The sequence below is a fragment of the Bos mutus genome, chromosome 11 (genome assembly GCF_027580195.1).
Source record: "Bos mutus isolate GX-2022 chromosome 11, NWIPB_WYAK_1.1, whole genome shotgun sequence".
NCBI lineage: Eukaryota > Metazoa > Chordata > Mammalia > Artiodactyla > Bovidae > Bos > Bos mutus.
In genome coordinates, this window is record NC_091627.1 from 40,247,878 (window position 1) to 40,392,056 (window position 144,179).

The following is a 144,179-nucleotide window of genomic DNA, read 5'->3' on the forward strand; positions in this document are numbered from 1 at the left end:
TACAATATTGCTTCTATCTTATGTTTTGTGTTTTTTTTTTTTTTTTTTGTCATTAAGTCATGTGGAATCAGCTCCCAACCAGGGATCGAACCCGCAGCCTGCATCGCAAGGTGAAGTCTCAACCACTGGCCTGCCAGAGAAATCCCTGAACTTTCACTTTATGGTACTACAGAATATGTGAATTATAATTATTCCTTCATTGGTGTTGCCCTGCTAGATCATGTATGCTTTCTGGGGAGACCAAAGTTAAGCTGAATTGCCTTGTCCTGTATTAAACTAAACGAAAAGTCTGAAATAAGCAAGTATCTGGTGAAGTGAAAGTCGCTCAGTCATGTCCAGATCTTTGCAAACCCATGAACTATACACTCCATGGAATTCTCCAGGCCAGAATACTGGAGGGGGTAACCTTTCCCTTCTCCAGGGGATCTTCCCAACCCAGGGATTGAACCCAGGTCTCATGCATTGCAGGAGATTCTCAGATTCTTTACCAGCTGAGTCACAAGAGAAGCCCCAAGTATCTGGTAGGGGTTCATAAAAGGGGGAAGGGAATGGAAGTGGAGAAACTCTGTTTCTCTTATCACTGTTGGATGCTGGAATGCACTCACACAATGTGTATATATTCACATACACACATATAGATGTATTGAGCTATTTGCTGCTGCTGCTGCTAAGTCGCTTCAGTCATGTCTGACTCTGTGTGACCCCATAGACGGCAGCCCACCAGGCTCCCCCGTCCCTGGGATTCTCCAGGCAAGAACACTGGAGTGGGTTGCCATTTCCTTCTCCAATGCATGAAAGTGAAAAGTGAAAGTGGAGTCGCTCAGTCGTGTCCGACTCTTAGCGACCCCATGGACTGCAGCCCAGCAGGCTCCTCCGTCCATGGGATTCTCCAGGCAAGAGTACTGGAGTGGGGTGCCAGTGCCTTCTCCATTGAGCTACTTACTATGTACCATATACTGTACTAGGCGATTTTACATGGACATTTTAATTCAATCCTCACAAGGACTTGTTTCGGGAGCAAGGAAAGAGACATGATTAAGGGTTTAAGTCATATGCCCAAGGTCCCATAGCTAGTAATAGAGCATAAATTCAAATTCAGTTTTAGTCTGACTCCAAAGCCCCCATTTATTATTAACGACCTCCTTTCGTCACAGCTCTAATGGACAGCTGTCATTCCCTTGGCTGCCTGCCTCCACTTTAGCAGCTGAAAAGCCCAGACATTGTCCCAGCCTCCCTTGCAGCTAAAACACAAGCAGATGGCCTGGCGTGGACTAAATGGATGCCTCTGCTACAGACTTTGAATTGAGAGCTGGTGACATAAAGAGGCAGGGACAGCAGAGAGTCCAGAGGCACTGGGGGAGTGGCACAGGAGCAGCGCTGTCTACAGTTCGGGTGTCTGTGGTTGCCGGGCAAACCGTGGCATCCAGTTTTCAGAGACGGGTCAGTGTAGTGGCTCCCACTAGGTGGATTAGGTGATGTGTTTTATTTTATTTTGTTTATTTATTTTTTAACTTTACAATATTGTATTGGTTTTGCCATATATCAACATGAATCTGCCACAGGTATACATGTGTTCCCCATCCTGAACCCTCCTCCCTCCTCCCTCCCCATACCATCCCTCTGGGTCATCCCAGTGCACCAGCCCCAAGCATCCAGTATCGTGCATCGAACCTGGACTGGCGACTCATTTCATATATAGTATTATACATGTTTCAATGCCATTCTCCCAAATCATCCCACCTTCTCCCTTTCTCACAGAGTCCAAAAGACTGTTCAGGTGAAGTGTTTTGTCTGGAGTCTACCTGTGGCACAGCTTCTCTCATCTGGTCTCCTTTTCTAGTCTAGTTTCAATCATTTTGGAAAGTCCTGGAACTATTTCACAACTCAGCAACAAATGCTTTTTTTCTGCTTAGTCAACCAGAATGAGTTTCTGTTGCTTGCAGCCAACAACACTGACTGATATAACATATACACTCATAATCTTGAATGCAGGTTGACTTTGCCATACATCATTTCTACCTGGAATTAAAAACACACATGGACACAGAATTTTATGAAAGTTCGACAGAGTGGAGGGTGACTGTGGGAGGTCATTGGGAACAATTTCTAGCTCACTGATCTATTTATAATTCATGTTATAGTTTGCATGGATGATTATGGAACTTTTCAGTGTGGTATTACAAAACTGGGATGCAGAAGTGGATTTTTACCTTTCAAGTGTAATTTGACTTCCAAGTCTAACTCTGAGCTTTAAAAATTCTGTGATGAATTTGGCCTTTGAATAATAAGAAAGAAAATTACTTAAATACATATCTTTCCTGTTATTATAAGCAAAATGGCTTCCCAAAATTGTACTACTTGCAAAACTAAGATCACAGAGGAAGTTGAACTGCTGAATTATTTAAAGTAATCTGACTCACTGGAGGCTTAGCTTCTGAGATGGAAGAAGATACAATAGCTTACAAAAAAGTTACTGATAAATTCCAAGATGTAATTCACTTTGAAGAGAGTGAAATGTGGTTGGGGGGTAATGAATCTCTCTGACCTTATGTAATGAAAGAGTTGCATTTGCAGTTTGACAAAGGGGTTATAATTACAAGGCATCGCTGAACTTCTGGAAGAAGCTACTGCTGCAGATGGCCAAGTGGTCTACTGAGATGTCAGATATAAGACAGGAATAAACCTTACAGAGGTCAGGGGTTTGACCTTGGTAAGTCTAGACACACTAATATGATTATCATCACTCTAATCAAGTTAGAATGTAAACACACATTCTACAAAGCAAGGACTCCCTTGCGGTGATTATTTAGAGGAAGATGAAAAGCTGCTTTCTGTCTCTGCTGAAAACACAATGTGAAGAAATGAGGTGACTTTCATTAGGTCAGTGGCTTTCAACCAGGGATGATTTGGCAACGCTGGTAAGGAGAGGGGAAAGGCAGGATGTTACTAGCATCTAGCTGGGGGAGGCCTGAGATGCTGCTAAATATCCTACAAGGCCCAGGGCAAACTCCCACAAGAAGAATTATCTGGGCCAGAAATGTCAATAGTGCTGAGGCTGAGAAACCCTGGGCAAGATGGAAGAAAGAAATTTCTGAACCTGAGGTTGTATAAATCTCAGAATGGGTTTACAGCTCCAGAACTACTGTGGGGTGAATGAAACACTGGCCTCAGGGTGCATAATTTGAGAATGTCAAAAGCCCCAGTAATCAAGATAAATGATACTTTTAAAAAATCAGTGCAAAAAAATCCATGATGATCAGGGTATAAAAATTTTAAATAAAGACAGGATCGAACAGAGATGGGATTTGAATAGAGGAAGTTAATATAATATTTATCTTGATTACTGAGGAAGGCAAGGACCTCAGTCTCATTCTAGTCCTGGCCTGTTGATTATCAAGGGTGTGGAATTGTTTCAGCTTAAAGGTGACTTGATTTGATTGTAATTAAGCTGGAGGTAGTTAAACCTGAGTGAAAGTGTTAGTCACTCGGACTCTTTGTGACCCTATGGATTGTAACCCACCAGCCTCGTCTGTCCAAGGAATTCTCCAGGCAAGAATACTGTGCTGCTGCTGCTAAGTCACTGTCCGACTCTGTGCGACCCCATAGACGGCAGTCCACCAGGCTCCCCCGTCCCTGGGATTCTCCAGGCAAGAACACAGGAGTGGGTTGCCATTTCCTCCTCCAATGCATGAAAAGTGAAAAGTGAAAGTGAAGTCACTCAGTCATGTCCGACTCTCAGCGACCCCATGGACTGCAGCCTACCAGGCTCCTCCATCCATGGGATTTTCCAGGCAAGAGTACTGGAGTGGGGTGCCATTGGCTTTTCCGAAGAATACTGTAGTGGGTAGCTACTCCCTTCTCCTGGGAATCTTCCCGGCCCAGGGATTGGACCCAGGTTCCCTGCATTACGGGCTTCCCAGGTGGCTCAGTGGGTAAATAATCTGCCTGCAATACAGGAGACACAGGAGATGCAGGTTTGATCCCTGGGTGGGGAAGAGCCCCTGCAGGAGGGCATGGCAACCCACTCCAGTATTTTTGCCTGGAGAATACTATAGACAGAGGAGCCTGGAGGGCTATAGTCCGTAGGGTCACAAAGAGTTAGATATGACTGAAGCAACTGAGCACCCATGCTCACATGTTCCTGCATTGCAGGCAGATTCTTTACTGTTTGAGCCACCAGTAAGCCTTGTAGGAGGTAAATGAGAAGGTCTTTTCTGGTTCTAGAATTTTAGATTTCGGTAATTAAGTTAAATGAGGAAGTAACCCTCATGTTAAGCTGCATAGAATTTGTAACATGGCTTTTTAGTTTCTCTGATTTATAGTATGGCCTTGGTTAGCCAAGTCATCTTTGTTATGAAATGTAATGTGTGATGGCATCTCAAAGAAATCTGTGGCATTAACTGTAGTCTTTAGCAACACCTTTTTATTGCAAATTTCCCTGCCAGGAAAAACTGTTGTGTGACTTTCCCATTTTACTATTTCTCATCCTCTCCTCTTCCCAGTCCCCAAACCTACATACCATTATTTTCTGGGATACACAGATATTGCCATTCTTCTACATTTCTTGCTCCTTTTGTTCCCCCAAATGCCATGGATGGAATCTTTGTGTTTTGTATTTGTGTGTGTTTGTGTATGGGCGGAGGGCAGATTTTAAATATTTTTCCTTCTAATAGCCTTGGGGGGATAGTCTGTCTATATATTTAATGACTAAGTTTATGTATGTGGGCTATAGTGTACTTACAACATAATGTTGATCTCCCAGAAAAGCCAGATTAAAGCTTCAAAGATAATTTACTACTCTGGGCAGGGCAAGATAGGCAGTTATAAAAAACTTCAGTAATATTACTAATTAGGAGAAATGTGGTCTTGGAGCCGTATTAGAACAAACACTCTAACCTTTATAGATTGCCTTCCATTAATTTCCCTGGTTTCCGTCTATGAGCAGCTCCCGTTAAGAGTACCTGCATTCAGCAAATGTACTCTTGCATGAAGTAACTGGATATGGGACCTACCACTTCCCCACATCCTGTCACTTAATCTAACTGACATATGTACCATTCCTTTTGATCTATGCTAACCATCATTATCTCAATGCAGATCTCAACTTCCTATCTGTTATTTTTAAAAAATGCTTTAATCAGAGGGTAGCAACAAGTTGGGTTGAATTATAGGGTTTGTTTTGGATTTAGAATTTTTTTCATTCTATTAGAAACAAAGTAACATCAAACTTGGGCTCCTTCTTCCCAACCCCTTAGTGGTTGCTATTTTGATGAGCTATTTTGTGTTTATTTCTTGAAAAATGAACAAAAGGAAAAGAAAAGAAAAAGGAACTAAGTGGTAGATGGGTAGATGAAGAATAATTCTAATTTAATTGGAATTACCAAAGCTGCTGCTGCTGCTAAGTCGCTTCAGTCGTGTCCAACTCTGTGCGACCCCACAGACGTCAGCCCACTAGGCTCCCCCGTCCTTGGGATTCTCCAGGCAAGAACACTGGCGTGGGTTGCCATTTCCTTCTCCAATGCGTGAAAGTGAAAAGTGAAAGTGAAGTCGCTCAGTCGTGTCCGACTCCAAGCTAGACATCTCCAAGTGCTTTCTTCTCTTTCTTCTTTATACTTTTCATTTTCATTTTTCATCCTGGTCCAGGGTGAACAAAAGTTCAAGTAGACTGACCACTACTTAAGCAAAGGATGCATTTAATTGTTTAGGATTTGGGACTATGAGCTGTCTGGGTGTGTACTTTGCTACAGAAAATCCACCAGGAGATCACAGGATCTAAATGATCCATGTGTGCCTAGGTTCTTCAGTTTTCAAGACGGTGATGAAAATGTTCAGTTTCCTTTATAATAAATAGGCTACCTGAACATTAGGTTTGTGGGCTTCCTATGGCAGAAAAGAAATGATGTCCCCTGGATAATTTTAGTTACATCATCAGAAAGAAGATTAAGTGAGACAAATGGGGTGTTTCTTCTCTTTTCTATATTCCTGTTCTTTAAACAGTTGTTACTCCACCTATTTTATATAACCTTACAAACATATACTGAACAAATGGAGGAATAAGTAAATGAATCAGAGTTTATTGCAAATGATAAGGATTCTTTTAGAAAACTTTGGTCTTGGTCATACATTAAGTATGAGTCACGAGGTAAAATGTATTTCTTTTTACAGTGGTTTGCACTAATGATTGCTTAAAAGAGAATATCATACAAACAACACCGCACCCCCCCCCAAAAAGAGAGAGAACCATACGACTTTTAAACAACTGCTAAATAAACTGTTACTTCTTTATTGGAGGCATCAACTTAGGGTTGGAACATTTTCCTTTAATCACTCTGCTCCCCATGTTAACAATATAATTTCATCTATGTTAAAAACAACTCCCTCCATTGTACTATTGTCCTTTTGTGCATGTTTAAAATTTTTCATAGAAAAAAAAGTAAAAGCTTTCCATCCACTGCACCAATTTATTGTTCATAGTAAATAAATCAGGGAGTGTCTCTCATGTCTAATACTTTGAGGCAAACCCTTTAAATGCCATCTGGGTCATCTCAGTGCCAGGTTCTGTGCCCAAGTTGCAGCTTCTGTTCAGGTCTGTTTCAGATTATGTCAATAGGATGGAAAACAATCTGTTACCATAGTAAGTCAGTACCTTCTCAATATACAAGTTCAGTTATGATATTCTCACAGAAAGCTTCCATTGAAAGAAACTGACAAAAATAAATACTAGGCTCTCAGGGAATGATCATTTAGAGGTTGTCTCTTCTAAAAGAGTTGTTTTCTTCTCCTTTATAGATTTAATGGAAACTCAGAGGGTGAACCTCACGTTTGTAGGACACTTGTACACCAGGCATGCTGCTAGGTGCTTTCATTCAGCACCTCCTTACTCTCCACTGCAAACGTGGGGTGACTGGTATCAGCCTCACCTTCCAAGTGAGAACTGAGGCAGCTGAAGTTCCGACCCCATTGCTTCTGGTGAGGAGGACCAATGGCGGACTAAAATACAGCTGAAAACTTTGTGAGGAAAGAGCTGTGTATCTACCAGGGGTGACAGGATGACAGGAGTCAGTCACCTCCTCCGGGAGGACACGAATGATGTTGGAGTCCTCAGGTTAGCCCCTCAGGAGGGAGAAGCCACCTTCCTTATTTGAGTGCTCTGGGTTTCACACAAAGGCCATCTCCTTTGGTGAGGTCTCAGAGTGCTGTAGAAGAGAATACTGACCTCCAGAAATGATGCCTCAGCACCCACATGTGCTAAATTTATTAGGATGATCGATTTGTTCCAGTTCACCTGTGACTGTCCCATTTTAAAAGTCAAAGTTGATGTATGGCAAAACCAACACAATATTGTAAAGCAATTAGCCTCCAATTAAAATAAATAAATTTAAATTAAAAAAAAAAGTCAAAGTCCTGCATCCGGAGAACCTCATCAGTCTTTAGCAAACTGAGTTGGTTGGGTTCCGACGTGGCTTTGTAAAAGTTAGTCGTTTGATTTCCAACAATCACACTGATGCGAGTCTCATGAAACACACCAAGGCATTGTAAAGACACCAAATTCATAAAGGAAGGTTCAGTGGTAAAGAACCCACCTGCCAAAGCAGGAGATTTGGTTTTGATCCCTGGGTCAGGAAGATCCCCTGGAGAAGGAAATGGCAACCCACTCCACTATTCTTGCCTGGGAAATCCCATGGACAGAGGAGACTGACAGACTGCAGTCCATGGGGTCCCAAAAGAGTTGGACACAATTTAGTGATTAAACAATAACATAAAGGAAATAAAGTATTGCATTTTCAATGACTCCTCTGCCACAGGAGAGACTAAGGTTCTGTGAGTTGGCTTTGATAGTGGTAAAATGTAGTCACCAGAGCTCATGCTGGCAAATCAACATAATTTTTGGGTTCCTCTAAACCTGAGGAATTGATATTTCTTTCACAGGTCAGTCCTGCCCCAATGACTTCACTATTCCTATTTGAATGAGTGGGTAGGCTGAACACATAAAACTTAACTTCATGTTATACCCACTATTAAATAAGGACAGAGGGTGTAATTTCATAAGATGGAGTGGGGTCCCGGGAGCCATTTCCATTTGACATCATAACAGCATTAGCTTGGAAAATTATCTGGAGCCACGCAGAGAATACACTGGGTTTAGTTCAAACCCACCAAGTCCAGCTGTTTATAATAGATTCCTTTATGCAGTCTCTAGACACTTGACATGAACTATGAAGTATATTTAGCAGATCTGCAAAAAGGGAAAAAGTATTTGGAGGTATTTAGTAAAGTGAACTCGTTGAAAAAGAAAAACAGAAAGGGTAAAAAATAAGTCCATCAGGATGAGAAAGGAAAAAAATAGGAATGGAAAGTACAGGGAAATACAGCAAGTTTTAGTTTAGATCTGTTAATTTATCTTTTTAAAACCTATTTTGGGCCTGAATTATGTTGTAGCCTAGGAATATTTAATCCAGACAAGGCTAAATGGTAAAGACAGACTGATTTTTATAGTAATTCATTTAGCATTAGATGTCTGTGTCATTTTCTTCCTGACTGTTTTTTATAACTGTGCTCTGGGAGTCCCCCAAGAGCAGTTTGGTCGTCAAGTCTTTCAACTGGTTTCAAATAATTTTTCAGATAGGCAAAAAGATTTGTCTTTCAGAAAACCTCTATTATTTTTGAATAATAATCAATATCAGGGAGAGAAATCATCTACATCCTGAAGACAAAAAGAACTTAACATCTATTAAAATACAATCAGCATGGGACTTCCCTGGTAGTCTAGTGATTAAGACTTCAAGCTCCCAATTCAGGGGGCCTGGGTTCAATCTCTGGTCAGGGAATTAGATCCCATATACTGCAACTAGCATAGATGGATTGTCAGAGTTTACTTAAATACTGGGAGTTCTGTGAGTCTCAAAGTGTGGTCTGGAAACAGCAGTATGAGTGTCCCCTGGGAACCTTTCAGAAATGAAAATGCTTTGCTCCTCACCCCAGACATGCAGAATAATTAACTCTGGGGGAGTGGAGCAGAGAAGGGTCAGCAATCTGTATCACAGCCAGTCTTCTGGTTAATTTTGATGCACAGGCAACTTTGAAAATCACCAAATTCATATTCATATATCCATATATATATTTCCACAGTGGTGGTTTTATTTCCTAACTATTCTGTTTTATCACAAGGACAGGCTTTACCAACCAGGCAACGAAACCAGTTCACTCAATCTTCAAAGTTGGTCATGTCTTGCCTGATGCTGCCTCTGGTGGCAGCAGAGTCTGCAATCTACAGAATAGCTCTAGCATATGGGTCATATTGTCAATCATTATTAAAATGCTTACTAAGGATTCTTTTCTAATTTCAAAATTTGTTGGGAGATAAATGACATATAACATTGTCTATATCCTGCACACGTTTTCTTTCTTACATTTTAAATCATCTCTAAATTAGTTATAATACATTATACAATGTAAATGCTGTGTAAATAGTTGTAAATACAATGTAAATGCTATATAAATGGGCTTCCCAGGTGGTAAAGAACCTGCCTGTCAATGCAGGAGATGTAAGAGACACAAGTTCGATCCCTGGTTCTGGTTTGATCCCTGGGTTTGGAAGATCCCTTGGAGGAGGGCATGGCAACCCACTCCAGTATTCTTGCCTGGAGAATCCCATGGACAGAGGAGCCTGGTGGGCTACAGTCCATAGAGTCGCAAAGAGTAGGACATGGCTGAAGTGACCTAGCACTCAGCACGCTATGTAAACACGTGCCAGTAGGGCGCGAATTCAAGTTTTGGTTTTTGAAACTTTCTGGAATTAAAAAAACTTTTTTTCCCCATTGATTTGCCATTGGTTGAATCCTCAGATGTGGAACCTGCAGATTCGAAGGGCTAAATACCTATGTTTGTATCATGCAGGGCTTCTGCTTTTCTGGTTGAACCTTGACTGATACAAATTGGCAATTGTATCAAGTCCAACTCAAGGCATGCTTTTGTATGATTCCTGAGCCAAGAATGTCTTTTACATTTTTAGGGAGTTGTAAAATGAATATGTAACAGAGACCATATATGTCCTACAAGGCTGAAAATATTTACTCTCTGGCCCATTACAAAAAGTTTGCTGACCCTTGTAGGAAAAGTAGGAGTGTAAAATGCTATGGCTACTTTTTAAACAGTTAGACAGTCTCTTAAAAACATAAGCACAAATTTATCATATGGCCCAGAAGTCCTGCTCCTATGTATTTACTGAAAAGAAATGAAAATTCGTGCCTGTACAAAGACTTGTACCTAACTGTTCATAGCTATTTAATTCATAATAACCAAAAAATTAAACAACATAAAGGCCCATTAACAACTGTATAGATGGACAAACTGTGATACATTCATAGAATAAAAAGGAATTAACCACTGATACCCAACACAGAAAAACATAAAAAAAAATTATCCTAAGTGAAAGAAGGCAGAGACAGAAGAACGCATGTTGTATGATTTCTACTCCTTTTATATGAAGTTCCAGAATTGACGATATCAATCTCTAGTGACAGAAAAAGTGCTGGTTGCCTGAGAGGCCAGTGGAGTGTTGACCTGAAAAGAGCTTGAGTGAACAGCTCAAGGAACAGCTTGATTGAAAAGGTCTCACATTTGCCAAAACCCATTAAACTGAACAATTAAAGTGCATAAATTACACATCCATGAAAGCGTTATTCACTCAGTTGTGTCCAATTCTTTGTGACCCCATGGACTATAGCCCTCCTGGCTCTTCTGTCCATGGAACTGTCCGAAGAAGAATACTGGAGTGGGTAGCCATTCCCATCCATCTCCAAGGGATCTTTCCAACCCAAGGATCGAACTTGGGTCTCCTACATTGCAGGCAGATAGATTCTTTACCATCTGAGCCACCAGGAAAGCCCTATACCTCCAAGAAGCTGACTTAGAAAAAAAAAGTCACAGATACACATTGGTTTAAAACCTAAACTTCCTATTTAGGCCACCTGTGTAACCTACATGGCAATTATTGCTGTATTAGTTTTCTAGAGTTATTCTAACAAAGTACCACAAATGGTAGGCTTAAATGGCAGAAATCTGTCTCATAACTCTGGAGGCCAGAAATCCAGGATAAAGGCCTTGGCAGCATCGGTTCTTTCTGAGAGAACCTGTTCTGTGCCTCCCTCCTAACTTATTGGTTTGCCGTCAATCTCTGGTGTTTTTTGCCTTCAGATATATCACTCTGATTGCTGCTCTCTCCTTGTGTATGTTTCTGTCTCAATTTCCCAATTTCCCCCATTTCATAAGGACACCGGTCAAACTAGCCTAGGACTCACCCTAAGGATTTTGTCTTAGCTTGATGATCTGCAAAAATCCTATTATCAGATAAGGTCCCACTCACAGGTACTGGGGGTTAGGATTGTAAAATCTTTTGGGGGTGGGGGGAAAATAATTCAATCACAAATTGACAGTTGTTTACAAATTAATGTAGAGGTGTACGACTTGGCCTCATGAATTTGGTCATCTCAACAAATTCCTCTTTTCCTTAAGCCATAAGTCTTCAGAATCTTTGCCTGTCTTTCCTGTCTATCATGTTATCTTGATCTAGGCCAAGTTCTACAGGGTAAGCATAATTGAATTGATTTGGGAGGAGGCAAACATTTACACAGAAAAAGACAAACATATGTATTCAATATGCAGCTAACCCATTCACTGATTTACATCAAGGCTTTAAAGTAAATACTACCTATTTAGAAAGGTCGCTTTACCTAAAATAGTATGGTTGCAGCCGCCGCTGCCTTTACAAAGTCTATTTTTGAGACTTCTGAATCTGCCATAGCCACACGTGTGACCAATAAACCAATAGTAAAAATCATTTCTATTAATAATATTTTGCTTCCCTTTTCAGAGTGGAAAGTTTCTAAGGCTGACTTCTTCCTTGTCCATTTATTTTTAAACGAAATGCTCTAGAATACTTACTCTAAAATTCTCTAGTGAAAGAGTTAAGATGTTTTTAATGGACAAAGCTATATCTGCCTTGCTTTTTCTTTGCATCTCTTAATTTCAACATCATATAAAATTTTCACAGAATAGAATAATTCCATTGGAAAATAGAAGAAAAAGTTCATCCAGATGTAACTGTATTTTTCCTGAAATTCTGTACACACTCCATTTAGATGTACTGTACTGATTGAACATATTTTTTTCCTTCATAATATAGATGTTCTTCCTGCTAGCTACTTTGTTAGTATAACATTTCCACTGCAGTTTTGTTCAGAGAGGAAAACAATGTCAGATTCCGTTCTTTAGATGAACCTGGTTCACACATTTCCTAGCTTTTTCTTTATATAATAGCTGAAAAGATGAATCTAATCATCAACTGTCCAATCAACGACTAGATAGGGTTATAGTAATGTTCCAGGAACATTAAGAAAGAAAGAACAAAGAAATTAGAGAGGGAGAAAAGAGGTCACTGTCCTTAAGAACGGGAAATCTAGCTGAGGAGTTTACAAAAGCAGTGTCAGATCTGCATGCAGATCAGATTCCCTGCTGTGTTTATCTGCATGGCATACTTCTACGCCACCTCCTCTGAATTGCTATTAGATGACGGCAGCTAAAGGTCAAAGACACTGATGACAGTGAGCATGGAAAGGAAGCAACAGAGGTGTCAGCCTGGGGAAGGTCCCCCGGGGCCTCTGTGTGTCGCTGCCAAGGGAAAAGATTAAGTGCGACTTGATCTCCACAAGGTATTAGCTCGTGAAGCTAAACAGGTGCTTGAGAGAATGTCTGTGAAAATAATACTAATAAGCTAGTGAGATGTCACTTATAATTTAATATGAAAGGAAAAATATGTTATTGACATACTATATGAAAACAGAGATTCCTCTCCATTTGAAATGAAAGAAACTCACATTGACAGCTGCTAATGAAAAAGAAATTTCTACTACCTTCCCTGTGAGACAAAGCAAAACCAGCAAATAGAATCACATAACATCTACCCTTCTTTCACATTAAATACTTAATTTCTGGATGTGGAAAATTAATTATGCTGTAGATGAGATGAAGTCAATTTTTTTTAATTTGGATTTTTAAGCTCATGATATCTTCTATCCAGATCTAATATTTCATTGGAGAGACAGAGGTTTTATAGATTTACCAGAAAAATGGGGCCCTCTCCATGAAGAATTGTTTTTTTTTTTTTTGATTAGTGGAAGTCAGGGCATAGAGCAAGTCCAAAATAGTGAAAATTACTAGAAATGCCTCTACTCAAACATTTCCAGTCTTGTTTGAGTCTGGGATAATTGTTTCCATGTCCTAGCTTAATTTGTTAGCATAAACAGTTTTTTGAGTTTATCTGAATTTTTTTTTTTTTTTAACTTTCCAAGTTCCTTTTGCTTACAGGGTCCCAGCCTTTCTTTCTTTCTTTTCAATATTATTCATCCATTTGGTTGCACAGGTCTTAGTTGCAACATGTGGGATCTGTGATCTTACTTGTGGCATGTGAGATCTTTAGGTGGGGCATGGGGATCTAGTTCCCCAACCAGTGATTGAACCAGAATGGGCACTCTGCATTGGGAATGAGGAGTCTCTAGACCACCGGGGAAGTCCCCTAGACTTTCTTTGGGGAAGGGCAGGACTCACACCTTTTCAAATATTCACTGTGATTTATAATCCTATAAAACAATCTGCTTGATTAGGGCTGAGGTTCTATGGATTATGGACTGAGGTTCATGACATTGTACAGGAGACAGGGATCAAGACCATCTCCAAGGAAAAGAAATGCAAAAAAGCAAAATGGCTGTCTGAGGAGGCCTTACAAATAGCTGTGAAAAGAAGAGAAGCAAAAAGCAAAGGAGAAAAGGAAAGATATAAGCATCTGAATGCAGAGTTCCAAAGAATAGCAAGGAGACATAAGAAAGCCTTCCTCAGCGATCAATGCAAAGAAATAGAGGGAAACAACAGAATGGGAAAGATTAGAGATCTCTTCAAGAAAATTAGAGATACCAAGGGAACATTTCATGCAAAGATGGGCACAGTAAAGGACAAAAATGGTATGGACCTAACAGAAGCAGAAGATATTAAGAAGAGGTAGCAAGAATACACAGAAAAACTGTACAAAAGGGATCTTCATGACCCAGATAATCACAATGGTGTGATCACTCACCTAGAGCCAGACATCCTGGAATGTGAAGTCAAGTGGGCCTTAGAAAATATCACTATGAACAAAGCTAGTGGAGGCGATGGAATTCCAGTTGAGCTATTTCAAATTCTGAAAGATGATGTTGTGAAAGTGCTGCACTCTATATGCCAGCAAATGTGGAAAACTCAGCAGTGGCCACAGGACTGGAAAAGGTCAGTTTTCATTCCAACCCCAAAGAAAGGCAATGCCAAAGAATGCTCAAACTACCGCACAATTGCACTCATCTCACACACTAGTAAAGTAATACTCAAAATTCTCCAAGCCAGGCTTCAGCAATACATGAACTGGGAACTTCCAGATGTTCAAGTTTGTTTTAGAAAAGGCAGAGGAACCAAAGATCAAATTGCCAACATCTGCTGGATCATGGAAAAAGCAAGGGAGTTCCAGAAAAACATCTATTTCTCCTTTATTGACTATGCCAAAGTCTTTGACTGTGTGGATCACAACAAACTGTGGAAAATTCTGAAAGAGATGGGAATACTGGACCCTGACCTGCCTCTTGAGAAACCTATATGCAGGTCAGGAAGCAACAGTTAGAACTGGACATGGAACAACAGACTGGTTCCAAATAGGAAAAGGAGTTCGTGAAGGCTGTATATTGTCACCCTGCTTATTTAACTTCTATGTAGAGTACATCATGAGAAACGCTGGGCTGGAAGAAGCACAAGCTAGAATCAAGATTGCCAGGAGAAATATCAATAACCTCAGATATGCAGATGACATCACCCTTATGGCAGAAAGTGAAGAGGAACTCAAAAGCCTCTTGATGAAAGTGAAAGAGGAGAGTGAAAAAGTTGGCTTAAAGCTCAACATTCAGAAAACGAAGATCATGGCATCTGGTCCCATCACTTCACGGGAAATAGATGGGGAAACACTGGAAACAGTGTCAGACTTTATTTTGGTGGGGGCTCCAGAATCACTGCAGATGGTGATTGCAGCCATGAAATTAAAAGATGCTTACTCCTTGGCAGGAAAGTTATGACCAACCTAGATAGCATATTGAAAAGCAGAGACATCATTACTTTGCCAAAAAAGGTCCATCTAGTCAAGGCTATGGTTTTTTCCAGTGGTCATGTATGGATGTGAGAGTTGGACTGTGAAGAAGGCTAAGTGCCGAAGAATTGATGCTTTTGAACTGTGGTGTTGGAGAAGGCTCTTGAGAGTCCCTTGGACTGCAAGGAGATCCAACTAGTCCATTCTAAAGGAGATCAGCCCTGGGTGTTCTTTGGAAGGACTGATGCTAAAGCTGAAACTCCAGTACATTGGCCACCTCATGTGCAGACTTGACTCATTGGAAAAGACTCTGATGCTGGGAGGGATTAGGGGCAGGAGGAAAAGTGGAAGACAGAGGATGAGATGGTTGGATGGTATCACTGACTCGATGGATGTGAGTTTGAGTGAAGTCTGGGAGATGGTGATGGACAGGGAGGCCTGGTGTGCTGCGATTCATGGGGTTGCAAAGAGTTGGACATGACTGAGCCACTGAACTGAAGTGACTGATTAGGGTGACTAGGGCAAAATTCCCCAATAAACGATTAAACACCTCAATGGGACACACTCCCCATCAAGGTGTTTAATGGAGCTATTAACTCTTAGTGAGAAGCAGCCGGAAACACTTGCATTTCACTCTCATGGCTGGCTCACTCACTGGGCATATGAGGTTGTCATAATGGCCTCATAAAACACAACTGATTGTCTCATTCCTCAATTAACATCTTATAAAGTTGGCAATATGATTATGATAGAATCAAATCATAAGTGAATTTGCATTTTTGTCTGCACACACCATAGCTTCCTCAAAACAGTTTATGGAATAGTGTGGGTAGGAAGGGGGTTGTCAAGCTCTTTTAAACCTTTAAGGAAAATAGCAAAGTTTAGTGAGTGCAAACGGGTGCTGTCAATGGGAAGGAATCTTAGCCCTCTGACTCTTTAGCTAGTTTCTTCTCTTTAGCATATACTGTGTACAATAGCCAAGACCTGGAAACAACCTAAAGCCCCATTGACAGATGAATGGCTAAAGAAGATGCATACAGTGGAATATTACCCAGCCATAAAAAAGAATGAAATGATGCCATTTGCAGAAGCTTGATGGACCTGCTACTTTCTTCAACTTACTTATCATATTTACTTCAAAAAAGTGAAGTGAGACAGAGAAAGATAAAAATCATATGATATTGCTTATATGTGGAATCAAAAAAAAAAATGACAGAAATGAACTTATTTACAAAATGGAAACAGACTCACAGACATAAAAAACAAACTTAGGGTTACCAAAGAGGAAAGAGTGAGGGAGGAATAAATTGGGAGTTTGGAATTAACAGATACACACTACTATATACAAAAAATAGATAAATAACAAGCACCTACTGTATAGCTTCCCTGCTGGCTCAGATGGTAAAGAATCTGCCTGCAATGCAGGAGACCTGGGTTCAATCCCTGGGTTGGGAAGATCCCCTGGAGAAGGGAATGGCTACCCACAGTATAGTTGCCTGGAGAATTCCATGGACAGAGGATCCTGATGGGCTACAGTCCATGGGGTTGCAAAGAAGTCAGATATGACTGAGTGACCAACACTTTCTTTAATTTTCTTTCACTGTATAGCACTTCAATATCTTGTAATAATCTATAATGGAAAAGAATATGAAAATGAATGTATATATCTGGGGGCTTGGTAGCTCAGTGGTAAGGAATCTGCCTGCCAGTGCAGGAGACACAGGTTTGATCCCTAATCCAGGAAGATTTCACATGCTGTGGAGCAACCAAGCTCATGTGCCTCAACTATTGAGCCTGTGCTCCAGAGCCTGGGAGTTATAACTACTGAGGCACGTGCTGAAACTACTGAAGCCCTCACCCTAGAGTCTGTGCTCTGCACCAAAAGGAGCCACTGGAATGAGAAGCATGGGCACCACAACTGGAGAAAAGCCCGAGCAGCAACAAAGACCCAGAACAGCCAAAAGTAAAAAATAAATAATAAAATTTAAAAAATTAAAGCCTTTTTAAAAAAGAATATATAAACATGAATCCTTGATCATAAATCAAGAAAACTCAGGTTATTCTTCACGTCTGAATGGCAGGAGATAGCTTTGAAATCAGAGAACAGAACTACATGCAATTCACAGGGATGCAGTTCACAGGAAGGGTTCATTCTGAGTAATGAATTTATATATATATATTTTTTTTTTTTTTCAGTATGTCTATAAACATTGACTTTTTTTGAAGAATGCTATTAAACAGCTAGGTTTAAAGGAATATGACAAGAATAAATTTTTTAAAATAAGCATTGCCTTTAGCACAATTATTTTTTCAAGTGGCTAATTCTAGGAAAGTTTCCAAATCCTGTCTTATCCCATTTTTTGTGTGTAAATCTTTTAGGATAATAAAGCACAGAGAGATACAAATGAATGCTATGGTCTGGATGTTTACATATTCCCCAAATTCATACATTGAAAATCTAATGTTCAAGCTGAAGGTATTAGGAGCTGGGTGGGGCCTTTGGGAGATGATTAGGTCATAAGGGTGGAGCCCTCATGATGGAGTTGGCTCCCTCATACATAAGGCTGGAGAGAGCTCCCTTCTTCCTTCTCCAAGTGATGATATTAATACAAGAAGTTGGAAGTCCTCGACTGGAAGATAATCCTCATCTGACCATACTGACACCCTGATCTTGGACCTCCAGCCTCCATAAAGGTAAGAATTGGATGTCTGTTATTTATAAGCCACTCAGTCTATAATATTTTGGTGCCAGCATAAAGGGACTAAGACAATAAAGGAACAACTACCATTCTTCTGTTTTGGAATGCCTTATGAGCTGACAACCTATTTAGATATTCCGATCTCACCAGAATGTTTCTGATCAATGAAATACTCTAACACAGGGCATTGGGGTGGGGAGAAGGAAGGAAAGAAGGACCAGGCAATAGAAAGAAAAAGAGGAAGTGGCTTATATACTGAGGTCATTTAGGCAAACAGTAGAGATGGTGAGGCAGCAATTCCTCACTCTTTAAAAACTCCTTTTGTTGGTTTCAAGAAAGAAAGTCTCACCATCTGGGCATTCTCTGGCAGCAATACTCAGGCATGACTCTGGAAGCTTTAAATGTTGAAATCAGGAATTATAGGAGAAAAAACTGTGGTGAAGGAAAAGAAGAGGGAAGAAAAAGTGGATGAAAAGAGAGGAAGAGAAGACGGGGAGGTATCCCCGTCTGTAAATTTGAATCTGAGCTCCATACCGAGGAGGGTGTTTTCTTCACTGCTCTACTTATAAAATGAAGAACAGAGTCTGTCATTTAATAGAGATTCAGTAAATATTTGTTGAAGAAATCACGGGATTGTGGTGCTACCATGATGTGGATGGATGGGTGTACAGCAAGCAGTTCAGGAGGTGCACCCTCAGATCTCCCTTTAAGAAAGAATTTATCATTCAGTTGTACAAATTGACTGAGAATCACCAATTAGCTGAATCTTTAGGCTCTGCTTCAGTTTTTAAGTTGAAGGCACAGTCTTGCCAATGACAGACCAGAGAAGTGGGTGCCAGTTCCTGGCCATCTCTGCCCAATGTGGTCTCCTCTGTGGCGTTCTTTCCTCTGGAACTTATTTTAGTTGGAGTGGCCGAGACCCTATCAGATATACATCATGGTCTGACTCTGCTCAATCCTGCTTCCTCCCTCTTTATCTTTGAGAGACATCCCTACTTACCCCAATCCCAAACCTCTTGTACTAACTGCATTTCAGTGTTTGCTTCCACGACTTAGACCTAAAGATGTGACATTTTGCCTTGAAGTCTCATTACCACTTTGGTGCAGGATGAACTGTCAGGTTCTGAGTTATTCTGGGTGATGTTTCAGTTTTTCCAAATCTCAACAGTCTTCCTGGTAAGGTTATGTACCTAACTTTCAAGGATAGTGCTACTGAAAATGTGATTTCTGGACTGGTGCCAATCCCCAAACTATTTGTTATTACCTGTCCACAATAAGATGAGGGCAAAACTGAGAATAATAGTTTAAAATTTTTTTTACAATTTGGCATCCCTCCAGCAACCAAGATCAGAGAACTGGTTTTCTTGACTACAGTCTGGATGTTGTTGAACTCACACTGTGACTTTCATGTTGTGTGAATTGTGTACTAGTCATGTGTTGTAGGATCACACCATAATTTGTGAAATTTTAAGGTTAGTTTGTAATTATGACTCTCAGTTCAGTTCAGTCACTCAGTCGTGTCCGATTCTTTGCAATCCCATGAATCGCAGCACGCCAGGCCTCCCTATCCATCACCAACTCCCGGAGTTCATTCAGACTCACGTCCATCGAGTCGGTGATGCCATCCAGCCATCTCATCCTCTGTCATCCCCTTCTCCTCCTGCCTCCAATCCCTCCCAGCATCAGGGTCTTTTCCAATGCATCAACTCTTCACATGAGGTGGCCAAAGTACTGGAGTTTCAGCTTTAGCATCAGTCCTTCCAATGAACACCCAGGACTGATCTCCTTTAGGATGGACTGGTTGGATCTCCTTGCAGTCCAAGGGACTCTCAAGAGTCTTCTCCAACACCACAGTTCAAAAGCATCAATTCTTCGGTGCTCAGCTTTCTTCACAGTCCAACTCTCACATCCATACATGACCACTGGAAAAACCATAGCCTTGACTAGATGGACCTTTTTTGGCAAAGTAATGTCTCTGCTTTTGATTATGCTATCCAGATTGGTCATAACTTTCCTTTCAAGGAGTAAGCGTCTTTTAATTTCATGGCTGCAATCACCATCTGCAGTGATTCTGGAGCCCCCACCAAAATAAAGTCTGACACTGTTTCCAGTGTTTCCCCATCTATTTCCCATGAAGTGATGGGACCAGATGCCATGATCTTCGTTTTCTGAATGTTGAGCTTTAAGCCAACTTTTTCACTCTCCTCTTTCACTTTCATCAAGAGGCTTTTGAGTTCCTCTTCACTTTCTGCCATAAGGGTGGTGTCATCTGCATATCTGAGGTTATTGATATTTCTCCTGGCAATCTTGATTCCAGCTTGTGCTTCTTCCAGCCCAGCGTTTCTCATGATGTACTCTGCATAGAAGTTAAATAAGCAAGGCGACAATATACAACCCTGACGTACTCCATTTCCTATTTGGAACCAGTCTGTTGTTCCATGTCCAGTTCTAACTGTTGCTTCCTGACCTGCATATAGGTTTCTCAAGAGGCAGGTCAGGTGGTCTGGTATTCCCATCTCTTTCAGAATTTTCCACAGTTTATTGTGATCCACACAGTCAAAGACTTTGGCATAGTCAATAAAGCAGAAAGAGATGCTTTTCTGGAACTCCCTTGCTTTTTCCATGATCCAGCAGATGTTGGCAATTTGATCTTTGGTTCCTCTGCCTTTTCTAAAACCAGCTTGAACATCTGGAAGTTCCCAGTTCATGTATTGCTGAAGCCTGGCTTGGAGAATTTTGAGTATTACTTTACTAGTGTGTGAGATGAGTGCAATTGTGCGGTAGTTTGAGCATTCTTTGGCATTGCCTTTCTTTGGGGTTGGAATGAAAACTGACCTTTTCCAGTCCTGTGGCCACTGCTGAGTTTTCCACATTTGCTGGCATATAGAGTGCAGCACTTTCACAACATCATCTTTCAGGATTTGAAATAGCTCAACTGGAATTCCATCACCTCCACTAGCTTTGTAGTGATGCTTCCTAAGGCCCACTTGACTTCACGTTCCAGGATATCTGGCTCTAGGTGAGTGATCACACCATCGTGATTATCTGGGTTGTGAAGATCTTTTTTGTACAGTTCTTCTGTGTATTCTTGCCACCTCTTTTTAATATCTTCTGCTTCTGTTAGGTCCATACCATTTCTATCCTGTATCGAGCCCATCTTTGCATGAAATATTCCCTTGGTATCTCTAATTTCCTTGAAGAGATCTCTAATCTTTCCCATTCTGTTGTTTCCCTCTATTTCTTTGCATTGATCGCTGAGGAAGGCTTTCTTATGTCTCCTTGCTATTCTTTGGAACTCTGCATTCAGATGCTTATATCTTTCCTTTTCTCCTTTGCTTTTTGCTTCTCTTCTTTTCACAGCTATTTGTAAGGCCTCTTCAGACAGCCATTTTGCTTTTTTGCATTTCTTTTCCTTGGAGATGGTCTTGATCCCTGTCTCCTGTACAATGTCACGAACCTCTGTTCATAGTTCATCAGGCACTCTGTCTATCAGATCTAGTCCCTTAAATCTATTTCTCACTTCCACTGTATAATCATAAGGGATTTGATTTAAGTCGTACCTGAATGGTCTATTAGTTTCCCCTACTTTCTTCAATTTAAGTCTGAATTTGGCAATAAGGAGTTCATGATCTAAGCCACAATATTATGTTATGAGTCATGTTATAACTCTAACAATATATAAAATGTGTAATCTTTCGAGATAATTCAAAAGATAAATTGTTTAAAGAATGAATTGTTAGAACTGGCAATAAATGAAGAATTGAAGGATTTTGGAAATGTCATAATTTGTGTTAGCTAAAAATTAAAAATGAATATTCTTAGCTTGCATAAATTGATGTGAAAACTCTTTCTATCCCTATCAACTTATTTTTGTGAAACTAGTTTCCCTGCTGCTGTTGCTGCTTTTAAGTCGCCTCAGTCGTGTCCGACCCTGTGCGACCCCATAGATGGCAGCCCACCAGGCTCCCCAGTCCCTGGGATTCTCCAGGCAAGAACACTGGAGTGGGTTGCCATTTCCTTCTCCAATGCATGAAAGTGAAAAGTGAAAGTGAAGTCGCTCAGTTGTGTCTGACTCTTAGCGAACCCATGGACTGCAGCCTACCAGGCTCCTCAGTCCGTGGGATTTTCCAGGCAAGAGTACTGGAGTGGGGTGCCATTGCCTTTTCCAAGTTTCCCTACTGAGTGTAAAAACAAAACAGAGGAACAGTTTGGATACTCACCACCTTCAACCAGAAGCCTTTTTTTTTTTTTTTTTTTTAATTACTCCCACTAGATTGGAATAACAATTCAGATGAAAGCTCATTTGCGACTTAAAAAACTTCAGATATTGATAAAAATCGTTTGTTCAAAGTGCTTTTATAGGCGTCTAAAATATGGAATCGCTATTTAATACATAAATTTGTTAATCATGATTGTGGAATAATGAAATCAGGAATGTAAGAATGAACAATACGAACCGTCTTCGCAATTCCCCCTAGGCCCGTTTGATTGTATTTGTTGAAATGTAGTTCTCTGTTTATTGAAATAATTTGAAGTCTGGGCTTGTATTTTGCCTATCTTTCCCCCACCCTCCGCAATTTTTCAAAGAACTTATTTTTACTGTATTTTACAAAAGTATCTCTAGGCGATGGATGGATCGGAAATCCGTCCTCTCACCATGGATAACTTGGGAAGCTGCTGTTGAAGCTAATAGAGGTGGAAAATAGGAATGTAATATGCCCTGAAATGAGTTTCAGCAGACGTAAAATAAAAACCAGGAGAAAGCTTTAGTGACTAAAATTTTTTTTTTGGTTAAATTGGCTCAGCTTGTAATGTGGTATGCGTTGAAAGTGTTAGTCGCTCATAGCTGTCCGACTCTGTGACCCCATGGGCTATATAGCCCACTAAGCTCCTTTGTCCATGGAATTCTCAAAGCAAGAATACTGGAGCGGGTTGTCATTTCCTTTTCCAGGGGATCTTCCCCATCTAGGGATCCAACCAGGGTATCCTACGTTGCAGGCAGATTCTGTACGGTCTGAGCCACCAGGGATACAAATCTAGAAAAACGGACCGGCGCCCCGCAACCCCCAGCATACCCATTCCCTCCCACAGCTTCAGTCAGTGGGGCAGAGAAGATCGCCTTTGAGTGCAGAAGGGAAAGGGTTAAAGGGGTGTGGTGAGAAGCGTGAGGTCATCGGAGAGCGCCGCTCTCCACGGTCGCAGAGCTGGCGTGCCACTGACGTCACCATCGCCGACTGCTTTCCGGAAGGCAGACGTGGAAGGCCCGCGAGGTATTATTCTGAAGTGGGGTTGGAATTTTTCTCGTGCTTCTGTCTAAGTCCGCTTCTCCTGGGAGCCCCCAGTCACGCTCCCGCTGACTGTGAGGAGCGGGGCCGTGCTGCGTAGCCTTCCGCGAGTGCGAGTGTTGGGGTAACCTGCAATGGCGGTCCATTACAGGACCCCCACTTCCGCTTTCTTAAGGCCGCTTGCTGACTTCGGCTTCTCTCGGCCCCTCTCGTTTCTTTGGGTCCGGCCTTTCGCTTTTCTTCGTCTGTTAGCTCCGCCTCTTAAGTATTGGTGGGCGGAGAAATTTAAAGCTCGTGACTTCTCCGTTAATTTTCTGGTGCTTTGAAACCTGAATGAGAGAGGAAGGCAGAAGTGGAAGATGTAGGAGAGTAGCTTTCCCTTGTCATCCGCCTTTATCATTTAGGTACATGATTATGCCCTGCCTGCTGCTGCGATATTAACCCACCTGAGATGGGAAGCTAATTTTGATCCTAAGTTGAAATCTAATGGAATCTTTTAACAGTGGTTTTTCTTTGTGGTCCAGGAATAGTGTGATTCAGATTTCTGTTTGAATGTATCTTTCGTGTCTTGCTGTTTGTTGACTGCAGTTCATTTTTGGCTTGATAAAGATGTCTCTGTCCCAATGAGATGTTTGCTGCCCATCTTGGACTATCTGATAGTAGAGTGACCGGAGACTTAGCCGAATGTTCACTTAGGATCCGAAAATAACCAGATAATCCCTATTGAAACTCCGGGAACCGTTTGTGATTGATGGAAATGATATTTTTGAAAGAGAAAATAATGATAGTGTGAACAGTGGTTTTTCAAAATAGTCAAGACAGTTTATATGTCATATCTCAGTTAGTGAGTGTTTCCAAACTGTTGACCTTGCAAATACGGCTCTAAGCAGACCCCAGTGGTTTGGGTGTTTGAATATTTTCACATTAGTAAAATAATAACTAATATTACTAATTAATATATTGAGTCCTGAGACAGGCATTGTTCTAAAAACTTTACCTGTATTGTTCATTTAACCTGCACAGTATACCTGAGATGAGAATCTTGTCATAAGCAAATTCCATAGTTTTGGAAGGTAATTTTGCTGCTTCACATGACTAATTTTGAAAACACTTCGAATGAAACTTTGGAATTAACAATAGAATTAATTTCATTGTAATCTGATTTAACTATTTGTCTCAATCTTAAGCAACATCTTTGTAATTTATATATTTTTTTCTGAGACCTCGGGATAATTTTGTTTTTAGAGGTTAGCATCTCTACCTTTTCTCTGGGATTTTACTCTAAATATGAAGGAAAGTTACAAGTGACACTAGCATGGACTGTCTGCTAAAGACAGTATTGTTGGAGAGGTCGTTGTATGGTCGTTTCACCGTTATTTTCTAAGGGAATGCTGTGCATCGGAGAAGGCGATGGCACCCCACTCCAGTACTCTTGCCTGGAAAATCCCATGGATGGAGGAGCCTGGTAGGCTGCAGTCCATGGGGTCGCTAAGAGTCAGACACGACTGAGCGACTTCACTTTCACTTTTCATTTTCATGCATTGGAGAAGGAGATGGCAACCCACTCCAGTGTTGTTGCCTGGAGACTCCCAGGGACCGGGGAGCCTGGTGGGCTGCCGTCTATGGGGTCGTGAGGAGTCGGACATGACTGAAGCGACTTAGCAGCAGCAATGCTATGCAAAAAAGTCATTATGTTAATAGAGTTCTGATGCAACATCTGCAGAGATCTCTCTAGTTTTCCCCCAAATAGTATATTGATTTGTTTCTGATTTAGTTCCTAATTGTATGTAACTCTGTTTGGCATAAGGATGGAAAGAACCCTGGGATGTACATTATTGTATATCTTCTTTTGAATCCACATGGTGACTATCCTAATCTGGTATTGAGATTCTCCAAAATTTGGTTTCAGTTTACTTTCATTGTTTTTAGTTAGTGAACAGGTAGTTACCATATACTTAATATGTGGCAAGACTTTATGTTAATCATGTGGAGATACATTGGGAAATAACCAGTGGAGAGTTTTGAGCAGAGGAGTGATATGATCTGATTTAGGTATTTAACAGGCTCATTCTGCCTGCTGTGTTAGAGCAGCTTGTTGGAGAGAGGGGTAGGGCAAAGCCCGGAGACTAATCAGGAAGGTGTTGTAATAATTCACATAAGAAGATAGTGTCTTCACAGCTGAAAGAAGTCATTGGTGAGTAGCAGTTCAATTTTGGATGTACTTCATAGGTAAAGCTAACAGATTTGCTTATGGATTGAATGTGGATTGTAAAAGAGCTGTCCAGGTTTGGGACTTTGAGCAACCAGAAGGGTTAATTCCTGTTAACCGAGAAGTGGAGAACTATGAGAGCAGCAGGTTTGTGAGGTAGAATTGGGCGTTTATTATGATATGTTAAGTTTGAGATGTTTGTTAGTTATCCAAGTGGAGATGCTATAGGCAGTTGAGGTCTGGAATTCAGTGGGGAAGTCATTAGTGGAAAAGGTCAGTTGGGAGTAGTGATATGGTATTTAAAATTGGGAGACTAGAGGCAGTTTTGGAAGGACTGTAAACAGAAAAGCAGTAGACTTGAGTCCTGAGGCATTTTGGCCTTTATAGGTTTGGGGCGATAAGGACCCAACAAAGTAGACAGAAAGAACAGCCATCCGAGGACAAGGACAATTTTGAGAGTCTATTGTTGTGGATTGGCACTCCACTCCAGTACTCTTGCCTGGAAAATCCCATGGATGGAGGAGCCTGGTAGGCTGCAGTCCATGGGGTCGCTGAGTCGGATACGACTGAGCGACGTCCCTTTCACTTTTCACTTTCATGCATTGGAGAAGGAAATGGCAACCCACTCCAGTGTTCTTTCCTGGAAAATCCCAGGGACGGGGGAGCCTGGTGAGCTGCCGTCTGTGGGGTCGCACAGAGTCAGACACGACTGAAGTGACTTCGTAGTAGTAGTAGTAGTGTTGTGGAATTCAGGGTGAAGTAATGTGTTTACTGTTGTCAGATGCAGGTTATGGATCAGATAAGTGAGGATTGACATTTTCAGGTTTATCTTGATAAACATGAGGAGGAGTGTTATTGATGGATAAAGGACAACAGTATGGTAAATGTTAGGACAAAAAGGAAGAAGAGACTACTTTGGCTTGGGAGATATGGAAGCCTTTATAGAGAAGAGGGCATTTGACATGGGTTTTAAACGATTAATAGATTTTATTAGGCCCAGAAGACAGGGGAGGAATCGGGAGGAGGTATTCCAAGCAGAGGAAGAAGCCTTACTTCTCTCCCTTCAAGGCCACACCTCCCAGTCAGCTATTAAAGATACTTTTGCAAGTCCTTTCTCTTGGGCCCATTAGCCAGTGCCTCATTTTGGATTACCATTCTTGCTCCAGGCCCACTGAACCCTGCTAAATAAATTCACAAAAGACCCAAATTAATGCTACCCTACTTCAACTGGGTCCTTTGTCGGTTGCCTGACAGTTGCTTTATTTATCCCTATTTTTTTCCCGGGTGGCTCAGTAGTAAAGAATCTGCCTGCCAATACAGGGGACTCAGGTTCGATCCCTGGGTCAGGAAGCTCCCCTGGAGGAGGAAATGGCATAATCCCATGCCATTCTTGCTGGGATAATCCCATGGACAGAGGAGCCTGACTGGCTGTAGTCCATGGGCTTGTAAAGAATTGGGCATGACTGAACACATATGCACAAACATTTGTGCATGAACACATGAACTCTCTTCCCACCACATACTCCTCAATGCTATGTAACTGTATAACATTTACTTAGCATTGACTACGGGCTTCTCTGGTAGTTCAGGTGATAAAGAATCCGCCTGCAATGCAGGAGACCCTTGTTTGATTCCTGGGGAGCAGGCTAGACAGGGTGGTGGCCGGGAGTCCCCCAACAACTCAGGGAGGAGTTTCTACAGAGAACGAGGCTAGAAAGGCTCTTGTACCTTGAAAACAGGGAGAAAGTGGTCTTATGGTAGCTAGAAAATTTAGGTGTAGGGAAGGCAATCCATTCATATGGTTCTTTGAATATAACAGAGCTAAAGAACGTAGGTTTGATTGTAATTGCTAAGCTGGGTGGAAATGACATTTTATCTGGCATATTTGCGACTAAAGTAAAATCAGAATTTCAGATAGTTGAAATTTTTGTTTATATACGTATGTACTATTGCATTACAGATATTATTTAGGAATCTTAATTCTGAGAGTATAACATAAAATGTGCTCCTTCACCGTACTCCTTTGTTTTCCCAGAAATAACCCTAGTTAAGGGTCTCTTATGTATTTTTTAAGAAATTTACATAAAGAACTATACCTCCACACTCATTTCTTTTTAAAAACAAGTGGGTTGTACTATAAATGCTGTTCTTCAATTTTTGCTCACTTAATATATTTCAGGAATTGAAGCTCTGCTTATTTTTTTCTGCTACACAGTATTTCATTGAAGGAATATTTCATAAGTTATGTAGCCAGTTCTCCTAATGAGCATGGAAGTTGTTTCTTGCTTTAAAGTGTATTTTAAGAAGTGTTGCAGTGGACATCCTTAAACGTTACCTTGTGTGAAAATGTACATTTTCAGAAGTAAAATTGCTGGGTCAAAGACTTTGTGCATATATAATTTTAAAGCATAGTGCCAAATTTGCCCCCCAAAATGGTTGGTTTACACTCCAATTAATAGTGAATGAGAGGCTGTTTCTCCTCACCTTTGCCCATATTAAGTACTATCAATCTTCTTGATTTTTGCTTGTTTGACAGGTGAAAAATGGCATCTTGTTCTGGTGATTTATGTTTCTTTAATTATGAGTAAGATTGAGTAGCTTTGTTTATGCCTCTTGGTCATCTGGATTCCTTTATATGTGAATTGCTGATTTTCTTTGTTCATTTTTCTTTTGGGTTGAAGGTTTTTTTTCCCCCTATTTTATGTATTTTTGTTGGAGTATAGTTGCTTTAAAATTGCAAGTATTCTTGTGTGTTGTTGATTTGCAGAGGCTTCTTTTATCTGTCTTTATGTTGCATATATTTTCCCCTAGTTTTTCATTTGACTGTAGGCTTGGTTTGTTTATTTTTGCATGCATACATTTTTGTAAGGGCCAGGTAAAATGTAAGCTGAGTCGCTTCAGTCGTGTCTGACTCCGTGCCACCCCATAGATGGCAGCCCAGCAGGCTCCCCCGTCCCTGGGATTCTCCAGGCAAGAACACTGGAGTGGGTTGCCATTTCCTTCTCCAATACATGAAAAGTGAAAAGTGAAATTGAAGTTGCTCAGTCGTGTCCTACTCTGTGCGACCGCATAGACGGCAGCCCACCAGGCTCCTCCGTCCGTGGGATTTTCCAGGCAAGAGTACTGGAGTAGGGTGCCATTGCCTTCTCCGAAAATGTAAGGCATCAGGGTTTTTTTAAGAAGGAAATTTGTGACATTATGGAAGTAATAGATACTAGAACAAAGCCTTTGTTGGAAATGTTAGTAATATAAACCTTATTTGAGGCCACTGGCTCTGTCTTATTTTTGTAAGTTGTTCGGCAACTATCACAGCTGGTGAACACCCAGTAACCTATGTTCCCCTGACCCCAGATTATATTTGGAGTTGGAATGAGATTGTAGTCGAGTATTCTAGACTATACTTTCTATGTAGGTGTTCCCCAATTTATGGACTAGGTTATATTCAAAAAGTTAATTGATGGGTTGACTATCTAATATTTCTAATAGGAATATTGTACATGGGTTATCTTTGTTCTCAAAGCATGATTAAGCCGTGAAGACCAGCTTTTTTTTTTTTTTTATTAAGGTAAATTCAACATGTTCTATAATTTTACCGTATATACATTAGTGTGTTTGTGTGTGTGTGTGTGACTCTTTGTGACCCCTTGGACTGTAGCCTGCCAGACTCTCCTGTCCATGGGATTTTCCAGGCAGGAATACTGGCGTGAGTTGCTGTTTCCTCCTCCAGGGAATCTTCCTGACCCAGGGATCAAACCTGCATCTTGCATTGCAGTCGGATTCTTTACCACTGCACTCATGTGTATCAGTGTTCATTCTTAAGTGATAGGAGTATTTTCTTATGTAACTGTGAAGCCATTTTTTATAGCTGAATTCTAATTTAATAGCAACATTCTCAATTTCTTAGTGTCATCCAATACCTGATCCAGATTCAGGATTCTTTCTTTCAAAGATATCTTTTTACACTCAGTTTATTTGAATCAAGATCCAAACAAGGTCTGTGCATTCCATTTGATTGTTAGATCTAAAGGTAGATCTCTTCTTTCTCTCCCTGCTCTCCCTTTTCTTAGTTTTTCTTCATGCCATTTACCTGTTACGGAAATCAGGTCAGTTTTCCTGTACAATATTTCTCATTCCAGATTTGTGTATTCGCTTTCTTGTGACCTTATCTATCTTCCATATTTCCTATAAATTGGAAGTTAGCTCCACAGGCTCAATTATATTCAGATTCAGCTTTTCTGAGGGGAATCGGAAATGCTACACAGATGGAGCTGTGTTTGTCACATTGCTTCACATCAGGAGGTTCATGATATGTTTATGTCCTACTTGGAGTGGTGCAGACTCATCCCTGGGTTCAGGTAAGCAGTAAGCAGAAGCTTACTCTTCTGCTGTAAGCTTCCCCTTTTATCTGTGATCATTACCTGAATCAGTAATTTCACTAGGGGTTACAAAATGATGATTTTTTTTTTTAAGTTACCATTTCTTCCACATTTGTTAACTGGAATTTGAACTCTAGTTTTGTTACTTGGGTACCTAATGGTCATCAATAACGTGGCTATTGTGGAAAAATGGTGTCAGAGCAGCAGTTTGTGATGCCAGGAACATACCTTTCCTGGCTGTAGATCTGGAGGCTTACAGCAGTGGATGGTCTTTTGATGCATCAGCTTGGCTAGGCTGCAGCCCCCAGACATTCAGTCCAGCACCACACTAGGTATTGCTCTGAAGGTATTCGTAGATATAAGTGAAATACACAAACAGTTGACTTTAGGGAGATTATTCTAGATAATCTGAGTGGGCTTGATCCAGTTAATTGGAAGGCTTTAGAAGCAGAGCTGAGGCTTCCTTGACGAAAAAGTTCCACCTGTGGACAGCAGTTTTGGCTTGCAGCCAAGGGTTCCAGCATGTTCTTTCTTGCTTGCCTGCCCTGCAGATTTCAGTGTTACTTAGCCAGCGTCCACAATTGCATGAGCCAGTTTCTTGCAGTACATCTCTTCAAACTACCTCCGAATGGTTCTGCTGCTGTGGTTGAACCCCAGCTGGTACTGGGAACCACTTCCTCAGCTCTCCTGTTCTCTGACAGTTGGGTGAGGAGTAGTGGCAGAGGTCAGAGAAGCCCCTTTTGTTTAGGGTGACCCTATGATTTGTTGCTCAAACTGGGACTTCTGAGAGAGAAATAGAGAGCAGAGCAGATGGTGAGCTGAAACAGCAGGCATAAACGAGGACTGTCTTGGGCGAGGTGGGACATAAAGCCATTCTGGTGACACATCAGTATGACAGCGCCTCCTCAGGGAGCCTGTAGTCAAAGGGGAGTTAAGTAAATCAACACGTGTCACCAGATCACGTTTTAGGTGACATGACAACTTGTAGTTGTGCTCACCTAGACAGAATGGAAGGATGTCACTCAGAGAAGTCTTATCCACTAAAGGAAACCTGATCTTACCTGCAAAGGTTAGTACAGAGTGAAGTGGGAAGGGTGGTTCCTGTGTCGAGAACCAGATGGGCAAAGAATATTTGGAAAGCTGCCATGGTGGCTATAGCCGTAGGATTGGAAGAGGGGAGAAATGAAAGATGAGGCTAGTGAGACAAATAGGGACCACTGGAAATGAGCTTGACATCCATACAAGAGGTTTGGAGTTTATCTTCAGGGTAGCCGGGAGGTAAGGCAGCATTTGAAGTAGGGGTGTACCATGACCAGACTGTCGTTACAGAAAAGTCATGTTTTGTAGTATCTTAAAATTGAGAGTGGAGAAAAACTGACAGGAGGGAGACTACTTTAAATGACTTAGTGAAATTTAGTGAGAATGGAGGAGAGCTTGTGGCTCAAGGAGATTAAGAGGCCGAACTGACAGGACTGGTGGGACTGGGACCTGAGGACGGGGTGCGGGATGACTCCCAGGTTCCTGGCTGCACTGAGCTCCCTGAAGCAGAGGGTGGAGGGGGGAGAGCAGGGATGGTGTCCTGTCCCCCTCCTCTTCTCTGGTGGTGTTGCGGCTCTCATCACTGGCAGGGAGGGGAGGGAAGGAATGGCAGTTCCATCCTGTAGGGGTTGCTGGTAGGGATTCTCCCCTCTGTCCTTGCGTCTCTGCCAGGCATTCCTGAGAGATGGAGAGAGGCAGCTTCTCTCTGGCTCTCTTCCACTTTCTCTACTTCTGCGGTCGACACTTTAGAAGGAAGGTGGAGGGGTGAGGAATGCCTTTGGCACCAGGCAGGGAGTGAGGAGCAGTGGGTGAGTTCTCTTTTTCTTCTCTTCTTTGGAGTTTTACCATGCACAATCTTGGGCAAGTTGCGTGTGGTTCCATATGTAGTCTGTGAGGAGTAAATGAAGAAATGTGTGTGGATGCTTAGAGTAATGCCTGGTTCACAGGCAGTGGAGTTCAGATGTTGGCTATTGCTCCTGATAGTGTCCATTCACAGCTTCATCGTGGCATCCAAGTAACAAAGGGGACAGAGGGCAGTGACTGCAGCTCCTTCCTTGCAGTGCTTCCTGTGGAAGGAGCAGATACTCAGGAACTGTCTGTGTAAAATGTTTGAAGAAATCTTTTGAATTGGAGGTAATTTCTGGTACTAGAACAGTCTTTATTTTCCAGTCTCCATTGCCTTTGTTTTTTAGTTAGGAAAAAGGCAAGTGGTTTGGTTCAGATTTAATGAGAGTCATTATTCTTACTTACTGCCTTGCTTTTAGTGTTCACCCTAACCCATTTCAACAATAAATAACTACTTGCTTATTGGGGCTTAGGGACAGGGAATAATTGCAGGAAAAAGTCTCCGTCATGATTCTTGAGGGGAAATCTTTTCTAACAGAAAAATCGGATGAAAAATTTCACATTTAAATAAAGGTCTTGTGTTTTTTATTCTTACAGTATTTGTTAAAAACCAAAATACATTATTAAAGTTTGCCTTTTAAAATTTAATGATTGTTTTTTTTTATTATGATTTTAATACATGCTTTTTGAAATAACAAAATTTAAACAATGACGAATGAAGAGTGAATAACATGAGTCTGCGCTGATCCCATTCCCTAATTCCTGCCCCTTCGGAGAGAGAATGTCTGATTTTATGTGTCTCCTTCCAGAGGTTTTTCAACGTTTGTTGTTGTTGTTCAGTCACTAAGTCATGTTCGACTCTTTGCCTCTCTGTGGACTGCAGCACACCAGTCCTTCACCGTCTCCGGAGGTTTGCTCAAATTGACATCCATTGAATCAGTAATGCTTTCTAACCATCTCATCCTCTGCTACCCCCTTCTTTTGCCTTCCATCTTTCCCAGCATCAGGGTCTTTTCCAGTGAGTCAGCTCCTCACATCAGGTGGCCAAAGTATTGGAGCTTCAACTTCAGCATCAGTCCTTCCAGTGAATATTTAGGGTTGATTTCCTATAGGCTTGACTGACTTGATCTCCTTGCTGTCCAAAGGACTCTCAAGAGTCTTCTTGAGCACCACACATCTACATATATATAATGGCATCTGTGTTATGTGTTATATACTATGTTCTATGACTTTTTTCACCACTAACTGTGTATTACTATATAAAGATTGGGAGAAGGAAATGGCAACCCACTCCAGTGTTCTTGCCTGGAGAATCCCAGGGACAGAGGAGCCTGGTGGGCTGCCATCAATGGGGTCGCACAGCGTTGGACATGACTGAAGTGACTTAGCAGCAGCAGCAGCATATAAAGATTAACTTCTTTGTTTTTACTATTATCTTGGATAGATGTGGTGTAATTCACTTAACTGTTCGCCTGTTAATGACTATTTAGATTATTTCTTAGTTTTTGTTCTATATAGTTTCTTCATTCAACAAATGTGTATTGACTGCCTGGCAGTGAACAAGACACAAAAATTCCTGCTCTCATGTGTCAATGTTTACTGTCTTTTGGAGGTAGACAGACAATAAATGAAATATGTCAGATGCTGTTGAGGACTGTAGGAGAAGGAGATAGGAAGCTCTGGAATGAGAGGAGGGGTGTGCATTTTAAATAGGGTGGTCAGGAAAGCTTTACGAGTACACAGCATTTGAGTAGAGATGTAACAAAGGTGAAGTCGTGAGCTCTGAAGCCACTGGTTCCGGAGAAATGTTTCTAGGAAGGAGAGGAGTCCAAAGGCTCTGAAGTAGGGGTGAGCCCGATAAGAAGAGCAGTGAGGCCTTCATGGCTGAAGTGGAGTGAGCTGGGGCAGAGTGAGAGGAGATAAGGTCACAGAAGAAGTAGCAGAGAGTCAGGACTTTTTCAGTCTCTTCCTGAGTGAAGCAGCAAGCCTTTAAAGGTTTCCAAGCAGAGGCTTGTGGGAGTCTGACTTAGATTTGGGTGATCATTTGCTTTCATTTGCTTTCTTGATAGTAAACTGTTGGAATAGAAACAAGGAGGCCATTTAGGAGGCTGTTGAAACAATCCCAGCAAGACACAATGATGGCTCAGACTAGTTTGGACCAGGGTGGAAGCAGTGAAGGTGGTAGGACGTGGTTAGATTCTGAATATGTTTTAAAGATAGGGCGGGAGAGGAGTCAAGGATTGTTCTGTAACTTTAGGCCTGAGCAGTTGAAAAGGTGGAGTTGCCATGAAATGGGGAAGACCGCAGTAAGCAAGATTAGTCTATTTTTTTTTTAATTGAAGTATGTGTGTGCTCAATTGCTTCAGTTGTGTCCACCTCTTTTGTGAGCCTTTCCAACTCTTTTGTGAGCTTATGGACTGTAGCCTGCCAGGCTGCTCTGTCCTTGGGATTCTCCAGCAAGAATACTGGAGTGGGTTGCCATGCCCTCTTCCAAGGGATCTTCCGGACCCCGGGATTGAACCCTCGTCTCCTGTGTCTCCTGCATTGCAGGTGGATTCTTTACCCACTGAGCCACCTGGTAGAGTTGATTTATATTGTAGTAGTTTCAGGTATATAGCAAAGTGATTTGATATGAGTTTGTTCTGAAAGGGAGATGGAATATGGACTTTAGCTAGAGGTGGAGATATGAAATCAAGGTGTTTGTTTCTTGTTTAAGATGGAGGAGGAAAGGTTTTAAGTTGATGAGTAAGGACCCCACCAGGGAGAAAAACGGGTGAGAGGCAGAGTTCCCACTTGAAAAGTTTGAGGAGTCCATTTTAATAATTTTTTAATGCATGTATACAAGGATTTCTGTAGCGTGCTTTCTAAAGAGAATTTCCTGAGTCAAAGAGTGTGTGCATTTAAGAAATCTGTACCAATTTATATTCTGCCTCTAGTGTAAACCCTTGCTAATGCTGAACTTTGCCAGTCTTTAAAATTATTGCTGGTCTTCTGGGTGAGATTTTCATTATTTTAATCTTTTATGCTTTGTAGGAAGTTTTTATATCATCTAACTAATCTTTTGTTGTGTTTTGGCAAATATTATCTCTCAGACTATTTCTTGCCTTTTAACTTTGCTTAAGGTATGCTTTTACAATACAGATTTTTTTTTTCAGTTTTTATGTAGTTAAGTCTGTCAGCCATTTCCTTTTATAGCATTTGGGTTTCATTTGGATCATGTAAATATTTTATATAATCTTTAATACATTTATACAGAATTTGCCTTTAAATTCATCTGGAGTTTATTTTTGTGTATATCATAAAATAGGTATCTAAGTTTTCCATCTCTGTCTGTGTTCTTAAACAGTTAAATACCATAAGAATTAACTGTTTTTTGAAGATTTGGAAGAAATTACCTGTAATATCTTCTAGACTTGGAACTTTTTAGGAGCATAGATTTTTGACTTCTTAAAAATTTTTTTGGTCTGTTAATGATCTGTTTGGTTTATATACTTCCTTTTAGGTTAGATTTGATAACTGGGTTCCCCCCCCCACCCCCCGTACCTCATCCTTATTAGTCAGATTTTTCAAATTTATTGGTTTAAAATTCTGCATAAAGAAAAATACCATCTTTGTATTTACGTCTTACACCTTTATCTGGACAGTAGATGCTGGAGCTGTCCTTTCGCAGGTCTGGAGGTTGGCTCAGCTCCTTTCAGTCCTCGGGGCTCAGCTCTTACTGTCCTGCATCCTGTGTTTGTTCCTGGGCTCTCCTGTTTTGTTTGGAAGGGTTGCATTCTCCTTGCTTCTGTTTCCTATCAGTCTAATCTCATTTGCTGTTAAGTTTATAAAAATGTCTGCTGTTGAGGTCTGCTGATGGATAGGTGCCCTTCTTTGTTCCAGCATTACTATGGATTTATTTTTGTATTTCTTCTGTCATCTTGGAGAGTTTTTGGGGGGCAGGATGAGAGGCAAATCCATGGTTTTAGTTATTAGCCTTTTGAAATAGGAAGTCACAACTCTCTCCTGTGTGGTTTTCTTTTCTCATAGTCCTTTGTTTAATGGCTGTTTGCACAGTAGTTGATAGTAATTTTACAGCATGTGTAGTGATAGTCCCCTGGACTTCATCTTTTTTTTTTTTTTTAATTTTAAATGAAACCAGATGTCTCTGTGGACTTTATTTGTTGAATCGAAATGTTGATGTATTATGACTAAATAATCAAATAGTACTTTTAAAGCTTAAATGACATAGTCATAACATTTAGAACTGTTAGGGACTTTACAGATCATTAGACCAACTGCCTTTTTTTATGAATGAGGTGTTTGGGGCCCAGAGAGATACTGTGATTTATCTAAGGTGACAAAAGCCAGTGACCGGGCAAGATGGAAAGCCTGAGTCTGTTTACTTCAAATTGGTTATGTTGTTTGCTATTTTACACATTCTTGATGTTCTCCTTAGTGATGTAATGAAGGAGGAATTTTCAGCTAATAAAATTTTTTTAACCTAAGGATGGTACATATGGCTTTGAATTGCTTCTGAAATTTGATCTTAGATAATGTTATTAACAACGATATTAACGATTGGAGAAGGAAATGGCAACCCACTCCAGGGTTCTTGCCTGGAGAATCCCAGGGACGGGGGAGCCTGGTGGGCTGCTGTCTATGGGGTTGCACAGAGTCGGACACGACTGAAGCGACTTAGCAGCAGCAACGATATTAAATACAGTGATGTGGAGTTTTCTTTTTCTCATATAGATATTAAATATTGTTATAATTTAAATATGAAGTTTATAGAATGAGTTGTGAAGGTATGCTCTGGCCTAAATAAAAACTATATAGTTTATTTCTCCTAAGTTTCTTCTTTTCTGCTTATAGGCTTTATGTGATTTATGGCCTCTTGAATTTCATATTAATATTTTAAGCTTAAGGAATATGTATATATAAATATAGGCTTGAAAAGTGATTTTAGTGATAAATGATTGTAAGGTACTTCAGACCCAAGATTTCTAATTTTTTGGTTTAATATGCTGTTAGATCAATGCCTGAATTTAGAAGTGCTAAAATATATGTTTCCAAATAAAAAAGAGCTTTGCTTATCATTGTTTTCAATAAGCATTAGGGGGTAGGATATATTGACTTATCACACTTCCATTGCTTTGCTTAGTCTTTAACATCAGCCAGCCCTTGGCTTCCCTGGTGGCTCAGATGGTAAAGTGTCTGCCTGCAATGCAGGAGACCTGGGTTCTATCCCTGGGTCAGAAACATCTCCTGGAGAAGGAAATGGCAACCCACTCCAGTACTCTTGCCTGGAAAATTCCATGGACAGAGGAGCCTAGTAGGCTACAGCCCATGGGGTCGCAGAGTTGGACACGACTGAGCGACTTCAGTTTCTTTCTTTACTTTCTTTAACATCAACAAATTTTTTTTTAAATGTTTATCATTGATATAACATATTTGGTAGTCATGTCTCAGTTATTGAGAAGCATTGAGGGATTGATATGTGTAGCATTAATGAACTTGGGTGGGTCCCTTCCTGGGACTCCTCTCTTTCTCCCCCCCTACCCACCCCGCCCCCGGCCCCACCAAGCAACTTAAGAGAGGGTAAGTTTGAACATGGTTGCTCCAGAATTATATTCTAAGAAGATTAGTTAAATTATCTTCAGATTTTAACTTTTGAGACACATGATATGACCTATTGATTTTTTAATAACCTAGCGAGCAATCTCTGTCTCCAATATGAATTTTAAGAATTTAATTTTTTTTCCAGTTGATCATAATGGCAGGTGAAGGAATTAATGAAGACTATCCAGTAGAAATTCATGAATATTTATCAACATTTGAGAATTCCATTGGTGCTGTGGATGAAATGCTGAAGACCATGATGTCTGTTTCTAGAAATGAGTTGTTGCAGAAGGTATTTTAAGTAATTTCTAAAAATGTAATTCATAATACTGAGTGCTGTATTGTGAAACATACAGAAGAAGAAACAGATATGTGATTTATGCCCCTTTCTCTCCTTTTTCCCCCCTCTATGTTTTTAAGTATTTAGATATCTTTAGGGGAAAATACAACAAATCTCCAACCTTAGGAAATGCCTCCTAACTATATTTTTATTTTGACTTGGTTTTGAATTAAAAAAAAGCACTCCCCACATTCTTTCTGACAGACTCTTATCTTTGACCTTTTAAGTATTACTATGATGTTATCAGGGTTTCTGGAAACTCTATAGGACAGAAAGAGTAAATTGACTTTGACAGTCTAAAACAAATCTCATTATGTTTCTTCTGTCTTTGGTATTGCCTAAGCATTTTAGCCTGCTTCTTATACATAAATGCATCATGTACAATGTTTATATTGACAAATTACTTTTGACATACAAAGCCCAGATTGTAACTCCTGAAATTAAAGTAATTCAAAAGAACTTTTTTTTTTGGTTTTGAATTTTACACATTCCTTGTTTAACTAAAGATGATACCCTGAAGTGAAAATTTGTGGGCAAAAATCATCAGTTAACAAAACTTTACTTTCTCAAATTATTTCCAGATTATTTGGTTATTGGATTATAGGAAGTGAAAAAAACATTTCTTTGATACATTGTGCTTGGTGAAAGTTTAAAATATTTGATGGTACTCAAAGTTTATATTTATTTTTTCTTTCTTTTTTTTAACAGTTGGACCCACTTGAACAGGCAAAAGTGGATTTAGTTTCTGCTTACACATTGAATTCAATGTTTTGGGGTACGTATATTACTTTGGAATTAATTACAAAGCAGATTATTTATTGTGTTAAAGGTGACATTTTAAAAATGCTAACAATTTATATACAATTACACTTTATGGCAGTTTTAACTGTCAGGTATTTATTTCTTTTAAATCAGAATACCAGATGCCTATGAGCCACACATACATTTAGAATTACAAAGAGTTTGAATAATTTAAGATTTAATTAATCATTTGTGTGATGTTTCTTTTTTGTAACAAGTTTCTTTAATTAATGCCCTTATTAATATATACCCATATCATTCCATGAAATCTTTCTCTTGTAGTTTATTTGGCAACTCAGGGAGTCAACCCCAAGGAACATCCAGTAAAGCAGGAACTGGTAAGATTGCTGTGGATTGATTTCTTTTATTTCACGTGTATTTCTGTTGTAGTGTTCTTGCAGTTAAAATTAGAGTACCTTTATCACCCTAATTGTGGAGAACAAAATTATTTAGGGTTGAAATTATGAAAGTGACCCAGATTTCATTGTGTCTTTAGTTTCTCTTTCTCTTCACCTTTGTCAGAGAATGGTGTTCCATATATTATATAAATCTCTGGATGGGAAAATGTTACGATTCTAGTAATTATTTATAACTTCTATATTATTTTTCGTATAAATTCTTGAAATCCTGTTCATCTCTACAACTGCCTTTTTTTAAAAAAAAAAAAAAACCCTTACACAATTCTTAAAAGTATATTCTAGTTGATTTACTAGCAAAGACGGGAAAGTTTCTCCTCCACCTTTTCAATTCTTCCATTAATTCATTTTCTCAGCAGTAAAGAATCCAGCTCAGCAACAGAGCTAAAAGCTTTTTTGGCACCAGTTGTGTGTGTACTGTCCAGTAATTCTGCGTTAGTGACATATTTACAACCTGTAATAAATCTTCAGGTTTGTCTTTGTATTCCATTTAGATGTATAAGTACAGTATATAAGGTCTGGTATCTTGGAGTTTTTGCTGACTTCAAAAATTAAATCATTCAGTTTGAAAGAAAAAATTTAGAAATCAAACTTAAGGTTACCGTCTTGACTTGGCTTTATGAATAAGAATGTTAATAAATTTATTCTTTGTGTTTATAAAATATAAGGTAACTATATATGTGAAATACACTTGACACTGTATTATTGTTCTAAAGTCTTAAGGTGGTTGATATGTATGTATTTTATAACTGAGTAAAGCACTTGGTCATTTATTAAAAAAAAAAAAAAAAAGAGTAAAGCCAGATATGTTGTCTTCAATTTTTAAATGTATAGACTGAGACCTTTTTTTCTTTTAAATTTCTTGGAGGAAAAGTAAAAAAGTAAATATTTTTTAAAATACAGAAATTGTGAAAAATACTTAAAGCAAAATATATAAAGCAATATGGTCCATAGATCTTGATTTGACAAATGAGATTGGCCTTAAATCATAGGAAGAATGCATTGTATCATCTGTGTTCAACTTTCTAATGTAGCCTTTACGTTTATAAAATTCCTCTTTTTTCTCTTAAAAACAAAGTTATTTGGAGTAGTTTAGTGCTTGATTCTGTCATCTGTCTTCTTTTTTCCTCAGAATCCACTTTATGGAGAAGTGCATTCATATTTTAGACAAGGGTTAACAAATGAACAGCATCCATAAACCTGTTCCCCTTTTCTGACTCTGTGACAGATGTCACTGATTGACACAGAGTTAGGGTGTGAGAGGAAGCCTGTTTGCTGTCTATATCATGAATGGGGAAAGGCATTGAAAATAGTCAATTCATTTATTCAAGAAATATCTGAGCGCCCACTAGAAGCCAGGCTTTATTTCCAAGCGAGATAGTTCCTCAGTGTATAAAGCCACCAAAATATCCCTGCCTTTGTGGCAGGTGCCACACTATCTAGTGGTGGGAAACAAACAAGCAACAAATAATACATATGTAAAGGCTTCCCTTGTGGCTCAGAGGTTAAAGCATCTGCCTCCAAGGCGGGAGACCCGGGTTCGATCCCTGGGTCGGGAAGACCTCCTGGAGAAGGAAATGGCAACCCACTCCAGTATTCTTGCCTGGAGAATCCCATGGACGGAGGAGCCTGGTAGGCTACGGTCCATGGGGTCGCAAAGAGTCAGACACGACTGAGCGACTTCACTTCACTCACTATGGATATATAGTATGTTAGAAAGTTATATTGTGGGAATAAGGAAAAAATAGCACAGGGTAAGGGGCATTGGAGTACTTGAGTAGGATTGCCATTTTCAGTCATTACTATTGAACTATTAGCAAGGTGAACATTTGATGGGATTGGAAGGAAGAGAGGGTGTGGGTTTTTGAGGGATGATCAGTTTGGGGAGGGCTAGGCTGGGTGTGTGTTGTGAGGACTTTAACTCATGAGAGGGTTTTGAGTACAGTTGTTAGATTTTTAAACTTAAAAAATCCTAAGGTTCTGCATTTTTATGTGTATGTTTGTAAAACTATTTTGATAATTTAATGAAACTTGCTTTTAAGTGGTGATCAATCATTTACTATTTTGTGGCTCTCACACCTTTATTTCTCTAATTGAAGTAGGGAAATAAGCCTTTATTCTGATTAATGGCCTCAGAAGATTCAAAGTGGTACAGAAACCTAGTATGTTTCTCACTGTGTAAAGTTTGATAACAGCTGTAGATTTCATTAGAAAATATCACGTTCTTATCAGTCAGAACTATGACATTGGCTAAAAAGATCTTATATTTTCACTCTACTTAGTTTAATTGCGACACTAGAAGGTAACAAAAAAACAAATAGTTAAAATGCTGCCATAGCCATTTCCTGTTTCACATAATTTCTGGAGAATTTAGTTTGTATATTGTAAGCCTGTGAAAGTTCTATTTTAGATTATAGACTTCAGATACAAGGCAGTATATGGATTTAGGTAAATTAAAAAATTTAGTGTAACCACATATAAACAGTTCAGTGTTTATCTCTGTGGTGTCTAGGTTTTCCTCTTTTGAAACACTCAGAACACTTCTGAAATGACTTTGTAATGTCTGTGTTTCCCCTAGACTGAGACTTCAGGAGAACGTGGAGTGTGTTTATCCTGTTCACTTGGCACTTAACTAGCACCACTCAATAGGCAATAAATACACAGCTGTTGAATTTAACTGAGGTGTAGTATAATACAGCTTAGTGGTGGTGAACAGCTTGGTAAATCTATTGCCTTTCTTTTTTTTTTTTTCTCTTATCTTTAAGGAGAGAATCAGAGTATACATGAACAGAGTCAAGGAAATAACAGACAAGAAAAAGGCTGGCAAGCTGGACAGGGGTGCGGCTTCAAGATTTGTAAAAAATGCCCTCTGGGAACCAAAACCTAAGAATGCATCCAAAGTTGCCAATAAAGGAAAAAGTAAAAATTAACCTTTCAGTTTCAATGTACACATATTTAAAAAGTACATAATTTTTATTGTTTTCCACAAAATGAATGATGATTATGTGGCACTGTAAGGTTTAAATGTATTCCTTACTGGAATCATGTACAAAACTTGCATTTGAAATTTGTAATGCTAAGAACTGTTTCCTCCAGAAAGATTGTTATCTTTATTGGTTTTCCTATAGAACACTATGAGGTTTTTAACATTGTAGTATGTGTGTGTGTGTATATATATATATAAATACTTTATTTTGTATGGGAGTATAGCTGATTAATAATGTGACAGTTTCAGGTGAACAGCGAAAGGACTCAGCCCTACATGTACGTGTATCGATTCTCCCCAAACTCCTCTCCCATCCAGGCTGCCACATAACACTGAACGGAGTTCCATTTGCTACACAGTTGGTTATGCATTTTACATTTATGCATACATTTACAGCAGTGTGTACATGTAATCCCAAGCAAAATTGTAGTGTATTTTATATTTATACTTTACTGTCTCTTGACCAGACTCTGATTTGCTTAGGTCAGTCTTTCATGTGCCATTTTATAAGCAACTATGAAGTTTAAGTTAAATGTTCCTCGTAAACATTTGTCTATTTTGATGAATAATGATTTTATGAAGTATGCCGAAGTTATAAATACATCTGTTCTCACTATATAATATTAAGAAAGAGTGAAATGACTTAAATGTCCATTTTTTTCTGTGTAGTTATTTCATTATGCTGTCATGATTTTGGGAATTACTGCTTTTTGTGATATTTGAAATATGAAATTAAGACTTTAAGGTTATTCTTTAATTCTTGGCACTTTGCCACGATGTCCCATTTAAAGTAAAATACATTCTCATTAACTTTAGATAGGAAATGAGGTTGTATATTGATGGCTGAATTTTGGCATAATAGCTATACCCTATCAAAGCTGTTAATGCATGGCTGACCTGTTTTTTATTTTTCTCTTTTGCGTAAATTTTTCCTTGAAATCAGGAAGGTAGGTTTTAGAAGTCCTTAGAAATGGAGGAATTCATGAGCTTTTGTTCCTTGTGCATAGTGCCCTTAGTTCTCTTGGCCTCAATTTTTTCAGATGTTTTTAATATTTATGAGACTGTAACAAGTATGTACAAGTATTTTGGAACAACTTTGTATGTTACATAATGTCACTTAATCAGAGGAGGAATCTGAAGGAGAGTACATTTTATTTATATTCTGTTTTATTTTTCTGTAATATTTATTACTGAGAATTCTAAATATTAAAATTTTTAAAATATCTAAGCCCATGAATTTTAATTATATACCCTTAATGCTTTCAGTCTTTGAATTCACATCATTATGTATAGGAGTACCAAATACAGCAAAGTACTTGTACTTTAATTTTTGAAAAAGAAGTTGTTAAAATTTTCTGTGTGATTAATTCTCCATAAGTAACCTTGAATAAATGGATTTCTTGATTTATGATAGCAGATATTGGAAATGGTCTTAAAATATAATGGATTTTGTAAAGCATGTTGAACTCTTTCTGTGACACATGAAGGAATCACTGATAGATGCAGAAAGTCTGGCTCAGATGTCAGGCAATTTTTGAAGTAGAAGCACATTTATAGTTATTTCATTCCTTGTTTTACCTTTATCTCTTCTAAATTCCAGTTTTTTTTTTTTTTAAGTAAGTTCATGAGAGAAATAAACGTTATTAAGATCAAGTGTAGTGGCTTTGTTATTTATTGCAAAGAAGGTTATAACTTGCATTTCTTTATGTTTTCTCATTTCATCAAGAAAAAAAGATTAAATGAAAAATGTCATAGAGTTGCAGAAAATCATTGGCCAAATTATTGGGTTGTGAAAGTCCAGCTCTTCATTCTCTTATATTTTTTTAACTATTTTATATTGAAGTATAGTTGACTAACAGTATTGTGATAGTTTCAGGTCTGCTTTTTATTCTCTTAAACTCGAGATTCTTTAGTGAATAATTCTTTTAAGTGTTTATCAGAAGTAAAAAAAAGCAGTTTAATTGTATTCCATTTTATTAGGTATGATTTTAAATACTATTTCTTAGCACATAGTAAAGAGCTGAATGATAGTAAGTGCATTGGGTTGCTTATTTTCTATTTATTCATTTCACAGATATTATACCTAATGACATTTGCATTGCTAAATACAGTGTTAGGTTCCAGATAAGACAACTCCAGCCTTTATTCTATTTTAAGAAAGTATTACAAAAAAACTAAATCTTTCATTAAATTCAGTTTTTCAGAGTTACTGGAAAATTTATGAGAAGTTGTGCTCATTAAACTAGTCAGAATCATAAAGGGTGATGGGTTGATCTATTTGACCATGAAACAGTTATTGTTAAAATAGTTTGTTCCAAATGACCGTCTGCTCTAAGTTTAGATGTTAATTACATCTTGTATTAATCTCTTTGGGAATTAACAAGTTGGAGAGGTTATAGCTATAGATATTTTTTAGATTAGAATTATGGACTGTTAATCTAATACTAAATAATGAGATTTGGTCTTTTAATATTTTAAGTACAATTTTCTTCTTGTTCATGATTGCAAGATGGGAAGTCATTTTTGTAAAGTTGAATATGTTAAGAGGAATATTGAAGCTTGAATTATGGTTTACATTCCTGTAATTTAAGGTTATGTCAACTTGATTGGTTTTTAAGATACCCTGCAGATTAAAAAATTGTTCTACTTGGCAGTTAGAAATGGATTAGTGTTATTTCTAAATAAAACTTAAAAAATTGACTAGAAGTGTAGGAAGTACTTAAAAATGGACAGTATATTGAATACAGATACTTTTTCTCAGATATAGGTTATTGGATAAAAAGCTGTTTTAGGAAGCAGTTTATGATATAGTTAGACCATAGTTATGCATTTAAATTATCAGAAATTCTGGCTTTAGTGAGTGACATTAACTGAGAAAGGTTTGAATAGTGATTCTGAACTAAGTTTGGTAGATAAAGTGGAGAAAAAGAGGCACTGGCATCTCATTTTCTCACTTCATAGCATAGTTAGTAAACTTGCTCTGATAAAGATTCTTTAAACTGAATAGTAACCTATTTTATGTAAATGTGATCTGAATGTACTTAACTAACATTTCCTTTTCCCTATATCCTGGTCTAAAATGTATCAGTTTTGGAAATACAAACCATATTTTGTTGATTTTTGTATATTAGCATTTTATAGTTGTCATTAACAATTATGTTAGGGGTAAAGTATACAGGGTTTTATTCTGTTTGTTTTATTTGATTAATTTGCTATTATGTTGCTTGTGAGTAGGATTTCAAGAAAATGCTTTGAATGATTTTGGTTTGCAGATTCATTTTCCCTTCAGAGAGCAGCCACCCTCTGACTTGACTTTTCAAGTGTTTATTTTATGGTATAATTTCAGTATAACTAGAAAGATTAGTTAAAGCTGTCTGGGAAAGGGAGTAGTTATAGTGATATCTATTGGCAATTGAGGCTTAATCTTAACTCTGTTACCTCCTACCGCCCCCCACCTTAGGCCAGAAAGCAAAACCAGCCTAGCTCTTTATTACTCATCTGTTATAAAAGGTTGAGAAAAGATGCCAGTCCTCCCCCCGACTCCCCACCCCTGATAAACCTTGAAGTCTGGCAAATGTGTCATGGCAGAATAATTGCAGGTAAGATGTCAGTTTTGTAAAGTGATATATTTCAGATAGTACACAAAATTTGATGGCAGGAAAAATAAGCTTTCATAAATGAAACATTTAAGAGACTCTTTTTATTATTTACTTTCAGTTTAGTGTTGCCTTTAAGGTGTGCCATTTCAGTTTGGCAGCTACAATAAATGACTGAAGGAAATTGAAGATGATAATTCAGCATTTCAAGATGCTCCTGCTGAAGTGAATGTAGACCTATCCAGGGCTTGAATTGAAAGTTTATAGTAATACAATATTTTAAAGCCAAGTACCCAGGAAATTCATGGTGATAGGATTTGAGTGAGATGATTAGGAGAAATAGAAAAGAATTCCTTCACTTCCTTATTAGGTGGGTATTAGCTATTGAGAGGCTGTGTTGAAAAATGTTATTGTAAAAAGGATAGAGGCTTTTTATATGCAGTTTTCTATGGAATATAATTCATCGTGGACCTTGTCCAAAAATGTTTGGTTATTAAAATAACAAATGATTATAATAAGGAATCACTTCTGATTTAGTGTTATAGCATTTTGTTGCCTGTAGACCATGTTGTGCTGTATTTGGGTGGTACTGTTTCATTTAGTGACTTGATTTCTCTATTAACACATTCCTTATTTAAATTGAAATTATTTACCATACCTTTTCTGATCCTTCTTTGTTATTCTTCCCTTGAGAAGGTAATCATTATTAAAAGTATATAGAAACATTTGGGGTGCATGTTTTTTTTCAGATTACTGATTTAATTTTTTTCAAGTATAAAACCAGGAGTGGAATTGCTGGGTCGTATGGTTAGTTCCATTTTTAAGTTTTTCAATGTCTACAGCAGCATTGTTTACAATTGCCAAGGTATGGGAGGAACCTAAGTGTCTGTCAACAGATAAATGGATAAAGATGTGGTGTATGTATATACAACGAAATACTACTCAGCCATAAAAAGAATGAAATTTTGCCATTTGCAGCAAATGACGATTTAGAGGGTATTGAAGTGACTTAGCAGCAGCAGCAGCAGCATGCTAAGTGAGATGGGGAAAGACAAATACTGTATGATGTTACTTAAATGTGGAATCTAAAAAATACAATAAACTAGTGAATTAAAAAAGCAGACTCACAGATACAGAGAACAAATCAGTGGTTGACAGTGGGTAGAGGGAAGGGGGAAGGGCATTATAGCATGGGGAAAGGATGTATAGTTGTTGCTGGGTTTTATGGGTTTTGACACATGTGAGTTTCAGCATTTATGATTTTGACTATTGGTGAGTGACTTTAGATGTCCATGGAGTGTATAGTATTTTGCAATTTTGCCAAGGCATAATCTTAATTCTTCCTAATTAAGGCCTTGTTCAGTTAATGATTTAGCTTAGCTAACCTCATCATCCAAAGTTGTCTTTCCTCACTTGCAGTCACGTTCATTTATCCACTCATTCGGTCAGCAAGTATATTGAGCTCCTCATATGCGCCAAGTTCCGTTACAGGCATGGGAAGTTCAGCAATTATCCCAGCAATATTTTGTGACCCCATGGACTATGGCCTGTAGTCCACCAAGCTCCTTGGTCCATGGAATTCTCCAGGCAAGAATACTGACGTGGGTTGCCATCCCCTTCTCCAGGGGATCTTCCCAACCCAGGGATCAAACCCAGGTCTCCTGCATTACTGGCAAATTCTTTACCGTCTGTGCCACCAGGGAAGCCCAAGAATACTGGAGTGGGTAGTCTATCCCTTCTCCAGGGGATCTTCCCAACCCAGGGATTGAACTGGGGTCTCCTACATTGCAGGTGGAATCTGTATCAGCTGAGGTACCAGGGAAGGTAGGAGATATCAAACTTTATATGAAAAATGGCCACTCTGGATTGAACTGTGTTCCCACAAAATGAGTATATGGAAGTCCTAACTCTTAATACCTCATAATATAACCCAGAAATAGGGTTGTTGTGGATGTAGTTCGTGAAGAGCAGGTAATAGAGTGAGCCCTAATCCAATATGGTGAATGTAGACTCACACCTGGCAAAAACACCATGTGAAGAAGGCAGAGATAAAGGTGTTGCTTCCATAAGCCAAGGAACACCAAAGGTTGCCTTCACGGCACCAGAAGCAAAGCGAGAGGCTTGGAAAAGATGCACAGCTCTCAGAGGGAACCCATCTTGCCAACAGTGATGGACTTTTATTAGCTTCCAGAATTGTGAGGCAAATATATTTCTTGTTTTGTAAGCTACCCAGTTTGTGGCACTTTGTTATGGCAGCTCTAGCAAACAAATGGCCACTTCAGTTCCGTTCAGTTCAGCCGCTCAGATGTGTCCCGATGCTTCGTGAACCCATGAACCACAGCATGCCACTAGCTGAAATGAATTTAAAAGGTTAAAGGGGTGGGATGGGGTGGGAGGTGGGAGGAAGGTTCAAGAGGGAGGGGACATGTGTACCTATGGCTGATTCATGTTGATGTATGGCTGAAACCAACATAATATTGGAAAGCAATTATCCTCCAATTAAAAAAATAACTTGGATGTGAAAGTATGTGTAAGAACTTCATGATGCAGGATGAAAATGTAATTCTTAAAAACAGGAAACTGTAAACTTACCTAGGACTATTTTTGAATATGAACAAAGTTCTCAAAATTTAGAACTTGAAATTTCAAGGATCTGTTATACTCTTTCTAAAGTCAGAAAATTCAGATCTGTAGCAGACACTGTTTGTTTTGATGGAGTATACCATCTTTTTCTTTTTAGCCACACTGCAGGGCGTGTGCGATCTTAGTTCCCAGACCAGGGATCAAGCCCACACCCCCTGCATTGGAGTCTTGACCACTGGGAACTCTAGGGAAGCCCCTTGAGTGTACCATTTTTAAGCTTTTTCTTGGTTTGAAGAAACTCATTTCCCTGCAGGAAAGAAAACCCTGTCAGGTTTCCATGGAGGAGAGATTTTCACCAAGACTATTATCATGTGCCATGTGGTCTTTTCCTAATATAACACAGCAGTCCGGTTCAAATAATGAAAATAAATACGTAAAACATCTTACACAAGTTGTATGTAATTTGTGCTCATCCAAGAGTACAAACCACTTAAAAAATCGCTTATTGAATTCATCTGGATACAGACTGTTTTAAAGCCCTAAAACATTTTTTTTTCCGCCTGCAAATTCTTAACTCTAAAGTTAGGTATTAGCTAACTCAGAAGTGGGTTTTTACTCTTAAAGATTTGGGACCAATTAAAAAAAATAAATGTTGCTTACTGGTTTTCAGCTTTTACAATCAACCAGTAGATTAAACAGAAGACAAGAATATAAAGGAAGACAACCTTGATGATGTAGAAGTGAAGGTGTGGTAGACTAAAGCAAGTTATAAATGGCCAGAAACGCAGATGCTACACAGACTGATGGGTGAATGTGCTTTTAAATAAGTTGTAAAGGTAATAACTATATTTTTTCTTTCTTTTTTAAAAGTTGAAGTACCGTTGATTTACAATATTGTGTTAGTTTCTGGTGTACATGCAAAGTGATACACATGCACATATATATATATATGTATGTATGTCTTCATTCTCTTTAATTCTGTCAAAATTTGGAGGAGTAAAGTCAGGGGAGTAGTATAAACTAAATTCTCATCTTTAGGATGGGAGTCAATAGATGAGGGCCAGCAAATTGGTGATGTAGGTGTGTGTTGTGAAGGTAATCAGCAGAATTAAAGACCAGTTATTTAAAAGATACAGTCCCTCGCATGAACAGAAGTAAAGTGAGAGTGAAGATTTTTCTTTTCTGTTTTGTTGTGTACATGATTTATTTGGTAAAGAGAAATGAGAAAAAAAAAGTCATGCCGATCAACATTTGCTCAAATAGCACGAAAATCAGATAATCTAGGAAGCGCTAGTTATTTACTTATAGCTTGCATAAGTAAATATACAATAAGCCAATAAGTAAAATCCTTCTGTGACAAGGAAGTAACATAAGAAACTGGAGTGTAATAGCAGATATTTCATTGTCTTTACAAAAAACACATTGCATATATAAAAATATCTACCAGCATTTAATATATTAATTTTCTTACATGTGGGCCCATTTATTTTTAATTGTAATGTTAGACAAATTACATTCAGATACAGTCAGGAAAATGAGAATTCTTATTTGAAAGGGGCTCGTTTTCTAGCCTGTTTCTATACTCTTTTGAAACTTCAGCATTTATTTATGATAAGGTTATATGCCACAAAAATAGGGCTATATGTAAGTGATAGTGTGCGATCTTTGCTTGACTGTTTTAATGCTGACTCGGAAAAGGGAGCTTATTGCACCTATTTTTGTAAAGGGAGGTCAGCTTATAGGAAACATGCTTATAAGTTTTTAAAGATCTGTTTTCTCACTGCAGTCTAACTGGATTGTCATTGAAATTAATTGTTCAGTATCAGAAGTTATACATGTCAGAAGTGTAGAAAGATATAAGACCTGTGTTAGAATTTGTTCTAAACACAATTTAAAGGAAACCTTAAGGGAATTGCAATTGCTAGATTTTTATCTATCACTTTTTAGATTTGTAAAGACAGTAATAAAGACCAGCATAACAGTGTTTCCTTAATTATTGACTACATAAATTTTTATTTTAGTATGAGTTATTTGAGCTACATGACTGTAGCCTCCAGGCTGCTTTGTCCATGGGATTTTACAGGCAAGAATTCTGGAGCAGGTTGCCATTTCCTTCTCCAGGGGATCTTCCCAGTCAGGGCATCAAACCCACATCTCCTGCATCTGGTGCATCAGCAGGTGGATTCTTTACCACTGAGCCAACTGGGAAGTCCCACGTTATATATAGTTAGCTACGTTATACTGGAATACATAATATTGGAAATATTCGTGATTAAATTTCATTCACCTACTTAGCTAGGCACTTAAAGTAACAAAGTAATTTAAATATATAACATTGAAAAGAAATGTTAAAATCAGCTTTTGGGAATAGTGTTAATGTGTGTTTTAATCCTTTAAGGGAAGTACTATGTACAGCTTAATAGATATCTTCTTAGACTGTGACTTGTTTGTTAGGCTTAGTTCTTATGTGCTGCCTTGAAATTTACAGTAACATTTGAAATAATCATCTTAAGGGAAATAGATGGGGAAACAATGAAAACAGTGAGAGACTAATTTTGGGGACTCCAAAATCACTGCAGATGGTGACTGAAGCCATGAAATTAAGAAACGCTTGCTCCTTGGAAGAAAAGTTATGACCAACCTAGACAGCATATTAAAAAAGCAGAGACATTACTTTGCCAACAAAGGTCCATCTAGTCAAACCCTTTTCCAGTAGTCGTATATGGATGTGAGAGTTGGACTATAAAGAAAGCTGAGCAGGGAAGAATAGATGCTTTTTTTTTTTTTTAATGTAAAAACCAATACAATATTGTAAGTAATTAGCCTCCAATTAAATACATTTAAATTAAAAAAAAGACAAAAAAGAATAGATTCTTTTGAACTGTGGTGTTGGAGAGGACTCTTGAGAGTCCCTTGGACTGCAAGGAGGTCCAGCCATTCTATCCTAAAGGAGATCAGTCCTTGGTGTTCATTGGAAGGACTGATGCTGAAGCTGAAACTCCAAAACTTTGGCCACCTCAAGGAAGAACCGACTCATTTGAAAAGACCCTGATGCTGGAAATGATTGAAGGTAGGAGGAGAAGGGGACGACAGAGGATGAGGTGGTTGGATGGCATCACTGACTCAATGGACATAAGATTGAGTAGGCTCCAGGAGTTGGTGATAGATAGGGAAGCCTGGCGTGCTGCAGTCCTTAGGGTTGCAAATAGTTGGACACGACTGAGCGACTGAACTGACTGACGGACTGAAGCTATAATTATGTGAGATGTGCTTGTTGCTTTGTACTCTCCTCTTATTTGTAATTTTAATAGATTAATTCATGCACTTGAATGTTTAGGGTAGTTTTAAGTTCAAGAAGTTTCCATATACCTCATTTTCGCTCTCCTCCCCCGGCCTCCTGCACTAAGGACATCTCCCACTAGAGCGGTGCATTTGTTACACTGGATGAACCTACGTCATTACCACCCAGGGTTCATAGTTAACAGAGTTCACTCTGAGTGCTCTACATTCTTTGGGTTTGGGTAAATATGTGATGACATGTATCCATCATGATAGTATTGTATAAAATAGTTTTAGCTGCCCTGAAAATCCTCTGTGTTCCACCTGTCCATCTGTTCCTTCCCCCAACCTCTGGCCACCACTGATCTTTTTCCTGTCTTAAGAGTTTTGCTTTTTCTGGAATGTCTGATTATTAGAATCGTGAAGCATGTAGCCTTTTCAGCTTGGCTTCCTTCACTTTAGTAATATGCATTTTAATTCCTCCATGTCTTTTCAAGGCTTGATGCTCACTTCTTTTTTTTGTGCCAAATAATATTCCGTTGCCTGAATGTCCCGGTTATTTATCCAGTCATCTACTGAAGGACATCTTGGTTGCTTCCAGGTTTTGGCAGTCATGAATCAAGCTGGCGTAGCCATCCATGTGCTGATTTTTGTGTGAACACACATTTTCAATTCCTGTCCAGAGTGTATGATTGCAGTAAGTAAGTATCTTACTTACTTACTGCAGTAAGATAGTAAAAGTATCTTCAGTTTTGTAAGAAACTGCCAAACTTTTCCAAAGTGGCTGTACTGTTGTATTCTCACCAGCAATGAATAAGAAGAGTTCCTGTTTTTTTTTCACATCTTTGGCAGCATCTGGTGATGGTGTAATTTATTTTTGAAGCTTTTATTTGTAGATTTTGCTGTAGATTTTTGTAGAGGTCCGATGCAACAGTATTTAAATGATCAAAGGAAATGAAAAAATCTTGAATTTTTTAAATGATAAAATTGAAATGTACCTAGGGTCTGCTTCCTGAGAAGCTGGCAACTAGAACATTTCATTCTGAGTAAGACTTGGGCGTTCATTTCAAATGCATCTTAAAATTCCTTGAATTTCCTAACTCATTGGAAGATACCTTCAATATATTCAAATTTCTATGAGGCAAAGCATTAGAATTCTCTTCCCCAAACATGTATTTTTGTCAAAGAGAAATAAGATATGTACATGTTGATACGTGGGTTGGAAAGCACAATTGAATTTATTAGGGCTTTGTATTTAATGCTGTGCTTTCTGTTTTAAATATTTTTGCCTTTTATCAAGACAAAGTAGAATAACTGATATCCTGAAATTCCCACTGGATCGACATTTTCACTGCTGGAATCTGGGTCTATGTTTACTCTTTTTATACTCCTGTCCGTAGTTAAAGCAGAGTATTCCACTTAAAAAATGATTTACAAATGAAAGATTCTCCAATCATCCCTTCCTTTCTGAATACTGATTGTTCTACGAGTGTGTATATTAAGGTCATGCCTGGTCCTTGTCTGATGGTCTGGGCATTTACGGCAGCTAACCTCAGGTCTTGGCTACCAGTGGGCCAGACCTGTGTTATCTCATCTGTGATCTATACAAGCCAACTTGAAGTGGGTATTTATGTCTAAAAGCACACAATTAGGCTGGGATCTGAGTTCACTCTGGAGACTACACCTCTCACTCTCTCTGCCCTAAGCTGTATAGAAGTGCCTGTCGGCCCCGGAACTACACAGGCGGAGGGGCTTTGCAGGAGGAGAAGCTGGGTCAGACATGGATGCTGTTCGGTGGTTGGCTAACTCTGCACTGAAGTTTCAAACGTTGGAAAGCGGGCTTCAGTTTTGGTTTATGTAGTGTGGATATTTAATTTGCGCACCAACTTTGGAGCTGTGCAACGCCTCTGATCCTGTGCTTTATCGCTTGTGTTGGTGACAGGAAAATCATCCTGAATTTCTGAACAAGTTGTGTCAGACTCTTGTGACCCTATGAACTGTAGCCTGCCAGGCTCCTCTATCCGTTGGATTTCCCAGGCAATAGTGGAGCAGCAGCTGCTGCTGCTAAGTCGCTTCAGTCGTGTCTGACTCTGTGCGACCCCATAGACGGCAGCCCACCAGGCTCCCCCATCCCTGTGATTCTCCAGGCAAGAACACTGGAGTGGGTTGCCATTTCCTTCTCCAATGCATGAAAGTGAAAAAGTGAAAGTGAAGTCGCTCAGTCGTGTCTGACTCTTAGCAACCCAATGGACTGCAGCCTACCAGGCTCCTCCGTCCATGGGATTTTCCAGGCAAGAGTACTGGAGTGGGGTGCCATTGCCTTCTCCATAGTTAAAGGTAGAGACCATCTTAAAATGATTCAAGAAACATGCTATCGATACCCTTGGCATAGTCTTCAGAAACAATTCTTTCCTTTAATTGGTTGAATTTATTGATTCCCCAGGCCTCTTGGCCATAAAACATGTTGTTTACAGAAAACAAGCAGAAAGTCCTCCACCCCCCACTGAAATAATTGACATATTCAGAATATTTTTAAAGCCTGTTTTCCATTTACATTCAAATGCAAGCATAGCTTTTTCATTGTGTTTTTATTTTCCCACTTGATTATGATAAGCATTGTTTTTCTTTTTTTGGGCCTCTTAGAATCTTAGTCCCCCACAGCGGGGTGGAACTGTGTCCTCTGCAGTGGAAGTGCTGAGTCTTAACCTCTGGACAGCCAGGGAAGTCCCTACAGTAAGCATTTTAATGAAACAGATTAAACATGTAGTTGGTTAGGCTAAACAGGTGTTGAATAAGTTCCTACTGTGCACTCACTTCCAGTCAGCCTTGGCCTAGGAAGAGTGAAGCACCGAGTTCCCACTCTTGCTTGAATTTATAATCTAGGGGGAGGTTTTTTAATGCAAAATAAAGGGACCCTTGTTCATGTAACTACCTGCTTCAGCATTTATCCCTTTTCAGAATTTGCATTTTCCTGCTTTGGATTTTCTTGAAGATGTGTTTGTCTCTTTAAATTTGTCATCCGTGCACGTGCTGATCAGAGCCACTGGGTGGCAGCAAAAGAACACAGAAGAGCTGTTTTGCTTTTGCGGTCACAAAAGCGAACAGAAAGGTATTCTTTGGATTTCATGGGTGATGAGAAAATAAAATGATTAAAACTTGACACATAACTAAAGCAGATGAGACCCCAACACGTCTCATTACTGAATGTATGTTACTGTAGTAACATAAAAGATTAAATTTATGCTTTATTATTACAAAAACCAGATTGTAAAGTTCTTTTCCAGTTTCTTTTAGTCACAAAAATATCTTTCAGACTTCCTATGCCATTACTTTTGTATTTATAAAAGTGAAGAATAAGAGCCAAACTAGATATTAATAAAAACTTGTTTAGCAAGAAACTTGTGAACAGAGAATGTCAAGGAACAATGGAAAGGGGTCATTTTCTTGATAGCCTGTTTTAAAGATCATTCTTAGAGAAGAATTCATGGAGTTTGGGGATCTCATTCGTGGACAAGAATTTGTTTTCCTTTTTCTTTTAAAAAATTGCTTACCAAGTATATTTAAAGTAATGAGTCTCTTTGAAGATTTCATTCCATATCTATAAAATTATAGAGGCTTTAGTTCTGAGCTGAATATACCTTATAAATGATAGATAGCTCCAGCTGAAAATGTGAAATGAGGTTGAGGCAATGACAAGGTAACAAACACTTTTTTGTTTTATTTTATTATATGATTTTGTAAACATGCATGAAATTTGCTTAGGTAGAAATATAGCTGTCCCTTTTTCCCAAATGTTTTTCAACATAATACTTTAAAATAATTTTTAAATTTTTAGACAAAAACATATTTTTCCACCTGAGAGCTTCAATAAGTTGCATTAAAATACTAAGTGCAGAATGGAAAGATTACTTTTGTCCAGAAAGCTGAATATCCAGTGAAGCCAGGGTATCCTGGGGCTTGTTCTCAGAAGATCATGGAAGATAAGATTATGTGTTTCTTCTCCCGTTGAACTTGGGACCTTCCAGTTATGCTTGGAACCTGAACCCTTCTTGATTTTATTTCTTATTGGCACATTATCATTGCCTTTTGATGTATGTATGATATGGATCAAGTTGAACCTTATGTTACTTAGCTCTTAGTGGAAATGAAGTTTTGGAAAAATGGGAAAGTTTTCCCTCCATAATGAGTTTTATTGCCACCAGATTCTCGATGCCACCTTCCCTTCACAGTATTCAAATAAGAGGTTCCAGCGGTATTTACAGATACTGAGATCTGAAACCCCAACCTGAAACTATAGCTGATAATCTAACCAGGTCTAGACTCTGGCTGTCAGTGTCTGCTGTAAACTGAGACCAAGGAGAGAGAAATAATTCTTACTTTCCTTTTGGAGCTATTTGTGTGTGTGTGTGCCAGGGGAAGGGGCAGCATTGAAGCATGTGTATTATCTTGATGCAAGGCAGGTTTGTGCAAGATGTATTTAGTTTCTTTAGAAATTATGTAGACTCACTACACTGAAGGAGTCTTGGTTGCTCTATTTGGGGGCTGAGGGTTTTGTAAATTCTCTTGGAAAATTTCTAGGAAAAAATGTTCTACTTACTTCTTGAGTAATAGTCACCAATACATCTCCCCTGTGTCTATCTTTGGCCGTGTGATTTTCATTTATTTGTATTGGCTATCAAGATATTAAAAGAAATTATAATGACTAGTGGTAAAGAATCCTCTTCCCAGTGCAGGAGACACAAGAGACGCAAGTTCAGTTCCTGGGTTGGGAAGAGCCCCTGGAGTAGGAAATGGCAACCCATTCCAGTATTCTTGCCTGGAGAATTCCATGGACAGAGCAGCCTGGCAGGCTACAGTCCATGGAACTGCAAAGTCAGACATGACCTAGTGACTGAACAGCAACAAATAAATATAATGAAACAAAGTTTGTAAACAAAGGTAAAACTAAAGATCAAACTAAATATAATCTGTAGCTGTCATTAAAACCATAGGAACCTAATTTTCAAATTTGAGCATTTATTCAACTCGACTTTTATGGCTATTTTAAATTTCATGGAATTGATGTTGGGAGCCGCGTTAGGCATTACTGACAGCTTACCTGGCCTTAAACCACTGGTTCTTAAAATGTATCTTGGGGTAAATATCTCAATAGAGTATTTGGGGGTATAAATTATAGAACTTCATAAAAACATTACAACAGCTTTGATTTTCTTAATTTTGTCCGTGACTGCTAGCTTTGAGATAAGTCACCAAAATTTTGCCTACATTTCTCCATCTATAAGGTGGGCACAACCATGCCTACTTTTCCCCATCAAGGATAAAAATTCAAATAAAAAGGAGTAGGGGTTTTGGAGTAAAAGGCTATTTAAAATGCTATGTTGATGGTATTAAAATGAATATGACTTACATTAACACTGGACAGATTTAATGGAAAGTTTGTTTGTCTTTTATTTTCTTTGTCCCAAATTAAGTTTCTAAGGTAACAGTTGAAGAGTTCCTGTTGGGATGTTAGTGTTCTCAGACCTCCATACGTATGAGTGTTTGCCTGAAAATGTGGCCTTGGAGTCTTTGGCACTCTGTATAGCTAAGGTTTCCTAAATTGTTTAAAATCATAAGTTAATCCTTGAAGGAGTCAAGCAGTGAGCAGTTTCTAACAAAGGAAAAGATACTGTATTATATGAGAAAGTGTCAGCACTTCTCTCATTTACTTGGAGAAAGAAGGCCACACCAAAAAGAACAGATTCTCTTGCATTTGTCATAAGTGGGAATTGTTCTCTTGACTTCAGAGCAGCGTCTAGACCAGTGTTTCTGAGTTTGGCTCCACATCACTCAGAGCTTAAAAACAATCCTCAGGCCCAGGAAGAACAAATCAGACTTCCCAGGCATGGGGGCCCAGGCACTGATATTGTCTGAAGGTCCATAGGATATGTAATGACTATCCAAAGTTGAGAAGCATTGATCTAGAGACTGCAGCGGAGAATAACAATTTTGTAAAAGGCTTAAAAAAGAGAACACGGACTCCCCTGGTAGTTCAGAGGCTAAGAATCTGCCCGCCAATGCAGGGGACACGGGTTTGATCCCTGGTCTGGGACTATTCCCCATGCTGCGGAGCAGCTAAGTCTGTGCATCACAACTACTGAAGCCTGTGCCCCTAGAGCCCGTGTTCCACAACTAGACAAGCTACCGCAACGAGAAGCCCACGCACTATGAGGAAGGTAGCTCCCCACTGGCCGCACCGAGAGAAAGGCCCGCGCAGCAACGAAGTCTCCCCGCAGCCATAAATAAACAAACAGCCTTCAACATCCATTACTTGTTGTTGCTTTTGTGGTCTTACTTTTCCAAAGAGAACCTGTAACTTGAAGACAAACAAACAACATATAACAAAGATGCGCTCAAAGTCAGATAGCAACTCTTGTTAGCTAACCATGGGCCTTCCTGGGACAATTCTAACTCAGCTGCACTACTGTGAGGGAAGGGCTCATTCCTTGCAGCCTATCTACTCATGCTTCTATGAAAACCGACTGGAAAATGAACATGAAATTCATCTAAGCCATCTCACATACTGCTGAAATTTAGATATTGACACAAAATGAAAGATTTTCCCCAACTTGAACATGAGCCATTTATAAAGGAAGAAGAAAATAAATGTTACTACTCGAAACATTCAAATAATGATGTAAAATAATGTGTATATACTCATAAATAAAAACATGCAGGAGATATCCAGTGTGGGAACACAGCTCTTGATTTCATCTTGTGGTATGAAGAAGATCCACCTGGAGGATAGACAGAGATTCTGGACCTGGGTTGGTCCTGGCTAGGACATTAAACGTTTCTTTTATTCTCACTCAACTTTAATTTCCTCACTTATTAAAGAGGGTTGCATTTGTGATTCTGGCAAGCCAGAGACTTTATCTGCTACTTCTATGATTCTTATCGACTTCTCAAATTAACCCAGCTTATAGAGATATGAAGTCCCAATTAGCTGGAGACATGCTTTAGAGAAATTCCAACCACAGGTGATAATTTTTGCTGGGTGAGTAGAAAAGAATGTTGATGTCATTTACTATCAATTGCATTTGTCCCTTTTTATGAGTAAGATAATGCAGACGTCGGATTAAATTTCAAGGCTGTCTTAGAAAGACACATTACACTGAGAACTGGGAGACAGTCTTTTCACTGATTATGTTACAGACACTAATGTTTCATATGACACATAAATCAGCAAAGGACATGAGCAAGAGTCTGACATATTTTTAAAAGGAACCTAGCAATATACTTATGTGTTTGATACATAGTTAGTGCTCAACAAATATTTGTTAAATGGTGAATGAAAGATTGAAAGGCAATTTCTCAGACTCAAATGCTGATCTGAAGACGTTCTAAAAATCAGTGGTTTGGGGTCATAATTTATACTTTTGATTTAAATTAAATTTTCTTAAATGGTTATAATTAGAATAAAGTTGGAAAACTTGAGACAAGAATGACGGTCACTAATTTGATAGTGCTTCGGTTAACATACTTTTTCATTTTGAAAACTTTGTGAAAGTTGAAGCAAGCTTTGAAATATCTTTAACCGATTTTATCAAAACCGTAGTCTCAATGAACAACTCTCAGGAAGCTTTTCTTGTGGGGCATACTCCTGTTAATAGTTATTCCTATGGTTACTTCAACTATAATAAACTTTGTGTCTCTGAAGCACAGTTTTGTTAAGATGTTGCAGAAATTGGAGGTCAAATTAGTATTCTGATATAACCTATATCTTAAACTTGTACAGGGCTATATGTCAAACATATCTCAATAAAATTGAAAGAAAAAGTATTCTGATATAGCCATTTGTTTAAATTAATACTTCTTAAAATACATTAATTTGGTCAAATGAATATTTGGTTGTATGTGTGTGTGTGTGTTTGTGCTCAGTCATTCATGCCCTACTTTTTGTGACTTCTATGGACTATAGCCCACCAGGCTCCTCTGGGCTCCATGAGATTTTCCAGGCAAGAATACTGGAGTGGGTTGTCATTTCCTTCTCCAGGAGGTCTTCCTGACCCAGGGATCAAACTTGCGTCTCTTGTGTCTTCTACATTGGCAGGCAGATTCTTTACCACTGAGCTATCAGGGAAGCCCAAATATTTGATTCAGTTCAGTTCAGTCCCTCAGTCGTGTCCAACTCTTTGTGACCCCATGAATCGCAGCACGCCAGGCCTCCCTATCCATCACCAACTCCCGGAGTTCACTCAAACTCATGTCCATCGAGTCGGTGATGCCATCCAGCCATCTCATCCTCTGTCGTCCCCTTCTCCTCCTGCCCCCAATCTCTCCCAGCATCAGAGTCTTTTCCAACGAGTCAACTCTTTGCATGAGGTGGCCAAAGTACTGGAGTTTCAGCTTTAGCATCATTCTTTCCAAAGAACACGTAGGACTGATCTTTAGAATGGACTGGTTGGATCTCCTTGCAGTCCAAGGGACTCTCAAGAGTCTTCTCCAACACCACAGTTCAAAAGCATCAATTCTTCGGTGCTCAGCTTTCTTCACAGTCCAACTCTCACATCCATACATGACTACTGGAAAAACCATAGCCTTAACTAGATGGACCTTTGTTGGCAAAGTAATGTCTCTGCTTTTTAATATGCTATCTATGTTGGTTATAACTTTTCTTCCAAGTAGTAAGCATCTTTTAATTTCATGGCTGCAGTCACCATCTGCAGTGATTTTGGAGCTCAGAAAAATAAAGTCTGACACTGTTTCCACTGTTTCCCCATCTATTTCCCATGAAGTGATGGGACCAGATGCCATGATCTTCATTTTATGAATGTTGAGCTTTAAGCCAACTTTTTCACTCTCCTCTCTCACTTTCATCAAGAGGCTTTTGAGTTCCTCTTCACTTTCTGCCATAAGGGTGGTGTCATCTGCATATCTGAGGTTATTGATGTTTCTCCCGGCAATCTTGATTCCAGCTTGTGCTTCTTCCAGCCCAGCATTTCTCATGATGTACTCTGCATAGAAGTTAAATAAGCAGGGTGACAATATACAGCCTTGACATACTCCTTTTCCTATTTGGAACCAGTCTGTTGTTCCATGTCCAGTTCTAATTGTTGCTTCCTGACGTGCGTATAGGTTTCTCAAGAGGCAGTTGAGGTGGTCTGGTATTCCCATCTCCTGAAGAGTTTTCCACAGTTTATTGTGATCCACACAGTCAAAGGCTTTGGCATAGTCAATAAAGCAGAGATGTTTTTCTGGAACTCTCTTGCTTTTTTGATGATCCAGCGGATATTGGAATATTTGATTACTTCAGATTAAATAATTATAAATAGATGAAATGCTTGAAAATAGGAAGAATTAGAAAGCTTCTTGTTTTCCTAGCTCCTCTTATTTAAGATTAAAAAGGAAGGATGAAATTAGGTGTAAGTGTCTTCTGCTTTTAATAATGGTGGACAGAGTTACTTTGACTCATCCCCCAAGCCAATAATCTAAGCTTGTGCCTCAAGATATTAGAAGAAAATATCAATTTTTATTTAGAGAAGGAGAAAAAGAAGAAATAATAAAGAGTAGAAATTGATGAAATAAGAAATAAATGTATAATAAGGAAAATAAAATAAAAATTAATAAAGTCTTTAGCATTACAGACTAAGAAGAAATTAGATACAGACCACCAATGCTAGGAATGGAAAAGGGGATATTATCATAGATCATCTCAATAGATGCAGAATAAGCATTTGATGAAATTCAGCACCCATGCATGATAAAATCTCTGGGTAAACTAAAAGTAGATGGAAACTTTCTCTGTCTGACAAAGGGTAACTGCAAAAGCCTAAGGCCGACACCAGAATTCCCTTTGAGTTTCAGAACAAGGTAAGAAAAAAGTGAAAGGTATAAGGACTGAAAAATAAGAAAAGTGCCTTTATTTGAAGATAAGATTATATACATAGAAAATTTAAAAGAATAATTTATAAATCAGTTGAGAATACTAATTATCCAGGAATAAAAGCCAAAAACATGACCCAACACCTCTGTTAGTATACTGGATGTGTACCTCCAAAATTTTTATGTGTAAACCTTGACCCCTAGTGTGGCTGTATTTGGAGACGGTGACTCTGAGGAAGAAACCGAGGTTAAATAAAGTCAAGGGTGGGGCCCTGATCTGATAGAATTAGTGTCCTTATAGGAAGAGACATGAAAACTCTCTTCCTGTGTCTGCTTGTTCTCAGAAGAAAGGCCATGTGAGGACAAACAGGCCATCTACAACCAAGGAGGTGACACTCACTAGGAACCGAATCAGTTGACACCTTGATCTTGGATTTTCAGCCTCCAGAACCATGAGAAAATAAATTTCTGTTGTTAAGTCACCCAGCTTGTGGTATTTTGTTATGGTAGCCTACACTGAATAATAAACCTCTCTACAGAAATCTATAAAAAATTACTGAGAGCCATTATGCACCTAAATAGATTGAATAAGGTAGCTGTTAATGGATTGGAAGATAACCATCCTCTTCCTACAAAAGTACTTCTCAAAGTTTGCCACGTACACAAATTACCAAGGGGATCTTATTCAATGTGGTTTCTGATTCAGGGGATCTGGTGTGTGCCTGAGAGTCCCCATTTCTAACAAGCTGGTAGGTGATGCTGGTCTTTGAGCCACACGTTGGCTACTAAAGGTCTACAGATTCAGTGAAATCCCACTAGTGCTCTAGCACCTTCTCCCTTCTCTCTTTCTGAAGTATTGTTAATAACTAGTGAGGTAGCTTTCACAATTCTCAACAAAAGGTCAGTCGTATATCCTCAAATTCCCCTCCTTTCCTGCAGTGGATTATTCTGAAGTAAAATTAGACATTGTATCATTTCATCAATAAATACTTCAGTGGGAATCTTTTTAAAGCACAGTTATCACATCTAAAAAAATTGACACTACTTTAAACAAATCATCAAATATATAAAAAGTTTTCAATTTTACCCTCTTATTTTCTTATAATTATTTATTAAGAAAACTAATGTAGTTTCTCTTTTCCTTCATGACATAGTTTATATATGCCTTCATGTCCTCCCTTGCCCATAAAATGGTAATAGATCTAGATGAAGCTTGACGAGATTTGACTTTTTTCTTTTTCCAAGAATACTTCAGAGGCGGTAGTGTATACCTCCCAGAACATCTAAGAGAAGGCACATAACATCTGTTTTGTTTTTTATAACATTAAGATTGATCAGCTTTTCACTTACTGGTTTTAACAGTCATTGGTGGCATCTGCCCACATCCATTATTTCATGGGGGTTGCAAAGTGGTGCTATTTCAGTTCTATCATTTCTTATTTATTAAGTGAAATTCTTCAAGAAGTGTTTTCCCTCATCATCTATTGTTACTCTGAGGTATAGTTCATATAGGGAAGGCAGAAGAAATACTTGATTAATTTCATTTGCCAGTGTTCAGAGTAATGAGTTGATTCTCTGGCATTCTTAAAAGGTGACTAATTTTTTTGAAAAATGTCAATATCAACTCTGGGTTTCTCACTTTTACAGTGTTTCAATTTTTTTTTGTAGATATCATTCTTTTTGGTATTTCATTTTTCCATCTCAGGTCAGTGGGAACCTTTTCAAGCTATCTGCAACATACTTTTGGAGAAGGCAATGGCACCCCACTCCAGTACTCTTGCCTGGAAAATCCCGTGGATGGAGGAGCCTGGTGGACTGCAGTCCATGGGGTCGCTGAGGGTTGGACACAACTGAGCGACTTCACTTTCACTTTTTACTTTCATGCACTGGAGAAGGAAATGGCAACCCACTCCACTGTTCTTGCCTGGAGAATCCCAGGGATGGGGGAGCCTGGTGGGCTGCTGTCTATGGGGTCGCACAGAGTCAGACACGACTAAAGTGACTTAGCAGCAGCAGCAGCAGCAACATACTTTTGACACAACCCCAGTGAGTCTGTAGCTTCAGCCCTATTAACTGCTTAGCATCTCCATTCTTTTCTGATTCAGAGAGATTTTTATTTGGTTTTTGAGCCCAAGTTTGTCTCTTTGTTTATGTATCATTGCTTTTTTTTGTTTTTAATGGAGCAGAGTGGTGAATCACTGTACCAGCTTAAGTGAAAAGCCTGAAAAATTTTTGAAATGATCATCCATTTATTTGTAAGATACCTTAAAGAAATAAGCTGAAATTCAGTACATGATGACATGGAACAAAAGTTTTATGATTATGAGACATACATAGGGAGATGAAAAGTCCAGAAAGGGTCAGGCTGAAGATGTATGGTTTTGACCACAGGTTGGAAGGAGGAACAGGATGTTAGAACTCCAAACTTGCTGTGTACATTTTCCACTAGGTCAGCCCTAGCAAAATGTTGATCATTCCTGTTCTAGAATATAGAGTAGCCACTCTTAGCAAGTTATTTTGCCTTAAGCTTTAGCTCAAAAGAATTCTTCCAAGTACTATTTATCCTTAGATTCTTGGCTACATACCTGGTGTCAAGAATAAGTATAAGCAGGTAGAATGCCCTCCCAAAGAGCTGTGCTACGAGGTATATTTTTGTTGGTTGGGCTTTTCCTCTACAATGACATATTCAATATATTAAGTTCTCAAATTGATACTGTAGAAATAATCTGTTCATGTTTTATTTCTGAAGAATCCTTTAATTAATATTAATTTTTGAGTAGTTCAAAAGGATGTGTGTTTCTAGTTAAAATGATTTATGCTATGCTGAATGAAACTGTCTGAAATATGTTTATTAATTTAAAAGACAAATGTGTATATGTCTTTAAGGCATTGTTTTGGGTTTTAATGCTGTTATCCTTATCTGACATCACAAAAATCTCTGCCCTTTCTCCTTCCCAAAGGTTCATGATTAATATTTTAAACTGGAGCTAAGTAGCAAAACAAACAAACAAAAATCAAATATAGTAATTATTATTTCCTGAGGTACTCTTGAAATCTGAAAATTTTCTTTAAATTTAGTCTAAATTATTCTTAAGTTTAGAATAATTGAGCATTTCTTTCGGTAGGAAAGATATTAAAATTAATCCTAGGCTGGTATTTCATTTTTCTGAGGAGTATTATAATTTAAATTAATTCACCTTATATTAGTTAGTTAATGTAGTTGAAACAAGTTGTTTCTTTTATGTATATTAATGTGAGTGGAGTTTCAGACTGTGAAGAAGAGAAAGTGTGAAAGTGTTAGTCACTCAGTCATGTCTGACTCTTTGCAACCCCGTGGACTACTATATCCCAACAGGCTCCTCTGTCCATAGAATTCTCGAGGCGGAAATACAGGAGTGGGTAAACATTCCCTGCTCCAGGGGATCTTCCTGACTCAGGGATCAAATCTGGGTCTCCTGCATTGCAGGCAGATACTTTATCATCTGAGCTATTGGACATTAAACAACAACATGAAAAAAAAGCGCTAACAAATAAAGTATCTGATGGTTGACAAGGCTTAGACTTCCTAGTTCTGTTGTGTATGAATCCACAAACACCAAACTTTGGAAACTGAGGCCTCACTAAACTGGGTGGTTTTAATGTTCCAATGTCGATTGAAATGAATTTCCTCATAACATTCTTATCTCTGCTGGGTTGCTAGGATACATATGTAAGTTTTTAGTTTAAACTTAGGGTAATACTTTTTATAAATCTTTGAATTTTCCAATTTTGAAGACAGGTGATCCAAAGCCAGGCATGAAGTTTAGGAAACCAGTATCTGTTTTGGCTTCTCTTCTGTCCCCTCCAGGAGCTTGCTGCACTAGGAATATGACGGAGAAGACCCTCTGATTCAGAGCTTAGTGGCACATGAGATGACAGATCTATAGTGACTGTGATACTACACCACAGTGGGGCACCTCATTCACATTGGGTAAATATGGTTCTGCATTTCTTCTTCTCATTTTGAATCAGACAGTTTAGCTGCTTGCAAGAGCTACATCTAATCTCATCTTTTAAGTTTGATTTTTGCATTTTTCCTCTGGTGTGTGCATGTGTGCTAAGTCACTTCAGTCATGTCCCAGTCTTTCCAACCCTAAGGACTATAGCCTGACAGGCTCCTCTGTCCGTGGGGATTCTCCAGGCAAGAATACTAGAGTGGGTTGCCATGCCCTCCTCCAGGGGATCTAATGGACCCAGTAATCAAACCCATGGTTCTTATGTCTCTTGCATTGACAGGAGGGTTCTTTACCACTAGTGCCACCTGGAAAACCCTTCTTTCTGGCATTTTTATCTATATGTGTATTAGTATTCCTGCTACTAATATAATAAATGTTTACTGAAATATTCAACACGAAAGAAAGAAAAATTGAAGTCGCTCAGTTGTGTCTGACTCTTTGCGACCCCATGGACTGTAGCCTATCGGGCTCCTCCGTCCATGGGATTTTCCAGGCAAGAGTGCTGGAGTGGATTGCCATTTCCTTCTTCAGGGGATCTTCCCGACCCAGGAATCGAACCCGGGTCTCCCACATTGCAGGCAGACTCTTTACTGTCTGAGCCACCAGGGAAGCATGAAAGAAGTACAATGTAAAAATTAATGCGTTCAGCAGTCTCACTGTACTAGATGCTCTTGGTGGCCCCATCCACAACCAGTCACACTCGTCAGTTTTATACACTTGTTGGTTTCATGCATCACTAGCAGCACCAGAGATTCTTTATCTGCAGACTTTGCTTGAGGGCCTGTTCCTCCTGTGTTTGGGATGGTTGGAAGTGTTGGGGAATTAATAGCCCTTGGGATCCCTTAACCAATGACTGACAGGATGTGTGAGTAAATACCTCGGCCTCCTTGTCTCTTGGTTGGGGTAACTGAAGATAATGAATATTCTGCAGTCTTTTCTGGCATTCCCTGGTGGGATTAAGCTGCAATTCTCCTCAGCAACTTGCTGGAAAACACACCTTCTATTGGCTTTCTTCCCTTCCTGGTTTCAGATCTGCATTCCCCTACTGAGGTTTCCAGGGATCACCTCCCAAATGAACCACTTGTACTTGTACCTCCTGAAAGGACCGATCTAAGGTACTCAGCACTCAAGGATGACACCATGGCTTTAAATTCTAGAAACTTTCTTGAATGCTCTTAGTCTGGAAATTTAACAGAGATCCTGTTTATTATTTAGGTACTGAACTGGGTTGCCTGTTCCCCCTTGTTGCTGTTCAGTCGCTCAGTCATGTTACAGTCTTTTTGACCCCATGGACTGCAGCAGCACACCAGGCTTCCCTGTCCTTCACCATCTCCCAGAGCTTGCTCAAACTCATGTTCATTGAGTTGGTGATGTCACCCAACCATCTCATCCTCTCTTGTCCCCTTCTACTCCTGCCCTCAATCTTTCCCAGCATTAGGGTCTTTTCTAATCAGTCAGTTCTTGGCATCAGGTGGCCAAAGTATTGGAGTTTCAGCTTCAGCATCAGTCCTTCCAATGTTTCCTATAGGCAGTCATTTATCAGGGTTTCTCCAGCTTGGGACCACTGACATTTTGAGGTTGGCAACTTTGTTGTGGGGCCTGTCTTGTGCACTGTAGGATGGTTGGCAGCATCCCTGGTTTCCATCCACTAGATGTCAGGAGCATTCCTAACCCTAGTTATGACAACCCAAAATATCTTCAGACATGGCCCAAAGTTCCAGGGGCCAGAGTTACCCCCAGCTGAGGACCACTGACTTAAATCAAGTGTTGCTGCTGCTGCTAAGTCACTTCAGTCATGTCCGACTCTGTGTGACCCCATAGACGGCAGCCCACCAGGCTCCCCCGTCCCTGGGATTCTCCAGGCAAGAACACTGGAGTAGGTTGCCGTTTCCTTCTCCAATGCATGAAAGTGAAAAGTGAAAGTGAAGTCGCTCAGTTGTGTCTGACCCTTAGCATGGACTGCAGCCTACCAGGCTCCTCCGTCCATGGGATTTTCCAGGCAAGAGTACTGGAGTGGGGTGCCATTGCCTTCTCCGAAATCAAGTGTACATGGGTCTAATGGGACGAGCTTGCTTAGGGCAGGGGTCCCCAACCTGTGGGCCACAGGCTGGTACATCCTGTCAGATCAGCATTAGGTTAGAAATAAAGTGCACAGTAAGTGTAATATGCTTGCATCATCCCCAAACCATCCCTCTCCTGCCCTTGGTATATGGGAAAATTGTCTTCCCATGAAACTGGTTTCTGGTGCCAAAAAGGTTGGGGATTGCTGGTGTAGGGTACTTGAAAGCTTTCTGATTACCCAACAGGAAGGAAAAGACAGATTGAAGATGATCTGAAAAAATCTTTCAGGTTATCCTCTTGCATTGGAGCTACTCCTCCCAATAAAATAGATATAAAAGGTATATATTAGAAGAGTTCTTGTATGGCACTAAGGGTTCTTGGGTAATGTTACTTAATCTGAGAGAAAGTGGCAGCTGGCTGGTGTCCTGAAATAACTTGAGAAGTTGCTATTGACTTTTATAGAGAGCATAGTGGATGGAATTCTTTAATAAGAGGGAGTCCATGAAGACCTGGGTTCTGGATTGAACAATCAAAGCTATGAGCTGAGAAAAGGGTCTCATCCTGTAGTTATGCCTTTGAATTGAAGGCTATGGGTCAAGCCTCCCTGAGAAGGGAAGGGAACAAACCAGTGTCAGGCATGGTGGTGACATGGCCTTATTTTCCATAAAGAGCAAGCAAAGAGTAAATGCTTAGAGGGTGTCTAGGAGACAAGTGCCCTGACCTAGTGTACTTAGAGAAATGAAATTGATGGTGAGGGGCTGCATAAACCTACCCCCTAGGATGATCCCTGGGAGTGGCAAAATCTGGGGATGCATTGTGCAGCAATGGTATGCAGAATGGTATAGACCTAACAGATGCAGAAGATATTAAGAAGAGGTGGCAAGAATTTGCAGAAGAACTATATGAAAAAGATCTTCATGACCCAGATAATCACGATGGTGTGATCACTCACCTAGAGCCAGACATCCTGGAATGTGAAGTCAAGTGGGCCTTAGGAAGCATCACAATGAACAAAGCTAGTGGAGGTGATGGAATTCCAGTTGAGCTATTTCAAATCCTAGAAGATGATGCTGTGAAAGTGCTGCACTCAATATGCCAGCAAATTTGGAAAACTCAGCAGTGGCCATGGGACTGGAAAGGTCAGTTTTCATTCCAATCCCAAAGAAAGGCAATGCCAAAGAATGCTCAAACTACCGCACAATTGCACTCATCTCACATGCTAACAAAGTAATGGTCAAAATTCTCCAAGCCAAGCTTCAATAGTATGTGAACCATGAACTTCCAGATGCCCATGCTGGATTCAGAAAAGGCAGAGGAACAAGAGATCAAATTGCCAACATCTGTTGGATCATCGAAAAAGCAAGAGAGTTCCAGAAAAATATATTTCTGTTTTATTGACTATGCCAAAGCCTTTTACTGTGTGGATCACAACAAACTGTGTGAAAAATTCTTAAGGAGATGGGAATACCAGACCACCTGATCTGCCTCCTGAGAAATCTTTATGCAGGTCAAGAAGAAACAGTTAGAAATGGACATGGAACTACAGACTGGTTCCAAATGAGGAAAGGAGTATGTCAAAGCTGTATACTGTCACCCTGCTTATTTAGCTTCTATGCAGAGTACATCATGAGAAATGCTGGGCTGGGTGAAGCACAAGCTGGAATCAAGATTGCTGGGAGAAATATCAATAACCTCAGATATGCAGATGACACCAGCCTTATGGCAGAAAGTGAAGAAGAACTAATGAGCCTCTTGATGAAAGTGAAAGAGGAGAGTGAAAAAAGTTGGCTTGAAACTCAACGTTTAGAAAACTAAGATCATGGCATCTGTTTCCATCATTTCATGGGAAATAGATGGGGAAACAGTGGAAACAGTGACAGACTTTATTTTGGTGGGGGCTCCAAAATCACTGCAGATGGTGACTTCAGCCATGAAATTAAAAGACACTTACTCCTTGGAAGAAAAGTTGTGACCAACCTAGACAGCATATTAAAAAGCAGAGACATTACTTTGCCAACAAAGGTCCATCTAGTCAAAGCTATGGTTTTTCCAGTGGTCATGTATGGATGTGAGAGTTGGACTGTGAAGAAGGCTGAGCACCGAAGAATTGATACTTTTGAACTGTGGTGTTGGAGAAGACTCTTGAGAGTCTCTTGGACTGCAAGGAGATCCAACCAGTGCATCCTAAAGGAAATCAGTCCTGAATGTTCATTGGAAGAACTGATGTTAAAGCTGAAACTCCAGTACTTTGGCCACGTGATGCGAAGAAGTGACTCATTTGAAAAGACTCTGAAGCTGGGAAAGATTGAAGGCAGGAGGAGAAGGGGACGACAGAGGATGAGATGGCTGGGTGGCATCACCGACTCGATGGACATGAGTCTGAGTAAACTCTGAAAGTTGGTGATGGACAGGGAGGCCTGGTGTGCTGCGGTCGATGAGGTCGCAAAGAGTTGGGCACGGCTGAGCAACTGAACTGAACTGCACTGTGCAGCAGGAATTCCCTGGGGGTTGCTTCAAGGATGCAGGTGGATAAACAGCACTGGATGTTTCCACCTGCTGCTGTTCCTGTTTGCTAAAGGGGAAACTTTGTCCCTGATGAAGACAGGAAGCCAAGAATTCTTTCCACAAACAAGAATCAAATAAGTTACATCCTAGGGTGGGAATCAGACAAGTATTTGACATAGTTTGTTTTCATGCTAGGTGTCGGAGATAAGACATGACTCTTTAATGCCAGGGAAATTGCTGGGGAAAGAGTTGATGGTTGAGAATTCTGAACCCTCCCTCACTTCTAGTTCCCAAAGGCTTGACTAATCCCTTTCATACACCCTTGGGACATAGTCCAGACTTATCTGAGCTGTATCTTTCAGTTCAGTTCAGTCGCTCAGTTGTGTCTGACTCTTTGTGACCCCATGAATCACAGCATGCCAGGCCTCCCTATCCATCACCAACTCCCAGAGTTCACTCAAACTTATGTCCATCGAGTCGGTGATGCCACCCAGCCATCTCATCCTCTGTCGTCCCCTTCTCCTCCTGCCCCCAATCCCTCCCAGCATCAGGGTCTTTTCCAATGAATCAACTCTTCGCCTGAGGTGGCCAAAGTATTAGAGTTTCAGCTTCAGCATCAGTCCTTCCAATGAATACCCAGGACTGATCTCCTTTGGAATGGACTGGTTGGATCTCCTTGCAGTCCAAGGACTCTTCAAGAGTCTTCTCCAACACCACAGTTCAAAAGCATCAATTCTTCGGTGCTCAGCTTTCTTCACAGTCCAACTCTCACATCCATACATGAGCACTGGAAAAACCATAGCTTTGACTAGATGGACCTTTGTTGGCAAAGTAATGTCTCTGCTTTTCAATATACTATCTAGGTTGGTCATAACTTTCCTTCCAAGGAGTAAGCATCTTTTAATTTCATGGCTGAAGTCACCATCTGCAGTGATTTTGGAGCCCCCAAAATAAAATTTGACACTGTTTCCACTGTTCCCCCATATATTTCCCATGAAGTGATGGGACTAGATGCCATGATCTTCATTTTATGAATGTTGAGCTTTAAGCCAACCTTTTCACTCTCCTCTTTCACTTTCATCAAGAGGCTTTTTAGTTCCTCTTCACTTTCTGCCATAAGGCTGGTGTCATCTGCATATCTAAGGTTATTGTTATTTCTCCTGGCAATCTTGATTCCAGCTTGTGCTTCATCCAGTCTAGCATTTCTCATGATGTACTCTGCATAGAAGTTAAATAAGCAGAGTGACAATATACAGACTTGACGTACTCCTTTCCCAATTTAGGACCAATGTGTCGTTCCATGTCCAGTTCTAACTGTTGCTTCTTGACCTGCATAAAGATTTCTCAGGAGGCAGATCAGGTGGTCTGGTATTCCCATCTCTTTAAGAATTTTTCACACAGTTTGTTGTGATCCACACAGTAAAAGGCTTTGGCATAGTCAGTAAAGCAGAAGTAGATGTTTTTCTGGAACTCTCTTGCTTTTTCGATGATCCAACGCATGTTGGCAATTTGATCTCTGCTTCCCTACCCCCTAATATGATGGTATTGGGAGGTGAGGCCTTGGGGAGGTGATTAGGTTCACATGAGGGTATCTTGAGGATGGATCACCCCTGTGCTGTGGTTAATGACTGCAGCCGCAAAATTAAAAGATGTTTGCTCCTTGGAAGAAAAACCGTGACAAACCTAGACAAAGCATATTAAAAAGCAGAGACATCATTTTGCTGACAAAGGTCTAGATCGTCAAAGCTATGGTTTTTCCAGTAGTCACAAATGGATGTGAGAGTTGGACCATTAAGAAGGCTGAGAGCTGAAGAACTGATGCCTTTCAACTGTGGTTCTGGAGAAGACTCTTGAGAGTCCCTGGGACAGCAAAGAGATCAAAGTAGTCAATCCTAAAGGAAATCAACCCTGAATATTCATTGGAAGGACTGATGGTGAAGCTGAAGCTCTAATACTTTGGCCACCTGATAGGAAGAGCCGACTTATCAGAAAAGACCCTGATGCTGGGAAAGATTGAGGGAAAGAGGAGAAGGGGATGACAGAAGATGAGGTGATTGGATGGCATCACTGACTCAATGGACATGAGTTTAAGCAAATTTCAGGAGATAGTGAAAGACAGAGAGGCCTGGCATGCTGCGGTCCTTGGGGTTGCAAAGAGTTGAGCGCAACTGGGCGACTCAACAACAACGACAAAGAAGAGGAATTGACCGGAGCCCCGCACCGCCTCCAACCTGTGAGGACACAGTGGGTGGGGACATTCGAAAGCCAGGAAAAGCAACCTCGCCAGAACCTGATGCTGCTTGCACCCTGATCTCAGGTTTCCAGTCTCCAAATGTGAGAAATAAGCTTATGTTATTTAAGCCACCCAGCCTATGGTATTTTGTTATGACAGCCAGAGCTAATGCAGTGCTATTATTATTCCACTTTATAAATGATGAAAGAGGTTCAAAAAGACTGAGTTGCCTGTCTTGGTTCACCCAGCTGGTAAACAGCAGAGTTGTTTTGGTTATGGCCTGTGATTCTGTACTTGTCAGCCTGAAGGTCCCCATCTTCTGGGTGACTGAGGGTGACTTCTGGGTGACTGAGAAAATCCCTGCTTCTAGTTGAAACTTTAATGACAAGCCCTCTTGTCTCATTCATCACTCATGTCTGGCCTTTGGGTCTTTACCAGTGATCCAGGCCTCAATTTTCCTGAATGCTTCCTCCTGACTCCACAAAGTTGTCCAATTTGGGAAGGAGCTATATTAACCTATTCTGTTCAAAATCACTCTGAGGATGGTGCACAGGCCTCTGCTCCCTCCTCCTCTCTTGCCCCTCCCCCATGACCCCGCTCCCTCCTCCTGTGACTTGTTCAGGTTCCACGTGGCAGACTCTGAGAAGGCAGTTCTCTATCTCAACTATGCTGTCTGACTTGAGGCTGCTTTTATTCACTCTAAGCAGACTGAGGCCTGGTCTGCCCTTAGAAGGAGGATCCTCATATCTTTGCATGTATTGCCTGTGTTTGCCGTGCTTCTTTGTCACACTCCGCCCTGGGATCTCTGTATATTGTCACTCAGTGAGACTAATACAGAATTTTTTTTTCCCCACTATGAAGCTTTTTTTTTTTTTTTTAAACTTTTATTTTACATTGGAGAAGGCAATGGCACCCCGCACCAGTACTCTTGCCTGGAAACTCCCATGGACAGAGGAGCCGGTAGGCTGCAGTCCATGGGGTTGCTAAGAGTCAGACACGACTGAGCGACTTCACTTTCACTTTTCTCTTTCATGCATTGGAGAAGGAAATGGCAACCTGCTCCAGTGTTCTTGCCTGGAGAATCCTAGGGATGGGGGAGCCTGGTGGGCTGCCATTTATGGGTTGCACAGAGTCGGACACGACTGAAGCAACTTAGCAGCAGCAGCAGCAGCATAGCTAATTAAGAATGTTTTGATAGATTCAGGTGGATAGCAAAGGGACTCAGCCTTACACGTACATGTATCCATTCTCCCCCAAACTCCTCTCTCATCCTGGCTGCCATATAACATTGAGCAGTGTTCCCAATGCCATGTGTGTGCTCAGTCGCTTCAGCTGTGTCTGACTCTTTGTGACCCTATGGACTGTAGCCCACCAGGTTCCTCTGTCTATGGGATTCTCCAGGCAAGAATACTGGAGTGGGTTGCCATGCCCTCCTTCAGGGGATCTTCCTGACCCAGGAATCAAACCCATGTCTCTTACATCGCCTGCATTGGCTGGTGGGTTCTTTACCACTAGGGCCACCTTGGAAACTCTCCTTGTGCTATAAAGCAGAATTCTGAGAAGGGCCCAACTGGGTAGTTTCTTTGTGACTGAGGAAAGTTTCTTTGTGACTGATGAACTATGGACGGAGGTTCGTGACATTGTACAGGAGACAGGGATCAAGACCATCCGCATGGAAAAGAAATGCAAAAAGGCAAAATGGCTGTCTGGGGAGGCCTTACAAATAGCTATGAAAAGAAGAGAAGCGAAAAGCAAAGGAGAAAAGGAAAGATATAAGCATGTGAATGCAGAGTTCCAAAGAATAGCAAGGAGAGATAAGAAAGCCTTCCTCGGCAATCAATGCAAACAAATAGAGGAAAACAACAGAATGGGAAAGACTAGAGATCTCTTCCAGAAAATTAGAGATACCAAGGGAACATTTCATGCAAAGATGGGTACAATAAAGGACACAAATCGTATGGACCTAACTGAAGCAGAAGATACTAAGAAGAGGTAGCAAGAATACACAGAAGAACTGTACAAAAAAGATCTTCATGACCACGATAATCACAATGGTGTGATCACTTACCTAGAGCCAGACATCCTGGAATGTGAAGTCAAGTGGGCCTTAGAAAGAATCACTACAAACAAAGCTAGTGGAAGTGATGGAATTCCAGTTGAGCTATTTCAAATCCTGAAAGATGATGCTGTGAAAGTGCTGCACTCAATATGCCAGCAAATTTGGAAAACTCAGCAGTGGCCACAGGACTGGAAAAGGTCAGTTTTCATTCCAATCCCAAAGAAAGGCAATGCCAAAGATGCTCAAACTACTGCACAATTGCACTCATCTCACACACTAGTAAAGTAATGGTCAAAATTCTCCAAGCCAGGCTTCAGCAATGTGTGAACCGTGAACTTCCAGATGTTCAAGCTGATTTTAGAAAAGGCAGAGGAACCAGAAATCAAATTGCCAACATCTGCTGGATCATGGAAAAAGCAAGAGAGTTCCAGAAAAGCATCTCTTTCTGCTTTATTGACTATGCCAAAGTCTTTGACTGTGTGGAGCACAATAAACTGTGGAAATTCTTAAAGAGATGGGAATATCAGACCACCTCACCTGCCTCTTGAGAAACCTATATGCAGGTCAGAAAGCAACAGAACTAGACACGGAACAACAGACTGGTTCCAAATAGGAAAAGGAGTACGTCAAGGCTGTATATTGTCACCCTGCTTATTTAACTTATATGCAGAGTACATCATGAGAAACGCTGGGCTGGAAGAAGCACAAGCTAGAATCAAGATTGCCAGGAGAAATATCAATAACCTCAGATATGCAGATGACACCACCCTTATGGCAGAAAGTGAAGAGGAACTAAAAAGCTTCTTGATGAAGGTGAAAGAGGAGAGTGAAAAAGTTGGCTTAAAGCTCAACATTCAGAAAATGAAGATCATGGCATCTGGTCCCATCACTTCCTGGGAAATAGATGGGGAAACAGTGGAAACAGTGTCAGACTTTATATTTGGGGCCCCAAAATCACTGCAGATGGTGATTGCAGCCATGAAATTAAAAGACGCTCACTCCTTGAAAAGCAGAGACATTACTTAGCCAAAAAAGGTCCGTCTAGTCAAGGCTATGGTTTTTCCAGTGGTCATGTATGGATGTGAGAGTTGGACTGTGAAGAAAGCTGAGCACCGAAGAATTGATGCTTTTGAACTGTGGTGTTGGAGAAGACTCTTGAGAGTCCCTTGGACTGCAAGGAGATCCAACCAGTCCATCCTAAAGGAGATCAGTCCTGGGTGTTCTTTGGAAGGAATGATGCCAAAGCTGAAACTCCAGTACTTTGGCCACCTCCTGCGAAGAGTTGACTCATTGGAAAAGACTCTGATCCTGGGAGGGATTGGGGGCAGGAGGAGAAGGGGACGACAGAGGATGAGATGGCTGGATGGCATCACTGACTCGATGGACATAAGTTTGTGTGAACTCCGGGAGTTGGTGATGGACAGGGAGGCCTGGCGTGCTGCAGTTCATGGGGTCACAAAGAGTCGGACACAACTGAGAGACTGTACTGAACTGAACTGAGGAACAACGACGTGTGTGTGTGTGTGTGTGTGTGTGTGTGTGTGTTGATTAGAGGGTTCTATTGGCAGAGAGGGAACGCTGCTATTCTGGACGTATCTGTGTGTTGACATTTCATGTTGATGCTCATTTCATGAGCATCAACCTCACAGCTTGATGTGTTGATCCAATAAAATCATCCAGGGAATGAAATAAAAATACCTAGAAGATTGGTGGGAAGGAGAGCTGACTGTGTGTGAAAAACCCCAGAAAATTCTTTTTGTCACCCAAAGCATTTCTAGAAGAGGGGGAAAAAAAAGCAGTCAAGGAAAAAAGACCTAGAAGGGAATAGAGGGATGGTGGCCCTGTGTTTGCCTGCAGCCTCTCAGGATAAGCTTTTATCCTGTGAGAACTGATTGGCACAGAGCTTATTAGCAAATTAAGTAGTGTTCATTCCTTGAAATATTTTGGACATTATATCAACTTCTTCTAGGGGGTTGTTGAAAGGACTCTATTATGTCGGGTTGGCTTGTAACCCAGGAAATGGGCTGGCACTCTTCAAAGTTAATAAAACATCATCTGTCATAGGATGTGCAGGGGTGACTCAGTTCTTGCATAACATATCCAGTAGGAGGCCAGGGCTGAGGAGCCAGCCCTTCGGCAGGCCTCATGAGTGTGCTCCAAGCAGCCTGAAATCTTCTGTGCGCTGTCTGGGTTTGAAATGATTTGTTTGTGGGAGGATCAGACCTGCTACCCTCAGCACCACGCAGGCCACCCTTGCCCCTGGAAAGCTCAGGAGAACCTCTTGTTTTTCTGGGACTGGTTGCAGGTTACCCTGCAGATGTGCTTTGAAGTCATGAATGACTCTTATCTTTCACAAGAGGGGAATTTTATTGACAACCTCATGGCAGTGGTGGTGGCCACACTGGACAAAATCTGAGTCTTTTTTTTCCTTTTTCCTAGATGAAGTGGGTTCCTAGGGTGACTGGGAATACTGATGTCAATATGGATTGCTGTTGTGTTCAGAATCTCACCTACCCAGATCATTTGTTGCCTACAGGACCTGACCCCCATGGAGCCAGGCAGTCTGGTTGACACCCCTGGATGAAGGGCTCTCCCCTCGGCATATCTCCTCTGGCCTTTCTCTTATATGAGATTCCTTTTCAAGAAGATGATATGTTCATACTTCAGGTAGAATGGTGATTTTTCGATCTTTTTGGTCGCAGGGCCTCTTTACACTTCTAAATTATTGAGGACTCCAAAGAGCTTTGGTTTCAGCTGGTTATATCTATTGATATTTATCATATGACAGAGATCAGCAAACTCTGGCCTATGGGCCAAATCTAGCACATGACTGTTTTTTTGTGGAAAAAAAAAATTAGTGGAACACAGTCAGGTACATTTGTTTATGTATTGTCTATGGTTCTTTAGGGCTTCCCTGGTGGTTCAGATGGTAAAGAATCTGGAGATCTGGGTTCGATCCCTGGGTTGGGAAGATTCCCGAGGAGGAGGGCATGGCAACCCACTCCAGTATTCTTGCTTGGAGAATCCCCATGGACAGAGGAGCCTGGCGAGCTACATATAGTCTATGGGGTTGCACAGAGTCAGATATGACTGAGCGACTAAGCACGTGGTTCTTTAATGCTCTGCTGATAGAGTTGATTAGTTGCACTAGAGACTGACTGATGAAGTCTAAAATATTTATTATCTGTACCTTTATAGAAAAAGTTTGCTGATCCCTAATATAAAAAATAAAAGGAGAAATCTGTAAAATATTTATTTATTCATTTAAAAATCAATAAAAAACCATGACAAGAAAAAATATGACTTTTTTGAATTGAAAAATGTTCCTATTTTACAAAACAAAAAAACACTTAGTGGAACTCAGAGTGGCATTGTTTTCCATGTCTGCAAATTCCTTTGATGTGTGTCTTAATAGAAGCAGGTCAATTCTCATCTGCTTCTGCATTTAATCTGGTGTGGTATGTTGCTTTGTTTGAAGTGGGCAAAGAACACCCAGCCCCATAAAGGTATGTAGTTAGAAAAGGGAGGGGCATTTCAGTAGTCATTTCAGATATTTATGGATATTTCCCTTTGACTACAACAAATCTTGACAAGTGGTAATTTCTAGGAGACTGCATGTAGAATCTGAAACCATAGCAATGAAAATTTCATACTCTGTTACATTAAAATCCACTGGTCTAAATTGCGCTTTGAAGGTTCTTATACTCATGTAAGATTTTTGTAACATCATGCATTAATTATTTTGAAAATATTAGTTCACTGAGTTATTCGTATCTTCCAAATGTTGACATATTTCATTTTGCATCATATCAAAACATCACATTTGTTAATATCCCCATTGAGCTCATTAAAAAAGTCTTTAAGCTGTCAAACACATGATGGTTTATACAGTTTTCCAAAATTCTAATTTTTGCTTGAAAGCTCAAATTTTGTAATTGACATCAAACTCTGACAGTTGTTTTCCTTGTCAAGATCCTCTCATTTCATTCATTATCAAGAACATGTCTGCCAGATACTCAAATTGGTGTAACTGTAGTTTGTCAGTCAAGTGAAGTGGTTGGTGTCCCGGTTTAAAAAAGACTAATTCAGTTTGCAACTGTAACAATTCAAGAGCTTTCCCAGACACAACCTTTCAAAATGTGCAGTAGAAGTGCTTTATGTATATTTTTTATGTATTCACACAACATATTATATGTGTGTGTGTTACACTCAAAGGTTGCAATCTAATAAAGTTAATACTTCTTACAACTTCATAAAGGACATTTTTAAAGTAGAAGTGTTTTTTCTTTCTTGTGAGTATGCAAGGCCACTCCCTTGACATGTATTCAGGTATCTCCAGTTTCACCCTCCCCTTGTTTTTGGATCATCCTTGTCTTTGTCAAAATAGTGAAGAAGACAAATAACATTTTACTATCGTTATGAACATAGATTTGAGCTTGTGGATCCTTTGTTTTTTTTGATTGAGGTATAATTGACTTATAATGTTGTGTTGATTTCTGTTGTGTGGCAAAGTGATTCAGTTATATGCATGCTTTCTTTGGTTTTCCCCATTGGCTCAGCGTCAAGAATTGCCTGCAGTGCAGGAGATGCATGAGACTTGAGTTCAGTCCCTGAGTGGGGAAGATCCCCTGGAGAAGAAAATGGCAACCAACTCTAGTATTCTTGCCTGGAAAAGTCCATGGACAAAGGAGCCTGGTGGGCTGCAGTCCATGGGGTTGCAAAGAGTCGGGCACAACTGAAGCGACTGAGCATGCACACACGCATATGTTCTTTGGTGGGAATGTAAGTTGGTGCAGCCACTATAGAAAATCACATAGAGGTTTCTCAGAAAACTTAAAAGAATTAAAAAGAGATTTCCTTGTCAGTGCAGTGATTAAGACTTCGCCTTCCAGTGCCTGGGGTATGGGCTTAATCCTTGGTCGGGGAACTAAAATCCCACATGTCTTGCAGCCAAAAACCCAAAAGTTAGAACAGAATATTATAACAAATTCAATAAACACTTTAAAAATAGTCCACATTAAAAATAACTGAAAAAAAAAAAAAAGAATTACCATATGACCCAGCAGTTCCATTCCTGGACAAAACTCTAATTCAAAAGATATATGCACCCCTCTGTTCATACCAGCACTATTCACAGTAGCCAAGACATAGAAACAACTTAAATGCCCATCGACAGATGAATGAATAAAGCAGCCGTGAATCTTTGAAAGTGTGTCCCTGGACCACACTTGGAGAACCTGCTGAGGTAGAAATGGAACAAACTGAATTAAATTCTGCTGGTTCTAGGGGATGCCACTGGGGAAAGGTGATTAAGTCCTGTTGGGAATGCACAATGCATTGTATCACGTTGTTGAAATTTCCCAGGGCTCATTAAATTTTAAAGGCTCTGAGAAGTCCTTGAGAAAATAAATGTCTTTGAATTTGGGATTTTTCTAAACCTTTTGGGCAAAACATCCAGTTCCCTTTTTCAACATATGTGAATACCTTTGGGAAACCATGCCCTTCAGGGCGTACTCATGTCCATTGGAATTCCTGAAAGCAGGCTTCGATGGGCTAGGAAGTAATGTGTTGAGGGCTGAGGGTGCAGAGAACATGCAGACTCTGGCCTGAGACCATCTCTGGAGCATCTTCTCTTTCTTCTTGGGCTGAGGTCCTGAGCACAAAGGTAGCAGCTGAACCCTTGGAGAGGATGAAATGGTGATAATCCTCCCACCTAAATTTGGGCCCCTGTTGCCTCCTCCTCGTAGAGGATGCCAGCAGATCTGCAGAACTGCATTTTTCATGTTGCTTAGTGGATCTTGAAGAGCTGAGCCAAGGCAGGAAGGCCCAGATGTCAGCCCTGAAGGGGGCAGGTATTTCTCAGGGGTGCTTGACAGTGAGGTATCTGTTTCTTTCTTCTTGCCTCTGTATTTGTAAGTCGAGAACCTCAACAGCCTGGCTCTGGGGTTCTTGTGTGATAATTGGGTGCAGCCCCTTATTAACTGGGACCAGGTGGGGCCCTCCAAGAGGGCGCAGGTCCTTCTACGGGCTATTCTTCTGAGGATTGACTCTGTACAGCCCATCCTCTGAGAAAAATATTCCCCTTCTAAGGAAAAACACTGAGTGTGATGGTTCATCCTCAGTGAAGTTGAACTTCAGAGGTTTCTTCCCTCCCGACAAATACCTCCATCAATCTGTATACACACCCCTTTGTTGTGGCTTCTCCAAGCTGTCCCAAGGCTCTGTGCCTGCATAGTTTAATCAGATTTGTGAGATGGTTTTTCCTACTGCTAAGTCACTTCAGTCGTGTCCGACTCTGTGCGACCCCATAGACAGCGGCCCACCAGGCTCCTCCATCCATGGGATTTTCCAGGCAAGAGCACTGGAGTGGGGTGCCGTTGCCTTACAGATAGTGACAAATCTATAAATGGAGTGTGTGCTGTTTCTGTAGTCTTTACAAATGCCCACTCAGGCCCAGGTTTTCCATCCTGTCCATGGGTCCCCTCTCTGGCTGATGCCACCAAGGTCAAGCTGTGATTATGGGCAATGACTTTTGTTGGCCATTCACTGTGGGCAAGGTGCTCCACTATGGGTGTGTGAGTGGGGGAAACACAACCAATTAAATCTCCTAGTGTGGGAAGATGAGATGTTCATGAATATCCTAAGTGCAGGGGGAAGTGAAGCAGGAGCCAAGAGGGCAAGACATGGGCACTTTTGACTGGGAAGATCCCAGGAGGCTGCCTGGAGGAGGTGGCATTTCTGGTGGCCCTTGAAGGCTGATTAGAAGGCTTCTGGGACAGGGTTTGTGTGGGAGGTGTAGAGTAGGAAGACCCTGCAGACAGTGATGTGTGGGTCAGGTGGGAGGAGGTGTGGACAGGAATGGGAGGGGAATAGGGAGAGTGCACGAGGGCTCTTATGCAAGACAAGTGAGAGGGAATCAGGGCGTTGGTAATGCAAAGGCAAGGGAGGGCAACCTTATGTGTCATCCTCTGTGAATGAGTGGGACACCTGCCTGGATCCTGGGGATGGAGAAGGCGGGGGGAATGTGGCCACAGTGCTCTCGGTTCCCATCTCCTTTAAACACACCTGCTTTTAGCTGTTCTAGACCCTGCATTTTGGCATCTGACTCATTCAAACCAAAGATTCTGCTGCTTAAACAACACACTGAAAATCACTAGGCAGCATGTCTGTGAAGGCTCCTCCTAATTCTAAATGGAGCCCATGCTTCTTGGTAACCCCAATTTCCTGATGCTTTGGGGGTATTTTCCTATGATTCTCATGCATCTGGTCTTTTGTCCATGCTCAGGGATGAGCTTCTAGAAGGCAGGGAGCATTTATATACTCGGTTGTTAAAGCACCCAGTATGGGTGTGTACACAAGCTTTCCATTACTGTTCCTGGGGTGCTGCCGCTGGTGCTCCAAACAGGCTTCTGAGTTCCCGCTATTTCCCTTGTCTGAAAACTGGCCAGTGGGCACCTAAAAGGTGTGATGGAAAGGAACTGGGCAGCAGACCTGGGTTCTAATTCTGCTCGTCACTCCTTAACCTTGGGACTGGGGCCATTCACAAAGGCTCTCCTGTTCTTGGTTTTGCTTTCAGTGAAATAAGAGAATTTTTTAAAAGCCGTGTTTCCTAAATGTGGCCACGGGGAACTATGATGACTACAGTGTGTCCAGACTGTCCCGAATTTTATAGGCTCAAGACATATTGTACACACTTGTATGTGTATGCCTGTATGCTCGGTAGCTTCAGCCATGTCTGACTCTTGGTGACCCTATGGATTACAGTCCACCAGGCTCCTCTGTCCTTGGGATTCACCAGGCAAGAATACTAGAGTGAGCTGCCATGCACTCCTCCAGGGGATCTTCCTGACCCAGGGATCAAATCCGTGTCTCTTACATCTCCCACATTGGCAGGCAGGTTCTTTACTGCTAGTGCCACCTGGGAAGACCCAGTGTCTTGTACATATGTAATTATTTTTTAGATATATTTAGAAGCAGTTGGTGATGGGCAGGGAGGCCTGGCGTGCTGCGATTCATGGGGTCGCAAAGAGTCGGACACGACTGAGCAACTGAACTGAACTGAACTGAACTGAGAAGCAGTTGGAACTTACAAAATGCACGTCCATTTTAAAATGTTACTGAGTTCATGGTACCTGTTAATGGCAAGTGTAATAAAGACTAACGTTTATTAAATGCTTGCTCATTGTGAATTATGGTAAGTGGCTGTCTCATGTTGGACTTGCAGGCCCAGAGAAGGGAATTTGTGTACAGGGGACTCTTGCAGGATTTCTCTGAGAATGGAAGAATCAGGACCGAGGAAGAGAAGAAACCACACTGGGCTATGAGTTCAGGGGAAGCCCCAGGCTCAGCCTGCTCACATGTGGGGGCTCTGGAGTGTAAGTTACATCATGGAGTTTGTCCTCACTGATGGTCAGGGGATCTGGGCTTTTGTGTACTCACCCCAGTCTGTCATGGGCTCAGCATCACCACAGTGGGGTAATGGTGGTGCTGGGGTCCAGAAAATCCCAGGTACTTCTGACTTTTTGTGCCACACACCATGAAGCAGCTTCACCAGGCTTCAAGAGTTAGAAGATGAAGGGAAAAAAAAATCCAAACAGCCTCAACCAGGAGTGGCCAGAGGACAGGTGCATAGAAACCATGCAAGTACTCTAGAGGTTCTGGTGGAGTGTTCACAGGACCTACTTGCTCATTCTCAGCTCACTCAATCTGATAAAAGAAATTTTCACATATTGAGATACAGGGAAATTATTCTTGCTTTTCCATAAATTATTAACTTGAGTCTTTTGCTAACTAAAAGAGCCTGTTTGTGGCAAGTTAAACATACACTGGATATCTGCTTTAATTATTAGAGAAAAATAAAAGTAAAAATTATTGACCAAAAGTAAAGAAAGTCCATGTTAAAAATAAGGATTAAATGCCTCTCTTCCTGGGATGCTGATGCTGGTCCCTGTTTAATGATAAGACTCCCTTCCCAGGCACCAAAGCCATACTGACTCACTGCCTACAGGCTGGTCTGTTCTTTTTTTTTTTTTGAAACCTTGAAGAAATGTAACCCTGATTTGTTTAATGTTCTTTGTTTTTTGTCTGTTCAGTTGCTAAGTTGTGTCCAATTCTTTGAAACTCCACGAACTGCAGCACACCAGGCTTCCTTGTCTTTTACCATCTCTTGGAGTTTACCAAAACTCATGTTCATTGAGTCAGAATGCAATCTTTGTCCTGACAAGATATAAATATAAAACTGTGCTGGAAACTATGCTTTTCTGGAGCAGTTCCTCAGAGACATTTGGAAAGTTGGCTTTCTGGCTAGCCTTCAGTTTCACTGAAGTAAAACTCTTTTCCATTCTTATTATTGCCTGTGTATTGTTTATTTCATTTACAAATCCTTATAACAGCCTTGAGAAGTAAGTATTATTGTCTCCATTTTACAGGAAAGTGAGGCACAGAGAGGTAAACAAATCTGCCTGTGGTCACACAGCTACTAAGTGGCAGACCCAAGACTCACAGCAAGAAGCCTATGCTTTCCCACCATATGGCATAGCACTCCTTGCTTCCCCAAACCCAGCAGCTGTCATGTATGTAATCAAGAAAATTTGAGGAATGAGTGAACAAGATATTGGTGTTCTGGGTGGTGGTCTAACATTTGATGACATCATAATCTCTCGCCAGTTTGTGCTCTGATTTCAAAGCAATTTTAGGGGCAATTTTGGATTTCAACTATTTTCTGTCTTAACAGTCACTCTGACTGAAGCAATTTAAATCAAAATCAAAAGGTCCAGCCGTAGTTGGTTAATAGCTACGAAAATAATGGCCAGAGGTGAAAGATTTTTAGAGAACTACAAGGTACTTCTGTTGGCAGAATAATTGAGAGATGGCTATTTGGGTGGGAAACAAGGTGATCTGGATTTCTAGTTTCAGCAAAATTACTTAATTGACAACATATGTTTCCCAGTTACCATAGCAGACTGGGAGGGTGGCTTTTAAGTGGGGGACATGTAGAACAGTGCAAGATGGCCAATTTCTAAGTATAGCAAGGGGAAAGACTGCCTTCTAGTTATGTTAAATACTTGGCATTAATTGTCTCTTTCCCTCTGTAATCCTGTGTTCATGAGGACAGTGACACATGGGTCACTTTGAGAATTCCATGGGTGGTGAAGCACTCTACAACTGTGCCATGGGCAATAGCCAATGGTTGAGGGCACTCAGGGCAGGGGGAGGACTGACCTTGATTAACAGTGGTTTTCAGTAAGGGACAGTATCCTTGCCCTCTCCAAGGGTTTTTGGAAATATGGGAGGATGTTTTCTTGCCACAGTGAATAAGTTGTCACATGATGAGTGTATGTGAGCTACTGGAATTTAGTTCTCAGGGGAACTAAATATCTTGCAATGCACAGGACAGGCCCACTTGAAGAAGAAGTCTCACTCTAAATGTTAATGATACCAGCACTGAGAAACTCTGGGAGAAGTGATTTGAAGGAAACAAATCATCTTCAGGTATGAGACACAATGGCCTTTGAAATGACTTACACTTTCCCATGTGCCTCTGGAAAAACACATGTGAAATTAGAGGGAAACTGAGTATCTCAGCAGTTAAGGCTGCTCAGGCTGGACTTGCTGTTATCTTTGGTAGTGAGCTCCCTATCCCTGGAGGTATTCAAGAAGAAACTAGTTGACCTCATCTTAGGGATATTGTAAAAAGGATACCCAGACTCAAAATCAGCATGGATTAGATGATCACTGAGAGGTATCTTAGTACCAAGATACTGGGATTCTTCTTACGGTTTATTCTCAGAATTCCAGGTGAGGTTGGGAAGAAAAGAGTTAAAACTGAAAATCATACATGTATGTGAGGTCTAGTCTGGGACAAGAAGGTTGGACTGAAGGAACATGAGTGTAGCATAAGGAGATAAAGCAGAAAGCACATCATGCTGGGAAGGCCTCTGGGTTGGGAGTCAGCCAGCCCTGATTCCTGCCTCTGTGGTGAGCTCACTGGTGAGTGTAGAGCTGGGTTCATCACATTTTCTTTGCATCTGTCAGGTGATGATGCTCAGTGGTTCAAGCTCAGAATCTGTGATTCTATAGTTCAATGGTAGACTATGTTCTTTGATATAATTCTACTGTAGTCTGAGACAAATACTTTATTATTCTTTCCCAATATGTGAAATAAAAATGTCTATTTTTTTTTAATTCATAAGGAAATAGAATTGAGTAAGCATGAAGGCTAGACTATCTACCTTAATGTTAAAAGTAAAATAACTGTCATTTTGAGATTTTTCTTTTCTAACACCAGCCTATGAGTTCTAGTACCTGTAGGTAAATGAATCTCACAAAGTTGCTTGCTTCCTTCACATATCCTTGAAACCCTTATTTTTGGAGTCTAGTGCCTCATCACAGAAAACATATTATAATATTCTCACATCCCCATTAAATAAAATTTACACATATTAATATGTTTTTATTCTGATAAAATGTTTTATGAGCATTTAATTAAATTATGGTGAGTTTTATATTTTGGAGATAATTTTTTTTCTAATTCAAACTTTTGGTAGAACTTTTAAAGACTCAGAGTTACTCATCACTTTTAATAATTCATCATAAATGTCTTTAGAGAAAGTCAGGAACAAGACAAGGGTGCCCAGTCTCATCACTACTATTCAACATAGCTTTGGAATTTTTAGCCACAGCAATCAGAGAAGAACAAGAGATAAAAGGAATCCAGATTGGAAAAGAAGAAGTAAAACTCTCACTGTTTGCAGATGACATGATCCTCTACATAGAAAACCCTAAAGACTCCACCAGAAAATTACAAGAGCTAATCAATGAATACAGTAAAGTTTCAGGATACAAAATTAACATACAGAAATCCCTTGCATTCATATACACTAACAATGAGAAAACAGAAAGAGAAATTAAGGAAACAATTCCATTCACCATTGCAATGAAAAGAATAAAATACTTAGGAATAAGTCTACCTAAAGAAACAAAAGACCTATATATAGAAAACTATAAAACACTGGTGAAAGAAATCAAAAATGACACAAATAGATGGAGAAACATACCATGTTCATGGATCAGAAGAATCAATATAGTGAAAATGAGTATACTACCCCAAACAATCTATCAACTCAATGCAATCCCTATTAAGCTACCAAAGGTATTTTTCAGAGAACTAGAACAAATAATTTCACAATTTGTATGGAAATACAAAAAACCTCAAATAGCCAAAGCAATCTTGAGGAAGAAGAATGGAACTGAAGGAATCAACCTACCTGACTTCAGATTATACTACAAAGCTACAGTCATCAAGACAGCATGGCACTGGCACAAAGACAGAAATATAGACAATAGAACAAAATAGAAAGCCCAGAGATAAATCCACGCAACTATGGACACCTTATCTTTGACAAAGGAGGCAAGAATATACAATGGAGAAAAGATAATCTCTTTAACAAGTGGTGCTGGGAAAACTGGTCAACCACTTGTAAAAGAATGAAACTAGAACACTTTCTAACACCACACATAAAAATAAACTCAAAATGGATTAAAGATCTAAGTGTAAGACCAGAAACTATAAAACTCCTACAGGAAAACATAGGCAAAGCACTCTCTGACATAAATCACAGCAAGATCCTCTATGACCCACCTCCCACAATATTGGAAATAAAAGCAAAAATAAACAAATTGGACCTAATTAAACATAAAAGCTTTTGCACAATGAAGGAAACTATAAGCAAGGTGAAAAGACAGCCTTCAGAATGGGAGAAAATAATAGCAAATGAGGCAAATGACAAAGAATTAATCTCAAAAATATATAAACAGCTCCTGCAGCTCAATTCCAGAAAAATAAACAACCCAGTCAAAAAATGGGCTGAAGAACTAAACATTTCTCCAAACAAGACATACAGATGGCTAACAAACACATGAAACATCACTCATTATCAGAAATGCAAATCAAAACCACAATGAGGTACCATTTCATGCCAGTCAGAATGGCTGCTATCAAAAAGTCTACAAACAATAAATGCTGGAGAGGGTGCAGAGAAAAGGGTACCTTCTTACACTGTTGGTGGGAATGCAAACTAGTACAGCCACTATGGAGAACAGTGTGGAGATCCCTTAAAAAACTGGAAATAGAATTGCCATACAACCCAGCAATCCCACTGCTGGGCACACACACCAAGGAAACCAGAATTGAAAGAGACACATGTACACCAATGTTCATCTCAACACTGTTTACAATAGCCAGGACATAGAAGCAAACTGGATATCCATCGGCAGATGAATGGATAAGAAAGCTGTGGTATGTATACACAATGGAATATTACTCAGCTATTAAAAAGAATACATTTGAATCAGTTCTAATGAGCCTATTATAGTGAATGAACCTAATATAGCCTATTAAAGTGGAGCCTATTATAGAGAATGAAGTAAGTCAGAAAGAGAAACACCAATACAGTACACTAATGCATATATATGGAATTTAGAAAGATGGTAATGATGACCCTGTATGCAAGATAGCAGAAGAGACACAGACTTCTCCTGTAAACAACAGTCTTTTGGACTCTGTGGGAGAAGGCGAGGGTGAGATGATTTGAGAGAATAGCATGAAAACATGTATATTATCATACGTGAAACAGATTGCCAGTCAAGGTTCAATGCATGAGACAGGGTGCTCAGGGCTGGTGCACTGGGATGACCCTGAGGGATGGGATGGGGAGGGATGTGGGAGGGGGGTTCAAGATGGGGAACACATGTACACCCATGGCTGATTCATTTCAATGTATTGCAAAAAGCACTACAATATTGTAAAGTAATTAGCCTCCAAGTAAAATAAATAAATAAATTTTTAAAAAGTCTTTAGAGAAAAAACATTTGGTAGAAAGACAAAATTCCTTTCTCAGAGTCTTCCTCTGTGCTCCAACAGGCTATGCCTTTCAGGTCAAGATGGATCTGGGTGCAGGAAGGGAGGGCATGGGGAGGCCATAGGTAATGGCCAAGTGGCTGCAGCAAATTTGTAGGTAGCTCTGAAAAAGTAGTGAGTGTATGTGTATGCTTATGTATGCATGCATTTGTGTATGTGGTAGTGAGGGTGATGGATGAAGGTGCTGAGGGATAAAGGGATATGAGAGAAAAGACAGCACAGGGTCAATGGTAAGGTGTGTCAAGTAGAGTTCTGAGATTGCTCTCAAGATACCCAACCCCTGGCTTACACATTCTATATAATTCCTCCTTGCCCTCCCCCCGCCCCATTTGAATGTGTGAACACGATGAAATTTCACTCTTGTGATTAGGTTGTGTTATATGGCAAAGGAGAATGGGTTTTTTAGATTTAATTAAGGCCCTTAAACAGCTGACTTTAAGTTATCAAAGGAAAGACATCCTAAGTGGGCCTGACCTAATTAGGTGAACCCTCTAAAAGTTGGTCTAAAGATCCAAGATGAATAAGGCTGGAGGCACTCTCCTGTTGGCCTTTCCTATGGACTGAATGCTTGTGTTCCACCCCACCTCCAATCATATGTTGAAGCCTTGACCCCCAAAGTGATGGTTTTGGGGTTTTGGAGACAAAATCTTTGGAAGGTCATTAGGATTAGATAAGACTGTGAGGGTGGGGCTCTCATGATGAGGTTAGTGCCTTATAAGAAGAGACAACAGAGAGCTTGTTCCCTCTCTCTCTCTCCTACTCTCCCTGAGCACTTGCATATGCAAAGGTCACATGGGCCCACAATGAGAAGGTGGCTGTCTGCAATCCAGTGGGAGAGCTTCACAGAGCTCAACTACGCTAGAACCCTGATCTCTCCCAGTGAGAATATAACTTTCTATTGTTTAAGCCACCCAGTCTATGGCATTTTGTTATGGCAGCCTGAGCAGACTCATTTAGCCTTGAACAAGCAAACTATCATATCGTCAGAGGGCTTCACAGCAGGACCAGCAGGTCTTTAGAAGCTAAGAGCCTCAGTTCTACAACTGCACGTGTCTGAATTCTGCCAACAGCCAGTGAACTTGGAAACCTGAGTTCCAGATGAAAATGCAACCTTGTAAGATCCTGGGCAGAGAATCCCACCAAGAGATGCCCAGGTTCCTGACCCATGGAACTTCAGATAATAAATGAGTGTGGTTTAAAGCCACTTGTTGTTGTTCAGTCACTCAGTCATGTCCAACTCCTTGTGATCCCATGGACTATAGCCAGGCTTCCCTGTCTGTTACTATCTCCTGGAGTTTACTCAAACTCATATCCATTGAGTCAATGATGCCATTCAACTATCTCATCCTCTGTCACCCCCTTCTCCTCCTGGCCTCAATCTTTCCAAGCATCAGGGTCTTTTCCAATGAATCAGCTTTTCGTATCAGGTGGTCAAAGTATTGGTGATTTCTCATGTAGCATAGAACACTTATGCACAGTACCTGTTGGAGGGCTGCCTTTGGTCAGGACAAGACAAGATTTTGGGGGAGAGGTAACCTGTTTTCCCTCACTTCCTTTCTTAGTGCCACTCAGTTGAATTTTTGCACCTGTATGATTCACAGTATATTTATCTCAGGAAAAACAAGGAGACTTTGTGCATTGGCTTCATTATTAAGAGTCCAGCTGCTCACGAATTCTGTGTGTGATGGAATTTCTGTGCTGAAACACTTTGCAAGTTTTCCTAGGAAGGTAGCTCAGGATGGAATTAAGAAAATGAGAGGCTTTTATCAGCCATGGCTTCAAGGAAAGCTGCAGTGCCACAGGAGACTGATAATTCCTTTCCGGATACTATTTCCAATTCTTCTCTCTGTTGCTGACAGTTGCTCTTTACTTGTTCTCAGACGAATTCTACCAGTCAGCCTGCAGCTGGAAGTGTGTTTGGTCACCAGGAGGTTGTCTGCTCTGCCTTCCTCCTGGAGAGATGAAAAAACTGGGAACTCACCCTGTTACTCTCGAGTTTCCTGTCTTTCTTGACTCAGCATTAAGCAGAAAGAAAGTTGAGTTTTGATAGAAAAAAAATCTCTCTGACTCTTCCCTCTCAGGGCAGAGAAAGAAAATGTATCCAGGAACCAGAGCCCAGATGGGTGTGAATTGCACAATTTCCAGGAAACTTGATCCTGTATCCTCCACTTGACTAGGGACTGTGTCCTCCTACTGATGGAGTCTCTTTCCCTCATGACCCAGGTCCTCTCCATAATCCCTCTCTCAAAACCTGTTCCTTTTCATTATGTGGCCATAATTATTTCTCTGTCAAGCACATAACCTAACACCTCTCCGTGCACAGTGCCAAGGTTTGAAACCATAATAAGCGCAATGCTCACCTTTGAAGCCATTATTTCGATCATTAGAACACAGTTTATTCCTCAAGAGGACATTAACATTTGAAAATGTGTCAACCAGAATAAGAAATTCATCATGATCATGGACCACCAGCCAACTGATTAGAATGCAATGTTCCAATCTTCCTAGATTTTTTTCAACAGTCTAACATCTCACATCAGTTTATGTTTTTCAGATGTTTTTAAGTTGTTCAGTTCCCAGTGAATTGTTTGTGAAGATCAGAGAAGTTGATTATTAAACACCAAACTAGGAAAGAAATGCAACCAGAAGAGGGCAAAGGGATCCACTGAGTGCATCAGAGCTGATGGAAGAGTCTGGTCCCCAGTCCACGAAGCCATTCTATTCTAGTGCAACTCAAAGCCAACAATGATCTCTGTATTTGGGCACCTATAATTTTCAACAAAAGTGAGTCTGGTTGCCGTGCTGAATTTCTTAGAAGACTTTAATGAAATCACCTCTGAAGTTCAATTGGTAGGGAGTAAAGGACAAATATTCCACTTCTTCCTAGAAAAAAAAGCCACATTTCACCATTAATAGCATGAGAACCATTAGTTGAAAACACCTAGCGAAAAAAAAAAAAAAAAAAGTGTAGGTTGGAAAGTAAAATATAAATTCCCGGGGAGCTGAAACCCACAAGGGTTAATATGTCAACCTAGAGATTTTCTGGATGGTCTTTGTCATTAGGGTAGCACTACCTTCTAAAGCTTAGGGAGGGAACCAGCAAAGAGAGATGGTGCAATTAGAGTGACCTTAACCATTGACCCTGCAGTTTGGGGATGTATTTGAAATGGGGAATATTTTTGGTTCTGTATTCCACAGCTCTTCACCTATGGGTCTAATCTCCTCCTATTATCTAATGCTGTGTGATGAACCACACAAATTTTAGTGGCTTCAAACAGAAATATTTATTTTGCTTATGAATTTGGGCAATAGAGACTGTTGGGAAGTCAGCTGGGGTAGCCTGAAGACTGGGGTTAGAATCATCTGAAAGTCATTCACTCCCATCTGGGGATTAATCCTGGGAGGATTAGAACAAGGGGGCTAACACAGTTGGGGTTCCTTGGGCATCTTTCTGTTTCCATGTGGCCCCTCCAGCTACTTATATGTCAGCTCAGCATTCCAAGGTCCATGTTCTAAGAGAGATCTAGGCTGTGGTCAATAAACTGCACTGTACACTTAAGCCTTTATTAAGAGGGTAGATCTCATGTTAAGTGTTCTTATCATAATCAAATAAAATTTATAAATGAGAGAGTGTCAGGAAGAAGACACATCACCATTTGTGACCCAGTCTTGGAAGACATGCTGCATCACTTCTGCTGCTTTCTGTTTGCTGGATGCGCATCGCTAAGCTGGCCCACATCCAAAGGCAATGGGATTCCACTCCACTTTTAATGATGTCAAAGAATCTGCAGACATATCTTTAAAGCACTGCAAATCACTAAAATGTTTTGGAGAATCTCTGCCAGCATCTATGCAGACACATGAGCTGTGGCCCCACCCTCATTTAGGTGCATCTCAGCCTGGATATAAGGTCATACTAAGTAAGATGACAAGAGGGAAAAACAGTGAAACACATAGAGGAACATTATCGCTAAAAGGGATTAATTAAGGAACAAAGCTAAAGACAGAGCTAGGAAATCTGAGGTTCCATGTTACTGCAAATGGCATTATTTTGTTCCTTTTAATGACTGAGCAGTATATATATTCCAATATATATTGGAATACATTACATATATAGATAGATAGATAGATAGATAGATATATACACACACACCACATCTTCTTTATCTGTTGATAGACATTTAGGTTGTTTCCATGTCAAAGTCAAGAAATATTGATCCAAGTGCTTTACGCTGTGCTAGATGTTTTTACACACATTTTATTATTTAATTGTCAGGACAGCAAACGTATGTATTAACTCATAATAAGATTTCAGAGACTTAATTTTAAGGACAAATAGAGTAAATACTGCAGGAAAGCAGGAAAGCTTTAGAAAACCTAATTCTCATTTACCTTAGGGCAATAGTCCTCAATTCTTAATTGGGGTAATTTTGTATCCTCCCAGGGATGTTGGCAATGTATGGAGACATTTTTGCTTGTCACAACTGTGAGGCTGGGGACAAGAAAGGGGCCTTCTATTGGGCAGATGTCAGGATACTGCTAAAAGTTCTATAATACACAAGACAATACCCAATAACAAAGCATTATCTGGTTCCACATGTCAGTAGAAATGAGAAAACCTGCCCTAGAGATGTGATAGAATCTAAAAAGCAGATTGCAATAAATACTCATGAAAACTCACTCCTTCATCTACATGTTGTTCAGCTCACTAAGTTGTGTCTGATTCTTTGTGACCACATGGACTGCAGCATGCCAGGCTTCCCTATTCTTCACTGCTCCTGGAGTTTGCTCAAACTCATGTCCATTGAGTCGGTGATGTCAGCCAACCATCTCATTCTCTTTTGACCCCTTCTCCTCCCGTCCTCAATCTTTCCCAGCATCAGGGCCTTTTCCAGGTTTACAGAAGAGGAATCAAAGCTTGGATAGGTTAGATTGACGATAAAGGCAAGATTCAGATCCAGGGTCTCTGACTTCAAAGGTGTCCTGCTTTCCTTTAACCAGGTTTCTCACCCTCAGCATTATTGACATTTAGGACCAGGAAGTCTTTGCAGGGAAGGCTGTCTTGTGCTTCTTGGGATGGCCGGCAGCATCCCTGACCTCTACCCACTAGATGCCAGTAATGCTCTCCACCCAGTTGTGACAACCAGCAATGTCTCCAGATATTGCCCAACGTCCCTTGGGGGGCAGAACTGTCCCAGTTGAGAACCACTGTTCTAAACCACACAGCCGAGCTAATTAAAAGTTGTGGTGCTTAAAAATCCATACACCTGCAATTGAGAAATGCCACTGGAATTCATGTCTTTACATTTGCACACGTTTTTGTGTGTTTTAGAAAACTGAAGCACTCTCATGTGTGGTCTCTCAAATCCAGTAGGAGACAGTAAACGATTTGTCATATTAAGTAATTTTGGATGTAGTTGGCTTATAGAAACACATCTTCATTTGGAATGTCCTTTCAGGAATCAGTTGCAGAATCAAACAAAGCTTCTATTAATAATATTAAGTAAAGAGAAAATGTGGTAATTTGCAAGGTGTTCTGCTCTGTCTGACACAGTCTAGGTAAAATCAACGTGGGAGGATCTCTGCTTTAGCTCTCCCCAAGAGCCCCTTGGCATGTGTACAAAGCTCTGCTTCTGAGAGCAGTCAGGCTGCCCTTTCTATGCAGAGAGAGCGTGAGTGAGCAGAGTTTGGAGAGGAACTTGGCACAGCCCCTGCTGACTTCATCCGGCCTGCCAGTCTGAGCCGATTTGTAAGGCTGTGTTTGGTGCCAGGGACAGGGTGGGAAAGGGAAAGTACATTCAAACAAAAGAATGCCCCTGAAGTATCTGAAAAGAGGCTTTTAGCACCATTCTTTTGGTGCTCTCAACCAGACGGAAGGTGCAAAAGTTGAAAAAGCAGCCACAACCGCTTTGGAGAAGCGTTTTGTGGATTCAACACAGTGATATTATCGCATCTATTTGTTGGACAAAGGACTTCATTGTATCACAAAATAAAACATGTTTCTCCTTCCACTTCCTGCTTTGTGATGTGTCTTCAAAAGTGAGCTTGCAAAAGAGCAGCCTGGAAACTTGGCAAAGGTGGTTTTTTTGACAAGCGCCTTCCCAAATATCTGATTGAAAGGGTTTTCAGACTGTTTTCCTGGCCTACTGTGCAATTTGCAAACGATCCCCTTTTTTGGTCAGTTGGGGGTGAGGGACTGATGCAAACCATTGAAACTCATTTCTGACATTTATAGACAAAACTCTTCCAAGTTTGTTAGTTTTCAGCACAGGCAGCAACTGAATGGTCTTGCCATCAATTATGGTTTTCATGTCAGGACGCCCAAATATCCTGGACCCCAAATATCTAGTTCCAGGGCTATTTTCTGCTTCTCCTCCCTCCCTCCCATTCTGGATCCCTCATGAACACCCTCCAAAGTCCTGGTAAATTCTAACTAGTGGTTAAATTCTTTATCTTCAAAGTTTGAACAGATTCTCAAGACACTGAAACACTGCATGACCTGAAGATGGAATTCATTCTCAGTAAAAATCTATTAATAGTCAAGGCCACAGATGGAGAGAACAAACATGGAAACGGGAGTGTGGCGGGGAAATAGGAGTGGGATGAACTGCAAGACTGGGATTGACATATATATAATATTGATACTGTGTATAAAATATATTACTAACGAGAACCTACTGTATAGCTCAGGAACTCTATACTCCTTCCCATCCAAAAAAGGAGGATCCAAAAAAGAGAGGATATATATACACACATTTAGCTGATTCACAGCAGAAACTAATACAGCATTGTAAAGCAACTATACTCCAATAAAAATTAATTAAAAAATCTACGCAAGAAATTCTCCCCAGCCAAGAAATCTGGAGTCAGGATGTAAGGTCAATTTCCCGTGAATGTAAAACTGCATGCTGCTGCTAAGTCGCTTCAGTCGTGTCCGACTCTGTGCGACCCCATAGACGGCAGCCCATCAGGCTCCCCCATCCCTGGGATTCTCCAGGTAAGAATACTGGAGTGGGTTGCCATTTCCTTCTCCAATGCATGAAAGTGAAAAATGAAAGTGAAGTCGCTCAGTCGTGTCCGACTCCTAGGGACCCCATAGACTGCAGCTTACCAGGCTCCTCTGTCCATGGGATTTTCCAGGCAACAGTACTGGAGTGGGTTGCCATTGCCTTCTCCAGTAAAACTGCGTAGTTTATCTCAAAAAGTTAGATATTGTATGAGTCCATTTACAGAGCATTCTCAAAATGACAAAATTAGAGATAGGGAGCAGATCAGTGGTTGCCAGGGATTAGGTAGGAAGGGTGTGACTCTAAAGGGATTGCATAGAGAATTCCTTTGTGGTGACAGAACAGGTCTGGATCTTAAACAGATCTACGCACAGGATAAAAATGTCATGGGAGGCAAGGACATACCACCCCCCACCCCGCCCCCAAAAAAAGTCCATGCAAAGATTGGTGAAATCTGAAGAAAGTTTGTAGTCCTGTTAATTGTATCATCCCAGTGTTAACTTCCTGGTTTTGAGAATGTGCTGTAGATATATAAAATGTCAGTAGCAGCTGGAGGATGGGTACACAGAACCTCCCTATACTCTTTTTACAATTTTTTGTGCATCTATAATTATTTAAAAAGATAAAAAATTTCACCCCAAACTGTATATCATTATAGCATCTATCATGGGAGAGAAGAGATGACCCATCTTAATCTTAGGCAATTAAGAAATGAATGAGGTGAACAACTGAATAAATGAAGGATCTTTTGCATTATATTAGTGGAAATTTAAAAGAATCAGCACAATAGATGACATTTTTTAGTACTTGCTATGTGTCAGACACTGTGCTAAGGATTTTAAGCATTATCTCATTTAATCCTCTTAAGGATTTTATGAAAAAAAAGATAATTTAAAAGATAATTCTGCATATTTAGTAAAACTGTTGAGAAAAACATGGAAATTATGAATGACTAAAAAAAATTGGGATATTGATTAAAACTGGTTGGTAGGAAGAGCAATGCTGTCATGGGGTGGGGAGGTGGATGTGTGGAGAAAAAACAGAGGTTATATAGATATTTGTTGTATCATTGGTTCTATTTTTATTTTATTTTTAAAAATTACAGTATGGTTGATCTACAATACTGTGTTAGTTTCTGGCTCAGAACTGTGGGTCACTGTGATCACTGGCCAGGAACCACAGCAGATCCTCACAGAGAGCCCCCTGCTGCTGCTAAGTCACTTCAGTCATGTCCAACTCTGTGCAACCCCATAGATGGCAGCCTACCAGGCTCCCCCGTCCCTGGAATTCTCCAGGCAAGAACACTGGAGTGGGTTGCCGTTTCCTTCTCCAATGCATGAAAGTGAAAAGTGAAAGTGAAGTTGCTCAGTCGTGTCTGACCCTTAGCATGGACTGCAGCCTACCGGGCTCCTCTGTCCATGGGATTTTCCAGGCAAGAGTACTGGAACTATCCATATGACTTCCAAATGAACAGGTGCAGTTGGGAAAATGAAATGGTTTTCCCTGTAAAATCTGGCAGCAGACTCATAAGTCATTAATTCCTCATTAGCCCCTGGCCCCACATAGACATATAATCAAATCCCAATGATTCATATTGATGAAGGGGGCAAGTGTTCACACTTTCTTGTCCCAGTGCCTTTAGGATGTGGAAAAGAGAGGGAGCCTGGAACAGGCACCCTAAATGTTAAGAGCTGCAAAGGGTCTCTGACAGCACTGGGCCAGCCACTGAATTTTGCAGATGAAGAAGACAAGTGTGGAGAAGCTAAGACTTATTCTGGAATCACTGCTGATGGTAACTTCAGCCATGGAATTAAAAGACGCTTGCTCCTTAGAAGAAAAGTTATGAACAACCTAGACAGCATAGTAAAAAGCAGAGACGTTGCTTTACCAACAAAGGTCCGTCTAGTCAAAGCTATGGTTTTTCCAGTAGTCATGTCTGGATGTGAGAGTTGGACTATAAAGAAAGCTGGGCACCAAAGAATTGATGCTTTTGAACTGTGGTGTTGGAGAAGACTCTTGAGAGTCCCTTGGACTGCAAGGATATCCAACCAGCCAATCTTCAAGGAAATCAGTCCTGAATATTCATTGGAAGGAGTGATGCTGAAGCTGAAACTCCAATACTTTGGCCACCTCATGTGAAGAGTTGACTCATTGGAAAAGGCCCTGATGCTGGGAAAGATTGAAGGCAGGAGGAAAAGGGGACGACAGAGGATGAAGTGGTTGGATGGCATCACTGACTCAATGGACATGAGTTTGAGTAAACTCCAGGAGTTGGTGATGGACAGGGATGCCTGGTGTGCTGCAGTCCATGGGGTTGCAAAGAGTTGAACACGACTGAGCAACTAAACTGAACTGAACAGACCTGAGTAGTCTGGATCCCAGAGCCCCAGACTCAGGACCCTCTACTACTCATGATACTTATATTCTCTATCAGGGTTTAAGGGTGCTCATAGAGACATCCACAAAATAGTCAGATGCAAAGACATGTGGGACGTTGGGAAAATAAACCAGGAAAACAAGATCAAGCTTGGAGTATAGCTTTTGTTCACTGAGTGCATTTTAAACTCTTTTCACAATACCAGGTGATCTTAGCTGCCTTACCCCAGTGTATGTCAGCTCTATGGAGAGGACCCAGCAAGTAGTTCCTTTCAAAGTATGTGACAGAACAGGGAAGTCTGGTGCTATTTGATCTTAATTTCTTTTAAAAAATTATAGAGGTAACATGTGACTATTTGGTCCCTGTAAAAGTTTGAACAGTACAGATGTATGTAGAATGAAAAATGAAAGCACCCATTCATTTCTTTCCTGGATGCCATTCTCTTCCCTATGGGAAACCATTGCTAACCATTTGGTTTTTATCATTCAGAATTTTTTCTATGTATTTATATATGGATATAAGACATACTTGTATGTAGTTTAAAAAGGTAAAAGGATCCAACTATTCATATTGTTCCGTGATTTGTTTTTTCTCTTAGTGTGTCTTAGACATCTTTCTGCCTGGGTCCATCTGGCCCTGCTTCCATTGTCTTTGTGACCACATTATAGGACCTTTGTCATAACTGTCTTCAGAGTGATGGCCATTGGACTGAATCCAAATGAACAAGGATCAGTGAATATTCTAGTGCTCGTGGCTCGGCATGGGCCATCTGTGTGTGTTTCATGGAATCAGAAGTAGAAGAGCCCATTGTCTGCATGTTTGACCAGATATTGTCAAGGTGGCCACCAAGAAGCCTATGATGAGTTACACTCCTACCCCAGTATATGTTTATCCATTTTTACACATTCTTTTTAATAAATAAATACTCTCAATCTTTAAAGATTTTGCCATTCTGAGGGAAGAAAGGGTATCATTACATTGCTTTAATATTCACTTCTGTATTTCCTAGTGAGGTTGAATATCCTTTCTTATCTGTCATGTGTGTTTCTTCTGCTAATTACCTAATCATATCTGGTTTCCTTTTTAGAAATATCATTCTTACCAATTTGTAGGCACTGTTTATGAACAGAGAGTGACTTTATTATGGTGCAAATCTTTCTTCTTGGTTTATTGCTTTACTTTAAAGTGTGCTTATGGTGTTGTTTGCCTCAAAGATGCTTTACATTTGTGAATCATCAAATCAGTAATTTTCCTTTTATGATTCATACATTTTTTGTTTTGCTTTGGAAAACATCCCCCAAATTATAAAGTTATTATTTCAAACTTTCTTCTGACAACTTTTTAGTAGTAAGATCTTTAATCTAACCAGGATTTAATCTTGCATATAGTGTAAGAATCTGACTTTATAACTTCTTCCCAATTGGATAACCATTTGTCCCAAATCATCTATTATGTAGTTCACCCTCTTATGGTCATAATACTAAATTTGCATTTGGTTTTGAACCTGTATTCAATTTCATTGTTTCAGTTCAGTTCAGTTGCTCAGTTGTGTCCGACTCTGCCACCCCAGGGACTGCAGCAGGCCAGGCTTTCCTGTCCGTCACCACCTCCCAGAGCTTACTCAAACTCATGTCCATCGAGTCAGTGATGTCATCCAACCATCTCATCCTCTGTTGTCCCTTTCTCCTTCTGCCTTCTATCTTTCCCAGCATCAGGGTCTTTTCAAATGAGTCAGTCCTTTGCATCAGGTGGCCAAAGTATTGGTTTCAGCTTCAGCATCAGTCCTTCCAATGAATATTCAGGACTGATCTCTTTTAGGATGGACTGGTTGGATCACCTTGCAGTCCAAGGGACTCTCAAGAGTCTTCTCCAACACCACAATTCAAAAGCATCAATTCTTTGGTGCTCAGATTTCTTTATAGTCCAACTCTCACATCCATACATGACTACTGGAAAAACCATAGCCTTGACTAGATGGACCTTTGTTGGCAAAGTAATGTCTCTGCTTTTTAATATGCTTTCTAGGTTGGTCATAACTTTTCTTCCAAGGAACAAACGTCTTTTAATATTAGGGCTGCAGTCACTATCTGCAGTGCTTTTGGAGCCCCCCACCCCACCACCCCCTCAAATAAAATCTCTCACTGTTTCCATTATTTCCCCATCTATTTGCCATTAAGTGATGGGACCAGATGCCATGATCTTAGTTTTCTGATTTTTCTCCCTTTGTTTCTTGATGAGTCTGGCTAATGGTTTGTCAATTTTATTTATCCTTTCAAAGAACCAGCTTTTGGCTTTGTTGATTTTTGCTATGGTCTCTTTTGTTTCTTTTGCATTTATTTCTGCCCTAATTTTTAAGATTTCTTTCCTTCTACTAACCCTGGGGTTCTTCATTTCTTCCTTTTCTAGTTGCTTTAGGTGTAGGGTTAGGTTATTTATTTGACTTTTTTCTTGTTTCTTTAGGTATGCCTGTATTGCTATGAACTTTCCCCTTAGGACTGCTTTTAAAGTGTCCCACAGGTTTTGAGTTGTTGTGTTTTCATTTTCATTAGTTTCTATGCAAATTTTGATTTCTTTTTTGATTTCTTCTGTGATTTGTTGGTTATTTAGCAGGGTGTTGTTCAGCCTCCATATGTTGGAATTTTTAATAGTTTTTCTCCTATAATTGAGATCTAATCTTACTGCATTGTGGTCAGAAAAGATGCTTGGAATGATTTCTATTTTTTGAATTTACCAAGGCTAGATTTATGGCCCAGGATGTGATCTATCCTGGAGAAGGTTCCATGTGCGCTTGAGAAAAAGGTGTAATTCATTGTTTTGGGATGAAATGTCCTATAGATATCAATTAGGTCTAACTGGTCTATTGTATCGTTTAACGTTTGTGTTTCCTTGTTAATTTTCTGTTTAGTTGATCTATCCATAGGTGTGAGTGGGGTATTAAAGTCTCCCACTATTATTGTGTTATTGTTAATTTCTCCTTTCATACTTGTTAGCATTTGTCTTACATATTGCGGCGCTCCCGTGTTGGGTGCATATATATTTATAATTGTTATATCTTCTTCTTGGATTGATCCTTTGATCATTAGGTAGTGACCATCTTTGTCTCTTTTCACAGCCTTTGTTTTATAGTCTATTTTATCTGAGATAAGTATTGCTACTCCTGCTTTCTTTTGGTCCCTATTTGCATGGAAAATCTTTTTCCAGCCCTTCACTTTCAGTCCGTATGTGTCCCCTGTTTTGAGGTGGGTCTCTTGTAGACAACATATGTAGGGTCTTGTTTTTGTATCCATTCAGCCAGTCTTTGTCTTTTGGTTGGGGCATTCAACCCATTTACATTTAAGGTAATTACTGATAAGTATGATCCTGTTGCCATTTACTTTATTGTTTTGGGTTCGAGTTTATACACTGTTTTTGTGTTTCCTGTCTAGAGAATATCCTTTAGTATTTGTTGGAGAGCTGGTTTGGTGGTGCTGAATTCTCTCAACTTTTGCTTGTCTGAGAAGCTTTTGATTTCTCCTTCATATTTGAATGAGATCCTTGCTGGGTACAATAATCTGGGCTGTAGGTTATTTTCTTTCATCACTTTAAGTATGTCTTGCCATTCCCTCCTGGCTTGAAGAGTTTCTATTGAAAGATCAGCTGTTATCCTAATGGGAATTCCCTTGTGTGTTGTTTGTTGTTTTTCCCTTGCTGCTTTTAATATTTGTTCTTTGTGTTTGATCTTTGTTAATTTGATTAATATGTGTCTTGGGGTGTTTCGTCTTGGGTTTATCCTGTTTGGGACTCTCTGGGTTTCTTGGACTTGGGTGATTATTTCCTTCCCCATTTTAGGGAAGTTTTCAACTATTATCTCCTCAAGTATTTTCTCATGGTCTTTCTTTTTGTCTTCTTCTTCTGGGACCCCTATGATTCGAATGTTGTAGCATTTAATATTGTCCTGGAGGTCTCTGAGATTGTCCTCATTTCTTTTAATTCGTTTTTCTTTTATCCTCTCTGATTCATTTATTTCTACCATTCTATCTTCTAATTCACTAATCCTATCTTCTGCCTCTGTTATTCTACTATTTGTTGCCTCCAGAGTGTTTTTAATTTCATTTATTGCATTATTCATTTTATATTGACTCTCTTTTATTTCTTCTAGGTCCTTGTTAAACCTTTCTTGCATCTTCTCGATCTTAGTCTCCAAGCTATTTATCTGTGATTCCATTTTGATTTCAAGATTTTGGATCAATTTCACTATCATTATTCGGAATTCTTTATCAGGTAGATTCCCTATCTCTTCCTCTTTAGTTTGGTTTGGTGGGCTTTTATCCTGTTCCTTTATCTGCTGGGTATTCCTCTGTCTCTTCATCTTGTTTAAATCGCTGAGTTTGGGGTGTCCTTTCTGTATTCTGGCAGTTTGTGGAGTTCTCTTTATTGTGGCGTTTCCTCGCTCTGTGTGGGTTTGTACAGGTGGCTTGTCAAGGTTTCTTGGTTAGGGAAGCTTGTGTTGGTGTTCTGGTGACTGGAGCTGTATTTCTTCTCTCTGGAGTGCAATGAAATGTCCAGTAATGAGTTATGGGATGTCTATGGTTTTGGGGTGACTTTGGGCTGCCTGTATCTTGGAGCTCAGGGCTGTGTTCCTTGCTGCTGGAGAATTTGCTTGGTATGTCTTGCCCTGAAACTTGTTTCGCCCAGAGAGGTTTACAGCGTTATATGGAGAAGAGAAGAGTGAGGAGGGAGTTAGAGGTGACCCGAATGAGATGAGGTGGAGTCAATAGAGGAGACAGTGGGCTATTCAGTAATCTCTTCCTTATGTGCACTCCACAACTGGACCGCTCAGAGTTGTTCACAGAGTTATACAGAGAAGAGAAGAAGGAAGAAGGTGGCATAGGTGGCCAGGAGGATAAATGGGGGGAATGAAAAGGAGGGAGACAGATCCAGCCAGTTATCAGTTCCCTAAGTGTTCTCCACCGTCTGGAACACACAGAAATTCACAGAGTTGGGTAGAGTAGAGAGGGATTAGGGAGGAGACACAGGCGACCTAGTGGAGAAAAAGGAGAGTCCAAAGGGAGAGAGAGCAGTTAAGCCAGTAATCTCGCTCCCTAGTGAAAAATGGGTACTGAAGATTGGGTTCTTAAAGGTACAAAATTGGTAACAAATACATAAAAGCAAAAATTTAAAATCTAGAGTAGAGTTTGGAATTTCAAAAATACGATCTTAAAGAAAAGAAGAAGGAAAAGAAAGAGAGAAAAAATGAACAAACAAAAACAAACAAGTTCGCAAAAATTATAAAGAAAATATAGGTACAAAATTGATAACTAATACCAAAAAGCAAAAGTTACAAATCTAGAGTAGAGTTTGGAATTTCAAAAATACAATGTTAAAAAAAGAAGAAAAAGAAAGAGAGAGAGAAAAAAACAAACAAGAACAAACAAGGTCGCATAAATTATATAAAAAAAAAAAATGCAGGTACAAATTGATAACAAATACCAAAAAGCATAAATTAAAAATCTAGAATAGAGTTTGGAATTTCAGATATACAATGTTATTTAAAAGAAGAAGAGAAAGAAACAGAGAAAAAGAAAAAATAAAAAAGGGTCACAGAAATTATATAAAAACAAACAAAAATAAAACTATAGGTACAAAATTGATAACAAATACTAAAAAGCTAAAATTAAAAATCTAGAGTAGAGTTTGGAATTTCAAAAAGTACAATGTTAAAGAAAAGAAGGAAAAAGAAAAAAAAAGGCCAAAAAATTATTAAAAAAATATATATATATATGAAGTTTGCTTTAAAAAAATAGGGTCTTTTTTTTTTTTTTTTGTAATTAGTTATAAAAGTGGAGATTAAAGGAATAATAGAGGACTTAAATTTTTTTTTTTTTTTTAATAGGCTCACTTGTTCAGTCGCACTGAGGGGAGGTAGGGAGGGATGCTGCAAACAAATAACACTGGCGTGTGCTCGCAGTGCCTCAGCCACACTGGGTCTGCCCCCAGTTCACGGCGCGTGTAGCCTCTCTGCCCACGCTGCTCAGGCTCTAGGTTGCTCCGCCGTGAACCATCCGCGGCCCACCCTGGGCTGCCTGTACTTCCCAGGTCCAAGCCGCTCAGGTTCAGGCACTCGGGTAGTCCTCAGAGGCGCAGACTCTCAGTTGGGCCTGCGTTTTGTGCCCTTCCCAGATCCGAGCAGCTCAGGTGATGAGGTGTTTTGCACGCGTGATTGCTGCGACTTATTGCCTCCCCGCTGCTCGGTTATCTAGTTCTGTACCGGCACACCTTCTCAGGCAGATGTTGACCATCCAGACCCCCAAGAAGTTTTAGTTAGCAAAGAAGCCTGCTTACAGTTTTATAGATAATGTCTCTCTGGGGCTGCGATTGTCCCCTTCTGGCTCTGGCTGCCTATCACCGGAGGGGGATGGTCTGCCACCGGCTATCTCTGTTCAGTCCTTTATTCCGTGTGTGGGCCTGGCGGTGTCATAGGTTAGGGCTGGCTTTTCGCGTGGTAGATATCCCACAGTCTGGTTTGCTAGCCCAAATTAATTCACTCAGGTAGTGCTCGGGGTATTCAGGCCAGATCCTTGTGATGCAGCCCGCGCCGCGCCTCCCTGCCCAGCCCCCGCTTGCTAATGCCGTATGCAGGCGTCTGCGCTGCTTCTCTGCTGGGGGAGTTACCGTAGGGCTCGCAATGTGCGAGTTTTAATTATTTATTTTTCCTCCCTATTATGTTGCCCTCTGTGCTTCCAAGGCTCGGCGCAGATTCAGCAGTGAGAAGGTTTCCTGGTGTTTGGAAACCTCTCTTTTTAAGACTCCCTTCCCGGGACGGAACTCCGTCCCTCCCTCTTTTGTCCCTTTTTTTGTCTTTTATATTTTTCCCTACCTCCTTTTGAAGACTTGGGTTGCTTTTCTGGGTGCCTGATGTCCTCTGCCGGCTTTCAGAAGTTGTTTTGTGGAATTTACTCAGCGTTTAAATTTTCTTTTGATGAATTTGTGGGGGAGAAAGTGTTCTCCCCGTCCTACTCCTCCGCCATCTTAGCTCCTCTCGATCTTAGTTTTCTGAATGTTGAGCTTTAAGCCAACTTTTTTACTCTCCTCTTTCACTGTCATCAAGAGGCTCTTTAGTTCTTCTGTTTCTGCCATAAGGGTGGTGTCATCTGCATATCTGAGGTTATTGATATTTCTCCTGGCAATCTTGATTCCAGCTTGTGCTTCATCCAGCCTGGCATTTTGCATGATGTACTTTGCATATAAGTTAAATAAGCAGGGTGACAATATACAGCTTTGACGTACTCCTTTTCCTATTTGGAATCAGTCTGTTGTTCCATAGAACTGTTGTCCAGTTCTAACTGTTGCTTCTTGACCTGCATAAAGATTTCTCAGGAGGCAGGTCAGGTGGTCTGGTATTCCCATCTCTTTAATCACTTTCCACAGTTGGTTGTGATCCACACAGTCAAAGGCTTTGGCATAGTTAATAAAGCAGAAGTAGATGTTTTTCTGGAACTCTTATGCTTTTCCAATGATCCAACAAATGTTGGCAATTTGATCTCTGGTTCCTCTGCCTTTTCTAAATCCAGCTTGAACACCTGGAAGTTCATGGTTCATGTACTGTTGAAGCCTGGCTTGGAGAATTTTGAGCATCACTTTGTTAGTGTGTGAGATGAGTGCAATTGTGCGGTAGTTTGAGCATTCTTTGGCTTTGCCTTTCTTTGGGATCGGAATGAAAACTGACCTTTTCCAATCCTGTGGGCACTGCTGAGTTTTCCAAATTTGCTGGCATATTGAGTGCAGCACTTTCACAGCATCATCTTCTAGGATTTGAAATAGCTCAACTGGAATTCTATTACCTCCACTAGCTTTGTTCATAGTGATGCTTCCTAAGGTCCACTTGACTTCACATTCCAGGATGTCTGGCTCTAGGTGAGTGATCACACTATTGTGTTATCTGGGCCATGAAGCTCTTTTTTATATAGTTCTTCTGTGTATTCTTGCTACCTCTTCTTAATATCTTCTGCTTCTGTTAGGTCCTACCATTTCTGTCCTTTATCGAGCCCATCTTTGCATGAAATGTTCCCTTGGTAACTCTAATTTTCTTGAAGAGATCTCTAGTCTTTCCCATTCTATTGTTTTCCTCTATTTCTTTACATTGATCACTGAGGAAGGCTTTCTTATCTCTCCTTGCTATTCTTTGAAACTCTGCATTCAAATGTGTATACCCTTCCTTTTCTCCTTTGCCTTTATCTTCTCTTCTTATCTCAGCTATTTTTAAGGCCTCCTTAGACAACCATTTTGGCTTTTTGCATTTTGTTTTCTTGGGGATGGTCTTGATCCCTGCCTCCTGTACAATGTCATGAACCTCCGTCCGTAGTTCTTGGGCACTCTGTCTATCAAATCTAATCCCTTGAATCTATTTGTCACTTCCACTGTATAATCATAAGGGATTCAAGTCATACCTGAATGGTCTAGTGGTTTTCCCTACTTTCTTCAATTTCAGTCTGAACTTGGCAATCAAGAGTTCATTGCCTTGGCTGAACTTGGCAATCAAGAGTTCATGATCTGAGCCACAGTCAGCTCTTGGTCTTGTTTTGTCAGAGTTCTCACAAAACATGGTCCACTGGAGAAGGGAATGGCAAGCCACTTCAGTATTCTTGCCTTCAGAATCCCATAACAGTATGAAAAAGCAAAAGATAGGACACTGAATAAATCAGTGGATAACTCCAGGAAGAATGACGAGATGGAGGCAAAGCAAAAACAACACTCATTTGTGGATGTGACTGTTGATGGAAGTAAGTCTGATGCTGTAAAGAGGAATATTGCATAGGAACCTGGAATTTAGGTCCATGAATCAAGGCAAATTGGAAGTGATTAAACAGGAGATAGCAAGAGTGAACTTCAACATTTTAGGAATCAGCAAACTAAAATGTACTGGAATGGGTGAATTTAACTCAGATGACCGTTATATCTACTACTGTGGGCAGGAATCCCTTAGAAGAAATGGAGTAGCCATCATGGTCAACAAAAGAGTCCAAAATGCAGTACTTGGATGCAATCTCAAAAATGACAGAATGATCTCTGTTTGTTTCCAAGGCAAACCATTCAATATTACATTAATCCAAGTCTATGCCCTGACCAGTAATGCTGAGGAAGCTGAACAGTTCTATGAAGACCTACAAGACTTTCTAGAACTAACACCCCCCAAAGATATCCTTTTCATCATTTAGTATCATGTGAATAACACCCTATAAAATACTGATATTTCTCACCTTGATATTTTTTGTGCACTTGTTCCTTTATGTGAACTTTAGGTACAGCTTTTCAAGTTCCATTAAAAACACTGTTGATGTTTTAACTGGCATTTCTCTGAGTTTATAAATTAAGTATGAGATAATTGATATTTTATGAAAGTTAGTTTTCCCATTTATCTGGAAAAGTTTTTTTAGTACTTCAGTAAAATAGTTTTTTTCTGAAGGTTTGTGCATCTCTTTATTTGGTTATTTCTAGCTATTTCATAGTTTTTGTTCCTCTGGAGACTTTGAGATTTCATTGTAATTTCTATTAGTTTTTTTTTTTTTTTTTAAATACAAAGCTAATTTTTTTTTTAATGTTAATCTTGTAATTCACTGCCTTACTGAACTTCCTTATTGTTCTCTATGTTTTTTGGTTTAATTTTTTTGCTTTTAAAAAAATAGCTAATGTCATCTGACAATAACAACTATTTTATCCCTTTTTCTCCAATACTTACTAATTTTATTCACCTTTCTTACCTAATTGCATTGATTTGAACTTCCAGAATAATGTTGTGTAGCATCTTTCTCTGGTTTGAATTGTAATCAAATGCCTCTACTATTTCACACTGAAGTATGATGTTTTCTTTAACACCTTTTATCAAGTTAAGGAAATTTTATTTACTCAGTAATATAGTAAGTTGCAATAGTAAATGTCCTAAATTTGAACCCTCATTGTAGTTCCTGAATAAGCCCTACATTTTAATGCCATTAAATTAGATGCCAAACCCTACTTGGCAATTTTAAATGGTTTATTAGTAAATAGAGGCCTAACGGAGAAGGCAATGGCACCCCACTCCAGTACTCTTGCCTGGAAAGTCCCATGGATGGAGGAGCCTGGAAGGCTGCAGTCCATGGGGTCACTGAGGGTCGGATACGACTGAGCGACTTCACTTTCACTTTTCACTTTCATGCATTGGAGAAGGAAATGCCAACCCACTCCAGTATTCTTGCCTGGAGAATCCCAGGGACGGGGGAACCTGGTGGGTGGCCATCTATGGAGTCCCATAGAGTCGGACACGACTGAAGCGACTTAGCAGTAGCAGTAATAATAAAAACAGGAAACAGGAAATCAAATGTTTTCAACAAACATGCTCCTGCTGCTGCTGCTAAGTCACTTCAGTCTTCAGTCGTGTCCCACTCTGCGACCCCATAGACGGCAGCCCACCAGGCTCCCCCGTCCCTGGGATTCTCCAGGCAAGAACACTGGAGTGGGTTGCCATTTCCTTCTCCAATGCATGAAAGTGAAAAGTGAAAGTGAAGTCACTCAGTCATGCCCAACTCTCAGCGACCCCATGGACTGCAGCCCACCAGGCTTCTCTGTCTATGGGATTTTCCAGGCAAGAGTACCGGAGTGGGGTGCCATTGCCTTCTCTGTTCAACAAACATAGGAGGAGGCAAAAGCATGATAGGCATCTTGCCTTGTTCAAGAGGAGCTTCTATGTATAAATTGTTTTTCAATCTTAAAAAATATTTAATTAAAACATTTTAAATACTTGTGTTCAGCATACATTTAATCTTGAGAAAAGTGAACTATAACATGTTATTTCAGTAGAGCAAAAAAGGAAACAAAAAACTTCTTTAATCAACAAAAGTAAAAGAAGAAGAAAAAAGAAAAACAGCACAATGATAGCTCATAGAAAAAAAGGGTAACAGGAATGAGGATGTTATCAAATAGCAGTAATCAAAATAAAGGTGGTTATATCAAAATAGTCTATTAAGTGTAGTGACACTTACATTAAGTTAGAGAATAAATTCCAGTTATTTGATGTATACAAGAGTCACAGAAAATGACACATAAACATTGCAAACAAAGGATGGAAACAGTTATATCAGACAATTTATGACCAAAAAAAGATAGAGAGGTCAATATTAATTTCTACGCAAATTAATTTCCAATTGACAGCCATCTTTTTTCCCTCTTTCCTTTCTCCCTCCTTCCCTCTTTCTCATTCACCTTCCCTTCACTCTGTCAGCTATCAATTTCCATAGAATGTTTGACAATACTTCACGGCACTATGTAATTTTGGATAAGTGCACATGAACAGACACACTTGATAGCTCGGATACGTTTTCCTAGCGCAAATGAACTCCCTGTTTCTCTTGGGATCACTACAGTTCTGGTTGGAGGTGTTGGTGCTTCTTTTGGAATGAAGAACAGTTATGGGTCCCAGCGGACTAGACTTCCCTTTTAGGTCAACCAGTAGTTTGTCTTCAGATGAAGGTTACAGTTTTCCCTTGGGGTAGTCCACAGTATTTAGGAAATTGCTTTGTTCCAGCCCCAGTATCTACTCTGAGAATCTCCAGTGTCAAAATGTCCATGTTATGGAGCTGTACTTGAGGTCAAAGCCAGCATCCGGCATTCTACCTGGGCAGGAACACAGTTCTCCACAGTCTCAAACGGGGCCCAGGCCTCGTCCAAGTCCTTCTGCCCCTACTGCCTCTGATCATACAGTTGTTTACAGTTATTCCTTGGAGGACTTCTCACTGCCTTTATGGAATTCTGAATTCTTCAGATCTGTTTCCACTTGCTTTTTCTAGAAAATTCTCAAAGTTCTGATGTGTTAGTGGCCACTCTCTTGGTTTTTCAGCTCTGCTAAAATTTATTATGTTTGTGCATTTCTCAGTCACATCAATGGAATTTGGAGAATGTGACCAGGCAAACACTTTACTTCAGTCAGCCATTTGAAACCTTCATTTGATCTTCCTCACTCACTTAAATGTGTCTGAGATCATTTTCTGGGAAAACCATCTCCAGAATTTTCTGCTTTGTAATAAAGGGTCAGACAGCTAAAGCTACAGTAGAAAACTCAGTTATTATCCCCACCCACAAATTAAAATGGCCTTATTGTTCAGAAATAAAAAAAAAGTATAAAAAGAAAATTAAAAAACTCTAAAATCCTAATATCAAACATATTCATGTTAATAATTTGATCTGAATAGTTTTGAGTTGTTTATATATACACAGATATATTTTTCTCCATAAAATGAGGTTGTAGTCTTCAGTACAGCTAATATTTATCATGCAGTTAGTATATATCTCAGACAGTTTGCTGAGATTTTAAAAATTATTTTTAGTTATTTTATTTAGTCAATTTTCTCACTCATCCTTTTAACAGCCCTTCACACTTGAGATTATTCATAGCTCCTCTTTTAATGTTCACTGAGGTAAGTAACTTGCCCATGTTCATCTAAGATCCCCACTTTAAAAAAATTGTTTTTTGGCTATGTCACACAGCATTTGGGAAGCATTCAGAATCTCAGTTGCTTGACCAGGTATCAGACCTGCAACACTTGCAGTGGAAGTGCGAAGTCTTACCTCTGGAGCACCAGGGGAGTCCCTTGTCTAACACTTTTAAGCTCTACATTCTAGTACTACCATAGGTATATGTATTGTTTTATACGTGTTTTGGAAAACAAATCCATGGATTCCTTTTTATGTAAGTAAAAATGTATCTATATCAGAAATTATAATTCTAATTTGTTTTTCCAGAATAAACAGTGCTGTATTGCAGACTATTCACCAAGTTGTATCAAGCACTGATCAGGAGTCAGGCATTGTGTTGGGCACTGATGATAAGCCAGAGGCATTCTCTGACAACATTGGGTTTTACATTCTAGTGTGTAAACACTACACAATTACAAATGATGATACAAAAGACTCTTTAGTTACAAATGTGATCATATACCACTTAAATGTGGAATCTAAAAAAAAGGTACAAATGATTTTGTTACATGATTAAAAAGATTTTATAGCATTAATAAAAATTAAATAATAAAGTTTATTTTACCTTACAAAAAGCTGTCTATGATATGTGCACTTTAAAAACATCTTTAAACTGACTTATGGTTGCATTTTACTGTAATCAGAAAAAAATATTCCACATAATATTTTTTGAAGTTTGTGATTTGTCTTACAGATAAGAACATAATCTTGTTTTTCAAATGTTCTATGCACTCTTTACTATAGTTTTGGCTTATAGTATTATAATCATGACAATTTCATCAGGTCTGCTAGTCATGTTATTAAAATCTTCCGTATTGCGTATTAATTTTTTTTTGTATACAAAATTAATCAATTACCGATAAAGCTGTATTGAACGTTCTCATTATAATTCTGGATTTGTTTATTGGTCAAATAAAACTGTACTAATATTTTTTTTTAAAGATATGTGAGAGATACAAGATTCTAGTGTATGCTCAGCTTGAGAGCTTGTCTGACCTGGGAGGTTTGAGCAGCCATCTCTGAAGAACTGACATAGTGGAGAAAAGTTTTGCTATTGCTTGCTGGGTTTTTTTTTGCCTCTATGGTTCAGTCTGTGAGATGGTGTTAAGTAAAATCCAATCCAAGAAGCCTTTGAGAATGATATTAACCTAATGATGTTCTCACTAAGAATCCCTGGGATTAAGATATTCTTGCTGTGTTCAAATCATCTGAATGAATTAAACATGTAATTGAAAGGCTCATCGTGTGCTACTCGAATGCTTGGCTGTACTAGAAATAAAATGAAAATGAAATCATTTTCTCTTTCAAATAAATATTATATATTGTGGGCTTCACTGGCTCCATTAGCACTATCCAATTGCACAGAGGCGATTATATTATTTATAACACATGCAGATACTAAGAGGCTCCTTCAACTTAAGGCAGATAAGCACTGTAGGATCATTTCCCTCCTTACGCAACTACCCAGAATTTCTTGTTGCCTTTCTCTAAAACCTATAGACTGGTGGATTTTTTTCAAGACTCCAGAGCAGGCAGTTATTTCCAAAGGGTGTTTATTTGCTCAAAATAATCCAGCACCATCATGAGACTGGAATGAGAATTCCTTGTACTCTGGTTGGGTCATGATTTTGTTTGCAGGTTACCCTTCTTAAGCACTCAGGGTGTGTTATCAGCAAATAAAATGCCTGTCAAATTAGTCACTGACCCTGCAATATATTCTAAAAATCTGCAAAGGGAATCCAGTTTAAAAAAGTCCATATCATCTTCCTCCACAATATGATAAAAATGGAAAGAATAGATGATAAGATGGCCAACAGGCACATGAAAAAATGTTCAATATCACTAACTATTGGTGAAATGCAAAAAACAAACAGACCCAAACCACAACTATAATGAGGTGCCACCTCATACCAGGTAGAAAGGCCATCATGGAAAACTTTACATATAACGAATGGTAGAGAGGGTGTGAAGAAAAGGAAAACTCCTGCACTATTGGTGGGAATGTAAGTTTTAACAAAGATGAAATTTTACATGAAACCTGAATTTCCAGCTTCTCTGGGAAAATCAGAAAATCTGGAGACACTGGGTCGGCCTCCTATAAGACTGCAGTCTTACGTTTCTTCGTAGCATCTACCTTCTTCATGTGGGCCTTTGCTCTCAAGTGTTCAGAGTCCTCAGCACTCCTGATTGCGTTACTGGCCTTCCTTCCTGTCTGCTCACTGTGAGCATTTGTGTTTGTAGAATTGAGAGACAGATCATCTTATAGTCTGTTTTTGAGTGTCAAAAGATGCCTAAAAGTTATTGTTTCTTCCACTTTTATCTTCTAAAATTCAAGTTCAGTTCGCATTATTATAATCTATTTTGCATGTATAGCAATTATAGTAATGACTGGAATACCTTTTAAAGCTATAAAGTAATACAGTTTAAAATGAACATTAAATCCCCAAACTTATATTTAAGCATCCATCTGTCATGATAAAGATGGAAGAGAAGTCAGCTAACTGTTTAATTAGAGAAAAAAATTCTCTATCTTGCACTAAGCTTTGAAAAAGAAGGCTATCCTTCAATTGTGGACTTAATGCTGACTCTATTTAGGATTTACAAATGGATTTGTTTTGGAAGAGGACTCTTCTTTACCAGAGCCCTTTCTGGAAGAGAATTTAGATTTTGGCATGAATCCATCCTTCTGTGGTTCCTGAGTTGAAACTCAGCTCTTTTGTGTAGCCATGATAAATCATTTGATTTAGGAGAGCCATCAATGAACGTAGCTGCTATTCACTTTGCTAGCGTTAGTAGGATGCTAATGTGATAGCTTGGTAAGAGTCTGAAAAGGTAAGAGGAAGAGAAAAAGAATTTTCATATTTACTAAAGATTTAAAACTCAAACCAGAGCAGAATAACTTGTATCTATTTTCATTGACAGTCTGACAGAAGGAGATGTTTTAATTTTTTTTTCACTCAAACTTTAGGATTAAAGAAAGGGGAAGGGTTAACCCAGGGAAGCTGTGGAAACAGTATAGAGATGTTTAATAAAATACCAAAAAAAAATTTCTAGATAGGAGAAAGTCATTCCAACTTTGGAGTGAGGCAGAGATAGATGGTAAGGAAGACAAGTGAAAACTTGAAGACCTTTTGAAATCTCCAACAGAACTTTAATCAGGGGCTGCAGACCCATAGCAAAAGATCTGAACAAGATTGACGTGAAATTGTGTGTATATTGTATGGTCATTACTTATTACAGCTAATTGGTGTTTACTGTTAGAATTGTGTTCTATGGGTTAATGCAATCTTGACACTCAACCATGGCTCCAGATTATTTCTTTGGCCCTGTTCACTATGATGCAAATCACAAAAGAGGTTGTCTGCCTCAGAATAAGTGCCACATAGCAATGCTTTAGCTTTTGACTTTTACATTTAGATTTTACATTTTAGGAGCACTGTTGAAGTCAATATGTGGATACTTGCTGAGAGAGGTTCCAGCAAGGAACCATGGATGTTGATTATAATAATGCTTTTGGTCATTAGAAATCAGCATTGAATGACTAAATCCACTAGGGGCACTATCAATAACAGTCACAGAAAGTCATGGATAGACACACAGTGACACAGATTCTGTCCATGAAATAAGCATACCTTTTTCTTTTTTTAAACTTTTAATTTTTTTATTGGGATATAGCCAATTAACAATGCTGTGATAGTTTCAGGTGAAAGGTGAAGGGACTCAGCCGTGTACATACATGTATACATTCTCTCCCCCAAATCCTCTGCCATCCAGGCTGCCACATAACACTGAGCAGAGATCCATGTGCTATACAATAGGTCCTTGTTGGTTATCCATTTTAAATATAAATCTAACAACAAAAGCCTGTCCCATTGTGGTGGATGCTGTGATGTACTTGCCTTCTTTAGGAATGAAAGCTTCATTTTCTAGTTTGTGAGACCATTAATAGCAGAAAACCCCCAGTTGACAGCCCCCTCCTGGGTTTGTCTTAGTGGCTACTACTACACCCAAACTACACCCAAAGTTACCATCCTTCCAGGGGCGATACAGATCATATCCAATATCATATCCATGATATCCATCAAAGTCAGGATATAGAAAATTCTCCAAAACCACCTTCATTCTTGAGACTAATTGCAGAGTTTGGGCATCTGTAAGACCAGTCTCAAGTTTAACAATCACTAGAAGGGCTCACAGAACTTCTCGAAAGCTATTATGATCACGGTTACAGTTTATTAGAGAGAAAGGTTTTTTTTACAGTTTATTAGAGTGAAATGATTAAAATCATTCAGGATAGAGAATCATGGACAGAGTCCAGGGAAGTTCCATGTATGAAGTTTCCAATCACCCTCTCTCAGTAGAATTGCAGACAGCACGAAATTCCCTAGCAATATGCGACAAAGCACAGGGAGTACTGCCAGATAGGTAAGCGTACCTGAGCCTTTGTGTTCAGAGTTTTTACTGGGGACTCCATAACATAGATGTGGTTGGCTGCCTATATGGCTGGCATCAGTCTCCAGCTCCTTTTGAGATCAAATTGATACCTTTTAACCCAAAAAACCTACCATAAATCACATTGTGAGACCATCTGCTGTGGCCTAAGGCTCTTAGGTAAACAAAAACTTTTATCAGGCAGGACATTACAAGGGCTTAGTTATGACCTTCCAGGAACTGAGGACAAAGGCAAGATTTCTCTTTGAACCAGGTTAATTTTTTTTTTTTTTTTTTTTTACCACACAAGACATAAAGACCCCCTTCCCCAATTTAGGACAATTTTGAAGGTTCCTACTAGTTTCAGATTTCACTGTAGGGTGAGTTGAATCCTCCTTTGAGATTGCAGTGCAGCAAAACTTGTCCCTCTACCCAATCCTGTTTTTCCTCTCTTTCCTTCTGTAGTTAAGTTGAGGATCAGTTCTTAATAATTCATTAGCATACTATTCTCCACCTCAGGATCCACTTCAAAGGGAACCCAATTTACAACAGTTGCCATCACAAGTGGTCAAGAAAGCAGATGCTGAAGTGAGATTTTAGAGCTAGATCTCTGGCTGCCCTGTTGCTGTTTAGTTGCTAAGCTGTGTCCAACTCTTTGTGACCCCATGGACTATAGCCTGCCAGGCTCCTCTATCCATGGGATTTCTCAAGGAAGAATGTTAGAGTGGGTTGCCATATAATTCTCCAGGGGATCATCCCAACCCAGGGATCGAACCCATGTCTCCTGCTTGGCAGGCGGATTCTTTACTACTGAGCCACCTGGAAAGCCCATATGGCAGGAGGGTGCCCTCTCCACCCAGATGCTAACAAAAAGCCCATCACCAGTAGAAGGTAGAGAACAAATAATTCCTGGCACAAATAACAACATAGCAGTTCCATAGTTAAAACTCTGACAGTGAATTAGAATTGTATCCTGGTGGAAAAGAATGCAGTTAGGCACTTCCCTAGCAGTCCAGTGGTTCAGAATCATCACTTCCATAGCAGGGAAAGTGGGTTCAATCCCTGGTCAGGGAAATAAGATCTCACGTGCCACAGGCACAATTGAAAAAAGAAGAATGTAGTTACCAGATGTGATTTGATCAATCAGGTGGTGAGAATTACTGGGGTATTAATAACTATAAGAAGATGGAATTGTGTGGCTATTGTTAACTGATGCTCTGGAAAAGTATAATAAGAAGCAGGTGATTAGTCAGCAATTAAAAGCTAAGTAGGAAAACTAGAGGGCCTTCTTGATATCATACAGAAAGATTTTAATCTCTTTCAGGGATAAGTGAAGGGAGGCAGCATTAGGGTGACCAACTATCCTAGTTTACTTGGGACTTAGGAGGTTCCCAATATGTGGGGATATTCAGTTTTCAAACCAGGAAAGCCCAAGCAGACTGGGATAAATTGGTCATCCCAAGTGATACAGAAAATAGACCACACTGAAGACTGCACTGGCAGAAATCAGTGCCACTCTTTAAGACCTACGGAGAAGGAAATAGCACCACCCCGCCTCTTCCAGTACACTTGCCTGGAAAATCCCATGGACGGAGGAGCCTGGTGGGCTGCAGTCCATGGGGTCGCTAAGAGTCAGACATGACTGAGTGACTTCCCTTTCATTTTTCACTTTCATGCATTGGAGAAAGAAATGACAACCCACTCCAGTGTTCTTGCCTGGAGAATCCTAGGGACGGGGTTACACAGAGTCGGACACGACTGAAGAGACTTAGCAGCAACAGCAGCAGATTCAAGACCTAAAGATTCAGGATGATCCCCATCATATTCCTGTTGTATTCATCAGACTGATTCCTGCAAAATCCAGGAAAATCCTGACGGATGATAGTAGACTATTGGAAACTCACCCAAATAGCAGCTACAATTGCTACTGTGACACAAGGTTGGATGCATGGTATGAAGTCATTTATCTGGCAAGTTCATTCTTTTCCATTCCTCTTGAAAAGGAGAGGATCAAAGCCAGTTGATATTCACTTTCAGTGGACAACAGTGTACATCTGCAGTCTCACCCTGGAACTCTGTTAACTCCTCCAGTCTCTGACATAGTATAGTCAAAAGAGACCTGGGCTGTTTGGTGGAAAGTGTATTGATTAATGTGTGTTCAGTCTACCCTGTTTAGCTGAAAGTCAGATCGGTTTTCTAATAGAGCTGTGGGAAGAGGAAACAGCTGCCTCCCGAGGAATGGGAATTTCCTTCACTGGGAGAGTCCCAGCATAAACCAGGTGCTTCTTGTCATGGCCATTGCAGAAAGGAGCCATGTTTCTGATGGAGGGAGTTGGAACTGTCAACCATAATATCTTCCGATTTGGAAACAGGGTGAAGAAGACTCAAGCTGGTGACACTGGGATGTCAACTTTGGAAAAATACTTTCAGGTGTTTATTTTTAATCAGAAGCCAAGAAGTACCCAAGTCCCCGTCATCTAATGGCATGAACTTAAACAGAGTAGAGAAAGTATGTCTGTCAGAAAAAGAGTTCATTCTTGGAAGTCTACTTTGAGAACATTTCAGCCTCTTCAGGTTATCTCTTGGTGAATGCCGTTCACAACCTAATGTCATTTGGGCTTTATCTCTTATTCCAATCACTTCTGTGGTGACCAGGTCAGTAAAGATTTCTAGCAGTGTCATGGGTACAACTCTCAGGCCAGTGCTATGCTCCCCATTGTGCATCTTTTCCTCTGCTGCAGTGTGGAGGTCCTTCAGGAATTGCTTGGCTCTCAAGCATGTGGATGCGGCAACTCTAGACCAATGGGCAACAGGAGCTGGTGGAGCAATGCTTTATCTCTTGCCCCTTGGTGGACAACATGGGCATCACACATGATCCCACACACAGTCTTATATAACAGGGGCCAACTCAGTAATGCATCCTTATGTTGGCTCTTTCCTGTTCTTTCTTCCTTTCCGATTGCTTCCAACTTCTGCCTCTTGAGGTCACACCTCTGGATAAACAACTTGCATGCGAGTGTTTGTCTCAGGCTCTGCTTTTGGGGAAACGAGCCTATATTCTGTAACATGATAAGGCATGTGTTATCTACCCAGTCAGATGTTACCTAGAAGTATATTGTTAGCATGCAGTCTCCACGGTGTGTGTGTGTGTGTCCTTCTGTGTTCTCACTTGTTTTCTAAGCTACATAAAACAAGGCAAAGGAGGTCAAGTTTTATTTTGAAGAAGACAGACATTGGAGGAATAGCAGCAATGAACATTCTTTGGATTGGTCCTTATCGGTTAAGCGCTGTTGTAAGTGGTTTATATGCATGATTTTACTTACTTTTTTCACTAAATCCTATGGGGAAGGTGCTATTATTGTTTCTACTCAGAGAAACTGAGGCTGAGGGAATGTTATCAACTTTCTTTAAGTAGCTTAGCTGGAGAATAGTGAAGCTGGGAGGACATCTGATTCCATTGTCTGATGTCAGAGCAGAACTCTTAAATATGAAAAACCCCAGATGCAAATCAATATTAGGCCTTGTGGGGGTGATGAATGGGGTTTGATTGCCAACATTTAATGGGCAAGTATTAGCACGGGATTGTGTACCAAGCTGATTTTTCTCAGGAGCCTGGAGAGAGTTGCCAGGCTCTGGCAGCAGAGATAGAATTTCTCATTCTCCAGGCAGGTGAGGGTCAGCAAAATGGGGCCATTTGACCTTTTATCTGGCTTTATCTGATTGCTGGAAAAGGGTGAACACTGTGATATTTATTTACGGTTATATATAATGTTTATGATTATTTATGATATTTGTAAATAGATGGCTCTGCCTGGTAATTTATGGCTGTTTCTTGTGCTTTTCATCATAGAGACGGCCTTAAAAATAATTTCAGTTTGTCATTAGAGGACAAATGGTTGGTGTTTGCTATGTCAGTCTTCAAGTAGAATCAGCTGGTGACACCTGGGAAAGAAAACAAATAGGATTAGGTAATTTACAAAAGTGCTTCATTTTTCAAAACCTTCTCACTTTCCTCACTTCTTTGTGTTATACCAAAATAGAATGTTTGTCTTAATTAGAAGAAACAGGTCATGACTCTGAAGGCAAACAGATCCATTATTCTTCAAGAAATGCTCTAATCCTCCAGCCTGAGGTCAGGCTGTGTGGATAAGGGGTGCACTGGGGGAGGGGACTTTTTAAAAAACAACAACTACTGCTGAGCAAATATTTCCTTCTCCCCATGATAATCAGCTTCCAAAGCAACCCACAAATGTCTTTCTGGAGAGTATACATGGAATCCAGACCCCGGGCCCAGTCCTGGTCCACCTGCTCAAGCTGAAGTATTTTAGGTTTAGGTTCCTGTGATGACAGCAGTCATCCACGCCATATCTGTCCCCTGGAATGGGGCTCAACAAAACCAGTGAAGGTGGGGTTTCCTTGCAATTGACTTTTGTAAAACATACAGTCATTCATACATTCTCAAGTTTGTAACAGGCATGTAAAATTTTGTCACATGGCATGGAGTTATTTGCATGAACCAACTTTATTAGTTTCCTGGGACTCTGGCCCCAAATGAGAACCACAGTGACAAGAAATATAACTTAGGAGCTCTGTGTCCTTGCTCAGCTTAAGGAGGCTTTCTGAGCATGTACTGGAGTGACAGGTGATTGAAAGATGAGCCAGATACAGGCCATGCCTTCCAGAAGCTCACAGACCAATGGAGGAGCGTGTTAACAAATATACCCCAAATAACTAAAGCCTGAGAAAGAAAGAGTCAAATTTCATCACAGGTCGAGTGCTAGAGGAGCTTAAGAAGGAGCTTATTTCCATATTAAGGATCCAGGAAGGCTTTGTAGAGTCCTTTGGATTTAACTTGAAGGGAGGATTGGATTTGAACATTCAGAGGTTGGGCTGGGAAGAACTTTCCAGAGGAAGGGTACAGTCTGTGCAAAAGCAGAAGTGAGCAAACATCAGTGTATGTGTGGACAGCAGTCTGAGAGCAGAGCAGAGTCCAAGGAAATGGGGAAAGAGAGTGCAGGGATTGATTTGCCCATTGGATGAGGGATAGTTGAGGAGCCGTGTAGATAAATTAATCCTTTGAGAGCTGGAGCTGTGAACTGTCCAAGGTCACATGGCTGGCAGTTGGCAGTAGGGTGGATTTCAGTCCCAATCTCTTGGTTCTTAGTTCATTAAGATTTTTCTTCCTCTCTTTATATTACAAAGGGTTTCTAAACTTTGCTTTTCTACCAGCTTTGTGAATAGGTTTACTCTTGCTTTTCTTCTACCCTCTTTTATCCATTAGGATACCAGCAGGTCTGAGCCAGTAAGGCTTTGGGAACAGGCATGTGTCTGTCTGGAGGTATGTGTGTGTGAGAGAGAAGGATTTGCGTACGTGCGCCTCTGCTTGATGTCTCTGTACTGAGGCCAACTGTGAATCACCTTTGGAATTTTGTTAAGTCAACTTGACATGGGCAAAAAGCCAGCACAAAGAATTTTACTTTGCCCTAAAGTGTTTTTATTTCTGGGTCTAGCTGGAGATCAGGAAATGGGGAGTGTTTCATTGACTAGGAAAGCCCTTTTTTGGGTGTTGGCTGTGTACTACTTTAGAGGAGAGATACAGAGAGAGAATGAGGAGACCTTAGAGGTCACCTGGTGTAAAGCTTTCCATGACAGCACGTGGCTTCCTCACGCAGGCTGGGATGTGCTTCTCAGGGCTAGTCCGTTGGTCAACAAATAGCAATTGAGAGCTTAGTATTTGCTGGACAGGCATGTGGCGAGGAAAGAGTGAGGCCAAACTAGCCAAGTGCCTAGCAAAGTGGAGACACTCAGTTCAGAAGTGGTAGTTTCTGTGTGGAGGGTGCTTCTGGAGGCTGAGAAACTTGGTGTTCAAGATATTCGGGTTGGAGAGGGTCAATTTCCCAGGACTTCAGCTCTGAAGATTCCCTTCTCTCTCAAAGCCCAGGTTTTCAGCTAATATCATCGTTCTTTTACAAACTTAGCGCCCGGGAAACAGCTGGAATTGCTCCAAAACCCAGATCCAGTTTTTAATTTTTCTGTTAAACCTTTTCTGTGTTTTGAAATTTTTCCTTTGGTGATTATTTTAAATGGAATCACTACTTCTTTTTCCTTTTAAAATTGGTTTTGAATTTAGCATTTCTTTTAGTTTCCCAGTTTATCTGTTCAGTTCAGTTCAGTTCAGTCACTCAGTCGTGTCCAACTCTTTGTGACCCCATGAACTGCAGCATGCCAGGCCTCCCTGTCCATCACCAACTCCCAGAGTTTACCCAAACTCATGTCCCTTGAGTCGGTGATGCCATCTAACCATCTCATCCTTTGTCGACCGCTTCTCCTCCTGCCCTCAATCTTTCCCAACATCAGGGTCTTTTCAAATGAGTCAGCTCTTTGCATCAGGTGGCCAAAATATTGGAGTTTCAGCTTCAACATCAGTCCTTCCAATGAACACCCTGGACTGATTTCCTTTAGGATGGACTGGTTGGTTCTGTTATAAAGTACCAAATAGTGAGTGGTTTAAAATGACAGAAATTTATTTTCTCACAGTTCTGGAAGCTTAAAGGGTCATGTCTCTTCCTTGCAACTTCTGGGGGCTCTTGACAGTCCATGAGATTCCTTGGTTTGTAGGTGCATCACTCAAATATTTGCCTTCTTATCACATGAACTTCTTCCCTGTGTATCTCTGTGATCACATGGCCATCTTATTAATACAAGAATTCCAGTCATTGGATTTAGGACTCATCCCAATCCAGTCTGAACTCATTTTAACAGAACTAGTTATTTCTACAAAGACTATTTCCAAATAAGGTTGCTTTCTGAGGTTCCACATAGATATCAATTTAAGGGGACATTCTTTAGCCCATTTCAGTAATCATAAAGGGATTTTGGGAAAGAAAGAAGGGTCATAGTAGATGATGAATTCACATTATTGTTTGTCTTCTGCTTTTTATCTCTCTGAACTCTAGATTTCCTGAGGTGGCTGTAAAGCTAGGCTCTAAAGAGTTAGGGAGTTGGTGATATAAGATCACTGGCATGTAGGGAATGGGCCCAGGAGGGCAGGTGTCCAGGATGGGCAGTGACATTGACTAGCTGGTTTTGACCAAACTTCAGTGATTCACTATGGTTCATTTATCCCTGTCCAGAAGGAGTTAAAAGAGAGTTCTGGCATGGCTCTGATCATTTATGACTCATGTAAATTCAAACAACTCAGAAAATCTCTCTGAGCCTATTCCCCACTTGTGAATTAGGAATAACAACAATACTTGCCTATCCTACCTGTGGAGGGTGTGGTAAAGATTGAGGGAAGGGAAACATGAGCGGTCCTTGCCTGCTTGCTGATGATCACCTCTATGCATCTAAAGTCAGGGTGACCTTTCAAAAACATACTTCAAATCCTTTTACTTCCTTCTTTTAAACCATTTAATTGCTCCTTCATATTTAGGATAAAGCCCAGACTTGTCAACATAGCTTAAAACTCCTGTAGAATCTGGCCCCAACATACATTTTCAGAGCCAGATTTCTCTAGAAGTTCTCAGTTCAGTTCAGTTGCTCAGTCGTGTCTGACTCTTTGCAACCGCATGAATTGCAGCATGCCAGGCCCCCTGTCCATCACCAACTCCTGGAGTTCACTGAGACTCATGTCCACTGAGTCAGTGATGCCATCCAGCCATCTCATCCTCTGTCGTCCCCTTCTCCTCCTGCCCCCAATCCCTTTCAGCATCAGAGTCTTTTCCAATGAGTCAACTCTTTGCATGAGGTGGCCAAAGTACTGGAGTTTCAGCTTTAGCATCATTCCTTCCAAAGAACACCCAGGGCTGATCTCCTTCAGAATGGACTGGTTGGATCTCCTTGCAGTCCAAGGGACTCTCAAGAGTCTTCTCCAACACCACAGTTCAAAAGCATCAATTCTTCGGTGCTCAGCCTTCTTCACAGTCCAACTCTCACATCCATACATGACCACAGGAAAAACCATAGCCTTGACTAGATGGACCTTTGTTGGCAAAGTAATGTCTCTGCTTTTGAATATGCTATCTAGGTTGGTCATAACTTTCCTTCCAAGGAATAAGCATCTTTTAATTTCATGGCTGCAGTCACCATCTGCAGTGATTTTGGAGCCCCCCAAAATAAAGTCTGACACTGTTTCCACTGTTTCCCCATCTATTTCCCATGAAGTGACGGGACCGGATGCCATGATCTTAGTTTTCTGAATGTTGAGCTTTAAGCCAACTTTTTCACTCTCCACTTTCACTTTCATCAAGAGGCTTTTGAGTTCCTCTTCACTTTCTGCCATAAGGGTGGTGTCATCTGCTTATCTGAGGGTATTGATATTTCTCCTGGCAATCTTGATTCCAGCTTGTGTTTCTTCTAGTCCAGCGTTTCTCATGATGTACTCTGCATATAAGTTAAATAAGCAGGGTGACAGTATACAGCCTTGACGAACTCCTTTTCCTATTTGGAACCAGTCTGTTGTTCCATGTCCAGTTCTAACTGTTGCTTCCTGACCTGCATACAAATTTCTCAAGAGGCAGGTCGGGTGGTCTGGTATTCCCATCTCTTTCAGAATTTTCCACAGTTTATTGTGATCCACACAGTCAAAGGCTTTGGCATAGTCAATAAAGCAGAAATAGATGTTTTTCTGGAACTCTTTTGCTTTTTCTATGATCCAGCAGATGTTGGCAATTTGATCTCTGGTTCCTCTGCCTTTTCTAAAACCAGCTTGAACATCTGGAAGTTCACGGTTCACATATTGCTGAAGCCTGGCTTGGAGAATTTTGAGCATTACTAGAAGTTCTACCTCTTCCCAATTACCCTTCTCTGACTATTCTAGCCCACACCTGAGAGCTCACTTATATCAGTACTTGATTATAATTTGTCTTGAATTATTCTTTGATTCTTTCTTGTTCTTTCATGTAGGAAAATCTAATCAAATGAAGTATATCAAAGCACTATCAATAAAAGCAGCAAGCTCTAGCTGGGAAGTGTCACTTGATCAGCTCTTATTTTGGTGTCGCATCCTTGCTCTTTCTCTTCATAAGCTTGACCTTGTGGAGCACTACCTGAAAACCATTTCATGGACTTTAGTTCTAAATGGCAGAATTGTTCTCTCTTTCTCAGACAGCATTAAATTATGTAAAGAGTTAAAAACTAAAAATGTATAAAAACTAAAATTAATAAGTGTGTAAGTGAGTAGTGATGGTTCATAAATCTCAACAAATCTCTAAAAGGCAGAAAACATTTTGAGACTTGGCTAGTAAAACAGAGTGAATAAAGTTTAGCATACTAACGTGTACTTGGATTTTAGTAAAAGGAAAACATCCATTGCCCCCCAAATTTATAGGGAGGCTCTGTCCTTGAAGGTAGCATTCATGTCAGTAGGACTGAAAATGGAAGACAAATTGGAGCTCCATGCAACTGTTGATATCACTCCTGCTATCTTCCCTGTGCAACTCAGAATAGCCCCTTTTCTCAAGATGAACATTCTCTAAAGAAACTGAATACAGTCTTTGGAAGAGAATTGATGTTAGGATTACTGCCCTAGGTCAAAGCTCTCTTCATTATGGAATTGAGGAGTCTCCAGATGTAATGGCAGGTTCCCCACTGGTTCAAGTAAAGCAAAACCTGCTGGTTGATAAGCCAAACCTTATTCACAGACCTGGTCAGCTGTTCTACTGTTTCCTTCTTAAACATGAAAAGATACTTGATGATTATCAAAGTCTTGAGCAAAGCCAGTAACTTGAAAGGGAATGGCTAAGAGAAACAACAAGAAATAGAAATAACTCAAGAGACAGAGGAAAACTTAAAAAATTAGCTTCTTCACAGGGATTTGAGAAACTTTGGTATTCATAAAACAAAAGAGAATGTTATAAAAAGGAAAAAAGAGATAAAATAAGAAAGAGCTTGTGAAACATAAGTGATGATTGCCAACAAAATAAACTATATATATAAAGATATATATATATAGATGTAAAGATTGGGAGGGGGAATGAAGGAAATCTCTAAGAACTTAAGAGTATAAAAATGAAAAAGAGAAAGAAAGAAAGGGAGGAGAGAAAGAAATAATTAGAAAGAGAATGAAAACTTAGGAGGATTAATACAGGAATAGTATCCTCTGAATAATACACTGGCTTTAATAGGGGCTTCTGAATTTACAGAGAAAACCAGAGAAGAGGAAATTATTAAATAAATAAGAAAAGAAAATTACCCAGAACAGGAGAAAGATACAAGTCTTCAGACTAAAATGACCTTCTAAGCATTGAGTATAATAAATTTAAAAAGATCCTCACCAAGACAAATAATCATAAAATTCTGTTTTATTGGAAATAAAGACAGGGTCTTAAAAGTTTCCTGAGACAAAAGCAGGCAATTTAGAAAGGAACAAGGGTCAGTGTCTTAGTTTGTTCATGCTAAGTCACTTGAGCTGTGTCTGACTCTTTGCGACCCTGTGGACTGTAGCCCACCACGTTCCTCTGTCCATGGGATTTTCCAGGCAAGAACACTGGAGCGCGTTGATGTGCCCTCCTCCAGGGAATCTTCTCAACCCAGGGATTGAACTCATGTCTCTTACGTCTACCTGCGTTGGCAGGGAGGTTCTTTACCACTAGTGCCACTGGGGAAGCCCATTGTTCATGCTACTATAACAAAATGCAAGAAACTAGGGTGGCTTATAAAAACAAACATTTATTTCTCACAGTTATAGAGGCTGGAAGCCCAAGATCAAGGGGCTGGTATGGTCACATTTGGTGAGACTCTCTTCCAGGGTCATAGTTGGCCCCTACTCATTGTATTTCCAAAGTGGTGGTAGGGGGCTAAATGCACTAATTCTATTTATTAGGGCTCCAACCCTCATGACTGAAGCAACTCCTAAAGTCTCCACCTCCAAATAATATCACATTGGGCATTCTAATTTCAATATATGAATTTGAGGGAGACACAAACATTTCAGTTCAGTTCAGTTCAGTTCAGTCGCTCAGTTGTGTCCGACTCTTTGCAACCCCATGAATCGCAGCATGCCAGGCCTCCCGGTCCATCACCAACTCCCGGAGTTCACTCAGATTTACATCCATTGAGTCAGTGATGCCATCCAGCCATCTCATCCTTTGTCGTCCCCTTCTCCTCCTGCCCCCAATCCCTCCCAGCATCAGAGTCTTTTCCAACGAGTCAATTCTTTGCATGAGGTGGCCAAAGTACTGGAGTCTCAGCTCAGAGACACAAACATTTAGACCATAGCAATTGATCTAACATTAAAGTTCTTAATAGCAGCACTGAGTGCTAGAAGACTTTGAGCAATTCTTTTAAAGTTCTGAGTAAAGATGGCTTTTGTAAAATTCTGTACCTAGCTAATCTATCAATCAAGTTTGAGGTCAGAATAAAAATCATTTTTTTTCAAGGGCTCAGAAAGATTAAGACCATGCCCACTGTATTAGGAACTATTAGAGAATATGTTTTAGAAAAAAGTGGAGAGGGGAGTTTGGGAAAGAATGGATTCATGTGTATGTATGGCTGAGTCCCTTTGCTGTCCACCTGAAACTATCACAACAGTGTTAATCTGTTATACTCCAAACGTTAAAAAAAAAAAAAAAATCAAAGGTATGAACTAAGAAAGAGGAAGCTATGGGAAACAAAGACTCCAAGCTAGAAGAGCAACAAACAAAAATCCCATCCTGAAGCTGTGTCTCAAATCTCAGGAGAAACTAGTCCTGATGGGAGAGCAAAGACAGGGGATGCTGTGAAAGAGGTCATGGCCATGTGGAGGACAGGGGATATTATAGGATGAATTGTATACTGAGAACTTTGAAAATTATGAGGTTGTTATAATACTGCAGAAAATAGGAAAAAGGAAAAATGAATCAGAGGCTTCAGGAAAACAATTATAACACAAGTGTACAAGAAAATCTAGGTCCAAATATAAAGCCAACACACGTGAGGCATGATTTTGACCAACTGATGGAATGTGAAGAGAAGACTTCTTTTGAATAGGTGCCAGAAATATTACGTTATTTTCATGTTTTTCAACTTTTAATATTTACTCATATAAATCATGAAGGACTTAACTGGTTTCAAACAGAATATAAATATTATGTATCTTGATAATGTAAGCATTACAGGTATAGCTGACAGAGGTTGGGGAGTGGAAGAGAGGAAGAAGGAAATAGCTGTAAATAGTTGATGGAACAAGAGGTGGGCTTTAATCTGCCACTTGAAGTTCCTGATGTTGAGAGGAAGAATTGAAAATGGGAGTGTAACTAAATTGGGGTGGGTGGGGAGGAAGCAAGGTAGAGGTGATGGAGACGAGTTAAATTTTTATCCATCATAGTGGAAGTCAGTAGATAATGTCTAAGTATAATAAATCAAGAAATAGAGCTATATATCTATTATAGAGAGATTGGAAGTAACCACTAGAAGAAATAAAAATAGAAATGATTAAAAGTGCTTGGTTCTGGGAAGAAGGAATGAGTGGGGCACAGGAGAGGGTCACCAATTTTCAATGTAAGTCATTTCATATAGTATTTGATTTTTTAAACCATATACACATATTACTTACACTGCATTAAAAAAAGACATATATACACACAAAGAAAACTGCTGGATGACCTTTGAAACTTGCTTTTAGCCCTCAATTTCAATTATAATTAGCTGAAATTTCAGCTCAGCTGAATATAACTGTAATTAAAAATCTCAACTGCCTAATGGCAGACAATTAGCTGGAGCTGTCAGGAGCCAAAAAGAATGATGGGCAGCTTGAAGATTTTGCTGTAAGGCTTGGCAGCAAACTGCCAAGGATTCCCGCTCCCTGATTCTGCCTTCTTGTCTTCTAATCCCAAGGAGACAGCAGGATTTATGGCAGAATCCTTGGCTTTAGACTTCACTGCAGACCTCCTTCAGGTCTTGACTTCACCACTTATTGCCGATGAGACCTTGGACAAATTATTTAACCATTCTGATATTTTGTCAGCTGCAAAATGGGGATAACACCTGCCTTGAGGTATAATAATAAAGACTGAATAAAATAAATAGGTGATGATCACAGCATAGTGCCTGGGATACTGTAGCTATTTGATCAGTGGCAGCTATTAGAGAGAAACAACACTTTATGGTTAAAACACTATTCTGGAAAAATATAGGGCCTTTCCACTTGACAGAATTTGAAACACTGATGTGAAGTCTTCTTTTCTAGCCTTTGGAATCTGCTTGTTAGGAATAGCTAATAGGCAACACCTATTTCCCACTCTCACCCATGGAAGACATAGCTCATTGATCTCAGTATTCATTTTTTTTTTAATTGAAGTATAGGTGATTTACAATGTTTTGTTAGTTTCAGGTGTACAGCAAAGTGATTCAGTTATACATATATATGCATATACCTGTATTAGTTTTTTGAAAAATTGAAGTGCAATTGATTTATAATGTGTTAGTTTCAAATATACAGCAAAGTGATTTAGTGACATATATGTACATGTACATATATACATTCTTTCTCAGATTCTTTTCCATTTTAGGTTATTATAAGATATTGAATAATTAAATATGGTTCCCTGTGCTATATAGTAGGTCCTTGTTTTTTAATCTGTTAATCTCAGTATTCTCATTTGCTAGATTTGAATGTGGCTGAAGGATCTTTTTCAGTATAATTTTAAAGATAACCATTAAGAATTAATCAAAATTGGAACTTGAGGTAAAAATCTATTTTTTTTTGTCTTTAACTAGATAGATAACAGATCTATTAAGATGACCAGTTATCTTTTTTATTTTTATACAATTTTAAAGGCTACTTTCCATTTACAGTTATTACAAAATATAGGCTATATTCCCCATGTTGTAGAATCCACCCCTGTAGCCTATCATACCTCGATGCTTTGTACCTCCCATTTCCTCACCCTTACATTGCCGCCCAAGCCTACCCACTGGTAACCGCTAGTTTGCTGTCTATATCTGTGAGTCAGCTTCTTTTTTTTGTTATATGCACCAATTCTTTGTGTTTTTTAGATTTCACATGTAGTGATATCATACAGTATTTGCCTCTCTCTATCCAACTTATTTCACTAGCGTAATGCCGTACAAGTCCATATATATGTATATACACACACACATGTATGTCATTTCCTATACATCTTAGGTCAATTCCATACCCTGGTTATTGTAAATAATGCTGCTATGAACATTGGGGTGCATGTATCTTTTTGAATTAGTGTTTTTTTGATATATACCCAGGAGTGAAATTGCTGAGATCAGTCATCTTGATGGCTGGGTGTCCATATGGTCACATGCAGGCAGCGACATGCATCAGTTTTCTCTGTTGATATACAGTGATTCCCCCATTGGTGCATGGAGCTTCATGGACAGGGTTGGTGTAGAAGGGCTTCAGTGACCCTGTGGAAGCTAGTATGTTTATCTAAAAGTTCATCATTAGCAGAGTAGGAACCTTGGGGGGATGAGGATTAAGTCCTGATGATTGTAGGATCATTATGGAACTGTTTGGGCTACAAGGGGATGCATCACGGGTATGTTCTCAAATGCACTTGATTTCAACGACTGCAACTTTCAGAAACCAACCAAATTCTTAGTTCTATTAACTACTTTATTACTGATTCGTCAAATGTTTGTGAATTTCTTTGCTGGGCTGCTTGCTTTCCATGCACTCTTCTCTCCAGGAGACTACCTACAGAAGGGGTGGACCAAGCCCTTTAAAGTAGCTGATCCTTAAGTCTATAGAGTAATTTCCCATTCACCCACCCATGATAGCTTCTAAACCATCATACCCAGTTTACAGACGCATAATTACATAAGATTCCATGCAGGGGAGAGAGGGTGGGGGAGGAAGGGCCTATGGCTGGTGGACTGGTGGAATCTTTTGCGAAGAGTCAAAGGTACTGCTCCTGAGGTTAGAAGAAGGCATGATTTTGAACTCACAAGAGGATGAGAGCTTTGGGCTTGGGATAGTTGTCCTTCCACTGGTGTTTATTTAAATATTATGTAATGGCTGTCTGGGCTTCTCTGATAGCTCACACTGTAAAGCATCTGCCTACAATGTGGTAGACCTGGGTTGGGAAGATCCCCTGGAGAAGGAAATGGCAACCCACTTCAGTACTCATGCCTGGAAAATCCCATGGACCGAGGAGCCTGGTAGGCTACAGTCCATGCGGTCGGCAAAGAGTTGGACACGACTGAACGACTTCACTTTCACTTTCAACGGCTGCCTCCTCTATGCTTTCTCTGAGAGAAAAACAAACAGAATCCAAAGTTGGCCCCTGAACCCTGTGACATTAGAACCAGAGAGATTCTTCAGAGGAGCAAATTTGATCTGTTACAAATAGATCTGAAGCAAAGTGCACCCTGCCCCGCAGCACCTCCATGCCCTGCACACATGCCTGCCTGGTTGGTACAAAGCCATACACTGGTGTGTGGTTCTCTTTTGTGCATCTACTCATTCCTGGCTTTCAGATGGACTGCTCTCCAAAAAGGAAACAACTTGCAAGAGGGAACACACCCACACCATTCCTGTTGGGGCGGGAGGGTTGTGTGTGGGTGGAGAGAAGGAGAGTGTGAAATCCAAAGGATGATTAAGAGAATTTGACAAAGAAAACGACTTCTTCCACCCATTTAACACCCACATTAATCCACTTGGATGATCAAATGCAAAAGACAAAGAGAATTACAACCTTTTCCAGTCCAAGAAATAATAATTATTCAGAGGAAAATCTTGGCAAAATGAATAAACCAAGCAAAAAGAGGAGGGGAGAGAGAGAAAAAAAGACACACACATGCACACACACACACACACACACACACACACAGAGATGGGAGAGACAGATATTGAGAGGAAAAAAGCCAACAGTTGGGTCTCTGTTTGGGCAGGCTTTGTATGTTTCACCTTCTCTCAGTTTAAAAGTAAAAAACAGAAAAGAGTCAAACTGTTTGTATGAACCTGCAATGGAAAACTAGTGATTGTACTAATCCTGATGTCCCCTTTACAGTGGCTCTCTGCCATTTTCCTGGCAGAAGTCGCAAAGGTCAGCTGAGGAGAGAGTAAATTCTCAAGGCTGTCACGTGGCAGCTGTGTCATTCTATACAAACTGCTCCTATTTATGTGCTGGGTTTTATTTTTAAAAGCTCTGCTGTCCCCTGGTAGAAGGAGGGAGTAGAAGCAGGAAGAGGTAACTTGTGAACAAGGTTAGAAGCAGAAAGTGAAAGGAAGGAGAGAAAGAAAGAGGATGGGTCCAATTTTCTTGGGAAGCATATTGTATTGTTTGGCTTGCCTGGCTCTGTTCCAGGGGCTCAATTGAAAGTGAATTTCTCTTATTGAATTCCATCCAGAGATATCATAACCTCAAAAGGCTACTATTACCCAGACGGCTTCAGATGGAACCATTTGTGCGTGACTCTTGAAATGCAGGGAGTCACAATTGTCATTCGACAACACGAGAGCCGTCAGGCCAGCTCCTTTCAGGGTGAGGGGGATTGTTGACATAATCTGGCCTCTGTTCCCCTTCAGAGAGACCAGTTTCTCTGCTTCTCAGGCTTCTTCTTCTTCTTTTTTTTTGCTTGGCAGGTGCAGCAGCAAGAAAACCGGGGAGTTTCACAAAAACTGACGAGAATAACAACAACAAAAAAGGCTCAGAGTGATTTAAACATCAAATGCCTACCCCGTGCAGGCAGAATAAGGGGCCACAGGTCACTGTACAGGCCTTCAGGGTCCTTGGGACTAAGTTTATCTTTTTAACCAAAAGAGGCAGTGAAAATATTACAACCCGCCCCCCTCCCCCCCAAAAAAAACACAAAAACTAGTAGAAAACCAAATACTGTCTCAATAAAGATACTCAAAGAAGAGCAAAGGCTTTGGGAAAGCAAATCAGAGTTGACTTTCTGGTTTGTATAGATAGTTTTTTTTTTCCTTCTTTTGAACCAGAACAACAGACAGCTATATGCTGTGATAGTGGTTTCTCAAATATTTCCCATCTTGTCATCTCCCGTTCCTTCTGTTTCTCCATCCCCTCATTCCTCTTTAACTGCCTCCTTCCATTCATGGCAGCTTGGATTCCCTTTTCTTTTTCTCCCTTCCTTTCAGCATTAAGTAGTGGGAGTTGCTTTCCGAAGCTTCGCCCTGATAATAAACCTCTTGTGTGGTGACTCCACTTATTCTTAGATACACACAACCTGTTTTGAATGGGGCTATGGAGAGAAACTCAAATAGAATTAACTACTCTTTTCAGAAGTTGCTGAATACAAGCTTTGGTCCTCAAAATCAAGTTTCAATGACTGGTTTCTTTTGAACAAAGTGCAAAGGAATTCAGAATAATAAGTGTAACAAGATGGAGAAAATTTTATTCACCAGTATTCTTGAAGAAAACACCGTAGGCGTTTGGGAGAACTACTTTGATAAGCCACTTCGGCTGGGGATTAAGCCCCCAAAAGATGCTCAAGTAACAAAAGACAGTCACTCCACTGCCTCGGAAGGAGGGTGGGTCCTGTTACTTGGAGAGTCCTTTGTTTTGCTGAATTCGGTGGAGTTTTGCTGAATTCAGTGGGGTTTAGTAAGCCAGCATGGAAGAAGAGGAGGGAAGAACTGGAGGCCTGAGAGAAGAGGAAGTTCGAGTTGCAGGGTGTGGAGGGGAGAGAATCTGAGAAAAGGAGAGAGGAGACGGCAAAATGAAATGCCACAGGCTTCACAGCTAGGGTGGGTGGGGGGACTGAGTTTATTTGTTTAATATTTTAATTACAAAATTTTGAAACATATTTAAAAGTAGACAAAATAGTATAATGAATCTCCAGGTACCCATCACTATGCATGGACAGTTTCCTTTTCATCTGTATCTTCTATGTGTACTTCTTCCTCTCTCTCTTTTTCTTTAAATGTACTTTTTTTTTTTTTAATGCTGGGCGGTCGTCATGGCTGCGTGGGCTGTTCTCTAGTTGCGACGAGTGGGGGCTACTCTCCAGTTGCAGTGCCTGGTCTTCTCTTTGCAGTGGCTTCTCTTGTTGCGGACCTCGGGCTCTAGGGAGCATGGGCTTCAGTAGTTGCGAAGTGTGGGCTCAGCAGTTGCGGCTCCCAGGCTCTACAGCACAGGCTCAATATTTGTGGCACACGGGCTTAGATGCCCCCGGGGTTTGTGGAATCTTCCTGGACCAGGGATCAAATCCGTGTTTCCCACATTGGCAGGCAGATTCTTTACCATTGAACCACCAGGGAAACCCTCCCCTCTCTCTTTTTATTCTGAAGCAGATCCAAGGGGAACTTGGAAGGAAAGAAGTATTTTTTAAAAATTTATTTTATTGAAACATAGTTGATTTTCAGTGTTGTGTTAATTTCTGCTGTACAGCAAAGTGATGCAGATTTATACATATATTCTTTTTCATCTTGGTTTATCACAGGATATTGAATATAGATGTCTGTACTATATAGTAGGACCTTGTTATTTAATCATTCTATACACAATAGTTTGCATTTGCTAACCCCAAACTCCCAATCCGTCCCTCCCCCTTGGTAACTGCAAGTCTGTTCTTTATGTCAGTGAGTCTGTTTCTGTTTGGTAGATAAATTCATTTGTGTCATATTTTAGATTCCACATATAAGTGATATCATATGGTATTTGTCTTTCTTTTGCTGACATACTTCACTTAGTATGATAATCTCTAGGTCTATGCGTGTTGCTGCAAATGGCATTATTTCAACGGAAAGAAGCATTGAATAGGGATTTTAACACAGCTTGCTGTAGTACGTTCTGCCTCTTGCACAAGCATGTGCCTTGGTCACTAATGTTTGTGTGAGTAGATTCATCCTAGAGGAAACCACGGACACACTGTTCTGACCAGGGTTTAAGCAAAGTGAAAAGTCACAACACGTGTGGACCCAGGACTTGGCTGATGAAGAATTAGCTGAGAGACCTAAGTTGTATAGATATTACAGATTTTGGCTGAAAAGAAAAGTGTGATCTAAAAAGAAGATGTTAAAATATCTGTATACAACTCTCTTTTTAACTTTTCTACTCGCCACAAATTTTAGACACACTTTCAAGTGTCTATTTACAAAGTGGCTTGATGATGGACAAAGAACACTTGACTGAGAGTTCGATCCTTGTATGACTTACTTATGAGCTATTGGGCAAATAGCCCATCTCTCCAGGTCCATTGTTTACTCATATCTGCCCTAATTCTCAGTGTTATTTTGATTGTCAAATTTGGGAAATGCAGGTAAAAGTGTTTTAAAACATGGTGCTTTATCAATATGAGCTATAGCATTAATGTTATTGAAGAAGGCAGGGCATGATTCTCCCATCAGTGCTCTAAGCCAAAAGGACTCCATCTTTTAGGTTCTCTTAAAGGATTCATGTGTTAGGATCTGAAGTCTTAACAAAAGAGTTAAGTTATTGGTTTTACCTTTAGGACATGCTTTTCTGAATGCCCTCATTTGTTGTCCAGTTGCTCAGTTGTGCTCGACTCTTTGCGACCCCAAGGACTGAAGCACGCCAGGCTTCCCTGCCCTTCACCATCTCCCAGAATTTGCTCAAACTCATGTCCATTGAGCTGATGATGCCATTGAGTCAATGATGATGTCCTCATTTGATCTTTGATTAAGAAAGTGAAAGTGAAAGTCGCTCAGTTGTGTCTGACTCTTTGAGACTTCATGGACTGTCCATGAAATTCTCCAGGCCAGAATACTGGAGTGGGTAGCCTTTCCCTTCTCCAGGGGATCTTCCCAACCCAGGGATCAAACCCAGATCTCCCGCATTGCAGGTGGATTCTTTACCAGCTGAGCCACAAGGGAAACCCCTTTGATTAAGAACCATTTCTTAATTTTTGTGTTGTTTTCCATCTGGAGAGGCTGGGAGTGTGCAAAAACAGCAAGCCTTGGTACCCGTTGTTTGAATAGTTCTTTTGGTCTCTTTTCTTTTGCATTTTACTGTAAGCAGCAAAAAGAAACCTAGTGGCCCCTTTAATATTATGGCTGAGAATCTTCTCAGCTAGATTATCCATTTCATTAGTTACATGTTCCGCTTTCCAAATTACTGCAGGGGACAGTGTTGCTAAATTTTCTACCACCATGTCTTAGTAAGGCTCTCCTTTCCCCCACTTTCCCAAAAGATGCTTTTTCTTTTCTCTGCTAGTAGCCTCCTCATATTCCAAAGTTCTTCAAACAGTGTGTTCAAGGTACTTTAAGCTCTCACTAACAATCTATTCTGAATTTTATAGCTTTGTAGCTTCTGATCACTCTCTGGATCTTTCCTGTGATCCCCTTAGTTGAGATTTTTGTTGCAGCTGAACTTCATTTCCAGGTGCCAAAATATGTATTAGTTATTAAACAGATCATCAAACTTAGCAGGTTAGAATAATAAACTTTTATTACCTCGCAGTTCCTGTGGGTCAGGAATCTCGGAGCAGCCTACGTGGGTGCTTCTGGTTCATGGTTTCTCACAAGGCTGTAATCAAGGTGTCAGAAGGGCTGCAGTCACCTGAGGGTCCTCCCAGGCCAGAGGACCAATCCCTGCTATGTGGGCCGTAGTGCTGCTCACAATGTGGTGGTTAACCTTCCTCAGAACAAGTGATCTAAGAGCACAGGAGAGAGGTACCTTACTGCCTCTTATGACCTAGTCTCAGTCACACAGTGTCACTTTTTCCTTATTCTAGGCATTAGGAGTAAGTCACATAGTCCAACCGATACTCAATGAGAGTGTATGCACAGAAGCATGAACTGCTGGAGGTCATGACCATTTGCGGGCCGTCTTGGAGACTGGTGACCACATCTATTGATAACTATAAGCTGGTTACTACATCCAGGTCATGTGATCTCCTGGAGACACCCACAGTGAATGAGACATTATCCTTGTCTCTAAGGAACTCTGAAGGAAGTTCAAGTTGTGGGGGATATAGAGAAGTAAACTGGAAGTGTCACAAGTACCATGACAAAGATACAGGGGATCTGTGAGCAATGGGGCAAGGCAGCCTAACCTAGACCAGAAATGAAGGTTCCTGTGTGGGTGAGAAAGAGGGTTCTGTGGGGGAGAATCAGGGAGAAGTAGGGACAGAAGATAGAAGACCCTGGACACCAGGCCAGGGATTTTAAACCATGCTCAGTGAGTGATAAGGAGACACTGATGTCTTTTGAGCCAAGATTGTTTGAGTCTAGATAATAGACGGTCAGGGCTTCCCAGGTCAGACACAACAGAAGCGACTTAGCACTCATGTAATAGAGGATCAATTCCCTCCCTGCCACCTTCGTTTCTTAAAAACATAGTGCTGAAACAGGTTCCTTCCTGCCTACATTTGGAAGGACCCAGGAAGAGAAGGATCTAGAATGTAGACCTCAGGACTCAGAGTTCTGTGAGCCCCAGTCAGACCATGGGCTCTGTGTAACAGGTACTGAGTCCTACTCAGGGAAAATATTCTCATAGGCTCAGTATTTTCACTGCTCATCTGATTACTGTTTAGCATCTTGTCTGATTAATGGAGCTTGCAGATGTTTGGCAGGAGAAGTTAATCAGCTATTAATCACCATAGAGTTTCTCTGTAGCTTTTCTGGAAGAGTATCTGTGTTCTAATTGAAATTGTAGTTGTTTCCTGAACGTGGGTGCAGAGAAGGGCCAGAGGTAGATAGTCGTGGGTCTCTTGTTGGGAAGGTTTGGCACAGGTACCTTGGAGTTTGTTTGGCTGCTGTTAGAAGAATGTAACTTATTTTCCTAAGCTCATGGGTGTCTAAAGAAGGCAGCCTTCAACTAGAAGAGAAGAAAAACATGGGCCATGTGGTTCTCTGTGATGAACCACAAATTGGGCACTTCAGATGGTCCTAGCTCTAGCTCTGCATCTATGCAGCCATAGCACGCTGGACAGATCTTTTAACTTCTTGGGACTCAATTTTCTTATCTTTAAAATCAAACATTTTGGGAATTTACAAAACCTGTTTCTGTAGACCACATGGCCCAATGGTTGCTTTAATGAACACAGAATTCCTAGTCAAATGAGTTTGGAAACTCTATATACTACATATGACTCTTGGAGAGTCATGACAGACACCAGTTTAACGAAGAGTGAAAATGTTGTGGCCAAATAACAAAACAAAAACATGTTTCACCTAGCACATACCCAAACGCTTTTGATCACAGAAACTTTTGTTCATTAAACATCTAGAAACACCAGCAGATTGTGTTCCTGACTCTGTTTTTCTGGTTTCTGATTCAATTTCATTACCAGCTTTCAGTTTTCTCTCCAGAAATATTCTTGTGGGCTCTTTACTGGCAAACTTCATAACCAACCCACCTGCTTCTCAGCCTTAAGATGGTCTCCTGGATTATAAACTGAGGCTCATGTCTGATTTCCCTCCCCTACTGCTAACCTATGGTGACAGGGGCTGGGGACCATGTCTCTAGTCTGCTCAGCTCCCACCCTGCCATCCATTCCTTTGTGTGGTAGCAGAATACCATGTTGGCCAGGATTACCTTTTATTGTATAAAAAGGACAATGTAATTTGGTGAGAGCTGAAGATTATTTGAAAAGTTAGCTTTGTGACTTTTGAGGATCAAATTCTGATTTTTAAATGACAACCTCATCTTGTGAATTCATTGTTTGATTCAAGATACATTGACTGCCATAACTCTACCATTCTACAAAAAGAACACATTTATTTCTGTGAGTTAGCACAATATTAGACTTTAGGGGGTCTTACTCTTTTCCTTTGGATACTACTTGTCATCTTGGAATTTATTGTTTCAATCTAAAGCAATACTGTAGGCTTGCGGCTGGAATATGCCTTTTCAGAGACTGAATGTAAATTGCCAGAATGAGGCAGCAATCTATGTAACTGTTAAGTCCTATTAGTCATGTTAAAGACCATTGATTTTGTGAGAAATTAGCTAAAACTATAGAGATCCATGTGAAGTCAAAGGTTTGCAGAAATATCCAGTGGCTCATCTTCTTTGCTAACTTTCATGATGAATTTTAGGACACGAATTCTCAAGGAGGAGGAAGAGATTAAGGAATTATCCAAGTCTTAGGTAACAGTATCTGGTTACTAATTTTGATTCAAGCCAGTTCTGAGTCATTTATAATTCTTGATAAATATGGTGGAGCTGGATGTCCAATTACTTTTTGAGCAAGAAAAGTCTGTTTGATCATAGGCATAAAATCTACCTAAGCATGCATTGTGACTGGTTCATATTCTTTAACCAAATTTATTCTTGACTTGGTTATATGTACTAAGAAATAAAACTGATGACCGTACCATAATGAGACTATCTGTTAACCAGCACCCCACAACTTTATATTCACATCTCTTATATTTTTGCTGTTTTTCTGAGTCATCAGGATTCCCTGAGCCCACTGTCTGCATGCATACTTCTGAGGCCAGGTTTCTTTTTGGCATTGAAATATTAATGTAATAAAATTTTTTTAACACTATTGGAAAAACTGTAGGGGAAACAAAAATTCCTTCTACCCTTCTGGGTTCTGTGACTGGCCTAGAAATGAAACTGACATATGAGAGGGAGACAGGAGAAAAGTATACAAATTTATTTAATCTTTTCACATGTACGTGGGATTCTTCAGAGGGAAAGTGAGGACCCGAAGAAGCTGTCAGGCTCCAAAGCTTACCAGTGAGTGATAAATTATGGGGATGTGACAAGACAAAGAGGTTTGGACCAGAAGGATTAAGGGTGGAACAATGATCAGGAAATATATGGGGAGGAACTAATGGAAGATATAGGTTGTTACAGGAGATTTTCTTTGGAGATCCATTTCAGCATGGACTCTCAGTCTTTGGTGATAAGGATGTTTTCTTCTGGGTTCAGGGCGTACCAGAGCCTTTCCTGCACCTGCTGTTTCTCAAGTGCCTCAAAATAATCAAGATGCCTAAGTGGCATGTTTTGGGGATGGTGGGCAAGTTCCAAATCCCTTTGAAATCCCACTTTATGCCAAATGATAGATGAACTCATTTACCTGGAGTGTCTTCTTGAGCTCTGCAGAAGTCACTGGCTTGTCAGCATGGATGCTCACCACAGTTATTGCATCTTCATGAGACTCTCATAGAATCTGACAAAGGATTTGGGCCAGATGGTCTCTGAGTTCCCTTGTAGCTCTACCATTTTGCAACTCTGCAAAGAAGAAATGCCAAAAACTACTTTACTTCATTTCCAGAAAGCAGGTAAGAAATTGGCCTTAATGTGATAACATAAATGATTAAAACTTGTCTTGAAAATAGCAGTTTCAAGGTCCTCTTGTCTAATTGCTCTGTCTTGAGCATCCATTTGAAATGGTCTCTTGCCCTGGTATTTCTTGTAGCAAAGTTGTCCCTGTTATCAAGGGCTTTGGTATCATGCCACCCTTGGGTTCAAATTCCATCTTACTGGCTTTGTGACTTCTGGCTGGCCTCTTAACCTACCAGAGCCTCAGTTTCCTCCTCTGCAGGAGGAAGTGGACAGCTCTGGCATTTGTCTCCCAGGGTTGCTGGGAATATTAAATGAGTCAATCTGTGCAAAGAGTGAGCGACTTCACTTTCACTTTTCACTTTCATGCATTGGAGAAAGAAATGGTAACCGACTCCAGTGTTCTTGCCTGGAGAATCCCAGGGACAGGGGAGCCTGGTGGGCTGCCGCCTATGGGGTCACACAGAGTCGGACACAACTGAAGCGACTTAGCAGTAGCAGCAGCAGTGCAAAGAGTGCAGCCTAGTGCTTGATACAGCGATGCTCAAATTCCTGATTTGGGGACCACAGAGCCTCTGTCTTTACCCTTTGTTGTGTGGAAACTTACTTTGCATTTTGTTTAGGTTGGCTGCTCCGGATTGGTTCCCCTCTGGAGCCTTGAGTCCCCATCCTTGTCATTGTCCTAAGCCTCTGCCATAGCTTCTTCCACTATCCACCGTCCACACACTTGCACACATTCACATGTTCCTTTTGCTTCTCACAAACCCTCCTATTGCTTCTTGAAGGTAGAAAAACTCTCTTGATTATCCTGAAAGCATTTTTCTCGCAAGTACTGGTTACCAGTCCTTCTCCCTGATGAGACTGTGCTCTTCCCAAGAACTGAAGTTTGAACAATTGGGATGGGCGGATGGCTTCATTCCGTCTCTCCTTTTAGGAAGCGTGGAGGTGATGTGAAGGCAACTCTCATTTGTGGATACTGTGGCCCAGAGAGGGATGATCTATGTCAAGAATGCATGGATGGATGGAATATATAATGTCTAGAGTCAGCCTCATACAATATCTAGAGTTAGCTTCTCTGGTGGCTCAGATGGTAAAGAATCTGCCTGCAATGCAGGACACCTGGGTTTGATACCTGGGGGAGGGGAGGAAGATCCCCTTTAGAAGAGAACGGCTACACTTTCCAGTATTCTTGCCTGGAGAATTCCATGCATAGAGGTACCTTGTGGGCTACAGTCCATGAAGTTGCAGAGTCAGACACTACTGAGCCACTCACTAACACTTTCACTTTTAGAATCAGCATAACTCATACTGATATGTATTTTTTTTTCCCTAACTCAATGAATTTGGTCCAGAGACTTTAATTTTTTTTTTTTTTGATTTGAGGCTGTTCAGTGCCAAGCAGATATCACTGGGGTGGTGATGCTATCAGAAAAATATCTTTCTTCCATAGCTGGGATTGCATGTGCATGCTCAGTCACTCAGTTGTGTCCTATGCTTTGTGACTCCACAAACTGCAGCCTGCCATGCACCTCTGTCTATGGGATTTTCCAGGCAAGAATACTGGAGTGGGTTGCTCCTCCAGGGGGTCTTTCCAACCCAGGGATTGAACCTGTGTCTTCTGTGTTTCTTGCAGTGGCAGGCAAATTCTTTACCACTGAGCCACCTGGGAAGCCCTTACTTGGGATTAGGTGAACCATTTTTTCCACTAAGGGAGCACAGAGAAGCGGAGGATCAAAGCACCTCCATGCTGAGTCCTTTTATATGCACCATGGCCTTCCTGGCCCTGGTAAGAGCTGGATAATGTCTCTGCTGATACCTAAACCAGAGGATCTCAGGCACTGGGATTTTATTACCGAGCAAAACAGGCATCACACAAATTTGGCAGTTAATAGTTAATTTTTCTGGTAAGGATATTTACAAAAAAAAACAAAAGCAAACTGAAAAAACGAACTTTAATTTAGAATCACAGTCATTTCACAAAAGAAAGAACTTCTTAATATCAAAAGTAGGACAAACATAATAGCACTCTCCTTTAACTTGAATAAATTTAGCCTTATAAAGAATTGATTACAGTGTCCTTATTTTTTAAAATGTGCCCTGAACTGGGAAAAATGTTGGTACGAACTAGCACCTGTCCATGGCCTCATGGTTGAGGCATGCAAGGACACCAATAAGTGCAAGGAAGAAAATGATTGAGATGAAATGAATAAATTAAACAGAAGTTCCACTGTGTCTTTTAGACAAAGTAGTATTCAAACTTTGATCTTGTTATATTTTGAGTCTCCAGTTCTTATTGCTTGATTAAAATATTTAGGAATAATGCATTTAAAATAGTGAGATAAACTCATTTTCCATTGACAAAAAAGCCAGTGACTTTTCTTCAGTTTAGAGTAGGATGATTTGCTCAGAGAGCAGTTGGCCTCTGCAGTCCTTACTGAGAGAGTTCTTGCCCATAGCCTGCCGGTCCCATTTGCATGCTAATCATTTCTGTAATTGTTCTCCCCAGCTCCCGTCAAACCTGGGAGGAGGCAGCTCTGAAATTAACTAAGGTTTGCAGAGTGGGGCCATGCCAGTTGGGGGCCGGGTCACATGGGCATTGTGGAGCTGTCTGACTCTCCACTGCACTCTGCCCTATGACCCCATAATGGAGAATTCTGGTCAGTGTGCAGGTAAAATAGCCTTGATTGTAACACAGAGCTCATGGTGCAGGTCAGCCAGGGGTTATTATTGTCAAAATGGAACAAGAGAAGTTTAATTTTGTCTTATGTTTAGAGGAAAGTAGGAGCGATGCTAGTGACCAGGCAGCTGGTTGTTGGGTTATGTATTGATATTTAGATTGTATGCCATAAAATGCTTCTCTCTATGAGGGTCACTAACATGCTGAGAGGGAGGAGAAGGGGGAGAGAGAGAGAATAAGAATGTTCCTAATTTTAACCAAAGATCTGAACACAATGAGAAGAGCAACTGTTGTATTTACTCATGTATTATAGAGTGAGACAACTCCGAGGAAACACAGACATCTCCAAGGAACCACAGATATCTCTTATTCTTGCTCTCAATTTCTCCAAAATGAACTAAAGATTCAGGGAAGTTTAATGACTTGCCCAAGGTCATACCCTTGGAACAGGGTATGCATGCTAAGTTGCTTCAGTTGTGTCTGACTCTTTTTGACCCTATGGATTGTAGCCCACCAGGCTCCTCTGTCCATGGGATTATCCAGGCAAGAATACTGAGTACCATGCCCTCCTCCAGGGAATCTTCCTAACCCAGGGATTAAACCCATGTCTCTTATGTTTCCTGCATTGGCAGGTGAGTTTTTTACCACTGGCACCACCTGGGAAGCCCCTGAAACAGGGTATAGAGCTGCACTACCCAAGAGGGTTGGAGAAGGTGATGGCACCCCACTCCAGTACTTTTGCCTGGAAAATCCCATGGACGGAGGAGCCTGGTAGGCTGCAGTCCATGGGGTCATGAAGAGTCAGACATGACTGAGCGACTTCCCTTTCACTTTTCACTTTCATGCATTGGAGAAGGAAATGGCAACCCACTCCAGTGTTCTTGTCTGGAGAATCCCAGGGACGGGGGAACCTGGTGGGCTGCTGTCTATGGGGTCACACAGAGTCAGACACGACTGAAGTGACTTAGCAGCAGCAGCAGCAGCACCCAAGATGGTAGTCATTAGCCACACATGGCCATTTAAATGGAAATTGGTCAAATAAAATGAAAACTTCAGTTCACTAGCCACATTTCAAATGCCCAATGGCCACCATATTGGACAGCACAGAAAGAACATTACCATGGCTGCAGAAAGGTTTATAGATAGTGCCATTCTAGAGACTCTTGGTCCAAGTTCTTTCCATTATTACACCAAGATTCCCTCTCTACCTTATGTACTCAATCTGTATGTATAATTCTTGTGTATAGGGGGAAAATGCATATTTTAACAATAATTTAAGAATAAAGTCAAAGTCTCCTATTCTTGCCCATCTTTGAATGTAGGAGCAACTTGAGTGATTTTCGTAACTCCTCCAGGACTGGCACTTACCTGTAAGCATTTTTCCCATCCTGCAGAACTATTGGAGTCTGGTTTAGCAATGTGGTTGCTTTGACTTCAGGGTGCAACTTTTCCTTTAAAGCTAATATTGATCTAACAGTGAATTCTTTAGAAAACTCATACAGCTCCTTGAGGAAACATTGGCCAAGGTGGTATGGTGTCACAGATGTCTGAGGGCTTTAAATTAACACCGTAAATCTCAGGATTATGGGGGGAAGAATGAGCAAGTTTATTGAATGTCTCCCATCTGGCTGTGTTTCAGGCATGCCTGACTGGCAAGGGGAGTGGTAGGTATAAGAGCAGAAATTCAGGTATCAGAAAGTATTTAATCAAGAGTCTGTTTGGAACCTTTACCCAGGGACTCTATTTCAAATGGGCTTTTCTTACTGTGATCAACAACAGGACATTACACTGCTGACAGTGGTGGGCAGCACAAGCCCAAGCTGTGGAGCCCACATTGGCATGAGGCAGGGCTGAAGGGGTGAGGTTACGTGGATATCATAGGTTGAGGAGTCCTGAATTCAGGGACATAATAGCTCCCCAGCAGGATGTGGTTAATGAGATATACTGTCCCCTGTTCCTATGGCAGTTAGGGAAATGGCACCCCACTCCAGTACTCTTGCTTGGAGAATCCCATGGACAGAGGAGCCTGTTAGGCTGCAATCCATGGGGTTGCGAAGAGTCAGACATGACTGAACGACTTCCCTTTCACTTTTCACTTTCATGCATTGGAGAAGGAAATGGCAACCCACTCCAGTGTTCTTGCCTGGAGAATCCCAGGGACGGGAGAGCCTGGTGGGCTGCCGTCTATGGGGTCGCACAGAGTCAGACACGACTGAAGTGACTTAGCATAGCATACTGCCTGTTAGGTGTAGGCAGCCCAGAATCTTAGGGTGTTGAATAACTGGGGTGAGAACTGTGTTCTATCTGACTAACTTAACCTCTGTCTGTTATTTCTTACACTATCCAGGACACATGATAGTATATATACATATTTTCAGAGCAGTGTAGAATCCCAGTGTTAGAAACTTGAAGGTGACATTGAGATGGTCCATGGGCTTTTATAACTGTGGTCCATGGACCAGCAGCATTACGTGAGGGCTTGGTAGTAAAAGAATTATTTTGGGCATAAAGATTATTTTAAAGTGAAAACATTTGAGATCTTACTTGAACTTTTCTTATTTAACTAAACTAGAGCTTCCAGAAAATAGAGCTGCCATTAACTCTCCTCTAAGGATGTTCTCTTTGAAGTCTAGGTAGGAGACAGACAACTGCCCATTCCAATTAGTATTAAAAAAAACCCCCAAGAGAACCATTCATACTTTCCCATTGAAGCCCTAACCTTTCCCCTGCTTTTTTGTTTGTTTGTTTGTTTTTAAGTTGGTAAACCAACTTTTACCTTTAATTATTCATTGGGCTACTCATCCCCTATTTGATTCAGATAAGGAAACCTAGATGGTTCATTCAGCCTTTTGTCTAAACAAAGGGTAAATTCATGATGCCTGGCCTTAAAAGACCTTTCATGAGTGTTTTCTGAGTGAATACATGAGAAGTAACTTTCTGGTAATAAGCAGAGGTAGGAGATGAGTTGCCTGGCTACTAATCCAGGGCCTTTTCCTTTAAATAAGGCCAGAAAATCATGATAAAAAGTAAGTGTGAAAAAAAGAAAAAATAAGTGTATGTCTAAGCAGAGATTTATACTGGTTCATGATAAATCCACTTTTTTGGCAGAAGAGCCATTCTGAGCCCCCAGATCCTGTCTGTGGTAGACATCAGTCAGGGCTGTTCCTCAGTACTTCTGGTTCTTTCCTTCCAGGCCCCTGGTGAAAGGCACTTCCCCAGGCTCTTGAGGTTAGGCATGGCC

At 40.3% G+C, this 144,179-nt stretch overlaps 1 protein-coding gene across 1 annotated transcript; it reads left to right on the forward strand.

The window, feature by feature from the left end:
- Positions 1-23,044: 23,044 nt before the first annotated feature.
- On the forward strand, positions 23,045-43,407 carry C1D (C1D nuclear receptor corepressor). Its single transcript, XM_005893569.3, has 5 exons — positions 23,045-23,126; positions 37,357-37,503; positions 38,260-38,326; positions 38,635-38,690; positions 41,534-43,407. Exons 2-5 carry the CDS (start codon positions 37,366-37,368, stop codon positions 41,696-41,698), a joined length of 426 nt encoding a protein of 141 aa, XP_005893631.1. The 5' UTR covers positions 23,045-23,126; positions 37,357-37,365; the 3' UTR covers positions 41,699-43,407.
- Positions 43,408-144,179: the final 100,772 nt, after the last annotated feature.

What these genes read in the sequence shown, in the direction of transcription:
- C1D (XM_005893569.3), top strand. Translation starts at nt 37,366, where the DNA reads ATGGCAGGTGAAGGAATTAATGAAGACTATCCAGTAGAAATTCATGAA. An exon ending in GAAATGAGTTGTTGCAGAAG is followed by an intron (nt 37,504 to 38,259) that starts GTATTTTAAGTA and finishes TTTTTTTAACAG; the next exon opens with TTGGACCCACTTGAACAGGC. An exon ending in ATCCAGTAAAGCAGGAACTG is followed by an intron (nt 38,691 to 41,533) that starts GTAAGATTGCTG and finishes CTTATCTTTAAG; the next exon opens with GAGAGAATCAGAGTATACAT.